Source organism: Nomascus leucogenys, chromosome 12, assembly GCF_006542625.1.
Source record: "Nomascus leucogenys isolate Asia chromosome 12, Asia_NLE_v1, whole genome shotgun sequence".
Classification (NCBI taxonomy): domain Eukaryota; kingdom Metazoa; phylum Chordata; class Mammalia; order Primates; family Hylobatidae; genus Nomascus; species Nomascus leucogenys.
This window is the reverse complement of record NC_044392.1, coordinates 75,031,646-75,148,562: the sequence shown is the minus strand read 5'-3', so window position 1 is coordinate 75,148,562 and position 116,917 is coordinate 75,031,646. Positions and strand designations below refer to the sequence as shown.

At 37.9% G+C, this 116,917-nt stretch overlaps 1 protein-coding gene and 1 pseudogene across 2 annotated transcripts; both read left to right on the top strand.

The window, feature by feature from the left end:
* Positions 1–30,737: 30,737 nt before the first annotated feature.
* Positions 30,738–31,128, top strand: LOC100606969 (annotated as a pseudogene).
* Positions 31,129–38,591: 7,463 nt separating this feature from the next.
* AGL (amylo-alpha-1, 6-glucosidase, 4-alpha-glucanotransferase) lies at positions 38,592–111,784 on the top strand. 2 transcript variants are annotated; one of them, XR_004032714.1, is made up of 35 exons: positions 38,592–39,137; positions 39,696–39,845; positions 48,719–48,929; positions 49,473–49,639; positions 51,732–51,935; positions 57,785–57,966; positions 58,143–58,254; positions 62,068–62,191; positions 62,528–62,630; positions 62,732–62,829; positions 63,831–63,970; positions 65,012–65,199; positions 67,265–67,388; positions 67,975–68,138; positions 68,416–68,517; positions 68,632–68,787; positions 68,881–69,031; positions 71,465–71,589; positions 71,684–71,796; positions 71,914–72,048; positions 75,342–75,472; positions 78,604–78,740; positions 78,990–79,123; positions 79,815–79,990; positions 83,576–83,678; positions 87,608–87,833; positions 89,629–89,740; positions 98,133–98,268; positions 100,140–100,252; positions 101,273–101,484; positions 103,150–103,247; positions 104,178–104,265; positions 104,366–104,499; positions 106,845–106,989; positions 109,304–109,382. XR_004032714.1 is itself a non-coding variant. In XM_003260103.4 (34 exons), exons 2-34 carry the CDS (start codon positions 39,764–39,766, stop codon positions 109,419–109,421), a joined length of 4,599 nt encoding a protein of 1,532 aa, XP_003260151.1. In that variant the 5' UTR covers positions 38,593–39,137; positions 39,696–39,763; the 3' UTR covers positions 109,422–111,784. The 2 variants fall into 2 exon arrangements, 1 of the variants encoding a protein (XP_003260151.1); XM_003260103.4 differs by lacking the exon at positions 106,845–106,989 and having other exon boundaries at positions 38,593–39,137; positions 109,304–111,784.
* Positions 111,785–116,917: the final 5,133 nt, after the last annotated feature.

The following is a 116,917-nucleotide window of genomic DNA, read 5'->3' as shown; positions in this document are numbered from 1 at the left end:
TTGTTCTCCATATCAAACAAGGTATGGAAGTAAGAAGTTTTCCAGTCAGAAATGACAAACAGATGGAATTAATTACATAGAACTGGGGCAGATTTACTTCTTTCATTCAGTTTATGGTAACAAAAATGAGATTTGTTATAGGCAGAGACAGAACCATCAAGTACACAGTGTCAGAAGGCCTTTTTCATTTTAATTTTACTTAAATGCCTTTCATCTGTCAAAAAAAAAAAAAAAAAAAACCCTGCCATCCGCACCTAAAAAATGGGACATCCTGAAAAGTCTTTCAAACTTAAAATTTCTAAGAGGCTTTTTGATATCTCTAAATTTTGTCATAGGGTCAAATTAACCTCTGCTAAAGCAGTTCTGTGATTGGCCAACATCATAAAAGCTTTAATTCAAAATTTTGTAGGGGCTGGGTGCCTTGGCTCACGCCTGTAACCTCAGCACTTTGGGAAGCCGAGGCAAGCGGATCACCTGAGGTCAGGAGTTCAAGACCAGCCTGGCCAAAATGGTGAAACCCCGTCTCTACTAAAAATAACAAAAATTAACCAGGCATGGTGAACACCTGTAATACCAGCTACGCGGGAGGCTGAGGCACGAGAATCGCTTGAACTCAGGAGGCGGAGGTTGCAGTGAGCTGAGATCATGCCACTGCACTCCAGCCTGGGCGACAGAGTGAGACTCAAAAAAAAAAAAAAATTTGCGGGGAAGAAACTGAAAATGGAGATGAGGGAAATGGATTGATATCCCACACACGTCTATGACTTGCAGTAGAGACCACATTTCTTAATCATGTTTTTATTCTACTTTTAAAGGGCGTATTTTAAAATGTTTGGCCCAATGGTTGTCAAAGTGTAGTCCACCAACCAGTAACATCAGCATTTCTAGGGAACTTGTTAGACATGTCGTTTTTGAGGCTCACCTCAGTCTTCCTGACTCAGGAACTCTGGGGTGGGACCTAGTAATCCTTTTAAGGAGCTCATCGGGGATCCTGAGATAAGTTAAAATCTGACAACCACTAGTCTAGAGAAAAGACTGATATGCTTCCATGAACAAAGACTCTCAGGCAGCAGCTTCCAGGTTCACAAGAACCACCTGGTGCTTTTGTTTCGGTTTTGTTTTCCAATAATCCTAATCTTGTACTTGTTTAAGTGCAGGTTCCTGGGCTTCTCCCCAAGAGAATCTGATTCAGAAGGCCTGAAGTGGGTCCAGAAATCTCCTTTTAAGAAACTAGCTGGGAATTCTGATGCAGGTGGTCCACAGATGACTCTGAGAATCCATACTTACTGTTTAGCTCTTAGTCCCTAATGGAGTCATTTGACACAATTGACCACACCTGTCTCCTGGAAGCACCTTCTGCTCACTAGTCTCTAGGTATTATGCCTGCCTTACAGACCACTTAATCTCAGTTTCCTTTACTGAATTCACCTGTTCTTCCCAACCTGTAAATACTAGTGCGTCCAAGGCACACTCTTCATACCTAGTCTCTTTTCCATCCATGCTCACTTCCTTTTTTCTTTTCTTTTCTTTTTTTTTTTTTTCTTTTGTTTTCTGAGACAGAGTCTGGCTCTGTCACTCAGGCTGGAGTGAAGTGGTGTGATCTTGGCTCACTGTAACCTTTGCCTCCCTGGCTCAAGCCATCCTCCCACCACCTCAGCCTCCCAAGTAGCTGGGACTACAGGTGTGCACCACCATGCCCGGCTAATTTTTGTATTTTTGTACAAACGGGGTTTGGCTATGTTGCCCAGGCTGGTCTCCAATTCCTAGGCTCAAGCAATCCACCCAACTTGGTGCCCCCAAGTGCTGGGATTACAGGCGTGAGCCACTGCGCCTGGCCCATGCTCACTTCCTAAGTGCCAATGACACAAACGTATTTAATATATCTCCAGAAATATGTATCAAACAGCTACCTCCACTTAGATATTTTAATAACATCTAAAATTTAACATCCAACACTGAATTCTTGTGTTCCACCTTTCAGAGCTGCTCTACCCCTCCCTCTCACTAATTTTCCTATCCTCACAAATGCCACCAACATATTCAGTTTCTTCTAGTTTCTCAGCTAGAACCCTAGAAATCATTCTTTTTATATTCCACTTTTATATTATCACTCCAAATTCAACCCTTTAGCAAATCTTTTCAGCTCTCTCTCTCCCTTTAAAACATGTCCTAAATCAGGCCAGGTGCAGTGGCTCATGCCTGTAATACCAGCATCTGGGGAGGCCAAGGCTGGCAGATTGCTTGAGTCCGGGACTTTGAGACCAACCTGGGCAATATGGTGAAACTCCATCTCTACCAAAAAATAACAAAATAAAAAATTACCCGGGCATGGCAGCGCTTGCCTGTAGTCCTAGCTACTCGGGAGCCTGAAATCGGAGGATTGCTTGAGCCCAGGAGGTGGAGGTTGCAGTGAGCTGAGTTTGTGCCACTGTACTCCAGCCTGGGCAACAGAGTGAGACCCCATCTCAAAAACAAAAACAAAAATATGTCCTAAATCTATTTCTAACCTTCTTCACCATCACCACTCTATTCCAAGCCACCAGTATTTCCTCCCTAGACAACTGTGATAGCCCTCTAATTGGTCTCCCTGATCTTCTCTTACATGACAGGTTAGGTGCCCCTTCTAAATTTACAGCATGTCATTGCTCTGCTCAACACCCTCTACTAGCTTCCCAGCTCACTTGAATATAATCCGAAGTCCTTATCATGACCTATGCATGATCCAGCTCCTGCCCCATTCACAAACTCAGCACTACCATGCTCTGCCTCACTCTGTTCTCCAACCTTTCTGCCCTCCTTGCTCTTCCTCTATCAGGCCAAACACATTTCCATGACAGGGTCTTTGCACTAGATGCTTCTTCTTCCTAAATCTACTGTTACCACCCTCGCCCCTACACCAGATATTTTTACCCTCCTCATTCTGTTTCTACTCAAGTATCATATCCAGCCAGCCTCTGTCCCTGCTTTGTTGACCCCGTTTGTGCTCCTGGGCTTTAGCCTCGGCCTCCCTTCCTACTATTCTATATAAACATTAGAGACCTACCATGATAACTTTTGCTGCCTGTTCTAAGGATATGAGATCTTCTTTCTCACACCTCAGTCATTGGCTGGAGTTCTCATGACCAAAAGGATTTTTTGAAACCACCATGACACTTCATCTGAATTCAGATATTGCCTCTGGTCTAAGCCTTCTACACCTCATTGAACAGTGGAGGTTTCTTTGTGCTGAGATGCCAAACCAGAGGTGGGGGAGAGGTGGGAAATAAAGACTGAAGTATCAGAAAATGACAGCATGGGCAAGTTCATACTGAGGAATAGTCTGGTTTAGGGTCAAATACTGCAGCATACTATACTTTGGACAGCAAGTTACCCATCAAGAGCTATTTCTATAGATTGATCAATTCTGCACAGAACTGCACAGAACTACTGTATTAGTTCGTTCTCACACTGCTATGAAGAAATACCCGAGACTGGGTAATTTATAAAGAAAAGAGGTTTTTTTTGTTTTTTGGTTTTGTTTTGTTTTGTTTTTTGAGACAGAGTCTTGCTCTGTCGCCCAGGCTGGAGTGCAGTGGTGCGATCTCGGCTCACTGCAAGCTCCACCTCCCGGGTTCACGCCATTCTCCTGCCTCAGCCTCCTGAGCAGCTGGGACTACAGGCGCCCGCCGCCATGTCCGGCTAATTTTTTGTATTTTTAGTAGAGACAGGGTCTCACCATGTTAGCCAGGATGGTCTCAATCTCCTGACCTTGTGATCCGCCTGCCACGGCCTCCCAAAGTGCTAGGATTACAGGCGTGAGTCACCACCCCTGGCCAAAGAAACGAGTTTTAATTGACTCACGGTTCCGCATGGCTGGGGAAGCCTCAGGAAACTTACAATCATGGCAGAAGGCAAAGGAGAAGCAGGCGCCTTCTTCAAAGGGTGGCAGGACAGAGTGAGTGCAAGGAAGGGAAATGCCAAATGCTTATAAAACCATCATATCTGTTGAGACTTACTCACTATCGTGAGAACAGCATGGGGGAAACTGCCCTCATGATCCAATTACCTCCCCCGTCCCACCCTTGACACGTGGGGATTATGGGGACTACAAATCAAGATGAGATTTTGGGTCAGGACACAGCCAAAGCATATCAACTATCCTCCTCCACTTACCCACTGTCTTTTTGGTCAAAATTGAACATGCTTCACAACCAAACTTGCTTCAATTATGCTAAAAGTATAACATATGAGAATTTCTCAGGATTAAATATATTTAAGTCTATAAGCCAGAGCTGAATAAATGCTGTTCTGGTTTTCAAAAAGAGTAAATTAAAATCTACAAACAACAGAGCTTGATAGCAAGCTCAAACTCTAAAGTGAATAAACTAAATGTTTCATGAGAAAAACAAATGGTAATTATTTGGAGCAGCTTGGTCCATAAATAACTAATCGCTCTAGGTTAACCTCTTTTATATTAACCTCCTTATTCAAACTGGTTTCTCAGAAGCATGCCATTGACATAGCACAACTGTTCATCCAATACCGTTTATTGAGTTTTATGTCTTTTAAAAACTCCTGGTTTTATTTTGGGATCAAGTTGAATATCTGTGATGAGGAGAGTAAATCCCTGTTTCTACCCCTGCCTTTTGGCACCACTATGATGCTCTTAGACAAGCGTTCCATGCAAATGAAACATTTTTTTAAATTAAGAATGCAGATTATATATGCAGGCCCCACAAAACTTTCTTTGTATGAGGAGTTGAGATGGCTCCTGAAAGAGAACTTATTTTAAAGAAATAAGTATTTTAAAGAAATCACAAGCTGATTCAGTAACAGAGCCTTGGTGGGAGAGAAGGGACAATTCTGAACACAGAATGGTGTTTGACAATTATATTTATTTCTAAAAACAGTCTCCAAGGACTTACACTGCAGTCCTAGGAAGAGGGGAATGATGTAAGTAAAACCAAAGAAACTGTCTATTAATTATTGCTGTGTAACAAATTACCACACATTTAATGGCTGAAAACGGTACACATTTACAGATGCTCCTCAGCTTATAATGGGGTTATATCTCAATAAGCCCACCCTAGTTGAAAATACTGTAAGTCAAAAATGCATTAAATATACCTAACTTACCAAAACATCATAGTTTAGCCTAGTCTACCTTAAACATGCTTGGAACACTTACATTAGCCCACTATCAGGCCAAATCATCTGGAAACACAGTACACTGTAGAGTACCAGTTGTTTACCCTTCTGATTGTGTGGCTGACTGGGAGCTGTGGTTTGCTGCCACTGCCCAGCATGGAGAGAGAATATCGTACTGTATATCACTAGCCTGTGAAAATATCAAAATTCAAAATATAGTTTCTACTGAATACTTATGTCCTTTGTCCCATCACGAAGTCACAAAAATCATAAGTTGAACCATAGTAAGTCAAGGACTGTCTGTATAAGCTCACAGAATCTGGGCATAGCTTAACTGGGTCCTCTCCTTCAAGGTCTCTCAGGAGGCTGCAATCAAGGTGTTGGCCAGGGCCGTGATCTCATCTGAAAGCTCAATCAAACAGGATGATCGGCTTCCAAGTTCATGTGGTTGTTAGCAACATACAATTCCCTATGTTCTGTTGGACTGAGAGCCTCAATTTCTTGCAGCTGACTGCCAGCAGCCATCCTCAGTTTCTTTTCACTGAGTCTCCCTAGTATGGCTGCTTGCTTCATGCATGCAAACCCAGAAGGCGATCAAGAGAGTCTTCTAGCATGTAAATTAGTGCAACCACTATGGAGAACAGTTTGGTGGTTCCTCAAAAAACTAAAAATTGAGCTACCATATGATCCAGCAATCCCATTGCTGGGTATACCCAAAAGAAATGAAGTCAGTATATTGAAGAGATATCTGCACCCCTATGTTTGTTGCAGCACTGTTTACAATAGCTAAGATTTGGACAACCTAAGTGTCCACCAACAGATGAATGGATAAAGAATATGTTATACATATATACAATGGAGTACTATTCAGCCATAAAAAGAATGAGATCCCATCACTTACCACAACATGGATGGAACTGGAGATCATTTTACTAAGTGAAATAAGCCAGGCACACAAAGACAAACACTGCATGTTCTCACTTATTTGTGGGATATAAAAATAAAAACAGTTGAACTCATGGACATAGAAAGTAAAAGGACAGGTACCAGAGGCTGGGAAGGATAGTGCGGGGGCCAGGGAGAAGGTGGGCATGGTTAATGGGTACAAGAAAATAGAAAGAATGAGTAAGACCTATTTGATAGCACAACAGAGTGACTATAGTTAATAATAACTTAATTGCACATTTTAAAATAACTCAAAGAGTGTAAATGGATTGTTTGTTACTCAAAGAATAAATGCTTGAGGGGATGGATACCCTATTCTCCATGATGTGGTTATTTCACATTGCATGCCTGTAATCAAAACATCTCATATACCCCATAAATATATACACCTACTATACCCACAAAAATTAAAAAATCAAACTAAAAAAGAGAGTCTGTTAGCAATACAGAAGTTACAGTACTGTCCAGTGTAATTATGGTGTGACATCCCATCACCTCAGCCATATTCTGTTGGTTAAAAGCTAGTCACAGGTCTCATTCACACTCTGGTGAAGGGATTACATAAGGCATGAATATCAGGGACAGAGACATATGGAGCCCATTTTAGAATCTTTCTGCCTCAAACTGGTTCATCAAAAACTCTGAAAGTCACTGGAGTATCAGCAGCATGCTTTAGTAGAGCGTAACATAAGAGAAGAAAGTATTTAGTAGTGGAATCTTGTTGTGAATGTAAGAGCACAGAGAGCCTAGAGGGACTTGGGAACAATCTGAGGCTGAAGGATACTAAAACAAACTAGAAGTCCTTGTATTTTTGCTTCGGACCAGCCTTAAAAGGGAAACACAAGATTAAAGTCAATAAATGTAAATAACCACATGGTGGCAGTAGATGCCAAGAAATTGTAAGTGTCAGCATGTAACTGAGGGCACGGAAGGGCAAGTTTATCTCCCTACATGGCAACCCACGTATTCCTTTCTGTCTGACTGCTGGAAGGAAAGGGGGAGGTAACTAGAATCTTTCCACACACTCATCCCTGAAGCACTACCCATAAGGTATCATCACTGAAGAGTGAGGACATAGACAGTTCACTGTATTCCTCCCCTAATTCCTAGAAGAGTAGTAAGGGTCTTAAGGCGGGAGAATGAGACCTCCTGAAATACTTATGAAGACTTCGCTCATCAAGTACTCACAGCCAAATATTTCAGAGTGGCATTAATTAAAACAATGTCATACTTGGTCTGCTGTGAAGCCTGTCTAGTTCAGAGTTGATACCACTGGGGAAATCCCAGGGGAAAAGAAGTGTCAAATAAAAGAAGGAATATTATTTCTACAAATGAGAGACATTAAGGATAAAGGCTTAATACCATCTAGGCATGCCTCACATATATATACAGTGCATATATTCACATGTACACTGTACAGAATTTCATAGTTAGCATTACCCAGTCAGAGTGACTAGATCTGGCATTAATAAGCCACCCAGTTTTTGGTATTTTGTTCTAGCAGCCCAAATGGACTGAGATAAGGGAGATGGGGAGGGAGTGGAACATGTTAGGGAGCATATCAAGATGTGGCTTCAGACAAGTCAAACTTAAGATACCCAGGGAGTTGAGAGTCATTTCAGACCTAGAATCAGCAGAACTTGGTGACTAGCTAGATTGGAGTTAGCAAGGAGAAGAAGTCTCTTGAGCTTGCTATGTTTGTCTCTTAGATGAACCATTCCTAATACCTTCAGGTTTCTTCCAGGCACATAACCAATACAACTAGGATTGAAAATCTCCAGACTATGACAAACTCAGAATATTTTCCTACAATAATTCTAATATGTTGAGTAAATGCATCTGGTTCATATTTAGCTATAACTTCTTATTTAACTAAATCAAAAATAGTCATTGGAGAGGACATTTTTCGCCTTTCAATTGATAGTCACCATGTCCCTTGGATTATGTAGCTAAAAAGCAAAACTACTAAAATCACTGCCATCATAGTTACTTCAGAATTGTTGTGGCTCTGAGTGGATATTGGGTGTAATAACTATTGAGCAATAACTATTGAATAATAACAATGAGCAATTATTTCAAGCCTGTCACTCATCATAGTGAGAGGATGACCAAAAGAAAAAATGGTTTCTGCTAGATGATCTTACAATCAAGTTCAGAGACCAAGAATAACAGGAAACAATTAGAACACAAAGCTGGAAATCTGTGGCATCAACTACAAGTTAAAGTACATAGAAGGGAAAGGATAGCATGAGATGGAGAAGTTAATAAAGGCTTCATGAAGGAAGTATGCCTTGAATTTGACATTGCAAATGGATAGACAAAGGGATAGGTAGTTTAGACAAAAGCATGCAAAAACATTAACTTGGAAGGTACTGGAGTTGTGAGGAGATGGTTCTGACTAGAAAAAAGAGCTATGTTTTTGAGGACACAGAGCAGTAAAGATAAATGGCAGAAGTACAAAAGTATAGGCAGTCCCCAACTGGCAAACAGCTCACAATTATAAATGTACTTCCAGCGTCTTTAATATCATGCACACATACAAATATCTCATGCTCGGCCAGGCATGGTGGCTCACGCCTGTAATCCCAGCACTTTGGGAGGCTGAGGCGGGTGGATCAGAAGGTCAGGAGATAGAGACCATCCTGGCTAACACGGTGAAACCCTGTCTCTACTAAAAATACAAAAAATTAGCCAGGCGTGGTGGCAGGTGCCTGTAGTCCCAGCTACCGGGAGGCTGAGGCAGGAGAATGGCATGAACTCGGGAGGTGGAGCTTGCAGTGAGCTGAGATTGCACCGCTGCACTCCAGCCTGGGCAACAGAGTGAGACTCCGTCTAAAAAAAAAAAAAAATCTCATGCTCAAGCTGATGACCTTGCTTTTTACCTCACTGAGAAACTCCAAGGAATCCGAAGAGAAAACCAACCTTATCCCCCAAACTATCAGCATTTGCACCCTGGCATTCTGCCTTCTCTCCTGTCCTCAGCATGAACTGCAGGTGTCCGATCTAAGGCTAATCCCTCTACTTGCACACCAAGTTCCTTCAATCTCACCTACTCAAGGGCATTGCCCCAGCAATTCCCCGTGTGGATTTCTTGCATTTGCCCCTCCAGATCCATTTTCTACCCTGCTGTATGTCTGAATCGACATGCTTCCCTGGTCTCTGGCTTCCAGACTGTTTTGGTCAATGAGAAGGACTGGAGATCCCAGGAAAGGGCTGGGGATGTATGGGAAAAAGCAAAGTGAAGTTGGAGCATTTATTTTTCCAGCTGCCTCCCTGTGGGCTGGCTGATTTCATCCACCAAATGGTACAAGCAGGCCTCTCCACACAGCTCTCTCATTCCAAGTTCTGGAATCCTTTCCCTTTCCCTTGTCCCTTCATGCTGAAAGGTGGTATTGATGCCAAACTCTAACTAACCCCAGGGCACTGCACTAACCATTTCCTTACACTATGACCATAATTTTGTACAATAAATAGTCTTTCTTAAAACTCTCCTCAAAACTCTCCTCAATGGCTAGGTGTGGTGGCTCACATCTGTAATCCTAGCATTTCGGGAGGCCGAGTTTGGTGGACAGCTTGAGCTCAGGAGTTCAAGACCAGCCTGGGCCACATGGTGAAACCCTATCTCTACTAAAAAAATACAAAAATTAGCTGGGCGTGGTGGTGTGTGCCTGTAATCCCAGCTACTCAGTAGGCTCAGGTGAGAGCATCACCTGAGCCTGGGAAGTTGAGGTTGCAGTGAGCCGAGATCACATCTGTGCACTCAGCCTGGGAGACAGAGCCAAACCCTGTCTAAAAAAAATCCAAAAATAAAAACTCTCCTTAAATTACCGAATTTGCATGCACCATCTGCTTCTCACCAGGACCTAGACTGATACATTCGCCTTTCCTCTCTTACATCATAAGTTTTCCCACTCTACTGATGTCACTCCCATCAGTAAATAGATGTGCTGCTGTTATTTCTCCCATGTTGAAAACAAAGATGGTCCTAACCCCATTCTCCTGCTTCAGGTGCCACATCATTTCTCTGCTCTAACTTACAGCAAATCTCCTTTTAAGAGTTGTCTTACTAGTAGCCTTAGTAGAAACCTGTCAGGTTCTTGCTCACCTGTCTGGCTTTCAGTTCTTCTTCTCCAAACCTGCTCCATCTGTAATTTTCCTTATCTCGTTTAATGGCAATCCCATATATCCAATTTCTTGGGCTAAAAATTTGGAGTCATGTTTGACTCTTCTTTCTCACTTTCAATCCACTAAGAAGTCCTGTTGGCTCTACCTTTGAAATATAACCAGAATTTGACCCCTTTTCACTACCTCTGCCATTACCATCCCAGTGAAATGCACCATGATCTCACATGGATTCTTGCAGCAGGCCCCAACTAGTCTCCCTGCTTATGTACTTTCCTCCTATGGACTTCTATCAACAAATGCCACAATGACAGTGTTAAAATGCAAATCAGATCAGGTCACTGCTCTGTTCAAAAGGCCCTAGTGGTGCCCTCTTTCACTCCTAATAAAAGCCAAAGTCTTTCCAATTGTCTACAAAGCCCTACACAATCAGACCCTTGTTTCATCTCTTACTTCTTTCTTATTCTTCTCCAGCAACAGTGCCTGCTCAAACACATTTGTTATGCTCTTGCCTTAGTACTTTGTACTGGCCCAATTCCATTTCCTGGTGCACTCCTCCCTGAGATCTTTCAAAAACCTATGACAGAGGTAATTTTATTATACCCAGTTTATAGAGGAAGAAATGGAGGCCTACAAAGGTTAAATAGCTTTCATCTGAACCCTGGTGGTGTGATCTAGAGGTCACTAATTCACAAGCCCTGCCTATGCATATTAATGTCTTATGAGGAGACAAAAGGAGTTCAGAAGACACAGAAATATTGCAAGAAACAGAAAGAAATTTTTTTAATCAAAGAAATAGGAGAAAATATTCACTAAAAAAGAATAGGTTAATATGAATAAGGAATAAACAAGGGCTTTTTTAAATTTTTTATTTTTTTAAGATGGAGTCTCGCTCTGTCGCCAGGCTGGAGTGCAGTGGCACAATCTCAGCTCACTCCAACCTCTGCCTCCCAGGTTCAAGCGATTCTCCTGCCTCAGCCTCCCAAGTAGCTGGGACTATAGGCACGTGCCACCACACCCAGCTAATTTTTTCTATTTTTAGTAGAGACGGGTTTCACCATGTTGGCCAGGATGATCTCGATCTCTTGACCTCGTGATCTGCCCCTTTCGGCATCCCAAAGTGCTGGGGATTACAGGCATGAGCCACTGCACCCAGCCAGCAAGGACTTTTTAAAATTCTTGAAATTAAAAATATAAGAGTCAAAAGAAAACATTTAAATAAAAACTATGAAAGATAAAGTTGAAAGAAAGAAAAAAACCTTCAAATGAACAGAACAAAAAGACAAGCAGATGGAATATATGGAAAAAGCAATAAGAGATTTACAGGACTTAAATGGAGAATCAAATATTTGATTAGTAGGAGCTGGGTGAAGGAGAGGGAAAAATGTAGATGAAGGATATTCTCAAAATAATAACACAAGAAAATTTCTCAATACCAAAATATATTAATCTCCATATTAACAAGAAAAGTTCTCAATACCAAAGTATATTAATCTCCAGATTAAAATTGGCCCACCAAGTTCCCACTACAATGACTGGTCTCCAGGTAGAAATAGAATAGAATAGATTTCTTAGAATATATTTCTTAGCACAGTCTTACCAGCAACCTGTCATGAGAACCAACTCAAATAAAGGCAGTCTTCTTTTGGCCTGTTAGAAGTTGAGGACCACAACACCTCCTGATGATTGGGTATATCATCAGTTGGTTCAGTGGCCACCAGAAGAGTTCTGAGCTCCTCCTCTTCACCTGTCTTCCATGCTTCTTCCAGAGAAGCCTCAAGAACTGGGTCCTCCCCAACTGAATACATTAAGAGATTGTCCTTTCTTCCTTTAGATATACTATGCCACAGTCACATCAAGCCCCACAGTCCCAGGCTAACCAAGAGAGACTCTCTCAGAAATCTCTAGACTAAGAAATCGGCACAGTCTCTATATTCATATTTGCCCAAACTCCAGGGAACACAAGCCAAGCTCTCCCCAAAATTTCATTACCATACTTCCAGCTCCAAGGCAGACCTACTGGTTCTGCAGCTCAGCAAGAATTCATCCAAGAAATAAAATGCTTCCTACCAATTTTTGCAGGCTTACCGATATTAACTCTTAGAACAAGCACACCTTTATCTGTATGTGTGTGTGCACATGCACACACGCATGCACACACATACTTTACATTAGAGCAACTCTGCCTCCCAAGACTGCTTTCACTCCCCACTAATTTTGTCTCTGAAGAATCCCACCCCTCCAGTATCCTCAAGCCCTCGATCCCTAAAGGAAAAAAAGGACAAGCCCTTATCATATCCAGCTGGAGAAGACCCAGTTCTTGAGGCTCCCGAGGAAGGAACATGGAACACAATAAAGAGCAGGAGTCCAGGACTTCGCCTTGGCCACTGACCAACTGATGAGGCTGAGTTGGTGGCTCTCTTTAGAGTGTGGAGAACTAAGTGCCTCTGGGCCTCACATCTATACTTTATTTGTTATTCTGGCACAAGAGGAAAACTCTCACTCAGCAACCACAATGTTACACCTCAGATCCTGTTACAGTGAGTTTAACCCAGGAGACCAGCCAGGTGAAGGCCCTCATGATGGCTGTGGAGCAGCCTAGAGAGTAATCTGTCCTGAGTGGAGCAGAGGAAAGAGGGTTCTAGGAGAGAGGTCTCCGGTGACACGGGAGGGACTGGAATTATTTAAAGATAAGTTTGCCGAATATGATGCAGTGTATTTGGGAAATAAATTATGTGTTTAAAACTAACTCTACAAACTTTTCAAAAATAAAGTTGGATATGATCTAGGAGGAGGTAAGTAAAGGGAGGCCCAATATACCAGTGGAACTCATGCCTTTCACTCCCCCTTCAGAGTGGTCCTAGTTTTACCTAGATAAGGGAGTGCCCTGCCATCACTTGGTTTTATCATTGTTAGCATTATTCCTTTTGCTGCACTGTGCTCCCAGAATAAGAGGAAACAGAAGATAGCCTTGGAATGGTTTTTTGGTGTTGGGTGGGGTGGGGCGGGGGGGTTGTTCATTTTGTTGTTGTTTTTTGCTCTGCAAAATAATACAAATAAATTTAAAACAGAATGATGCATAACTAAGAATTCATTCTCATCTTAGCAAAGTCAACAACTCCTCTTAGTACATCTGTGGGAAGGAAAATTTTACTCAAGGGAACTTGAGACCTTTTTCAAGGAAAGAAATCAATACCCTACCCCTTTTCTCTGAGATTTGGAGTTAGGGAGCTTGGGCTGTGTGTATTTAGTCTGGTCACAGTGAAAGTCAATGAGTTTTCTGAAATAAAGTTATTACGACAGCATAAAGAGGGGACCAATGCTCAGCGCTGAGCCCCCAGAACTGAGCCAAGGGAGAGAAAACTATGATTTTTTGAGTCCATGAGGCAGTGCATGGTGGCATCTACCCTAATCCAGACCAACTGAGGGTAAATAGGCACTCAAGAGAAGTCACTGCATGTTATTTCAAAGATTTGATTACTGAAGTCTAATCTGTAGGCACCCAGGCTTACTGCAACAGAAAGTCCGTAAGTAAGAAATTCCAGAATCCAAACTGAACCTGCTCTCCTGGATAGATCTGAATAGATTCAAATCCTGGAAAACTGGTTGGGGGAAGAAATAAAAAGAGCAATGAGTCTCGAGTTATGGTCAGTTTGGATAGACCCTTTTCCACTAGGAGTAACACCAAGAAAACATGATTGCCTATCCTTAAAAATCACCTACTGTGGGTGCTCCACCCTCCTTGACAGGGGATTTCACCCCAGTTATGCAGGAAAGACACTCCAGACTGAGGATGAGGAGTCTCCAGTGTAGATGCTTCAACAAGAAAGAATCAAGGCAGTCTAGATCAATCACACCATCACTCTTACTTGCTCCTAAGTACTGTTAATAAGTACACGGGATTCCTGGAAAAACAAAAGGAGGGCATTGAGGGAAATAGATCAGAACTACTGCCAGTGTAGGCTTGTAGATTCCAGTGGTCTGTGTCCTGTAGCACTAAGTGGAACTATTTCCACTTCAAACTATAAAAGTGTTCACCTCAAGTATTTTGTTTTACATATTAGGGCTTGAAAAGAGAGTTTCACAACTAAAAATAACTCAGCCAACATAGTGTTCTTCCACACCCTCAGGCAGCCTCCATCATTTGATACAGCTGTCTGTTCAAGTCTGCCAACAGGACAGTTAAAAATAGATGGCCAGTCTCCTTTAAGGGTGTTGCATAATTGATTTATATAGTTTTCCATATTCATTCTTCTAGATTAGTTGTCTCTAAACATTTTTGCTTGTGCTCCCTTAAAAGACATTGGAAAAATGTATGTATCCTTCAACAAAAAAAGTTGACCACTTAATATTTTTAATATGTTTAGATAATTGAAAAGTTTATTTGTCCATGGGTTAATATTACCTTATGGCTAAAATCAGTCAGGATTTAGTTATTCCTGTTTTTCATTTATATCTATAGCACTAAAAAACCTTGTTCTTATACATAAGTAAATGAGATTGGAAATTTTGTTCGCAATGTCAATCAATTCTTTAAACCTTTCAAGTTAAATGCCAAATAACATACAGTGATCAATTGTCAAAGATTATTTTTAATGATCTATTTAGATGACAGTCTATTTAGGGCCAACTTAAACTTTGATGAAAGCAATGAATTAGAAACCATCTGACTTACAAATGTGTTTATTACTCTGTCATTTGAATCATTCATTTTCAGAGTTTCTAGAAAGTATATGAGAAAGATTATATCAGGACTTACCAAATGATTATTAATTTGTCTTTCACCTTGTTATAGCACTAAAATCAGATGAAACTGGTATAAGTATAATCTCTTGAATTAGAAATTGTATATTTTTGGTCAGGCACAGTGGCTCACACCTGCAATCCCAGCACATTGGGTGGCCAAGGTGGGAGGATTGCTTGAGCTCAGGAGCTCAAAACCAGCCTGGGCGACATAGTGAAACCCTGTCTCTACCAAAAATACAAAAATTAGCTGGCCATGGTGGTGCACACCTGTAGTCCCAGCTACTCAGGAGGCTGAGGTGGGAGGATGGTTTGAGTCCAGGGGACAGAGGTTGCAGTGAGCCAAGATCACACCATTGCACTCCAGCCTGGGCAACAGAGCCAGACCCTATCTCAAAAAAAAAAATAAATAAAAATTAATTTTTTTAAAAAAAGAAATTGTACATTTTTGTATTTTTCCTATTGAGTGTGAACAAAGACTACATATATTTTGCATCTGATAATTTTAATATCTGGGAGTGGGGAATTAATCTTAATTTAATAAAACTCATTTTCTAAAATTTAGGGCACTATATCATAGGTTATATTTTTTGATATTTTGTTCCACATCTCATATATATTAGTGTAGATCCTGTTTTTAAGAGCATGATATCATGAAAAGCAATGATAAGAGAAACAGGCCAGACTCAGTGGCTCACACACCTGTAATCCCAGCACTTTGGGAGGCCAAGGCAGGTATATTGCTTGAGCCTAGGAGTTCGAGACCAGCCCAGGCAATATAGTAAGACCCCCATCTCTAAAAGAAACAGAAAAAAATTAGCCAAGCGTGGTGGCACACATCTGTAGTCTCAGCTACTTACATGGCGAAGGCAGGAGGATGGCTTGGGCCCAGAAAGTTGAGGCTGCAATGAGTGGTGATTATGCCATCGTGCTCCAGCCTGAGCAACAGAATGAGACTGTCTCAAAAAAACAAAAAAAAAGAAAGAAAAGAAAAGAAAGAAAGAAAGAGAAAAGAAAAACAGATAAAGAGAAAGAGCAACAGAGAAAAGGTATCAGGCCCAGGGATGGATTTGGGTTTTTTCAACTTGAGGCCTATATAATTTGAGGTGCAGACCTCTTACAGAAAAATAATACAACATTATGAATAAAAAATTAGGTATGTTTTCTCAGGAGAAACCAGTGGGAAAAAAGGAAAAAATTAAGTATGAAAGTAAATATTTAACAGGAGAACAAAATCTCAACAAATTACAGAATTTTAAAAGATCAATTCTACAAACATCATATAACTCAGAAAAATGATATAACAATGATGTCCATTAATATGTCTATGACACTTCTTTTATAGTTTTTGGCTGGATACTTTTAATCACCACTTCAAATGGTAATGACTTTCTACTCATTTTCTCTGAGAAAAATAGAAAGCTAATTGAGACTTTTCTTCTGCATAGGTGATGTATTTTCATTTTATTACTGATAGTTTAGACAAGCTTCTGTTTCATCATTATTGGTAACTAGTGGTTAAGCCACATCCGTCATTTTCTCCCAGTTTCTAGTCAGGAAGTGCTTTTTGCCAGAGCCGCTCTCAGAGACTCCAGCCCATTGATTGACAAGGCTACTGTTATGGTACCTGGGCCAGCCCTGCCAAATCCTTCCTGTCCCCTTTTCTCATCCACCTAAGTGAGTGTTGCTCTGATAAGACTCTCTTAAGTGACTCATGATTTGGTAATAGTGGGAGTATGACAGGTGAGGTGGTCAGGCAAAAACTATCATCACTCCAACTGTATCATACTAGTGAATTCAGTTATCCCCCAAAGTATGAAATTACCCCATTTCTAATATTATGTCTCATCCTTAACAGACATTCATATCAGTTATGAAAAGACAATGGCCTAGAAGGGTATATGTGCTATGATTGAAAAAGGGGCTTCTTCAACACCACTGTTTTAATTTTTCTTCTGAAGTTTTTTAATACTACAGGAGAATGCATCATAGAAAATTTCAAATGGTGGCCAGGTGCAGTGGCTCACTCTTGTAATCCCAGCACCTTGGGAGGCCAAGGCGAGAGGGTCACTTGAGGTCAGGAATCGAGACCAGCCTGGCCAACATGGTGAAGCCCTGTCTCTACTAAAAATACAAAAATTAGCCAGGCATGGTGGTGCATGCCTGTAGTCTCAGCTACTCGGGAGGCTGAGGCAGGAGAATTGCTTGAAACTGGGAGGTGGAGGTTGCAGTGAGCCGAGATCATGCCACCACACTCCAGCCTGGGCAGCAGAGCAAGACATCGTCTCAAAAAAAAAAAAAAAAGAAAGAAAATTTTGAATGGATAAGAGGTATCCCTTTCATTTGATAAGTAAGAGAATGGTAACTGTGAAAAAGAATTTGGGCAAGGGGGAAGGAGAAACAACATTAATGTGTGTTCTCTAGTTCTCTTGTTCTCTGAGCCAATAATACTTTTCTCTATACTGAGCCTACGTCAATACAACTACTTGTGTTATTCAAATCTTCTATATCTTTCATACATTTCCTCTGCTTAACCTACCTTGAACTATTCCACTGTGACTGTGGATTTATCCATTTCTCTCTGCAGTTCTATTTATATAATTTTTGGTTTGTAAATATTGAGGATATTTTATTATGTAATCAAGTTTAGAACTGTTATATATTTCTGGTGAATTGAATCTTATCATAGTACTTGTCTCATTACATTGTAATTATTAGTTTATTTGTATGTTTCACCCATTAGAGTGCTGGCTTATTGAGGAAGGGCTGATGTTTGACTCACTGGTGAATACCTTAGTACCACTAGTATAGATCAGGCTCTCATTAACTCCTGACTATTAATATAGCCCCCTAACCAGACCAGTACTAAGCTGCCAATTTCATACACCTGAAGGCCCTGTCAGATTAAATCTTCCTAGAAAGTAATTCTGATCATAGCACTCTTTTTAAAAATAGTAGGTTCCTGTTGTTCACAGAATAAAATACAAACTCCACAGCTTATCATTCAACTTCCTCAAAGACTTGAAATCATCCTATTTTTCATTCACTTTCTTCTCACATCCTAGGAGGTCAATCAAACTGAAATCCCCACTACCCCCACACAGATCCTGCATTCCTTCTGCTGTCCCCATGTAATATCCAAATCCTAGTATAATTTCCCATCCCATTCTACATGTCCAAACCCTTCAGAGCCCGTCTTAAAAGTCTCCTCCTTTGAAAGCTTTTGGCATTTTCACCCAAATTAAAATAGTCTCTCCTTCTTTTGAATAGTGTTATGGGCTGAATGTGTCCTCTCCAAAAATGCTATGTTGACCATATTTGGAGACAGGGCCTGTGAGGAAGTGATAAATGTTAAATGAGATCATAAGGATGGGGCTCTAATCAGACAGGTCTGGTGTCCATATAAGAAAAGAAAGAAACACTAGACTTATCTGTCTCTGCCATGTGATGACACAGTGAGAAAGCAGCCATCTGCAAGCCAGGAAGTCAGCCCTTGCTAGGAATCAAATTGGCTGGCAGCTTGATCTTGGACTTCCCAGCCTCCAGAACCACGAGAAATAATTTTTTGTTGTTTAAGCCACAAAGTCTGTAGTATTTTGTTATGGCAGCCTTAGCTGACTAATACAAATGGTAATATAGTACTGTTTTGTCAATATTTCTTCAAGGCTTTAGATCTGGCAAGGTATTTGTCAAATTATTAATGTCAAAAAATTCTTGCAGCCAGGTGCAGTGGCTCACGCCTATAATCCCGACACTTTGGGAGGCCGAAGCAGGTGGATCATTTGAGCTCAGGATTTTGAGACCAGCCTGGAAAAATGGTGAAAATCCATCTCTACCAAAAATACAAAAATTAGCTAAGCATGGTGGTGTGTGCCTGTGGTCCCAGCTACTCAGGACGGCTGAGGTGGAAGGATTGCTGGAGCCCCAGAAGTCAAGGCTGCAGTGAGCCATGATCATGCCACTGCACTCTGGCCTGGGTGACAGGCCAAGACCCTATTTCATAAATAAATAAATATATATAAAAATAATTCTTAACAATTCAAAGAACCTAGTAACCTCAGTGCCAGAAAAATATTCTTATGTGCATATTTGCAGAGTCAGGTTTTCTTGTCAGATTAATATTTGGTATCATGTCCTCATAAAATTGAGTTCTTCAGAGTTTACAAGATCTTTTGTAATATATTGTTTTATTTACTTATTTCTCCCCTTAAGTATATACTCATGTGATATTTTCAAAGCTAAAACGATTCATTGTTATATAATCCCAAGCTTCCAAGACAAAGATGTTTGCTTTTATTGTCTGTTGTGAAAAAATTGTGTCTACATTTTAGGTATTTAATTCAGGAATTTAAATTTGAATATATTCTTCCAATTTGTAATAGTTTAACTCAAAGACTCTGACTTCACTCATTCTCTTTTAATTAACTCAACCAACATAAAATACTGTTTGAATTCTCCTAGAGTTAGGAAATCTCCTATTTCCTAGCATAGTCTGTACAAATAAAAATAGTGACTATATCTACATTCGGAATGTCTGTCCTGGAAAGAAATGAAATATAAGAAAAAAAATAGTGACTATAGCAAGGTTGTACAACTAAAAATAGTATAGTAGAATCATTTTTTAAATTATTTTCAAAGGGCAGAAGAAGAGAATATCAGCATTTAAATGTCAGTTAGGAGTGGATAAACCTACAAATGAAATTTTTGTAAGAGAGAGAGAGAACAATCCAAGAGGTAAGAGGAAAATTAAGAAAATATTGTCATTGGAGGTAAGAGCAAATGTTTCAAGAAAGAAGAGGTAGTGGGGCCAGATGCAGTGGCTCACACCTGTAATCCCAACACTTTGGGAGGCCGAAGCGGGTGGGTCATGAGGTCAAGAGATCGAGATCATCCTGGCCAACATGGTGAAAACCCGTCTCTACTAAAAATACAAAAATTAGCCAGGTGTGGTTGCGGGTGCCTGTAATCCCAGCTACCTGGGAGGCTGAGGCAGGAGGATCACTTGAATCCGGGAGGCAGAGGTTGCAGTGAGCTAAGATTGTACCACTAAACTCCAGCCTGGGCAGCGTAAAGACTTTGTGGAAAGAAAGAGAGAAAGAGAGAAAGAGAGACAGAGAGAGAAAGAGAGAGAGAGAGAAAGAAGGAAGGAAGGAAGGAACGAAGGAAGGAAGGAAGGGAAGGCAGGCAGGCAGGCAGGCAGGAAGGCAGGCAGGAAGGCAGGCAGGCAATGTCAGATGCCAGTGAGATATTAAGATGAGAAATGGGATTTAACAATGTGAAAGTCATTAGTAACCTTAGCAGAAGTTGTTATAAAAGACTGAGCAATGGTTCTCAACCAGGGGTGATTTTTGCCCTGCAGGGGTCATTTGGCAATGCCTAAAGACATTATTGGTTGTCACTATTGGGGAGAGAGGACTGCTACTGGCATGGAGTGGATAAAGTCCAGGGGTGCTGCTAAATACCCTAAAATGCACAGGATGGTACCCCACACAAAAATAGAATTCCCCAGCCTCAAATGCCAATAGTGCTGAGGTCAAGAAATCCTGACATAAAGTGAAATAGGCAAAAATTAGAGTACAGAGACTTTAGAAGTGAGTAAAGGCAGAAACAGAAACAGCAAGTGTAGACAACTTTTGAAAAGTTTGCCTGTAAAGAGGAAGAACTCGGGCATTGGCTAGAAGGGAATGAGGGAATGAAGTGAGAATTTTCTTTTTCTTTCTTTCTCTTAATTGGGAGAAAAATTGAGCCTGTTTTTTAAAGTGGCAATTGAGGGAGAGTTTGAATATAGAGATTAAAGATAATCTATAACTTTAGGCCCCAAGGTAAAATATGAATACAGCTAGTGACTGCAATCCATGTTACAAGTATGCAAACTGAAATACAGAGCAGTTAAATGAACTGTTCCAACACTAATTAATAACAGGGTACTCAGGGTCCAAGGCAGGACAAAGCTTTGATTATCACCAGTAAAATTGTTGTGCAAGATGGGTCTCTTTGTGATGGCCACCTGAGGTTCACCAGAGCTCAGGATGAATTTTACAATATCACTTTATAAAGTTTAAGAAATAGACAAACTCAAGGGGTCAGCAACAAAACAATTTACAGGTCCTTTGATTTTCCCACTGTTCCCATGAAGCAGTATGCAGGCGCCAGGATTATCTGATGGAGACTCAGTCTAGTATTCCAGGGAAGGGGCACCACCCCACTGCTGCTCTCCTTTCTTACAGAGCAAGTAACTTTATCAGAAGAGATAATCAGACAACTTGAACATTCGGCAGTCTGGGTTGGCAGTTAGCAAGTTGGAGGAGGTGACTGAAAGCTAACTGTCCAGCACCCAAGAACAGTGGGGACCAAGGGAAGTTGTAGCTCCTGCAAGAGGGTGAAATAATGCCATCAGTTTTCTAGGAAGTTGAGTTTAAGCATGGCTTCTTCAACCAGTTGAAGAATAATTCCTGGTTCTAGGTAGTCCATTGGTTCAGGTAACCAAGAGTGAGCTACAGGAGACACTTTCAGACAATGCCACTCCTTGTTATGAAATTCTATGTATCACTCAATAAATGACATTTAGAATAGCTTGTGCATATATTTCAGCAGACTTCTCTCATTTTATTTCTTCATCATCCTGTGTGGTTTTTAGAGAAAATGAAGAAACAAAGGATATGGCTTCAAAGTGAAGAGGATTCTTATGAAACAAACCATAATGTTGTTGGCACTTACCAGCTAAAATGGTTTAAGCTTAACTTACAGAGAATATTTCTAAATGTGACTTCTGATACATAAGCAAAATTAGTATATATAAATACCTAATTCCAAAATGGTGACATGTTCCATGAGGGTTTTTTTTCTTTTTATAACAAAGATGGGGGAGAAAATAGAAAACAAAGCTAAAAAAACAGAAAGGAGAAAATGCCCAATAGAGAGTTTTTCCCCTTAATTGGCTTAGAGTTGTACAATAAAATAACAGAAGACCTATGGCTAAGACACAGAAAATATAGCTACTGCTGGAAGAGATGAAATTTCTAAGGTCCCAACATTTCTATTATGTTGTGAAAAGTCAAACAAAACAAAAAGTTGGACTTGACAGAGAAAGCTACCAAGTAGTCTTTGTCTGTGGTATTTTTTATTTAAAAAGTACTCTAAAGCTACCTAAAAATATGCAATATTGAAATTAGTGGGCAACTTGCCTTTTCTGATAGAATTCAACAATAAACGAACTTCAATATATCAATGTTCTTAAGGGAGATGCCATGGGAGGAAAAAAAATTCGTCAGGTTGATCATAGAGCAAATGTGTTCCTTGGAAGCTAAAGGTAATGCTTTGCCTCCAGAAAAATAAAAATCATCTTTGTTTTTTTTTTTGAGATGGAGTCTCGCTGTTGCCCAGGCTGGAGTGCAGTGGCGCGTTCTCCGCTCACTGCAGGCTCCACCCTCCGAGGTTCACGCCATTCTCCTGCCTCAGCCTCCTGAGTAGCTGGGACTACAAGCGCCCGCCACCTCGCCCGGCTAGTTTTTTTTGTATTTTTAGTAGAGACGGGGTCTCACTGTGTTAGCCAGGATGGTCTCGATCTCCTGACCTCGTGATCCGCCCACCTCGGCCTCCCAAAGTGCTGGGATTACAGGCATGAGCCACCGAGCCCAGCCGACATTTTGATTTTAGTTTTACGATTAAGATATAACATGAGAGAACTAGAAAGTATCTCAAATTTTTATGACTTTTTAAGTTTTATTTTACAACATAAAAATTATTTTATAATATCAAAAGCCTTGAGAAGGAAAGAGATAAGTCAAGGGCCAGGTGCAGTGGCTCACCCAGCAAGCGGATCACCTGAGGTCAGGAGTTCGAGACCAGCCTGACCAACGTGGCAAATCCCCATCTCTACTAAAAAATACAAAAATTAGCCAGGTGCAGTGGCAGGTGCCTGTAATCCCAGCAACACAGGAGGCTGAGGCAAAAGAATTGGTTGAACCTGGGAGGTGGAGGCTGCAGTGAGCCGAGGTCACACCACTGTACTCCAGCCTGTGCAACAGAGCAAGATTCTGTCTCAAAAAAAAAGGAAAGAGATAAGTCAAGATGTATCCTACAGAACAGGTTAAATAAAAATGGCATGATTTGCAAATCAGTTCAAAGGCTAAATTTTGAACTGGTTCCGAATTTAATGTATATTTCATACATTTGTACTTCAAAATACCATTATTATCAAATTTAGGCCTCATATATTTTTAATATGTAACCTTATTATGTTTCATTCTCTGTATAAATTATTTCCAGTAAAATGCTTTTTTAAAAATAGAAAATAAAAACATATTAGTATTTTTCATGTAACCAATGAAGTAATTATTTACCTTGACAGAACATGTATTCTATGTTCATGTGAAGGGGTGGCCTGCCCCTCCACACCTGTGGGTGTTTCTCGTCAAGTAGAGACTGAGAAAAGAAAGAGACACAGAGGCAAAGTACAGAGAAAGAAGAGTGGGCCCAGGGGACCAGCGCTCACTCGCACCAGCACCGGTCTCTGAGTTCCCTCAGTATTTTTTTTTTTTTTTTTTTGAGACAGAGTCTCGCTCTGTTGCCCAGGCTGGAGTTCAGTGGCGCAATCTTGGCGCACTGCAAGCTCCGCCTCCCAGGTTCACGCCATTCTCCTGCCTCAGCCTCTCCGAGTAGCTGGGACTACAGGCGCCCGCCACCACACCCGGCTAATTTTTTTGTATTTTTAGTAGAGACGGGGTTTCACCTTGGTCTCGATCTCCTGACCTCGTGATCCGCCCGCCTCGGCCTCCCAAAGTGCTGGGATTACAAGCGTGAGCCACTGCGCCCGGCCGTTCCCTCAGTATTTATTGATCATTATCTCTACCATCTGGGAGAGGGGGCTGTGGCAGGACAATAGGGTAATAGTGGGGAGAGGGTCAGGAAAACATGTGAACAAATGTCTCTGTGTTATAAACAAGGTTAGAAAAGGTGCTGTGTTTTGATGTGCACATACATAAACATATCTGGTACATTAAAGAGCAGTATTGCCGCCAGCATGTCTCACCTCCAACCTTAAGGCGGTTTTCTCCTATCTCAGTAGATGGAACATACAATCAGGTACATTCCATTGCCCAGGGAGGAGCAGGAGACAGATGCCTTCCTCTTATCTCAACTGCAAAGAGGCCTTCCTCTTTTACTAATCCTCCTTAGCACAGACCCTTTACGGGTGTCAGGCTGGGGGATGGTCAGGTCTTTCCCTTCCCATGAGGCCATATCTCAGACTCTCACATGGGGAGAAACCTTGGACAATACCTGGCTTTCCTAGGCAGAGGTCCCTGCGGCCTTCCGCAGTGTATTGTGTCCCTGGGTACCTGAGATTAGATAGAGTGGTGATGACTTTTAACAAGCATACTGCCTTCAAGCACTTGTTTAACAAAGCACATCCTGCATAGCCCTAAATCCATTAAACCTTGAGTCAACACAGCACATGTCTCTGCCAGCACAGGGTGCACAGGGTTGGGGGTAGGGTTACAGATTAACAGCATCTCAAGGCAGAATAATTTTTCTTAGTACAGAACAAAATGGAGTCTCATGTCTACTTCTTTCTACATAAACACAGTAACAGTCTGATCTCTCTTTCTTTTCCCCACATTCATGGAATAAACTTTCCAAAGTGCTGATTAATTAAAACTCAACTCTGTTGAGTTTTTACTATGTTACATTTAAGATATACAAACCCTTTATCACTGTGTAAGCAGGAAAATGACTCCCATAGTCACTGTAAATTGAGAAGAGGGCTTTTTTTAAACCTTAGGTAGTTAAAATAGATTGGCCTTTGTAGTTACACCACTGACCTTTCCCCTAAGTTTACTTGAGCGGCCGTGGAATACTTTTTTCAAGTGCTCTGGAAAGTTAGGTTGCGTTGGTCATCAAACTGAGAATCTATACAGGTATCACTCATAGATTATACTTCATCTATTTTTATTTTCACACAATCTACTGTGTGATGACCTATATGAAATAATGCCCTGCTTTGAGAGGTTAGACAAAGTACTTTTATTTTCCAATTCAGGCTTTAATTACTGGTTAGCCATGTACCTTCAGACAATCTATCAACTTAACATTTAAGAAGTGGATTGGCTGGGCGCAGTGGCTCACGCCTGTAATCCCAGCACTTTGGGAGGCTGAGGCAGGCAGATCATCACCTGAGGTCAGGAGTTCCAGACCAGCCTCAACATGGAGAAACCCTGTCTCTACTAAAAATTCAAAATTAGCCAGGCATGGTGGTGCATGCCTGTAATCCCAGCTACTCGGGAGGCTGAGGCAGGAGAATTGCTTGAACCTGGGAGGCGGAAGTTGCGGTGAGCCGAGATCGCGCCATTGCACTCCAGCCTGGGCAACGAGAGTGAAAACTCCGTCTCAAAAAAAAAAAGAAAAAAAAGAAGTGGGTAACACATGAGTCTATATAGCTTTGGAAAAAGAAAGCAATCAATTACAACATGGAGTACATGAGAGAGTACAGTCCTTTCTTAATACCAAACTCTAAACCTTTCAATTCAACAATACTTTGTCAAATGTCATAACTGCTCACTTTTGCACTATTTGTAGAACTTGAATGTTTTCATATTTATACTTCACAGTAAACTAACTATATGGAAGTTACTGAGTTTGATGTACTCTTTCTTGGGGAAAGGAGAGGGAAGAAAGAGCAAGAGATACACTGTTCTTGGATTCCTTCTCAAGATGTTATTGAGTGTTTTCTATACAACAGGCAATGTTTTAGGTGCTGGGGATTCCGGAGAAAAGATATTTTCCCCTCTCAATAAGCTCACCCTCTAGTAGGACAGACGTTTAATTGTTAGTTCAGGATACCTGATGCATTCTTAGGAATTCTGCCACTCTGAGAGCTTTGTTTTGACAGGTTTGTTTTCCACCCTTCTGAGCTGGGCAAAGGACACACAAAATCAGCTGTCAAATCAATTCCTATTCAAAACTGAGGAAAAAAAAAACCCTAACCAAAGTTAATGAGAAGAGGCTGCTTTTGAAAAGACAGGAAATGCATCATGGTTAGCACTACACTAACCATAAATTTACCATGCTGCTATAAGATATAGCAAAATCAAGCCCTTTAGCCTTTCCTGTGATACTTCAAAAAGGAAAAGAAAATGTGTATTCTTTAAAAAATAAAGAGGCCGGGCACCGTAGCTCACGCCTGTATTCCCAGCACTTTGGGAGGCCATGGCAGGCGGATCACTTGAGGTCAGGAGTTCAAGACCAACCTGGCCAACATGGTGAAACCCTGTCTCTACTAAAAATACAAAAATTAGCCAGGCGTGGTGGTGCACATCTGTAGTCCCAGCTACTTAGGAAGCTGAGGCAGGAGAATCATTTGAACCCGGGAGGCAGAGGTCGCAGTGAGCCAAGATCATGCCACTGCACTCCAGCCTGGGCAACAGAGTGAGAACTTTGTCTCAAAAAAAAAAGATTAAACAAAAAAAAAATCATCTCAATTGATGCAGAGAAAGCTTTTGACAAAATTCAACATCCTTTCATGATACAAACACTCAGCAAACTAGAAGAAAACTACCTCAACATAATAAAAGCCATATGTAAAAAAATCTACAGCAAACATCATACTCAATAGTGAAAGACTGAAAACTTTTCTTCTAAGGTCAGGAACAAAGCAAGGATAACCACTTCCACCACTTCTATTCAACATACTGAAAGTCCTAGACAGAACAATTGATCAAGATAAATAAATAAAAGGTTCATCCAAATTGAAAAGGAACAAGTAAAATTATCTCTGTTCACAGATGTGATATGTAGGAAACTCTAAAGATACCACACACACACACACACACACACACACACACACACACACAGTTAGAATAAATGAATTCAGCAAAGCAGCAGGATACAAAGTCAATGCACAAAAATCAGTTGCATTTTGATACACTAACAATGAGCAATCTGAAAGGAAATTAAGAAAACAATTCTATTTAAAATAGCATTTAAAAACTTAGGAATTAACTAAACCGAGAAGAGACCTGTACACTGAAAACTATAAAACATTGCTAAAAGAAATTAAGAAAGATATAAATAAATGGAAAACCATCCCATGGTTCATGGATTAGAAGATTAATATTGTCAAAATGTCAGTACTACTCAAAGTGATCTACAGATTGACCTTTTTTTTTTTTACAGATATAGAAAAATCAGTTTTAATATTCATATGGAATCTTAAGGGACCCTGAATAGCCAAAACAATCTTGAAAAAGAAGAACAAAATTGGAGGACTTACATTTCCTGATTTTAAAACTTACTACGAAACTTTGGTAATTGAAACAGTGTGGTACTGGCATAAAGACAGATATATAGATAGACAAATGAAATAGAATAGACAGCCCAGAAATAAACCCCAGTATATGTAGTCAAATGTTTTCCAACAACAGTACCAAGACCATTCGGTGGGGAAAGGACAGTCTTTTCAGCAAATAGTGCTGGGAAAACTGAATAGCCACATGCAAAATAATGAAAATGGACTGTTACCTAACCCCATATACAAAAATTAATCCAAAATGAATCATAGACCTAACAAAAGAGCTAAAACTATATAATTCTTAGAAGAAAATATAGGGCAAAACTTCATGATATTGAATTTGGCAATGAATATGACACCAAAGACACAGGCAAAAAGCAAATAGATTGATTGGATTTCATTAAAATGTAAAACTTTTGTGCTTCAAAGGACACTATCAATAGCATGAAAAGAGAGCCTACAGAATGGGACAAAATATTTTAAAATCATACATCTGACAAGGGATTAATATCTAGAATATGTAATGAACTAATCTAAAACTCAACAACAACAACAAAAATTCAAAAGTGGGCAGAGGACTTAAATAGACATGTCTCCAAAAGATTTACAAATGGCCAGTAAGCACATAAAAAAATGTTCAACATCACTACCCATTAGGGAAATGAAAATCAAAAACACAATGAGATACCATCTCACAACTACCAGGATGGCTACCACAAAAAAAAACAAAAAATAGAAAATAAGTGTTGGTAAGGATTTGGAGAAATTGAAATCTTTGTGCACTGTTGATGGGAAGATAAAATGTTACGCCACTGTTGAACACATTATGGTGGTTACTCAAAAAGTTAAAAATAGAATTACTATATGATCCAGCAATTCTACTTCTGGGCATGTACGCAAAAGAATTGAAAGTATGATCTCAAAGAGATCATTGTATACCCACTGATATGGTTTGGCTGTGTCCCCACGCAAATCTCATGCTGAATTTCCACATGTTGTGAGAGAGACCCGGTGGGCAGTAATTGAATCATGGGGGCAGGTCTTTCCCTACTGTTCGTATGTTGGTGAATAAGTCTCACGAGATCTGATGGTTCTATAAGGGGAAGTTTCCCTGCACAAGCTCTTTCTTTGCCTACTGCCATCCATGTAAGATGTGACTTGCTCCTCCTTGCCTTCCATGATTGTGAGGCCTCCCCAGCCACATGGAACTGTAAGTCCATTAAACCTCTTTCCTGTATAAATTACCCACCCAGTCTCGGGTATGTCTTTATCAGCAGTGTGAAAACAAACTAATGCACTTACGTTCATAATAGCATTATTCATAAGAGCCAACAGCAAACCACATGTCCATTAACAGATGACTAAATGTGGTATGTACACAAAACGGAATACTAGACAGCCTTAAAAAAGTAATTCTAGGCCAGGCATGGTGGCTCATGCCTGTAATCCCTGCACTTTGAGAGGCCCAGGTAGGTGGGAGGATTGCTTGAGTCCAGGAGTTCGAGACAGGCCTGGGCAACATTATGAGAACTCATCTCAACAAGATAAATAAATAAAAATAAACAAAATTAGCTAGGCATGGTGGCATGAGCCTATAGTCCCAGCTATTTGGGAGGCTGAGGGGGAGGATCACTTGAGCCTGGAAGGATGAGGCTTCAGTGAGTCAAGATCATGCCACTGCACTCCACCCTAGGCAACAGAGTGAGATCCTGTCAAAAAAAAAAAAAAAAAAGAAAGAGAAAAGAAATACTATCACATGCTACAACATGGATGAACCTCAATAATTTGCTAAGTGAAATAAATCAGTAACAAAAACTACTGTATGGTTTTATTATACGAGGTACCTAGAGTTATCAACATCATAGAGACAGAAAGGAGTAGTTGCCAGGAGTTTGGAAGGGGGCAATGGTGCATTATTGTTTCTGATATAATGAAGTTAGTATTTCTAAAGATATTAATGCACTTTCTTATTTGCCTTTGCAATATGCAAGACTTTCTCCATTCAGTCTAAGGCACCCATCTGCCTCTGTAGGAGATTTGGATTGTTATAAAATAAATGCATAGAGGAAGGAGAGTTAATGTTTAACACCTGACATTCAAAATAGGATTTTGCGGCCGGGCGCGGTGGCTCACGCTTGTAATCCCAGCACTTTGGGAGGCCGAGGCGGGCGGATCACGAGGTCAGGAGATCGAGACCACGGTGAAACCCCGTCTCTACTAAAAATACAAAAAAAAAAATTAGCCGGGCATGGTGGCGGGCGCCTTGTAGTCCCAGCTACTCGGAGAGGCTGAGGCAGGAGAATGGCGTGAACCCGGGAGGCGGAGCTTGCAGTGAGCCGAGATCGCGCCACTGCACTCCAGCCTGGGTGAAAGAGCGAGACTCCGTCTCAAAAAAAAAAAAAAAAAAAAAAAAAACAAAATAGGATTTTGCAGCAAGACTATGGGCGTTTTTTAGAAACAAAAAAATTTCTAAAGGAAACCCATTCTCTTAAGAAGAGGTTTGAAAGACTGTAAAGATGAGAAAACCTAAAGAAAAGAGGAGGCGAAGGAAACGGTCTGATGTGTCATGATAGAAGCAAGTCAGATAGGTTGAGGGGATTACTAGATTATAAATTCCATGCAGGCAAGGATTTTTGTGTCTTTTGTTCATTACTGTATCCCCAGTGCATAGAACAGTGCTCAGTACACAGCAAACACAGTGTTTACTGAATGCACACAGGGCTTTTTGTTCTGCTCCCTGTTCTGAACTCTGGTTGTAGAATGCTATACTGGGCAAAAAGGGTGCGGGGGTTGGGGGGGCTCCAAAAAGAGGGATCCTAGAATGATTAAGAGGGTAAAGCAAGATCAGTTACAGATAGGACCTGGGTTTCAGCTCCAGTACACATTTTATAGATCCACCATGACAGAGTTGAGGTGATTCCAGCAAAGGCTTATCAAATGGATGTCTTGGGCCTTGGACCAGGCAGAGAACATTTTAGGTACTCAGAGAGGGGTCTGCAGTGAAAGTAGGATCAAGAAAGGCTGAGACAGTAGGGGAGGAGGATGCCTTTAGACTCTGGCCAAGCCAAGAAAGAATGACCAGGAAGTTATCAGCTACAGACATCAATAGTTTGTGCCAACAGGATAACCAGGAACAGGACTAGACAGATATACATTAGGTGATGCCAGCCCCTGCACAATGACCAGTTCAAGGTCACAGAGTTCAACTCCCCCAGTGCAAACAGTTCATGTGAGATCCTGCTCCTTGTACTAGACATCTCTTAGAACAAAGTAGAGAGAGAAAGGGGCATCGAAACAATAGAACAATGATTTCAAAGAGACTGGGTTAAAGAGATTATTTAAATAATTGGCTCAGAATTAGTTTCCAACCAGATTACACTAAAATTATTTTTGTTTTCCCACACCTACCTAGCAGTTAGGAAATGGTAAAGGAAATTGGAGAAGCTTTTAAGAATAAAATATACCGTCTTCCTTTCTCTGCCATCGAGGTGTGTGCTTGACTCTGCTTCTTGCCATGTCTTCTCACAAGACTTTCAGGATTAAGCATTTCCTGGTCAAGAAACAAAAGCAAAATCATCCCATCCCCCAGTGGATCCAGATGAAAACTGGTAATAAAATCAGGTAGAACTCCAAAAGGAGACATTGGAGAAGAATCAAGCTGGGTCTGTAAGGAATTACACATGAGATGGCACACATATTTATGCTGTGTCAAGGTCACAACCATCTTACCATATCAAGCTGAAAATGTCACCACTATCTGGACAGTTGGACATGTTTTATTGTGAATATATATTTTTTTCTCTGTGTATGTGCTGTTTGTGCACTGGTAGGCCGGATTCAGTAATAAATATGTGAGACCTTTCATTTCAAACAAACAAAAAGAATAAAATATACATTTCTTAGTATATCTAAGTAGTGTAAATAATTTTAAAATTCTGTTTTCCAGAAACAGAAAACACAGCCCTGTCTTAAGAAATCTAGTGGGATAATGAGTTATTACACAACATGGCACAACATATCCACAGCAAAGGAGCTCCAGGGAGCACCTAACCTAGACCCATGGGAGGGAGGGCACAGCAGGCAGAGACTTCCTGAAGGAGATATCTAAGATGATAGAGTCTTAGATTAGCGAGAATATCCTAGAATCAAGAAAACAGACTCACTGTTGGCATAGCCATATATGAACTCAACAACATTCCAATTCAATTTATAAAACCTTATTGATTACCAGGCCATGGACGTAGCATCAGTGCCTCAGATGTAGGGTTTACCGAACAGAATCACTGAGCATGCAATTGAAGTCACATTCCTTCACTTGCTCACTATGTGATCTTAAACAAGTTACATAACTTTGGGGACTCAGTTTCCTTGTCTTTATAGTGGGGGTAATAATAGTGTTCTTCTGGAAATTGAGTTAACTTAGAACAGTACCTGGCACCTCTTAAAAGCTCATTAATATTAGTTGTTACCATTTATAGAGCATGTATTATTTTCAAAACATTTCAGACATTTTATTTTTGTGATCCTTGGTAGATAAATAACAGCTGAGGAATTAGTGGCTAAAAGAGGTTAAATGACTTATATTATGTTTGATGAAAATACTTTTCCCTAATTCCTGTTTTCTTTGAAGAGAGAGTGTCCCAAAACAATATCTTGGATTTTCTTTGCCCTTTAACTTGCTCCATTCCTGAGGAGGAGAAGTGATTTCTCTGGTTGGGAAATTGGGGAAGAATAACTGTGAGCTTGGCTCACCTCTATCCCTCTTCTTTTTTAAGAGTGACCATGAAGTGACCAAGCATGATTCTTCCAGTCCTTCTGTGACTGGGAGAAAGTTGGCCCAGTTCTAGAGTTTAGTTTTAGCAAACTCATTTGTCTGACAGATCTAAAGCTTCATTCTCCAACAGGACTTTTTTTTTTCAATGTGGTCAAGCTCATTAAATAATCAGTCTCTCCCCAACCCCCATCCCTTGGAGGCATTCCTCCAAGAGCCTTCCATTCTCATGCTGCAAACTGTATCACTTTGATAACAATTAAATTTTAAAATAAAATACCACGCAAACTGTGTCAGAGACTACTAGTTGTCTACCAAAATTATTCTTTCTTTCCTGAACAAAACCTGGGTTTTAGCTAGTCTCATTGCCGCCTACATAAAGGTTACATTTGTATGTATATTGGGATTAAGTTTTAATTAACATGAGACAAGCAGAAATGTATAGTATTTTCAATAATTATCCTTAAAGGAAGAAGGTTCGCCCTTCTTTTTCTCTTCTTCCACCCTGATGCCTGAATTTGGATATGACAGCTGGAGTTCTGGCAGGCTTATTGTACAACGAAGATGAGATCCACAACACAAAAGGGAGGAAGCTATGGGCTGAAAGGAGCCTGGGTTCCTGATGACTTTACAGAGCTGCCTCACCAGCTTTGAAGAGCTTACCGCTAGCCTTTTTTTTTTTTCGAGACGGAGTCTCACCCTGCCTGTCGCCCAGGCTGGAGTGCAGTAGCATGATCTCGGCTCACTGCAGCCTCTGCCTCCTGGGTTCAAGGAATTCTCCTGCCTCAGCCTCCTGAGTAGCTGAGATTACAGGGACACACACCAGCAGGCCAGGCTAATTTTTGCATTTTTAGTACAGACCAAGTTTTGCCATGTGGGCCAGGCTGGTCTCAAATTCCTAACCTCCAGTAAGATTTTCCCACCTGGGCCTTCCAAAGTGCTGGGATTACAGGGGTGAGCCACTGGGCCCAGCATCCTCTACACTTTTATGTGAGAGAAAATATGTGAGAGTGGCTCTTGTTTAAGCCACTTTTGTTGTGTGTGTGTTCCTGCCATCTGCAGCTGAGGTGATGCTAACAAATACAGCAAATCAGCTTGAAGTCCCCCTTTCCTGGTCTTTTCTCTTCAACTAGACTGCCAACCCTAAGCCCTCATTTATGGAAACTCTGGAGCTCACAATTTTAACAAGCTGCCGAGACCAGCTCGGTAGGGGAGACCCTAACCCAGCGGAACTAGAGGAATTAAAGACACACACACAGAAATACAGAGGTGTGGAGTGGGAAATCAGGGGTCTCACAGCCTTCAGACCTGAGAGCCCCAAACAGAGATTTACCCACATATTTATTAACAGCAAATCAGTTATTAGCATTGTTTCTATAGATATTAAATTAACTAAAGTATCCCTTAAGGGAAATGAAGGGATGGGCCGAATTAATTGAATAGGTTGGGCTAGTTAACTGCAGCAGGAACACGCCCTTAAGACACAGATCCTCAGGCTTTTGTTTATGGCTTAAGAATGCCTTTAGGCAGTTTTCCGCCCTGGGCGGGCCAGGTGTTCCTTGCCCTCATTCCCGTAAACCCACAACCTTCCAGCTTGGGCGTTATGGCCATTATGGACATGTTACATTGCTGCAGAGATTTTATTTATGGCCAGTTTTGGGGCCAGTTTATGGCCAGACTTTGGGAGGCTTGCTCCCAACAACAAGCAGCTAAATTTATTTGCAAGAGTAAATGATTTCGTTTTTAAATTGGGGCCAAACAACATTTTAAAGATCTACTCTAAGAAAAAAGGAAAGATCACCACCAAAAAAAGCCTCTTGAGTGTCCTCCTGTCATGCATGCAAAGCATTCCATACATTGTTTTTGACTAATTTATTATATCCATGATTAGGAATTTTTAAAGGACTTTTCCTATGCAAACTCTAAGAGCTCAAGTTTTGTTTTGAATAGAAATACAACTATATTTACCACTATTTATGTACATCTCAATACATTTTCTAATAAATATTTATTGTATACTGACTAATCCTCATTTCATTCTTAGGTTCTGCCTTTTCTCTGTTTTCTAATTCGGGCTGAAACTCTGATTTTGCTCTCTGAATTCACTCTTATATCCCCTCTTCATAAAGTAAGAAACTTTCTGGAACCTTTGGCCTTCATCTGATTTGTCTGACTACCATCTTGAACCCAGCAAGGACAACTAGATGTAACCCCTTCTTTTTTAAAAAAACTATTATTAAAAGTCTACCATATGCTAAGTGCTAGAATAGATGCTTCAAATGCTTTCTTTTTTTCTTCTAATCTTCATGCCAAACTTGCAAGTGAGGTCTTGTTCTCTCCATCTTATGGGTGAATGAATTGTGATTCAGAGTGATTAAAACGAATCCAAGATTTGTTTGCCTTTAAAGTCTGCTTTCTATCTCATTTAAAAAAAAATCTCTCTCCGATTTTCCATACCTCTGTGTCATTATATTCAAGTCTTCCACTTCTCCAGCTTCAACTCTATTTCTTTTCCCAGCTTCCCTTTTGCTTCTCACTGGCTGTATCTGGATATTTCAGAAGCACAAAATAAGTTGTTCAATTTAGAAGGGATTCTGAAAACACAACTCCAAATTTTACAAAGTAAAATTATGACATGATAATAATGGTGCACTATAAAAAAAAGTGCACAGAAAATGCCAAAGAATATAAAAACCAAATATAAGGCAGCCCCATCCATTTCAGATCCACAAGGTCACAGGATTGGGACCTAATTATAAATAATAACCCAAATAACTCTTTTCCTTTCAGAAAGCATACACACATACACACAACGCTGGAGAAGGTCTTTTCCAAATACAGTCCTCCTCCCACTCCCCAAATGCATTAACATCAATGTTTTAGAAAGCACTAGAGTCACTGCCAAATAGTTGAGGTTATCCATCAGATGTTCCTCAAGGCGAGCCTTCTCCTGACAACTACAGCATGAGATTATTGTGTATATATAGATCACTGTCATGCACAGGACAGGCACATGACAAATGTGCATTAAAATGAAGGCTGCACATGGCACCACTGTAGCCCTAGACTGCAAATTCATTGGCATTCCAAGAACTTCACAAATAGCACAATAATGTGACTTTTCTTTTTCAAAAAGGAGACTGTGTAGCTTGTAAAATTAATCTTAGAGGCACATCATATTAATCATGGTTCCATTACTTAGCAGTCTTCATTTTCATTCAAAATATGAAATTTCCAAGATTAAGATGATTTGGATTTACACATCTTGTAAAATTCAAGCATTTGTATGAGAATAAATCACTACTAAAGGAATTGATGTCATCAATCTCTTTTACTCCTTATATCTAATTGCAACACTGGGCATTAAAGTGAGAGTTTTACTGGAGAAAGGACAGCAAGAAAGGCTAATTTTGGAGCCCTGGAGAACAGTGATCAACAGGAGGGCAGTGTAATGAGATAGTTATAGGAGAGACTGAAAGTGGGAGGGGACATGGAAAGGGAGAACTTGAAGACAAACATAAATGTGATCTGTTTTCACAACATGGTCAGGGCCTCACTCTGCTAACATATGTATGTACACTAGTACTTAGTCTCTATCAGGCACAGTTCTAAGCCCTCATTTACTTAACAATAGATACTACTTTCATCCCCATTTTACAGTTGGAAAAACCAAGGCCCAAAGAGGTTGAGTACCATCCAAAGCTTCACAGCTAGTTAGTGGCAGAGCTGGGATTCAACACCAGGCACCACTTCATAATCATGAATTATCATTTTACACAGCATGCAATCTAGAACAATCACTTTCAATCTTGTTTTTAACCATAATCCTTCCAGTAAGAATACATGACTCAGTACACCAAAACATAAGTAACAGAAATAGAAGTTTTATGAAATAATACTTTTACCAAATGTAATGCATCTGGTAGTCCCAGCTACTGGGAATGGATGAGGAAGGCTGAGGGAGGAGGTTGAGGCTGCAGTGAGCCATGATTGCACCACTGCACTTCAGCCTGGGTGACAATGAGACCCTGTCTCAAAAAGTAAAATAAAATAAAATAAAGTAACTTTTTCTACTGGTTATATGTTGAAATGATGTCTTGGATATATTAAGTAAATTATATTGCTAAAATTAATTTTACCTTTTTCAAAAAACTATCTTTTCTTTTCTTTTTTCTTTTCTTTTTTTGAGACAGTCTCGCTCTATCACCCAGGCTGAAGTGCAGTGACATAATCTGGGTTCACTGCAACTTCCACCTCCCAGGTTGAAGCGATTCTCCTGCCTCAGCCTCCACAGTAGTTGGGACTACAGGCATGTGCCACCACGCCTGGCTAATTTTTGTATTTAAAAAACTTTTTTTAATGTGGCTACTTGAAAATTTTAAATGACCTATGTGGCACTCAATATTTCTATTGGACAGTGCTTTCTGCTCGTTCAGGCCAAAAACCTTGGAGTCATCCTTGACTCCTTTCTCCACTAGCCAATCCTGTAGGTTCTACCTTCAAAATAGTCCAGAATTCAGCAACTACACCACCTGCTATACCACCTCCCCCCCATCACCCTCAACCCCCCGACACACACAAAACACATACAAGTCACATTCTCTTGCTTGGATAACTAAAATAGCCTTTTAACTGGTCTCCTTGCTTCCTTCCTTGCTACACTCTACAGTTTATTCAACTATTTCCCATAAAGTTGTGGAGCGATCCTTTTAAAAGGTCAATCAGATTATGTCACTCCTCTGTTCAAAACCTCCATGGCTTTTTTTCTTTTTTTCTTTTTTTTTTTTTTGAGACAGAGTCTCGCTCTGTCGCCCAGGCTGGAGTGCAGTGGCGCGACCTCGGCTCACTGCAAGCTCCGCCTCCCAGGTTCACGCCATTCTTCTGCCTCAGCCTCCCGAGTAGCTGGGACTACAGGCGCCTGCCACCGCGCCCGGCTAATTTTTTGTATTTTTAGTAGAGACGGGGTTTCACCGTGTTAGCCAGGATGGTCTCGATTTCCTGACCTCGTGATCCGCCCGTCTCCGCCTCCCAAAGTGCTGGGATTACAGGCGTGAGCCACCGCGCCCGGCCTCCATGGCCTTTTTTCTAAAGTTTAAAAGCCCAAGTCCTTGCAATGGAATACAAAGCCTTAAAAGATCTGGTTACCCATCTGTGCTCCTGACCCCTTCTCCTGCCCCATCTGTCTGTCCTAATCTCTTACCACTCCCTTCTTCCCTCAGCTGTGGTGACCTTCTTCGGTTCACCAAGTATGCTCCTGCCTCATGGCCTTTGTACTTCCTATACCTCTACATGTAACCCTCTACCTTAGACTTCTTCTTTCTCGTAGTTTGGCATCACTTTACTGAACGTTATATTTAGAAATGCAAACCTCTCTCTGCTTACTCTTCCACACTTCCCCCTTCCTATTATATATATAGGATATAATATATCCTTCTTATTATATAGGATATATTATATCCTGTATAATTTATTTAATTTATCTGTCTCCCACCAATAAAATGTAGGAGCTCCTTGAGGGCACTGACTGTTTTATTGCTGCATTCCCAGCACCTTATGTGCCTGGCAAATAGTAGGGGCCAGAAAATGAGCTGTGGGTTCCCAAAGTCAGTTACGGACCATTTGCAACTAGCCATTCTCAGAAATCTATAGAAACAAACAAATACTACAGTATGGGTTTTTTTTTTAACCTATATCCTCTTTGGACCTACAGTCATCCCACAAGAAAGAATGCAAGAATCTTCTCCACACCCCACAAGTCTTAGTTAACCAAATCTTCCGTCCATTTTCTCATGACCATTAGGAGCCCTCCAAAAGCCCTGGAGGATGGGTTTTCCTTTACCCTCAGGCATTAAATCTCCTTAAGCATCTGCAAAAAGTTCTGAGTTACTGGCCTAACATAAGTGCAGCTTAATCTCAGACGATCTCCGGGTCTATCTAGTGTACATTAGGTACACCTGGATACCGTTAAGTATCAGTGGTGTTTGCACTCTCGATGGTTTGCAAACTGGCCACACCTTACCTACTGGGTCTGCATTCAGGAACATGTGTCTTGTCTGTTAGCACTAGAAATGATGGACACGTAGAGGCCGGGCGCGGGGGCTCACGCCTGTAATCCCAACACTTTGGGAGGCCGAGGTGGGCGGATCACGAGGTCAGGAGATCGAGACCATCCTGGCTAACACAGTGAAACCCCGTCTTTACTAAAAATACAAAAAAATTAGCTGGGCGTGGTGGCGGGCGCCTGTATTCCCAGCTACTCGGGAGGCTGAGGCAGGAGAATGGCGTGAACCCCGGGGGGCGGAGCCTGCAGTGAGCCGAGATCGCGCCACTGCACTCCAGCCTGGGCAACAGCGAGACTCCATCTCAAAAAAAAAAAAAAAAATGATGGACACGTGTTGGATGGAATGTCACTGTCACGGCCCCTTATTTTAGACACTTAGAAATCAGGGCTCTGAGAACTTAGGCTAAGTAAAAATTATCAGAACAAAGAAACAAAACACGTGGTGGTACAAAAGGCACCAGAAGCCAGGTCGTTTGCCCCTCACCATTCAGCCCTTCCCACCAAAAGATTCTACTGTGCAGCTCAACCTAGCTCACAGCCGGTACCGCGGGATTTTAATGTGCAACCGTGAACTCGCAGGCTGTTAAAGGAAGGCCGCGCCTTGGCCGCTACACCTTCCCCGTGGCGGGGAGAAAGCGCAGCTCCCGGCCTCCGCCGCAGCCAGCTCCAGGTCCCCCGGCCCGGAGCGGACTGAGACGGTGCGGTGCCCACGCTCTCGCGAGACTAGCGGTCGGGGCGGGCGGGTCGAGCCTCCCGGAAATGGGCCAGTGGTACGGTCCGCTCCCACCTGGGACGAGTGCGCGCACGGCCCGGTGGGGTCCCGGGTGTGCCCAGGAACCCGCGCGAGGCGGAGTCGCTGAGACTGCCTGCTCCTCACCCAGCTGCCTCGGCCCTACCCCGGTCGCCCGCCGCCCCTCCCTTTGCCCTTCACGGCGCCCGGCCCTCCTTGGGCTGCGGCTTCTGTGAGCGGCTGGGCAGCCAACCTTTCCCCTTCTGTTTCTCCGCGTCCCCTCCCCCCGACCGTAGCACCAGAGTCGCGGGTCCTGCAGTGCCCGAGAAGCCGCACGTATAACTCGCTCGGCGTAAGTGCTAGGAATGCCGCTGGCCTCGCGGGGAAACGCATTCTTTCTATCTATAGCTCACTCTGTACATCTTCTGTCTACGGCAGCTATTCCAGAGGCAACAACTGCTTCCCTGTGTTCTCATCTCCCCATTGGTGGCTGGCGACCCGAATTTGGGAATGGGGAGATCGCCCACCTGTTATCTTTGAGCAGACTAATCTCTTGTAAGCAGAAGTGCCATTCCGAGTCTCCAGAGCCCTGTAGCTTGGGGCTGGGAATGTCCCCCTGACTTGAGGCTTTCCTAGTGTATTGCTTTTCTCTGAGAATGCTCTAGGTTTTTGATTTTTTAATTGTAAGAATCTATAATACAGCATTTTTATTTCGGTCTTATTGGTTGTGCTCAAAGGCAGGAAACAACTATTAATTTGCCTTCTCGAATCTTATTAGTCGTAAGATTCATTCTCTTTCATTGCTCTGCTAGGCATAAAACGCACTTCGAACATGTAAGTGCCGCTGTCAGCTCTGGAGAGTTTAAGGCAATAGTTATTTTCGATATTTTAACTCCTTTTTGTTTCATAGGGGTAACTCATTCGACTGTGGAGTTCTTTTAATTCTTCTGAAAGATTTCAAATCCTCTAGAAGCCAAAATGGGGCACAGTAAACAGATTCGAATTTTACTTCTGAACGAAATGGAGAAGCTGGAAAAGACCCTCTTCAGACTTGAACAAGGTCAGTAGCAAGTTGTTTGATTTGCTCATTTGCGTCTTTTAAACTTTTAATTCATTGGCAGTCCTGTTAAATTTTTTAAAGTTTTAAGATAAATATTATTTCCAAGGATCTAAAACTTGATTTGTGCAAAGATGGTGCTGTGTTTTCCATATATCACTAATCAATGTTGATTTGAATTAAGAATATTTTATATCCCTCATGTTAGGAGAAGGATAAAATAGTTCACTTTTCTCTGCATACTAATTCCCACTTAAGATTGAAGTTAAATATATGATCAGAAGATTGACCATATTATTTCTAATAACATTTACTATTAAAAGTTGGTAAATTACTTCGTATGTAATTTTGCTTTGGGTATGCATGTAGTTTTGCCTTTATATAACTGTCTCTTTTCCTTTGTTGAACCTTTGAATTGACAAAATAGATTTCAGCAAAAAGTATAGTAAACTATTGTTTATGTATATCAAAAACCTCTCAAATGTGGAGTAGGTAAAAGCTGAAAATGTTTTCCTACCAAATAAAAAGTGCAATAACTCATCTGGTTATGTTGAAATATAGTTGATCTGTATTTAAAGATCAAATTACTTTTCTACAAAGCTAGTTAATAGATGTTTTATTTTCTTAGCCTTTGTAATTTTTCAACATTGAAGAAGTGTAATATATGAAAAATACAGTCCCCCTTATTAATGTACCAAATGGATGTTGATAGTCATAAACCTTTCAAAGGAATTTTTAAATTTCCCTGATGTTTTAAGAGTTAACTTTTTGAAAAAAAATTTCACACATACAGTGTGTTAATCTTCATGCCAAATCCGCGTCTTTTTCCAACTATGGCATTTAAAATCACTGAGTACCTACTCCATTTTTGGCTTTCCTGAGTCTGCACTTCTCTGGTTTTGATTTTTTTTTCCCCCTATCCTGTCGCATATTCTTGTCAACTTGGTGTCTCTTACTGGGCTCTCTTCCCTTCACTTTTTAATTAATTATGGGTATCTGCTAGGAATTCTTTCTTTTTCTGTTCTCCTTCAAAGAATTAGTTACAGTCTCATGGCCTCAACTGTTGCCTCTGTGCTGATGACTACTTTTGGAGGAAAGGCCTTGAGCTTTCTTCTTGGAAACTTTCGGCGTTTGATGACAAGGATAGATCTAGAGCCAGAATAATCCTGGCTCTGCTGCTAACAAGCTGACTTGGGGCAAGTTACATTAATTCTGAGCATTGATTTCTTTTTTTTTTTTTTTTTCCTTTTCTCTTTTTCTGAGCCAGAGTCTTACTCTGTTGCCCAAGCTGAGTGCTGTGGCATGATCATGGCTCAGTGCGACCTCGACTTCCTGGGCTCAAGCAGTTCTCCTGCCTCAGCCTCCCAAGTAGCTGGGACTACAGGCATGCATGACTATGCCCCGCTAATTTTTTTTGTTTGTTTGTTTTGAGACGGAGACTTGCTCTGTCACCCAGGCTGGAGTGCAGTGGCGCAATCTCGGCTCACTGCAAGCTCCGCCTCCCGGGTTCACGCTATTCTCCTGCCTCAGCCTCTCCGAGTAGCTGGGACTACAGGCGCCCGCCACCACGCCCGGCTAATTTTTTTGTATTTTTAGTAGAGACGGGGTTTCACCGTGGTCTCGATCTCCTGACCTCGTGATCCGCCCGCCTCGGCCTCCCAAAGTGCTGGGATTACAAGCGTGAGCCACTGCGCCCGGCCTTTTTTTTTTTTTTTTTTTTTTTTTGATTGTAGAAACTGGGTCTCACTATGTTGCCCAGGTTGATTTTGAACTCCTGGACTCAAGCAACCCTCTCTCTTTGGCCTCTCAAAGTACTGGGATTACAAGCATAAGCCACCGGGCATGGCCCCAATTCTGAGCATTAATTTCTTTATTGGTGAGATGAAAGTGGTAATTTCTGTTCTTCTACCTTTCTAGGTTTTGAGACTCAAAAGTAATAATACATGAATTTTTAGTAATAAAGCCCTAAATAAATATAAGGCATTGATATGAATCACTCCATGTATTCTCACCCTGGACCTTGGCTTCAACCTGATATTATGCAATAGAATAGTATTAGGATAGCTCGACTTGGATATGCTTAAATCTAGCATGTCCAAAAATATCCCCTCCCCATTCTCAATCCTTCTTTATTTCTCAGCTTCCCTGTTTATTTCGTGGCATCTCCATTTTTATAGTTCCCAGGGTAGAAACCTTACATTTTTTGATGATTTCTTCTGTTTTCCTGCAGTCTCTTTTTAAGCTTGCAATTTCTTTCCAAATATCTCTGATTGCCTGTCTATTCTGTATGGCTGAATATAGATGCCAGAATAATCTTATACAATCTCTTCCCTTTTTTATTAAGTGATATGTATAAAATCAAATTTAAATACCTCTCTCTGACTTCCAAGACATTCTGTAATGAGACTACACCTTCCTTAGCCAAAATTGTATCTCATTATTCTCCGTCATTAATGTCATAGATCTTTACAGTTGCCCAAGTCATTCCTGTTAATTCCCTTCTCAGCAGTTCTTCTCATGCCTGTCCTTATACCCGTACTCCCAGCAGATTCCTTTATATCTGTTAAATCCCATTTACTGTCAGTCTATGTGTTGCCTAAGTTTCAACTTTCAGCTAAAATATCACCTCCTTTGTGAAGTCTTTGCCTAATTTTTCACTGTCTGCTTCATTTGATTTACAGTTACACAATGAGCACAGAACTATTAAGTGCCAAATAATGAAGCAGTGTCTAAAAGCTTGTTAGTCTTACAGTGTCAGACTAGGGTTTAACATCCGTGAGAATTGATGAGGGCAGGTGACTCACAATGTAATCTCAGTGCTTTGGGAGGCTGAGGCTGGAGGACCACTTGAGGCCAGGAGTTCATGGTCAGCCTGGACAATATAGTAAGACTTTATCTCTATAAAAAAAGAAACAAAATTAGCTGGTCATGATGGTGCTTGCCTGTGGTCCCCAGCTACCTAGGAGGGTGAGGCGGGAGGATCTCTTGAGCCCAGGAGTTAAAGGCTGTAGTGAGCTATGATCCCACCATTTCACTCCAGCCTAGGTGACAGAGTGAGACCCTGTCTTTAAAAAACAAAAATAAAGGGCCGAGCACGGTGGCTCACGCCTATAATCCCAGCACTTTGGGAGGCCGAGGCAGGTGGGTCACCCGAGGTCAGGATTTCGAGACCATCCAGCCTGATCAACATGTTGAAACCCCTTCTCTACTAAAAATACAAGAATTAGCCGAGTGTGGTGGCACATGCCTATAATCCCAGCTACTTGGGAGGCTGAGGCAGGAGAATCACTTGAACCTGGGATGCAGAGGTTGCAGTGAGCTGAGATCACACCATTGCACTCTAGCCTGGGCAACAAGAGCAAAACTCTATCTTAAAAAAAAATGAAAAATAAAATAAAATAAAATCTGTGAGGATAGGGACAGCCTTACAAACCTAGTGCAGTGTACTGCTGATTGATTACTAAAACTCTAGTTAAAACTAGCAAAAATTGTAAAAGCTAACCTGTTTGAAGAGGGAAATTGAAGGATTTATGAAAAAAGAATGATGTGGTTGACTTTATAACTCTGGTTAAAACCAGTAAATATATCCAAATGTTATAAATGAGAATATGCCACCTTTTTTTGCAGTAATGGTGTGATCATTTTATTTTAGAAGATAATTTGAAATGTGAAAGATGAGTGGAAGAGAAGGGACATTGGAGACGAAGCATTGAGAAGGCTATTTTAAAAGCACATCTGATTAAAGAAAAGGATTGAACGGTCTGAGTTGAAACAGAGAGGACAAGGCCAGGCGCGGTGGCTCACACCTGTAATCTTGGCACTTTGGGAGGCCAAGGCAGGCGGATCACCTGAGTTCAGGAGTTTGAGACCTGCCTGGCCAATATGGTGAAACCCTGTCTCTCCTAAAAATACAAAAATTAGCCAGGCGTGGTGGCAGGTGCCTGTAATCCCAGCTACTTGGGAGGCTGAGGCAGGAGAATTGCTTGAATCCAGGAGGTGGAGGTTTCAGTAAGCCGAGATCGTGCCACTGCACTCCAGCCTGGGCAACAGAGCGAGACTCCAACTCAAAAAAAAAAAAAAAGAAAGAAAAGAAAAAGAGAGGACAAAGTATGAGTTATTTTCAAGTTCAGAGGACTTGGTAACCAATCAAATGTGAAGAAAAACTCTGGCAGTTTTTGGCTGTTTCATATTTAATTGGTCACCAAAGCCCTCATATTTCTTTCCTTCTTTCTTTTCTATAAGAAGGAATTCCTCCTCGTTTTTAAGACTGATATTTCTATAGATTCTTCCAGTTCAACAAGTACAAGACTAAATAATGATCTTTTCTAGACAAATCATAGCTTTTTTGCTTATTTCCTATCTCATTTAGTGGTAGAATAATGAACAAAATCAGGCCGAGCACGGTGGCTTACTCCTGTAATCCCGGCACTTTGTGAGGCCAAGGTGGGTAGTTGACCTGAGATCAGGAGTTCAAGACCAACCTGGCCAACATAGTGAAGCCCCATCTCTACCAAAAATACAAAAATTAGCCGGATGTGGTGACATGCACCTGTAGTCCCAGTTATTCAGGAGGCTAAGGCAGGAGAATCACTTGAACCCAGGAGGCAGAGGTTGCAGTGAGCCAAGATCACACCACTGTACTCCAGCCTGGGCAACAGAGCGAGACTTGGTCTCAAAAAAAAAGAATAATGAACAAAATAATTACTTCCCAAATCTGAAATTCTTCCATATTTTAAATAGGTTGATGAAATTTATAATTTTTACTATTTTTTTAAAGAAAATATTTAGACATAAAGGTTCTTTGATTAGAAGATTGAGTTTCTATAAATTGAGTGGAGGGGAAAAGATAGAACATATTATTTACAATAATAGTTTAATCACTCATTATGCTAGTTGCCTACAAGAGAGACATGGCTAATGCAAGTTAAGTATCCTAGCGTTAGTATGAGGAATAAGATAGCCACACCATGTACTGCTATGACCTCAGCTAATTTTAGCAAACTGAGTCATGGAATATGACCTACTCTGGGCTCTCTGATGTTTCATTTACTGTATATAAAAATTTTAGTTTCAGTGATTTGCACTAGAGGTCTACAGAGTGGCTATGTATCCCTCGGGGTATGCACTGATACATCTATTGGGCTACAGAAAGAAAATATAACCAACCTTCCTTCCTTCCTTTCTTCCTTCCTCCCTCCCTCCCTCCCTCCTTCCTTCCTTCTTCCCTTTCTTTTCTTTTCTCTCTACCTATTTTAGTTTTTTAAGTCTGTTATATGTTAGCAACATTGAATTATGTTAATATATGAATTATGCTCTCAGTTTGTATGTCAGATAAGTTATAAACAAAAAAGGCATACTCAGAAGAAAACGTAGAGGTTGTAGGTCTGGAAGGGGTTGACAATCACACCCTCATTTGTTTGCAGTATGTTGCCATGAATTGCACTTTGACTTAAGCTAGGTTAAGTAGCTTTACAGGTTATATTATCTTAAATAACAGAGTCTCTCTATTACTTTGTAAGGAGAGGTAGAGTAACCAAGAATAGTTATTTTACCTCACAGAGGTGATCAAACTTAAAAGATGAGTTAGAAAGTGTTTGAGATTTGTCCTTTTCAGAAATAACAAGTAGCGTTAGATAGTATGATACTTAGAAAATATTTTCAGAAAAAATAAAAACTTAACTCTGATATAAACATGAGTGAGAAAGTTAAGTGCTTTTTTGAAGGAAATTGATGCTTGGAGCAGAGTTTCGCACGTGTTTTCCTGCAAAAGTTCAGATCGCAGATCTTTGCAGCTTTTCAGGCAGTGCACTCCCTATTGCAGCGACTCGACTCCCATTGTAGCGGGAAAGCAGCCATAGGTAAACATACATGAATGGATGTGGCTGTGTTCCAGTAAAACTTCATTTACAGAAATGGGGATTGGGCTGGATACACTTTGCCAACCCTTGCTATAGTGAAAGCATTTTGAATATATATTTTTAGAAATGCTTCTTCCATCATTATATGATTTTACCCAAAATAAATAGAACTTGAAATCTTTGAATCACTTTATTACAAAATATTAAAACCAAGACTTTTTAAAATAATGAAATTTATTTAGTTACATTGTTTTCACTGAGAGATATTATCAATATTAATTTGTAGTGAGAGCCAAAAGGTTTTTTCTACCTGCTAATAAATTAAATGTATTATTTAAATATTATTTATTTCATTTATATCTTATCCCATTAAGTTAAATTTTGTGTTTTATAATTTATATAATCTATTAGAACATCGTACATATATATTATATAAATAATGACTTAGTTTGGGAATTATTGGGGTTTTTTCCTGAAGGTAGAGCACTGATCCAAATACTGTTTTGGAGATTTTAGATGAGTTTTAACCTTTGCTCTGCAAGTTCTCTGAATCCTTGTGTAATTATAAAAACAGTATTTGTATAAACTTAACAGGGGACAGGTTGTACACATATACCCAGACAGCTAATCTCTGCTATTTGTACTTGTTCAGAATGACACTATTTCTCCTAATGATAAATTTAGTCATTCTTGTGAGATGTAAATGTTTATGCTTCTCAGTCACTAAGTATTTTACTTCATGTTTTAATTCTTTCTGTAATTATTTCTTAGTCTATCCCTTCATAATTGTAGCTCTAATTTTAAAATGATTTCCCTAATTAGAAAATTATGCAAATGTATAAAAAGCATTTTTTCTGTGTTTTTTTAAAATTAGGATTATACTATCTAAACAATTTTGTAGCCTCCCTTTTTCCCCTATTTGTAGTAGTATTATGGTGTATGTACTCTACCTCCCTGCCTACTGCCATGTTTCAGCCATACTTTTTTCCAGAAGATATTTTAAAAGCTCTACATAAATGTGTACAATGTAACAAAATAGAATAAATTAAAAGTGGTTATTAAATTTTTTTTTTAATGGAGTCTTGCTCTGTCACCCATGCTGGAGTGCAGTGGTGCAATCCTAGCTCACTGCAACCTCTGCCTCCTGGATTGAAGCAATTCTCCTGCCCCAGCCTCCTGAGTAGTTGGGATTACAGGTGCACACCACCACACCCAGCTATTTGCATTTAGTAGAGATGGGGTTTCACCATGTTGGTCAGGCTGGTCTCAAACTTCTGACCTCAGGTGATCCTCCCGCCTCGGCCTCCCAGAGTGTTGGGATTACAGGTGTGAGCTACTGTGCCTGGCCAAATATCTTTTGATAACATGATTTATAATGACTTTATAATATGCCAGCTTGTAGATTTACCATAATTTATTTAATCATTGCCAATCATTAGATATTTAGGTTGTTGTCAGTTTATTTAATTTCAATAAATGAGGCTGTGATAAATATCCTTATACATAATCTCTGTTTACATCACTGATACTTTTCTCAAAAAATCTATATAAAATTCCTAGATCAAAAAATATAAACATTCTTAATATATTAATGCCAAATTGTATTATAGAAAAAGTACATTTAGTTGCTTAGAGAAGAAATTCTTAGTTTCACTATACGGCATTCTCTTAGTGTCTTTTACTGAAATCTTTTGTTCACAGAAAATATCCCTGTTAGTATATCCTCTTTTATTACTTTGTTGGATGTTTAATAAATCAAGGATTATAAATTATAAATAATATATATTAAATAGGTAAATATTAGTTTTTTTCCTCTCAAAGAAATTCCTTAGATATTAAAGATTTTAATCTTTAAGTTTAGTGGAACTAAACTTTCCTGCCTCATCAGTTATTATTGCCCATTATTAATTGAAAATTATATTCATGTTTAAAATTTATATGTATTATATTTCTAATAGACTTGACCATAGTCAGTATTTTCATATTCTAATAATTATAAAGAAGGTTTAAAGTCTGCTTTAAACCAACCAAAATGTTTCTTTCACAGTACAGTTTTAACTGTAATGTGCTTATTTGTTTTCTCTTATGGCAAAATATTTGTAACACAATGCACAAGTCTAAGGTATGTTTTTTTAAAAATAACCTAACTTGGGCAAAAGTAGAAATGCATTGGCTCTCAGGATTACAAGACAGCTTTAGTAACTAAACCATGAAGCATGGGGATATAGGCAGTAGTGTGTTGGAGGTGCTTTTGCTGGCTCACAAGAGCTGATTGTGCACATCCCTTCCCACGTCCACGTTCAATGTTGTCGTGTTGGTAGCTTAAGATTGTCCATGTCGGGATTATTTCCACCAGAAAGTCAGCAAACACTCCAAGTCAGAGGTTCCCACCACCCTAGTCAGTTGCTAAATCTTTATTAGCACATCACTGGACTTGAGCAGATATCAGTCGGGTTCAGTTGTCTTCAGAACTCCTGTTAGAATCCCGAATTCTGCCTCTATAGAGGTTGACTTCTGTCAGTGAAGACTAGCTTTTTCGGTATGGTGAGATAATAATCCCATGGTAGTGCCCAAGTTTTACAGACTATCACAACTTTCTGACACCATAGAGAAACTAGTTTTCTCTGTTGCAGTTAGAAAAATACTAGAGAAGGTCTCTCCTCAGATGCCCGCCATTGGGTACTTAATTCAGGGGTGAGGATGGGGGATCATGGTAAATGGGGTTGTATAAGAATTTGCACATCCCAGAGTTGCTATGTGAATAGGAATGCATTTCCAGGGGAAGGAGAAAGAGACATTACAGAGCAGACAGCTCTATGATGTTTACTATACTTGCTAAAATATGAAATTCAGCTAAATTGGGATACAAAGTAGTGCCAAAACAGCATTAGGTTTGTGGAGTTATTTTAAACATAATTGAAAATCAAGGTTTTTTTAATACTTTAAATAAAACATCTATTTTTCAATGTGGTAATTGAAGTCCTACAATGAGTTTATTAAAATGTGCTTTTTATTTAGGGTATGAACTACAGTTCCGATTAGGCCCAACTTTACAGGGAAAAGCAGTTACCGTGTATACAAATTACCCATTTCCTGGAGAAACATTTAATAGAGAAAAATTCCGTTCTCTGGATTGGGAAAATCCAACAGAAAGAGAAGATGATTCTGATAAATACTGTAAAATTAATCTGCAACAATCCGGTTCATTTCAGTATTATTTCCTTCAAGGGTAAGTCAGGTGTTTTGTTTGTGAGAAAAAAAGTTAATTTATTCTGTAATTTGAAGTCACCTAACTTGTAAATGTTACTGTATGAACCATGGCAGTGCAATTTTTACAGTGCTTCCTTGAGATGCAAATAGAGCATTCTTTGATTTCTAGGAGGTAATTATATGGCCCATTGCAGAGCTAAAGTATCATGTAAATGTATTTTAAGTAACATCTTAAAATGTAGTAATTTCATGCAACATGATTATAGGTTGCGGTTTATTTGCATGCCCTTGTTATTACTGATAGGTTTTAGTATACTTATTTTTCATTAAACCAACATTCTTGGATATTTTGTGTATTATACATGTAATTATGTAGATTGTGAAAGGGTAAAAGTATCTTTTCCATTAAGTTTTGTTGCAACTTTTAAAATGATTTTATGTGCTTAGAAATAAATATATTTTATTTGGGACAATTAACCTTATAGTTAGAGTCAGACTATATTACATGAGGATTTTTTTTCTATCACTGACTGAAAAGTTTTTGTTTTGTTTTTTCCCTTAGAAATGAGAAAAGTGGTGGAGGTTACATAGTTGTGGACCCCATTTTACGTGTTGGTGCTGATAATCATGTGCTACCCTTGGACTGTGTTACTCTTCAGACATTTTTAGCTAAGTGTTTGGGACCTTTTGATGAATGGGAAAGCAGACTTAGGGTTGCAAAAGAATCAGGTAATGTCAGCTTGCTTTCTTTTTCTTATTTAAAAAAATAAATGTAATTATCCTCTGTGATATAGATTTCAAAAGTTTTGTGTATTAGTCCATTCTCTCATTGCAATAAAGAACTACCTGAGACTGGGTAATTTATAAAGAAAAGAGGTTTGACTCACAGTTCTGCAGGCTGTACAGGAAGCATTGCTGGGGAGGCCTCAAGAAACTTACAGTCATGGCAGAAGGCAAAGGGGAAGCAGGCATGTCTTACATGGCCAGAGAAGGAGGAAGAGAACAAAGTGGGAGGTGCTACATGCTTTTAAACAACCAGATCTCATGAAAACTCACTATCATGAGAACAAGGGGGAAATCCACCTCCGTGATCAATCACCTCTCACCAGGCCCCTCCTCCAACATTGGGGATTACAATTTGAAATGAGATTTGGGCAGGGACACAAATCCAAACCATATCTTTTTGCCTCTTGTTTAATTTTGTTTCTTATTATATTTAGTAATATAAGTAGATAAAACCATTTTTTTTTTTTTTTGAGACAGTGTCACCCTGTCACCTAGGCTGCAATGGTGCGATCTCAGCTCACTGCAACCTCCACCTCCCGGGCTCAAACGATTTTCCTGCCTCAGCCTCCTGAGTAACTGGGATTATAGGCACCCACCACCACGCCTAGCTAATTTTTGTATTTTTAGTAGAGACGGGGTTTCACCATGTTGGCCAGGCTGGTCTCAAACTTCTGACATCGTGATCCGCCCGCCTCGGCCTCCCAAAGTGCTGGGATTATAGGCGTGAGCCGCTGCGCCTGGCCTATATTACATTTTTGATACTTAACCATTTTTAACGTATAAAAATGGCAAATTTTGTGGTTCAGCATAATAAATGAAGGAGCTCCATAATGAAACAATTATCATTTCTAAGACTTTACCATATAAAAGTCAGAAATAAGCTATTGAAAAGTGAAGGAAAATGTATTATCATTATGTTTCATTTTAATTCAACAAACATTGGTTAATCATCTTTTGTGTAGAAGACGTGCTACCATAAATACCAAGAGCAAAATGAAACTTAAGTTGGATTTTACTCTTAAACAAAGGGCAATATTGATTTTTTCTTTTCTTTCTGTTTTTTTTTTTTTTTTTTTTTTTTTAGACAGGGTCTCACTCTGTCACCCAGGCCGGAGTGCAGTGGTGCAATCTCAGCTCATTGCAGCCTCCTGGGTTCAAGCAATTCATGTGTTGCAGCCTCCCTAGTAGCTGGGATTACAGGCATGCACCACCACACCTGGCTAATTTTTGTATTTTTAGTAGAGATGGGGTTTAACCATGTTGCCCAGGCTGGTCTCAAACTCCTGACCTCAAGTGATATGCGCACCTCAGCTTCCCAAAGTGCTGGGGTTACAGGCATGAACCACCATGCCCAGCCATATATATATATATATATATATTTTTTTTTTTTTTTTTTTTTTTTTTAGACAGTGTCTCACTCTGTCACCCAGACTGCCAGGCTGGAGTGCAGTGGCCTGATCTATTTTTTGTAGAGACAAAAGTCTCACTGTGTTGCCTAGGCTGGTCTTGAACTTCTGGGCTCAAGCAGTCCTCTTGCCTTGGCCTCCCAAAGTGCTGGAATTACAGGTGCAAACGACTGCACCTGATCTCAATATTAATTTTCTGCTTTTAAGTTGGATAATATATGAAGAAAGGAATGAGAAGTTCACTGACATAACTAAAACAGAATACAAGTACTATGGAACATTAAAAGTAGTAGAAAGACATGTTGATATACTCGTAGAGGATAAATTTACTACATGTAAGTATATAAATTTTCTAATAATTAGGCAGTGTGTGTGAATTTTTTCAAATATTATCTCATTATCTCTGTCTTGTATATGAGGACACATATCTTGAAAGATTTAAATAAACTTGCTTGAAGTCTCTTGTGGTACAGTTAGGATTTGAACCCAAGTGTTTGACCTCTTTTCCAGCAGCATGCTTGCCTTGCTATTTATAATTACTTAAGAAAGTTTAAATTTATATTTTCTTCATTTTAGGCTGGTTTTGTTTGTTTGTTTTTACAATGGTCTTTCCTTTATTTGCTTTGCAGGCTACAACATGATTCATTTTACCCCACTGCAGACTCTTGGACTATCTAGGTCATGCTATTCCCTTGCCAATCAGTTAGAATTAAATCCTGACTTTTCAAGACCTAATAGAAAGTGTACCTGGAATGATGTTGGACAGCTAGTGGAAAAATTAAAAAAGGAATGGAATGTTATTTGTATTACTGATGTTGTCTACAATCATACTGGTATGAGCTTCATTGACTACCTTCATTAATTTTGATGAGAATTTATACACACACCCACATACACACACAAACAGGAGAAGGGAAGAAAGAAAGGGAAAGGAAAGGGGCTAACATAAATTTTAAAAACACAAATGATGATTAGGTGTCCTTCCACTTAAAAAATTAATATTTTTCCTTTCAAAGAAAACATTGTTAATTGAGGATTAAGTCAATATATAAGTATCTTGCATCTGATGCTTATAAATACAGGAGAGTGATCATAGAAGGAACATAATGATCACATATTTCAACTTAGAATCCAGTAGTCCCCCCTTATTCGCAGTTTTGCTTTCTGAGGTTTCAGTTACCTGCAGTCAATCATATTTCAAAAATATTGAATAATTCCAGAAATAAGCAATAAAGAAGTTTTAATTTTCATGCTGTTTTAAGTAACATGACAAACTCTCATGCCATCCTGCTCTATCCCACCTGGAATGTGACTCATCCCTTTGTCCAGTGCATCCATGCTGTAAACCCTACCTGTCCACTAGTTACTTAATAGCCTGCTCAGTTATCAGATAAAAAGAATATATCAAAAAATATATATATATATATCTAGAGAGAGAGAGAGGGTTTGATACTATCTATAGTTTTACACATCCACTTGGGGTCTTGGAGAAGGTATCACTAAGGATAAGAGGAGACTACTCTATTAATACTTTCCCAAGTAACGCATGGATCCTATATTAGCAGGCGCTCTGTTACTATAGTACTATAGCATATATGAAAAAACTGAATGACTTCTATTATTTGGAGAGAAACTTTTTAGTAAACTCTCAGAAGTTGTATCTGGAAATTATGTCTTCTACATGTTAAAAGAGCTTATTAAAATTAGTCTGTTTTGGTTCTTAAGATTTCTTAGTGATATATAATTCTATTAAAATATATCAGATTTTTCTAGCTAGCAAACCTTGAGGAAATTGTTGCTGCCCTCGCCTGTCAGAGGAGCTGAGCCTGGCCTGGCCTAGCCTGACAAAGCCTGGCCATCAGCAGCTTTGGGTTTAACCCACTTTACCTTACAAATGTTATCTTGCGTGTATGCTACAATGTAGAAAAGTTTGGAAACCACTGATTTGCATATGTAAAGAACAAGAATTCTAGTTGGTACAAACATTTAAAAGATATAATCTGCTGTTTCATAAAACAGTTCTCCAAGTAACCATAGAAACTATGAAGATATTTAAAAGCTCATAAATCTGATTCATCAATATAAATAAAAATCTCTAATCATAATGGCAAAGTTAGGTAAAGAAATAGGTACGTTCTAAAATTTGGTGTTTCTGCATGTACCTAGAAACCAAGCCTCCAATTCTACAGTGAAAACTTCGTAATACCCAAGAACTCAGTATTCTTCATTTGAAAATTTGACATTATTAAGCCAGGTGCTATGGCTTGTACCTGTAATCCCAGCTGCTTGAGAGGCTGAAGTGGGAGGATGACTTGAGGCCAGGAGTTTGAAACCAGCCTCGGCAACATAATGAGACCCCATCTCTTACAAAATAATGTAAAAAGTTATATTTAAAGGAAAATTTGACAGTCTTGATAATCACTTTGAGATCTATATTATTGAAATCAAATTTATCAAACCACATAATGGCATTTTATGAGTTATAAATTGTATGAGTTAGGATATGGCTTAAGAGCTATAACAGAAAAACATAGGGACTAAAGGCTAAAATTGTATTTATTTCTTACAAAAGATTAGATAGGCGTTCCTGGACTAGAATGGTAGTTCAGTGGTGATAGGGAACTAGTTTCTCTCATGTTGCTCTGCAGTCTCCAACACTTTGCTTCAAATTCTTAGTCAGATATGGCTATTCCAGCTCCTGCTACCACATTCTCCCCAGTGGAAATGGGGAAAGGGCAGGCATGTCTTTCTGGGTATGATATGATATATATTACTGTGTTCACATTGCGTCACAGGAATTTGTCTTTTGCCATACCTACCTTAAAGGAGACCTGCAGTGTAGTCTTGAGTTTGTCAGCTATGTGTAAAGTTGAACCTTGGGAATTTCATTACTAAAGAAAGAAAAGGAGGATAAAATTGAGTACAGCAGCAGTCTCTACCACAGACTATATTTCTGAGACATTTGAGAGATTCTGTGCAATGTAAAAGAAGTAAACCTTGCCACAGCCTTACTTGAAAAGTGTTGGAAATTGTAATATCCTTTCTGTGAAACAAGTTTTCTTTCTTTCTTTCTTTCTTTCTTTATTTTATTTATTTATTTATTTTTTTGAGACGGAGTTTCACTCTTATTGCCCAGGCTGGAGTGCAATGGCGCGATCTCGGCTCACCGCAACCTCCGCCTCCCAGGTTCAAGTGATTCTCCTGCCTCAGCCTCCCAAGTAGCTGGGATTACAGGATTACAGGCATGCGCCAACACGCCCGGCTAATTTTTGTATTTTTAGTAGAGACGGGGTTTCTTCACATTGGTCAGGCTGTTGTTGAGCTCCCGACCTCAAGTGATCCGCCCGCCTCGGCCTCCCAAAGTGCTGGGATTACAGGCGTGAGCCACCATGCTCAGCCAGTTTTCTTTTAAAAAAGTATTATCCGGCAGAATTCAACCTCCAGAATGGTTATGTGAAGGCTTCACACACTCTTTACACAGTGAAACAACCCTAACTGGTGAAAATTATTTTAAGACAATCACTTAAATCCCCTGGAAATTGTCCTACGGATATTTAGCATATGGAGAAACATGAAAATCTACATCTTAGTGAGAACAAGAGTCCTTGGTGATTGAGCCAAGACCTGCTCCGTTATCTTACACAAATGCCTCTGTTATGGAAGCTGTATCACAGGTGCTCCACTCCTGGTAGGTGTGGCCAAGAGGGAGACATTCTCTCCTCCCAACTCCCAGCCTGGGGTTATAGTTTCATGCTAAGAGGCGCAGTCTATGAGTGTTTTTAATTCTCCCTGCCGGCCCTGTCTTGCAGAAGTTCTTTTTTTTTTTTTTTTTCCTCTTTTTTTTTTTTGAAACGGAGTCTCCTTCTGTTGCCCAGGCTGGAGTGCAATGGCGCAGTCTCGGCTCACTGCAGCCTCCACCTCCCGGGTTCAAGCGATTCTTGTGCCTCAGCCTCCCGAGTAGTTGGGATTACAGGTATGAGCCACCATGCCTGGCTAATTTTTATATTTTTAGTAGAGATGGAGTCCTGCCATATTGGCCAGGTTCGTCTCAAACTCCTGACCTCAGGTGATCCACCCCACCTTGGCCTCCCAAAGCTTGAGCCACCGCGCCGGGCCGTGTTGCAGAAGTTCTATTCCAAGTAGGCAGGTGGAGAAAAATCTCCCTTTCTCCACCCAGCCCCTACTTGCAGAGCTGACATCCTTTCCCACAAGTAGCAGGCCAAGAACACTGGGAACCCAATTGCCCTGGAAAAGGTCTTGGTTCAAATGCCGAGACTCTTGCTGTTCTTACCTTAAATAAATGTTTCTCCTTATGCTGAATGTCCTAGGATAATTTCCGGGGACTAAATGATTGTTTTTAAAATTATTTTCCCCAGTTAAATTGTTTTGCTAGGGACGGTGTTTGTTGAGTTTCTTACTGTATCACTCCAGAAGTCTATATTTTTTAATGTTGATGTGTGTTAAAACATAGTTTGGAGTTTGACTCTTCTTTCATGTAGAATTAGAAAAAAATATTTTCACTACCTATCGTTTAGAATTCTTTCATTTTACAGTTGATTTTTGTTTCAAAATATTGAAAAAAGCAACAGTTTTAGGATTTTGCTATTTTAAAAATTGGGGATGGGTGGAGTGGCTCACACCTGTAATCCCAGCACTTTGGGAGGCCGTGGTGGATGGGTCACCTGAGGTCAGGAGTTCGAGACCAGCCTGGGCATCATGGTGAAACCCCATCTCTACTAAAAATACAAAAATTAGCCGGGCATGGTGGTGGGCGCCTGTAATCCCAGCTACTCCAGGGGCAGAGGCAGGAGAATCACTTGAACCCAGGAGGTGGAGGTTACAGTGAGCCGAGACCTTGCCACTGTACTCCAGCCTGGGTGACAAAGCAAGACTCTGTCTCAAAAAAAAAGAAAAATTTAAATTAGCTGTGTGTGTTGGCATACACGTGTCGTCCTGACTACTTGGGAGGCTGAGGCAGGAGGATCACTTGAGCTCTAGAGTTCAAGGCTGCAGTGAGCTATGATTGCACCACTGCACTCCTGCACTCCTGGGTGACGGAGAAAGACCCTGTCTCAAAAATAAATGGATGAATGAGGGCAGCATTGGTATTTATTCTTTTTTTTTTTTTTTTTTTTGAGACAGGGTCTCATTCTGTCACCCAGGCTGTAGCGCAGTGGCACAATCTCAGTTCACTGCAACCTCCACTTACTGGGCTCAAGCAGCCCTCTCACCTTAGCCTCCTGAGTAGCTGGGACTTTAGGCATATGCCACCATGCTCAGCTAATTTTTAAAAAAATTTGTAGAGGTGAGGTCTCACTATGTTGCCCAGGCTGTCTCCAGCTCCTGGGCTCAAGTGATACTCCCTCCTCGGCCTCCGAAAGTGCTGAGATGACAGGCGTGAGCTACTGTACCTAGCCCCAATATTTATTCTTTATAAGTGAAAATCCTATTAAAGTTATTACTGCATTTTGTCTTTTTGAAAAATACCTTGAATTTCAGCGATTGTGTTGATGAATCTCGGAGGAACTGCTTGATGCAAGTTTTGAGAATTACCAATTTAACTTTTATTACAACTTCTCTGCTCCTTACATAGCCTCTCTTCATCTGAGTGTTTATTATGGGTATGAATAAATACTAAGTAAATAAATGACTTAATAAATGACTGAAACTGGAAATAATAATGATTCTAAAATTATATAAGGGTGCTCAGCTGAGTAAATGAAGCACAAACAATTCATTTCAGCAGCAGAGCAATGTGGTTAAGATTGCATATTCTGAAGAGGGATTTGGCCAAGTTAATTCCTGACTGTATGACTTGGGCTGAGTTACTTAACTCTCTGTGCTTCGGTTCCTCTTTTGTTAAGGGAACATAACAGTATGTCCTAATTTGTGTGGTAGGAAGTGAGGAATAATAAATTAGCATATTTAACTGCTTAGAACAATTTCTGGTATGTGGTAAATATTCAGTAATTGTTACTACTTTTTATTTTATATGCATTAATCACTCATGCTCTTCAATATGAATTCAGGGATAATTAGTACATTTTAAAGATCAAACCAATTCCATGTAACTTTCATTCATTTATTTTAAAATTAAAACAAATTATCTTTTTTTAAATAAATAGATACAAGGTTTCACTGTGTTGCCCAAGCTGGTCTTGAACTCCTGCAGGCTATCCTACCTCTACTCCCACAAAGTGCTGGGGTTCAGCCACCATGCCTGGCCAAAACAAATTATCTTCAGTGTTGTAAATATTTGGAATACTTTGCCAGACTCCTGATTCTGATTCTGAACTATAAGCTACATTCGTATTCCTTGAGCGTATTTCTTTTAGCACTTTCTCAACCTCGCTTTTATCCAACTTATCAAAACAATGTATTTCATTAGCGCTTTAGAATTAGGCATACAAAAGTGTTACCTATGAGAGAGTTGCTTTTTGTTTCATCGGATTTTCTAAGCAGAATTAAAGTTAGAAAAAAAAAAAAAGTATGGTGAAGCAAATGATAGGATACCATAACCAAAGAAAAAATTTTTCCTATAACAGTATCATTGTAAAATTGATGTCCAATATAGAAAAAAATGAGTGGTAGATGTTTATATTTTATTTCACCTCTAAACTTAACATAGATACAGTTTCAATTTAATTATGAGATACTCCTTTGTGTCTCCTTTTTCCTTCAGCTGCTAATAGTAAATGGATCCAGGAACATCCAGAATGTGCCTATAATCTTGTGAATTCTCCACACTTAAAACCTGCCTGGGTCTTAGACAGAGCACTTTGGCGTTTCTCCTGTGATGTTGCAGAAGGGAAATACAAAGAAAAGGGAATACCTGCTTTGATTGAAAATGATCACCATATGAATGTCAGTATGTACAGAGGAGTATCACACTAAAACAGAAAAAATTTCTAAAGTACACATTAAATATATGGTTGAAAATTACTTAGAACCTGTATTTTAATATGATAAACAGTATTTGGTTAAATGATTTTAAATAAATATATGTATATATGTATTTTTTAACTATTGACATTTTTCAGTCCATCCGAAAAATAATTTGGGAGGATATTTTTCCAAAGCTTAAACTCTGGGAATTTTTCCAAGTAGATGTCAACAAAGCGGTTGAGCAATTTAGAAGACTTCTTACACAAGGTAAAGAATATATACTAGAATGTTCCTATCGATTTTAAGAAATTCAATGTTATAAAGGGAAAACTCTCTTTTGGGTAACGTCATTATTAAATGTCATTGTATGATATTTTTGTTATTGTTGATATTATAAAACTGTGATTCTGTAAGCTGAGAGTTAGCAGAAACATCTAAAGGGCACATCATAATAATACATAACACAATTATTTCCCCTGGGTACTGTATCTTACTGTTAGTTCCATAGAATGCTCAGAATATTGTGGAACCCAGTATATAGTTGTTAAATGTATGAATGGGAAGTAGGTAGAACAGGTTATTTCAGCTGAGAAAGGCTTGAAACAGGTTTTGAAATTGAGAGATGTGATAGTCTCCTGTTGTCTATAGTAAGAATCTTAACTGACGTAGAGGGGCTCCCAGCTGATTTTGCCCAGTATTAAGGCCACCTAACCACTAGTGATACTGAAGCCAGATATTGGCGAGATAGCAAAAGGTAACAAAGTGAGTCTTCTGTTAGGGACATAACCAATCAAGAAGTTAATGTGCCCCCAACAAAATAGGGTAGGAAAAAATAGGTGAAATGAGAAAGTAGGGTTTGTAGGAGACAAATTAGAAAGGATTATTAAGAGTCTATCTGCATTTCATATAGGACAACCTAGCAGTGAGGATTTGGGGAAGATCTTAAAATAGAGACTTTTTCTCTTGCAGAAAACAACTAGAGTAGGACTCAGAAATAGTGCCTTTGAAGTAGAAGTCAATATGGCTTGAGCTCTAGGATACTCAGTCACCTTCATGCATCAACTTTTGCAATTGTGTAACACGTTAATACAGGAATTTTTAATATTAACTTTTCTTCCTGTTTCATTTTACTAAAGGGCCTCTATCTTCCCTTCCCCCAATAAGCTATATTATTTACATGAAATAATATGTGCTCATTGTAAAGAGAAAAAGCCCAATAGTTTAAATGTGTAAGAAAATAGAATGTATGACCTCTTCTCTCCCAAAACCCACATCTCAGCTACTACATATTGTTTCTTGTATTTAAGACTCTTTTTGAAAAAAAAATTCAATTTTATATATAATTTATATAATTCTATATATGGTATGTACATAAGTTTATTATTTTTATTTTTTACACATGCAAATAAGACAAGAACATAAACTGTCAGCAACTTCTTTTAGTTGACAATATGAATTTATTTATAGCTCATTATTTCTTTTAACCTCTGTATAGCAATATGCTATTTTTAAAGTACTTGAATTTATTTAGCCTTTTTGATAGGTTGTTTCCAGTTTTTTTCATTTTTCATTCGTTCATTCAATGCATATTCATTGAACCACCTACTACTGTGTGCTAGACATAAGGATTCAGTGGTAAACAGAACAAAGTCCTTTCCCTGGATAAACTTCCAGTCTCATAAGCTGTACTGCAGAAAATACATCCCCGTACACCTTATGTTTACTTGCTTATGTGAGTCAATCTGAAGGATAAATTGTTAAACATGGAATTATTGAGTCAAAGGGTATACAGATTTCAAATATAATAAATTTATTTTCACAGTAAGTTATACCAACTTAATATTATCACTAACATTAGATATCATTAACCTTCATCATGTTTGTCAATTAGGCAAAACATACCTTATTTTAATTTACATTTCTTTTTTTTTTTTGAGACTGAGTCTCACTCTGTCACCAGGCTAGAGTGCCGTGGTGTGATCTTGGCTCACTGTAACCTCCGCCTCCCAGGTTCAAGTGATTGTCCTGCCTCAGCCTCCCAAGTAGCTGAAACTACAGGCATGCACCACCACACCCAGCTAATTTTTGTATTTTTAGTAGAGACGGGGTTTCACCATGTTGGCCAGGATGGTCTCGATCTCTTGACCTTGTGACCCGCCTGCCCCTGCCTCCCAAAGTGCTGGGATTACAGGCGTGAGCCACCACGCCCAGCCTTTTAAGTTACATTTCTTTGCTTATTAATGAAGTATATTTTTACACCTTGATTAGCTATTTATATTTCTTCCATTAATTGCCTGTTAATGTTTCTTCTCATTTTTCTATTGAGTTGTCTCTTTTTTTTATATTGACATTATTGATTATTACACAGGCCTCAAATATATCCTCCTAGTATGCTCTTGATCTTTTAACTCTTGTTTATGGTGACATTTTTTTTAATGTAGTCAAACTTTTCAATCTCTGATGGCTTCCAATTTTATATCATGCTTAGAAAAGACCTTCCATCAACATTCTCTTTTCTTCTAATTTGCATTTTTACATTTGAATATTTAATATACCTGAAATTTATTTTTGTATATTATATAAAGAAGATATTTAACTTGATTTGTATTTTTAAAATTATATTGAGTTGAAAATCCATCCTTTTATACTGATTTGAAGTACCACCATAATACTTCATAGTGTATGGTAATATACAAAATATACATCTGTTATCTGTGCTCTTCCACTGATCCATCTCTTTTATTCTATGAATACTAAAGATTATTAGTTTATACTGATGGCATAGCTTTTTCTCTTTTTCAAACATTTCTTGGCAGTGTTCTTTTTTTTTTTTTGAGACAGAGTTTCACTCTTATTGCCTAGGCTGAAGTGCAGTGGCATGATCTCCGCTCACCACAACCTCCGCTTCCTGGGTTCAAGTGATTCTCCTGCCTCAGCCTCCTGAGTAGCTAGGATTACAGGCATGTGCCACCACACCCAGCTAATTCTGTATTTTTAGTAGAGATGGGGTTTCTCCATGTTGGTCAGGCTGGTCTCGACCTCTTGACCTCAGGTGATCCGCCCGCCTCAGCCTCCCAAAATGCTGGGATTACAGGTGCAAGCCACCATGCCCAGCAGTGGTTTTCATATATTTACTCTTCCAGATGAACCTTAGAAACTGGATTTCAAGAATCGATTTGTATTTTATGCTGTTTTGTGAGGCTAACGTGAATAACCACTACACTATGGAAACCCATTATTTTATGGTTTTTTGTTCGTGTTTTTATAAGTCATTTCAAAGTCTCTTTAGAGTAAGCCAGACACAAATTAATTAGTTAATATAAAATCAAATTCAATGGAGGCAATCCTGTACCAGTTCTTAATTTTATTACAAACAAGTTCCAGAAAAAGAGTGAAAATTTCCCCAAAAATCATTTATTTCCTTTTTAATTTTTAAGTTATTATCTAAGGAATATGGTTGATGAAAAGGGAAAAAAAGTATTAAACCTGTGTGCTTCTTTTAGAGAATTCAAAGAAAGTCAGGTTGTTAATAAGACTTTAGGAAGCAAACTTTGAAAGCAATCTTGAAAAATAACTCCTGAGGTTAGAATATTTGGTAGCACCTGGGAGGAAAACGGGTTCCACTAAAGTCCTTAAAGTGCTTAAAAAAAAAAAAAAGTACATGTATACGTATGTAACAAACCTGCAAGTTGTGCACATGTACCCTAGAACTTAAAGTATAATAAAAAATATATATAAATAAAAATAAAAAAAGAATAGAATAGAATAAGTGAATGCTGATGTAGGCAGAAAAGTGGGGGCTGAGATTGAATTGATAGGAATCCTTGTGTCTTTCTTTTATTTTTGTCTCTGTCTGTTTCTTTCTCCCCCACATCCCTCGTGTGTTGTGTGTGTGTGTGTGCGCGCGTGCGCACGTGCACACAGCAAGATGAGAAGGGGAGGAGGTAGGAGGATACTTGTGAAATAAATATTTGTTTTATTTTCAGTGAAAAAATTACAGGCCAAAAATCAGAAAATAGTGACAGTTATAATCTCTTTGTAGATATTTGCATTTAGGGTATCATCTTTTCTTTCTTTTAGAAAATAGGCGAGTAACCAAGTCTGATCCAAACCAACATCTTACGATTATTCAAGATCCTGAATACAGACGGTTTGGCTGTACTGTAGATATGAACATTGTACTAACGACTTTCATACCACATGAGTATGTAATGTGTTTTTTTCTGTGAAATAATAATATTACTTACAAACTTTTATGGCTAGTATGATTTTCATACTACTTATTAAAAACGCTTAATAGAAAATGAAAGTAATTCACTGTAATTCTATTTCAGCACATGACATTTTCCCACTTTTTCTGTGTGTGGGCCATGTTTCTATATGTGTATATAAACATTTTTACAATTGGAAAACATCATCAGCCATAATTGAAATCCTGATGAATATATTTAAGGTTTTTGTGACCTTTGTTAGAAAGTTTTTAAATGTAGAATCTGTAAAGCCATTAAATACTGTATCTGCATTTCTCCATCTGCTCTAGCAATGGGCCAGCAGCAATTGAAGAATGCTGTAATTGGTTTCGTAAGAGAATTGAGGAATTAAATTCAGAGAAGCATCAACTCATTAACTATCATCAGGAACAGGTTTTACTTATTTTTGAACTGCTGCCTTTCCTTGCATCTTACTACTGTTTTTTTGTTGTCTTGACAATGATGATGATCTAACATAATTTAATGTTTTTCAGGCAGTTAATTGCCTTTTGGGAAATGTGTTTTATGAACGACTGGCTGGCCATGGTCCAAAACTAGGACCTGTCACTAGAAAGCATCCTTTAGTTACCAGGTGTTGCATTTTTGTTTTTTTTTCTTATTGATGGTTGAAAATTGAAAATTGTATTTAACTTTTGAAATTAACCTAAATGTTTTCTTTAACATGTGAGTTCAGTACATTTCTTAAATTGAAATAGAAGTTTCGATTTGGACATAGGCTTAATATTAACTAATTTTGTTAGGCAAATATTTTGTTAGAGAAACTCATCAGTGTGAACCAATTTATAGTTATTATTTACTTTAATGTTTCTGGAGGACTGCATACTTAGTAATAAATTCAATATTAATCAAATTAAGCAAGCATCTGGCTCCTTACTTTGTAAGTGACATGAAGCATAGGTTGGGCAACTAGAGTGCAGTAAAAGCCTTTGCGTATCTTTAGAGTCTTTTTTAAAAATATCTTTGCAAAGTAACATCAATGCCTCAATTATGTATTTATTTTTTTATTTGAGATGGAGTCTCATTCTGTCACCCAGGCTGGAGTGCAGTGGCACGATCTCAGCTCACTGCAACCTCCGCCTCCCGGGTTCAAGCAATTCTCCTGCCTCAGCCTCCCAAGTAGCCAGGACTACAGAGGTGCGCCACCATGCCCAGCTAATTTTAGTAGTTTTAGTAGAGACGGGGTTTCCCCATGTTGGCCAGGCTGGTCTCAAACTCCTGACCTCATGTAATCCCCCTGCCTCGGCCTCCCAAAGTTCTAGGATTGCAGGCGTGAGCCACCATGCCCAGCCGCCTCAATGATTTTTAAAAATAATTTTATGAAGTTTTAAAAATTATTTAAACTGTTAGCCAGATATGCTGTTGTGTTAACTCCCTATTTCTCACATCCTGCTAGATTTACTCAAAAAGCCTAATGAAGATTTTTGACCTATATTGAAGTTTTTTTCCTATAAATAGCATCAAACTTATTTTATTCTATTCATTAGAAAAGAAGTTTAGTTTTAATGTTGCAAATTTATATTCTCTCCAAGGAGTTTCTTTGTATGGATTTAATATTTAATTATATTTTCGTAGGTATTTTACTTTCCCATTTGAAGAGACGGACTTCTCCATGGAAGAATCTATGATTCATCTCCCAAATAAAGCTTGTTTTCTGATGGCACACAATGGATGGGTAATGGGAGATGATCCTCTTCGAAACTTTGCTGAACCGGGTATGTAATTTTTAACTTCTCTATGGATAGGGAAAGAATAGTTCATGGCAAGGTCAAAATAAAATCTGCTTTATTGATTTTCTTCCCCATTAGTCTATTGGTTTTTATATTATTTCACCATAAAGGTACCAGAGGTACATACAATTTGAGAAAGAAAACATGGAGCCAACAAAAAAAGAAGTTCATCTTCTATCCTCTCCTTTGCCTTCCTACCTTTTATCTTCTCAAACAGAATAACTTTTATATATCTGTTTTCTATATTGTGGGTCTACATAAGCTTTTATTTGGACAAAATATTATTGCGTTTTTACAAACAAGTTTGAAACCACTGCTATTACAATTACATTGCCATAAGAGATATTTTCACTCATTGGCCAGAGGTATTAAGAATTTCAGTGGCAATTAAACTAGAACCTAATGGTTTTAGGTCCCCCCTCACTCTTAGTGTCTTGTGTTTCTATAGCTATTTCATTACCAGGAAGAATGTTGCAGGAGCCCATTGATATATTTATTTTTTAACATTTCAAAACTTGGGGTCTATATTAGTGACATTAAAATTTATTCAGAAATCTTAATGCTTTTTTTTAAGAGTATAAATTTGAGTGTAAGTATCTCTGCCCTCTTTGTTCTAGCCATTCTAAACGAAATCAGGCCATTCTGCTGTATGCCATGGATCTAATACAACCTCTTGCCGATAATAAGTAGGAGGGTGGAGATGGAGTTTTAAATGTTTTTGGTAGAACTATGGTTTTAAAAGGCCTATGATATTAACATTTCTGTTTTCTCTTATGAAGTGACTTGGGTTTTTGAAATTGAGGACAAATTTTTAGAAGAGACTGTAAGCTAGAGTTTTTTCAGAATAGCTATGAGAAATAATTATTAATTTTTTAAAACATTATCTCATACCACTTTAGATATAATTTAACCAATATATCATTTGTGGCAGAAATGATCAAAGCAATTTAAAAACCAGCGTTTCCTTGAAGTAGTTGTTTTCATTTTATTTCTTGAACCATTGAAAGCAATCTCTTTTCTGAACAGGTTCAGAAGTTTACCTAAGGAGAGAACTTATTTGCTGGGGAGACAGTGTTAAATTACGCTATGGGAATAAACCAGAGGACTGTCCTTATCTCTGGGCACACATGAAAAAATACACTGAAATAACTGCAACTTATTTCCAGGGAGTGCGTCTTGATAACTGCCACTCAACCCCTCTTCATGTAGCTGAGGTACAGAAAAACAATTTATCTACATTAAGAAAAGAAATTCAGTGTTCCTTCCTAGCTTTCCTTAAGTAAACTATGCAGGTAAATGTTTCCTTTTGCTAGTTGGACACAAGCATTGATTTGGTGGTAGTATTTATCATTATTGCATAATTAGCATAATTCTAACAATCTTTTGCAGTTGTTATAGGATACTGGGCTATAAAATATTTAGCTAATTTTAAAATTTTAGTTTAGGGAAGTTGATCACATTTCTGATAATATGGAGCACAATCATTGGCTACTGTGAATACATAAAATGTTAATTTTTCTTATTTTTAGGTTGCTTTCAATATATTTTAGAAGTGACTGTGAAGGTGAATAGCTTATTACACATTATAGTGGTGTGTGCCTGTAGTCCCAGCTACTCGGGCGGCTGAGGCAGGAGAATCACTTGAACACGGGAGGTGGAGGTTGCAGTGAGCCGAGATCACACCACTGCACTCCAGCCTGGCAACAGAGTGAGACTCTTGTCTAAAAAATAAATAAATTAATTAATTAAATTAAATAAAAAATAAACATTAACATTAACATTATAGCATATTGAAGCCAGTCTAGCCTCATCGATTTAATTTTTATTATTTATAAAAATATAAGTGTAAACATAAACATTGTCTATTCCTCTTTGAGCTCTTTACAATAACTTCTGAACAATGCCAATACTTATTACCTTCTATCTAATACAACTTTGTAATTAAACTCATAATTTTCATCCTGCTTATAAGATTTTTTTATTTGTTATTTTTAGGAACCCTACAGTGGCACTGCTTATAAGATTTTTGATAGCTTCCTAGTGACCAGTGTCACTTAGGTGTTCTTTGGAAATGTGTGCTTACCTGAAAAATATCTATTTCTATAATATTAAAGCAGTATTATAATGTGTATGTTTCAAGTCCTATGATGAAAAATTGATTTGATTTGGAGGGATTTAGTGAATATTAGTTAAGCTGGTAGAACATTGTTTAGTTCCAAAAAATGACGGCTTTATTTTATTGTGCTTTTAGCAACAGCAAAAAAAAAAAATATGCTTCTGAGATTGTTAAATGACAGAAAAGAATATTAAAACTTAATTTACTTAATTTTAAATTACAAAATCTAGGATTCTACTTGTTAGCTAATAGAGTTTCAAGTATTTTATTAATCTTTGTGCAAATGTTGTGTTTAACAGTTTGGAACCAATCTGATTTTTTATTATAAACCAGTGTTTATAATAAACAGCTAAACGTAAATCACACAAGTGGAAATTGTAAGGTGTAAGAGTTTTTGAGAGTTACTTATCATCATCTGTAGGAGAAACTGGCTTCAGTCTGGTCAGACAAATGTAATCTTTCCGACAGCTAAGTAATTCACCAGCAGGAAATTTATGAATAATTATTTAGTCAACCACCTGGAAATTAAGTCTGATTAAAGTTTTAAAAATAAGCAAGCAGGCCCAGGCATGGTGGCTCACGCCTGTAATCCCAACACTTTTAGGCCGAGGCAGGCAGATCACCTGAGGTTGGGAGTTTGCAACCAGCCTGACCAACCTGGAGAAACCCAGTCTCTAATACAAAATTAGCTGGGTGTGGTGGTGCATGCCTGTAATCCCAGCTACTCGGGAGGCTGAGGCTGGAGAATTGCTTGAACCTGGGAGGCGGAGGTTGTGGTGAGCTCACATCATGTCATTGCACTCCAGCCTAGGCAACAAGAGCGAAACTTGGTCTCAAAAAATAAATAAATAAGCAAACAAAAAACAGAGAGAAAACCTAATAGAATTGTAGTGTTATGATTTACATTTAGTAATATGAAACTAACATTTTTCTTCTTTTCCTCTCTCATGTCTCAATATCTTTGCAAAATCTAATCTTCCTTTTTAACTGTTTTCTTCTCTTGATAAATTCTCTTGTTTCTATGTGTTTTGGTATGTTTGATATCTTGCTGCATATTTTTGTATGTCAAATCCATGCCTCCTTTTGTCTCCTTCCTTCCTCCTATCTTGCTTTTCTCTTTCTGTTACATTTATTTGTTATATTTGTCACTGTGCTTTTTACAGTACATGTTGGATGCTGCTAGGAATTTGCAACCCAATTTATATGTAGTAGCTGAACTGTTCACAGGAAGTGAAGATCTGGACAATGTCTTTGTTACTAGACTGGGCATTAGTTCCTTAATAAGAGGTAGGCTTGTTGGAGTGTATTTCCCATCTAAAACTTTAGCTTTTGTTTAAGTAGATTAAAGGATTTAATAGCTTCGTATGCAATGCTTAATAATTTTTTAACACAGTTAATGTTCTTCTAAATACTTTGTGTGACATATTCTAATATAACTCAGTCTATTTTTATCAGTATAAATTTCTACTTTGGGGTAAGATACCTCATTTCAAATTGAAAGACCAGTAGGATGAACTGAAGACTCACTAACAAAACCATTTTTTGTTGTTGAAAATATGCAAACCTGTTTTTCATCTTCTACTGGGAGATATGATGTAATGTTTAGATGTTTTATAATCAGTTTTGTATAGCTTACATCCCAGTAAACAACATATGTTCCCTTTTCCTTACATGAGCCATTTCTCCAGTTAAGTTATGGGGAAAACTTTTTTGTCACTTAAACTAGTAGACATTTGTTCAAGTCCTTAAAGTAGTTTTATTTTTTATAATATTGATGTGGTCTTTATTTTGAAAATCATTTATGAGAAGAAATCTAACCTCTTCCTGGACATAGATAATGAAGATTGTTAAAATATTCTGTAATGCTCTGCAGAGGCAATGAGTGCATATAATAGTCATGAAGAGGGCAGATTAGTTTACCGATATGGAGGAGAACCTGTTGGATCCTTTGTTCAGCCCTGTTTGAGGCCTTTAATGCCAGCTATTGCACATGCCCTGTTTATGGATATTACGCATGATAATGAGTGTCCTATTGTGGTAAGCACCTAATCTTTTTCATGTACTTATTTTGCTAAATGCTTTGATATTTAACTCTCTGACACTTGGTCACAATCATATCCATATACTTCAAAATAGTATCTTAGATTTATAACTGATTTGTAATACATAGTTTTCAGAATGTTTTACTTGTTTAAAAGCAAATTAATTTACCTTATGAATTTATTTATGTAATTATCCTTTTACTTCATTATGCTATAGAATGGCACTTTGCATTTGAAAGAAAGCAAACTTTTGCTTTGTTGTTGTCTTCTAGCATAGATCAGCGTATGATGCTCTTCCAAGTACTACAATTGTTTCTATGGCGTGTTGTGCTAGTGGAAGTACAAGAGGCTATGATGAATTAGTGCCTCATCAGGTTTGTTTATATGTTGTTTCTTAAAACCTACATGGCCAACGACTTTGGGCATTTTTATTAAAAAAAATTCATTGTAATTAAGATGTATCTGTGCTAAATTTTACCTTTGTCCAGATTTCAGTGGTTTCTGAAGAACGGTTTTACACTAAGTGGAATCCTGAAGCATTGCCTTCAAATACAGGTGAAGTTAATTTCCAAAGCGGCATTATTGCAGCCAGGTGTGCTATCAATAAACTTCATCAGGAGCTTGGAGCCAAGGGTTTTATTCAGGCAAGAAATAATTAAATTTGTTTCTTCAGGTTCAATTTCAGAGTAAGTCTTTTCAGTTTGAGAGCTAATCTGGTTGTTCTTTCTGCTTCTCAGGTGTATGTGGATCAAGTTGATGAAGACATAGTGGCAGTAACAAGACACTCACCTAGCATCCATCAGTCTGTTGTGGCTGTATCTAGAACTGCTTTCAGGAATCCCAAGACTTCATTTTACAGCAAGGAAGTACCTCAAATGTGCATCCCTGGTAATGCAATCTAAAAATTGTTATTGTATTTGTATTATATCATTGTATTAAGTTATACTGTAATGTTATGGTTATATATCATGTATATATCATACATATTATAACACACTGCTACTGTGGACGTACTTGAGAAAAATAATTTAAACTTTTTAGTAACTTGGCCAGGCATGATGGCTCACACCTGTAATCCCAACACCTCAGGAGGCTGAGGCAGGCAGATCACTTGAGCTCAGGAGTTCAAGACCAGCCTCAGCATTATGGTAAAACCCTGTCTCTATCAAAAAAAAAAAAATACAAAAAATTAGGTGGGCATGGTGGCACATGCCTGTAGTCTTAGCTACTCCTGAAGCTGAGGTGGGAGGATTGTCTGAGCCCAGCAGGCAGTGGTTGCACTGAGTCCAGATCCCACCACTGCACTCTACTGGGTGATAGAGTGAGACCCTATCTCAAAAAAAAAAAAAAAAAAAGAAATTTTTGGCAACTTATATTTTTACTGCATGGAACAAAACCTAGACAGAAATGCTTTCAAATGTTAACATTTTTTGAATTGTGAAATATTTTTGTTTATATTTTATTTCCTAATTTGTGTAAAATGAACATTTATTTCTCTTCTAGCAGAACAATATGTATATTTGTGTGTTAGTGTATATGTATATACGTGTATAAATATGTCTTTGTGTGTGTATATGCACAAACATACATACAAACATATGAACTAAAATGGAAAATAATATAACCTTATGTTTAAGGCTTTTCATAATCCATCGTCATCCACCATCCTAGCCCTATGTCAGTCCACTATTTCAGCCAAATAGATATTTTTACCTCTCCCCAAATACTATCTGAATTGTCTGGATCTTTCAAGGTCTAAAGTTGCACCTCCTTTGTTCAGTGATTCTTCTGAACATGTAGTAATTATAGTCTCTATGTACTCCTCTGGCATAGAGAGTCAAAAATTATAAAATACATCCCTGAGATATGTCCTTAATATTACTTGATTTTTTTCTGGGTATGTGTATTTTATTGTCTTACTTACTATTATATGTGGCATATTACAGCATAGCATGCTCCTGTTCATGCAGCAGCTGGCAAAGTTTGTTGATTGATTGACCAAATGAAAATTCCTGTAAAAATCATCATATTCTATATTGGTTGCTAGTTGCTGAATATGCATAGTTCCTGTTTTTAAAAATTATCAACCTGAATACCTAAAAGTTTCTTTAATTGTTCACAAATTTATATTCACCATCCTTATCTGATCTTTGCTAATGTACGTATTCAGTTTTATAGGACAACAGTCACTGTGTACAATATTATCTCAGGTTTTGTTTTGGTCACGGATCATTCTTAAAACATTTCCACTTCAGTCCACAAAATTGTGGTTTTTATTCTGTAAAATGTTCATACGTTATGTTATTATGCCCTTTTAAATATTCTTTAGTATGTTATAGTAGTGTTACTAAGTTTTAAATATACACTAAGGATAATTGTTTTTTCTTTTAAACAATTTTCTCAGTGTATATTTACAGAGGTAGAATTTCTAGATCAAGAAGTTCTGTTACCTATTGCCAGATTAATGACTTAAAGCTTAAGTTATTTAAAGTAAGGTTGAAATTTTATATAATCCATTGACCCTGCAGTTCTATCTCTAGGTATATATCTGGGAAATTTTCATATATTTCCATTTGAAGATATGCACAAGAATATTTATTGCAATATTGTTTATAATAGAGAAAAATTAGAGACAACCTTAATAGAACAGATATATTTTGTTATATTCATACAGTAGAATATTATTTGGCATTTGAAGTAAATGTGCTACAGCTGATGCAGCAGTGTGAATGAATCTAAAAAATACATTGTTGACCAATAAAAAGCAAGTCGCAAATATATATAACTTCATTTTAATAAAACTTGGAAATAGGGAAAATAATATATGTTGTTTGAGGAAACAGGCATGTGTAGTGAAAATGCCAGGGGTAGTGAGCACCAAACTGAATTGAGGTTACCTCTGAAAGTGAAGAGTGGGTACACAGAGGCTTTATTGTATTTGTAAAATTTTCTTTAAGTGAGGAAGTAGAACTTGGGTTTTTAATTTTTTTTTTTGTATCTGAAATATTCCAAGTTTTAAAAAAATGTAAGCCTTTCAAGTGATTTGCTTTTCTCTGCTCAAAATTAGTAAGTTGTTCCCTAGAGCTAAGCTATTGTTTTGATACGTTTCTACTTCAAAAAAAGCTTTGTTAACTAAGCTGTAATTTTTTTAAAAATTTGAAAATACACCTTGGGTAGAATAATCTACTTTCAGACTTCTAAAAAAAATTAACTGAGATTTTATTTTCAACTTTAAGTTAAATGATTTGAAACCACTTTAGCCTTCCTAATTTTGGATGATTCCATATGAAATTTTGTTAAAATGTTTTTATGTATTCCTAGGCAAAATTGAAGAAGTAGTTCTTGAAGCTAGAACTATTGAGAGAAACACGAAACCTTATAGGAAGGATGAGAATTCAATCAATGGAATGCCAGATATCACAGTAGAAATTAGAGAACATATTCAGGTATTTGGGACTCTCATCTTACTACTGTGTTTAGCATTTTAAGAACATTAGAACTATTTGTTGAATGGATTTTTTTAATGTACTTTTTTTCAAGCTTAATGAAAGTAAAATTGTTAAACAAGCTGGAGTTGCCACAAAAGGGCCCAATGAATATATTCAAGAAATAGAATTTGAAAACTTGTCTCCAGGAAGTGTTATTATATTCAGGTATGTGAATTGAGCACAAACTGTTGACTTTACTTATATTTAAAATAGTTTGCATATCCTGTTAAATTTGAATAAATTACTCCTAAAAATTAACCGCTTTTTAATTAATGTTTTCAGAGTTAGTCTTGATCCACATGCACAAGTTGCTGTTGGAATTCTTCGAAATCATCTGACACAGTTCAGTCCTCACTTTAAATCTGGGAGCCTAGCTGTTGACAATTCAGATCCTATATTAAAAATTCCTTTTGCTTCGTAAGTATGTCTTGTTTGATAGAGATTTGCCACTTTAATAAGTAAGTTACCACTAGACTGAATTAAGCAGTTTTAAGGGTCCTCTATATCCTTGCTACTCAAAGTATGGAACAAGGACCAGCAGTGTCAGCATCACCTGTTGTTAACATTTTACCCTATTGCTTTATAATTTATGTGTGTACCTGCGTGTGTATTCTTTCTATATAGATGATACATGCATGCCTACAGGCATACATACACACACACATGCATCTCTCTGTACACACACACACACACACACACACACACACACACAATTCCTCTGAAGTATTTGAGGCTAAGTTGCATACCTCATACCCTTTACCACTTCATTTTTTAAAAATTTCAACATATTATTCTACTTTATGGCTTTACCATAATTTATTTAAACAATTTCCATTTTTGGACATCTAGATTGCTTCTAATTGTTCCCTATTATTTATGTCTGTACATTCATCTTTACATGAATCCTTAGTTATTCTCTTTCTAGATGTTACTGCATACTACAGAAGAATATAGGTTTTGAGGTTTAGACCTAGGTTTAACTTCAGCTTCATTACTGTCAGTATGATCTTGGATCTATTGTTTAGAACTTTCATCATCTCAGTCTCCCATCTGGAAAATTTTGTAAGAGTTAAATAGGATAACACATATAAAGCACTTAACACAATGCCTGGCACATAGTAAATGCTCATAGTTTGCCATCATTAGTACTAGTATAAATTTTCAGAAATGGAATTTTTGGGTTAGACGAGGGGTCCCCAACCTCTGGGCCACAGACCAGTACTGGTCCATGGTCTGTTAGGAACCAGGCCGCACAGCAGGAGGTGAGTGGCAGGTGAGCTTTATCTGTATTTACAGCTGTGCCCCATCACTCACATTACCACCTGAACTCTGCCTCCTGTCAGATCAGTGGCTGCATTAGATTCTCATACGGGCATGAACCCTATTGTGAACTGTCCCTGCGAGGGATTTAGATTGCATGCTGCCTATGAGAATCTAATGCCTGATCTGTCACTGTTTCCCATCACCCCCAAATGGGACTGTCTAGTTGCAGGAAAACAAGCTTAGGGGTCCCACTGATTCCACATTATGGTGAGTTGTATAATTATTTCACTATATATTACAATGTAATAATAGTAGAAATAAAGTACACAATAAATGTAATGCACCTGAATCATCCCAAAACGATGCCCCTCACCCCCAGTCCGTGAAAAAGTGTCTTCTGTGAACCCAGTCCCTGGTGCCAAAAAGGACCATTGGGTTAGACTATATCTATATATTTGAGGCTGTTAATACATACTGCCAAATTTTCTCCAGAAAGATTATAATAATTAAAACTTTCAGCTCTATCCAAGAGTTTCCATCATTACCAATACTGAGTATATATTATTATAATGTAGTATTTAAGGGCATGGAGTATAGAACCAGACTAACTGGGTTTGAATTCCATTGCAGACTGTTATTAGCTATAAGAAGTAAGACCTGGCTGAGTGCAGTGGCTCACTCCTATAATCTCAGCACTTTGGTAGGCCAAGGTGGGAGGATTGCTTGAGCCCAGGAGTTCAAGACCAGCCTGGGCAACATAGTGAGACCCTATCTCTACAAAACGTTTTTAAAAAATTAGCTGGGAGTTGTGGCATGCACCTGTGGTCACAGCTGTTCAGGAAGCTGAGGTAGGAACATCAGCATCAGTTGAGCCCAGGAGGTCTAGGCTGCAATGAGCCATGATTGTGCCACTGCTCTCCAGCCTGGGCAACAGAGCAAGACCCTGTCTCTAGAAAAAAAAGAGACCTTTGAGAATTTATAATAGACATAGTTATAGCACCTTTCTTACAGATTACTTGAGTAAAACACAATAGTTTTTGACACATAGTGATTGATAAGTGTTAGCTGTTACTAATCAAACTGGTAAATATAAAATAGTTAAAAATAACATCTCATATAATTTAAATATTAAGCTAAATTATTTTGTTCATTGGCCATTTGTATTTATTTGTTGAAGTGTTGTTTTATGTATTACCCCATTTTGCTATTGTGTTCAGCTTTCTTTGTTTTTTTTGTAAGACTTTTTATTGTTAAGGATATTAACTCTTAATTCAAACTATTCCTAATAAAGTAGTTGCATTCTTAACCAAAAAATCTGTGATGAAGCAGCTTTGTGTTTGGACGGACTGCTTGTAAAATGCATGTTCCTCCTCAGACCTGCTCAGATTATTTTGGAGCAAGGCCAAGAAATTTGCAGTTTTGTAAGATCCCCAGGTAATTTTTAGGCAAGGAGTCCACTGGCTATGTGTTGAAAAATATTGCCCTAGAATGGAGTTGATACTGAGGCTTCCGAGGAATTTGACTCAGGCTTGACTCACAAACTAGCTCTGGGGAGGGAGGCTGATATGGAGAGAACAAAGCACAGATGACAATGATTTTCTAAATTGAGCCAGAACTAAATGAGAAAGAAGGATACACATTCAAGAGGATATGTGTTCACATAAAATGGCAGTCATGTAAAATGAAATTACCTAAGCATCTATTATAGAAGCACAAGAAAATACAGTTTCAGCTGTATTCAGATGTGGTCAGTTATACAGTCTTACTGCTAACCAAATAAAGGGTAATCAAGGCCATGATAGTCTTCCCTCTGACAGTTATCAGGAGGCATCTTAATCTGAGAAAAATCCTGGTTTTTTGAATAAACAAGCTGAGGGGCAGTGCAACCTTAGAGAAGAGAAAGGAAGGGACTTGGAGAGAAATATGAAGGCAGAGAGCACGTGATTTCCTAGGCAGTTAACTTTGACTTTTTATTATTCCTTTAGTGATCCTCTGATAAGTATTTTTAGTATACAATAACTAGCATAAAAAGTTCTTGATGTCTCACTTAGGGGAATATAAAGGAGGGCAATCAGATGAGAACACATAAATAAATGAAGGAAGGAAGGATAACACTAAGTCAAAACTAGAAAGGTTAAAAAAACAAATTTATAAGATAAAGGATATAGAAGCCAAAATATTTTCCCAGCATACTTCTAATCAATACAATTTGGTACTTGATTATTTCCTTGGTTTGGGAGTAATGTTGCTTCTAATTGAATTTTTTGCATAATTTGTCCTTTAATAATTACTTATAATGTGTGAGTATAATGTTTATTTGAATGCTGAGTTCCTAAAACATACACTGCTAAGACATTTTATGATTGTAATTCAGATTTTCTTCTTTTGTTTCTATTGACAACAAGCGAAACTTCAATATATGATCATCTTTATTTTCCAATTTTTAGTATTGCCTCCAGATTAACTTTGGCTGAGCTAAATCAGATCCTTTACCGATGTGAATCAGAAGAAAAGGAAGATGGTGGAGGGTGCTATGACATACCAAACTGGTCAGCCCTTAAATATGCAGGTCTTCAAGGTAAGCAAATAGGAGAGCTGAGCTTTGTGTTTTTCTTTTAGGATCATCTGGTGTCTTCTTTTCAGACATAGAGTATACGCTCAGAGTATGCCTGCTTGAGTTGCAATTATGGCTCTGCTTCTACTCACTGATTGACCTTTGGCAAGTAATATAACCTCTCTGTGTGCCAATTTCTGCCTCTATAAAATTTGAATAATATTATCTAATTTAGAAAGTTTTTGTGAGGATTAATGAGATCATTCACATAAAACACTGAAAACAGGATGTAACACAAAGTAATTACCCAGTAAATTTTACCTAGAATTACTAGCTATATCTTTCCTTAAGGTCTGTATAGCTCTTTATGTATACTTGGACCTTGATTAATGTTTCTTGACCTGGTTTATTATATAATAAACAGAATATTCTTGTTTGGGCCCCAAGTGGGATTAGGTTGTAAATATAATCCATTCACCTTTTTTTAAATCTAATTGGAAATATATTTTGTTGCATATTTGTTTTATCCTGTAAAGAGAACTTACAGTAAAACATAGAGTAGTTGTAAGATGAGTTAAAGGAATTAAATATTTATCAGTTTTATTCATCTAGTTGGTAATATTTCCTTAGATGTTTATCTAAGAAATTTGCTTTATCACACCTGTATTCCTGGTTCATATAGTTTTCCACTTACGCCTTTTGTTCAACTCTGTTTCTTTCTCCATCTAACCCATCTTTAAGGACTAATTTAATTCTTGCATCTTTCATAAAACCTTTAACTATTGCTTTTTACGGTAATTTCTTTGTCCTCCAGACACCCATTGCATTTATTTTCTATACCTCTTACTTGGCCCTTGAAATATATTGCCTTATTTTGGTAATTAGTGTAATGATTTTTGTGAATCTTTATCATTGTGATTAAGAAACAGGCTTTAAAACCAGATTTCCTGGGTTACATTGACTAGTTTTATAACCTGAAGTAAATGCTCTATGGCTTACTTTTCTCATCTGCAAAATGGTACCTACCACAGGGATTATGGTTAGGATTAATGAATTAATGCATGTGAACAGCTCATTAGATGACACCTAGTTCATACTAAGTAATTGGAAATTGTTAGCCTTAAAACCACAGTAAGTAGGCTACACACTTTCAGAAAGAAGAATTAAGTTTTATCTTTTTTATGCTTCTTGTTTTTTAGCTTTTATACTTTCTACAAAACCAAGCACGTAAGCAGTTCTCAATAAACTTTTTTGAGACTTTTTGAACTTACAATTTTTTTTTCTAAAATATTCTCGTTTTTAACACAAAATGTTTTGTGCTATGAGTAAGGAAGAAGTGTATGTGAGCCAGACATGGTGGCTCCCGCCTGTAATCTCATGCTTTGGGAGGCCAGAGCAGGAGGATCACTTGAGCCCAAGAGAGGTTTGAGGCTGCAGTGAACTATGATCATGCCACTGCCCTCCAGCCTGGGTGACAGAGTGAGACTGTGTCTCAAAAAATAAATAAATTTATTTATTTAATTAATTTTAAAAAAGATGTATATATGTTACCAGATTTAAGTAATTATCTACTTCATTTTCACTCTGAGTTGTTAAACTACTTCTAGTTCACTACAAAGACCAAACTTGTATGTGCTTTTTCTAGCCTTTGTCTTTCTTATAGTTAAGTTTGGTTCTTTGCTAATTCTCCTTATCTTTCTAATGAAATGATTCTTCTTATCTTTTCTAAATAGAATTGCCCTTACCTGTTTATTTTTTGCTGCTTTATACCAATCCCTTTTCCCTCTGATTGTTTAATATTTTCAGCAGCCCACATATTTCCAGCAGGCTGCTAATAGGAGCCTCAGATTAAATCAGATTTAACTACTTTGTTGACCTGTCTTTCCCCTAAACAAAATGTATTACCCTCCTTATACTATGGTATATCTAGTCATGTTGGAATCCAGGAGTCCATTTTGGATCTGCTCCTTTCATCCTCAGTATCCAATCAGTCATTATGATTTGTGGATTCTTTTCCATATTCTGTTGGGTACATCATATCCTTTTTATTTCCACAGTTTTCACTCTATTCTAGGACTAAGTCCTATATACAAAACCAACTAACCAATTTTCCAAATCTTGTTACCTTATCTACAAATCATTCCATTCCATTGGTCATCATCAGATCTGTTTCTAAAACACTGTTTTCCTTATGTCCTTCCGTTATTCAACAGTGAGACCGACCTTTACCGAGCATTATCTGCTGTCCATGAAAATGCTAGGGCATATGTAGAATATTATTTTATAGTCTTGTTTCCCAACAGCTTTATGTTTTAAGCTTTCTTCCCCAAAGAAGATTGTGAGCCCCTTGAGGGAAAGAACTTTATCTTAAATTTATATAGTTTTTAGTTTCTCAAAACATGCTACATACCTAGTAAAATTCATGGAATTCTAAATAGATGAATAAATTTAGTCTAAATGAAGTCAGTGATGCCAATATAATTTTTAAGGTAGTATCATTGAAATAATAAAATCTGGGAAATTCTAATGCTTCTAATTGAAGACTAGAAGGATTAAGAAAATACATATATATATATGCATATATTATATATATACACACACCTCATTTTGATACTTCACTTAGTTCTAAGTACCTCCTGTTAAATTTCAACGATTCCTTCCAAAGCATGCTTTATTCTTATTATCTCCATAGGTGTTCTTGCTCTTTCTGAAACCAGTTCTATGATTTCCTTAAATCTAGCCTGAAAATTGATGAACCCACTACTTTTCAACATGAAAAAATACAGGCTTATTACTTTTCTTTCTTGAGATGCTTTTGGGCAGGGAAGCCATGCCAGTTACCCTTGAATATTATAACATTAAAATCCAAAAGAATAAGACCAGTCCCAGAAGTTATGAATCCTGAAAAGCTCTTTATATCTCTTGTGACAGTAGTCCCCTTCAGTATGCCTTTGTAACTTGGCTCAAGCCAGTATTGTCACACTTATCTCCAACTGTATTAAGCACTGTTGTGGACTGGGCAGCCCTTGTGTGTGCCTCTAATATGTATTCACCCCAAATCACTAGAATAAGAGACTAGCAAAATAGGGACCAGAGGATATAGGAACAAATTGATGCTACCAATAATACAGCATGACATGTCTCTGAATTTTCAGGTTTAATGTCTGTATTGGCAGAAATAAGACCAAAGAATGACTTGGGGCATCCTTTTTGTAATAATTTGAGATCTGGAGATTGGATGATTGACTATGTCAGTAACCGGCTTATTTCACGATCAGGAACTATTGCTGAAGTAAGTAGAGCTATATTATCATCCCAAAAAATCAAGGACATAATAATAAATATTACCATGTTATATATAATATTTACATTGTTTTCTAACCTGAACCATTTTCCTCCTTTCTTCATCATCTTTCAGTTATAATAAATGGAAATCGGGTTTATAGATTACTAGATAAAGTTGCACATTTAGATTTACCTCTAAAAACACACCTAGCCTGTACACATACCAAATTAACTTTCAAATTTATTTTTATTACAGGTTGGTAAATGGTTGCAGGCTATGTTCTTCTACCTGAAGCAGATCCCACGTTACCTTATCCCATGTTACTTTGATGCTATATTAATTGGTGCATATACCACTCTTCTGGATACAGCATGGAAGCAGATGTCAAGGTATATCCAACAAAGCTTGAATAAATGGGCATATCTGTGTAGAAACTATATACAGAGTCACTTCATACATGTTCTTAAAAAACCAAACCATGAAGAATTGTCATAGAGCTGAAAAGGCTTGTAGGTGGATAGTAAATTTATTGGCATCCTTTAGTCTGTGTAGCATACAAAAACAAACTTGAATATTATAAAATCTGTTCTAAAAGCTAATAAAACATATTGATAAAAATATTGTTTTATATTGTTTTTATGTATTCATTGACTTATTGAGTTAATTGATAAAGTTTCTGAAATCTACATGTACAATTTTTCTAATTTTTCATCAATTAAGAGAAAAAAATTCCACTATTATTATGAATGAAATTTGCCTTTAATGATGAATTTCCCTAAAATGAAACCACAAATTTAAGTGTACTCGTGAGAGCCACCAAATTGATTAGGACATAATTTCAGAAGAACAAACTCATTTCTACCATTTGTTTTACAACCATCTGTGGACTGTAAGCCAGCTAAAATAATGGGTGAAATGGAAGCAGTTTTGAAATCTAATCAAATTTTTAAAAATTTTAACTAATATTACTATTGTTACAGATTTGTATAGAAAAATCATTTGAAGGAAAGAAACCAAGTAAAATAAAACTGCTAAAAATTGTATTTCTACAAGTAATAAATTCAGTCACTTTTGTTACAGCTTTGTTCAGAATGGTTCAACCTTTGTGAAACACCTTTCATTGGGTTCAGTTCAACTGTGTGGAGAAGGAAAATTCCCTTCCCTGCCAATTCTTTCACCTGCCCTAATGGATGTACCTTATAGGTTAAATGAGATCACAAAAGAAAAGGAGCAATGTTGTGTTTCTCTAGCTGCAGGTAAGGAATTATGTACAAGGTTAAAATAGGTAAATCAATAGTATTTGCAGAAGAAAAGTTATAGGAAAATGATTATTTTTTAAAAGCTTGTAATGTTACTCAAGATTTTATTTTACCACTTAGTACATTTCATAGATATTCATTCATAAAAATAATAACCATGCTTACTGTTTAATTATAACTGTGCACCAGGCATTTATGTGTGTTTTTTATGGCTAGCTGATTCTTTTCTTCATGTTTTTATTTTTTCCAACTCTTGACATTCTGTGTTTTTTTTAATCAAATTTATTTTACTATCCTCTTTTCTATGTTTTCCCCCAATTTTAAAAAATAAACCCAACCTCGTAATTATCAAGAGATCATGTAAAGGTCCCTATAAATTATAAAACAAAACAGATGTTAAATAATTTTTATCATGTGTCTAATTGCAATCAAATGCTTTCAACATTTGAATAAATATCCTTTATTCCAAGTAGATTTAAAACCTGAATCAAGTAACAAATTCAAGTAAGCAAAATAGGCTAAAGGACAGGCTTTTGTTTTCTTTTTAATACATTTCAAGCATATTTCTAGAAAGTATTTAGTATTTGAGGCAACTGAAGCTTAGAACTTTCCAAACTAAACTGAAAAATAACAAGTTACAGGAAGAAAGAAATAGTATTATCTGTGTAATTCCCTCTTTTACCCTTAAATTTGCAGCTACTTAGACCAGGTAAAAAGACTTAGTGATACCCAACAACTAAAATGAAAATTACCTTTCCATTAAAAATGTTCATGAAACATTCATAAAATGCTGTTTTATTTCTATAATTGTGTTTTTAGATTTTCGCTTGACTGTTTGATCTCCTGGTACCCGTTGTTCCCTCATGAATCCATACAGATGCTCATGAAACTGACCTTAGCCATAGGGGCAAAAGAAACATTGATGTAAATAACTTGGTTTTAAAGCTTACTTTTTAGAAGCCTATTACAAAAAATAGTAATTTCAACCTTTTTGATTGTGTACTGCTGCTGTTAAACGTCTTCAAAATATACACTTTAAATGATATACTGATATAAACTGTTACATCTGACATACTTATCAGGTACAATATAAAACAAATAAAAACTAAAAAATTAAGTTGATAAAGAAATACAAATAGAAGTGTGATATTTGCTCCTAGCATCCCAAGGGAGTGTTTTGCCTATTCCATACTTGCAAAAAATAGGACTGTATTCAGATTTGCAGATAGGTTTTTTGGGGTTCATTTTAAACTGATTGAGGATGTCTTCCTTTGGTTATAGTATTGCAACAACAGCGATTAAAAACAATGGCTCATACCTGTAATCCCAACACTTTGGGAGGCCGAGGCAGGAGGATCACTTGAGGCAGGGAGTTCAAGACCAGCCTGAACAACATAGCAAGACCCCATCTTTACCAAAAAAAAAAATTAAAAATTAGCCAGGCATGGTGGTATGTACCTGTAGTCCTAGCTACTCAGGAGGCTGGGGCAGGAGGATCCCTTGAGCCAAGGAGTTTGAGGCTGCAGTGAGCTATGATCACACCACTGCACTGCAGCCTGAGTGACAGAGGAGACCCTGTCTCAAAAAAAAAAAAAAAAAAAAATGTGTAGCCTGTTCTAATAATTGACAAATTAGAAATGACTTAGAAGATACGGAATCTATTAGTTGTGTACTCTTAGAGGTCAAAAAGTTAATACAAACGTTTCCATACATCAGTGCTAGAGATTTTATAGTTTTGACTTTTTCACAAAGACAGACTGCATATATTTTTGGATATACCAATTCGGACTCACCTTTGAATCTACCTATATTCATGTTTCATACAAGGAATTAAATGGGTCAGAGTACTAGGAAGCGTGTATGGCCAGAGTGCTGTATATATGTTAGCTGCTGTCATCGCTATCATCAAAATTAATGTCATGTATATATCAACCATATATAAACCATACATATTAATCATAAATAAATAATACAGAGTGTATTTGGGGAAATTTTTTAACCATCATTTTGGGGACAACATAGGTAGGAAAAAGGTGTAATTCTTATCTTTCTTAATGGAAGAAACTAACATCTAATTCCCAATAAACAGAAACTTAAATTGTGAAGTACACTCAGGAAGTGCCGAAACTTTCTTTTATCTTAGTCAAATTCTTTCACTTTTCAATTTACATTTTAATATTTGTTTTTTATTTCAGTCATCAAATATTTATAGGGATATATACAGTTACAATTTTTAATTTTCAGATAGTGTTAAGTGCTTTGAAGATAGTTACAAATTAATGCTGTGTATATTTTATTTGTCCTCAGTTTCCCCTAACCAAAATATGTGTTATATTTATGCTTTAGCATAATTTTTTTTTCTTTTGAGACAGAGTTTCGCTCTTTTTGCCCAGGCTGGAGTGCAATGGCATGATCTCGGCTCACTGCAACCTCCGCCTCCCAGGTTCAAGCAATTCTCCTGCCTCAGCCACCCAAGCAGCTGGGATTACAGGCACCCACTACCATGCCTGGCTAATTTTTTGTATTTTTAGTAGAGACAGGGTTTCACCATATTGGCCAGGATGGTCTTGAACTCCTGACCTTAGTGTTTTATAAGAAACCAAACTCAATCTTTAAGTAAAATTTTAGATTGCACCATTAATCATAGTATTTTATCTTGTATATAAAAGCTCCAATTACCTAGAATGGAGGATTTAATGTGCCAAATATCTTGAAGTGACAGGTAAAATTGTACATATCGTGTACAGAATATAACACTTTTAAGTTGTTTTAAATTAGTGGGAAATTTGATAATAAATGTTGACTCAAGTGATAGAGCAATAAATATACTTAATTAGGTATCATTAAGGTAATAATTTCATGTTTAGATTTATTTATTGTCTTTAAGTTCAAGGTAGAGTCTTTTTAAATATATAATTAATATTTAGTGTTTATGTGTTAAATATTCGAACTCTGATTTTACTCTTTAAATTTAATTTATAAAAGAAAGTTTGGCCAGGTACAGTGGCTCCTGCCTGTAATCCTAGCACTTTGGGAAAGCAAGTTGGGCAGATCACTTGAGCTCAGGAGTTCAAGACCAGCCTAGGCAACTTGCCAAAACCTCATTCTCTACAAAAAATACAAAAACTAGCCAGGCACGGTGGTGTCCACCTGTAGTCCCAGCTACTTCAGAGGCTGAGGAGGGAGGATGGCTTGAGCCTGGGAGGTGGAGGTTGCAGTGACCCAAGACTGCGCCACTGTGCTCCAGCCTGGACAACAGAGCCAGACCCTCTTTCAGAAAGAAGAAAAGTTTACCTGTGTATTCACACCTCAATTTAGATAAGTATCCCTCTATAGCTCCGGTTCTTAATATTTTTTAGGTCATAGGTTCCTTTAGGAATCTGACAAGATGATGGAATCTCATTTGACAAAATTAACATAAGTATAGACATACATTTTGCAAATAATGTTAGAGGATTTTAGAGGATTTGCAGGTGCCTGCCTTGTACCCCAGGTTTAGAGTAACTGTTCTATAGTAATGGAGTTCATAGGTTTGTGTATATTATTATGATTAACATATTACTTTGTTGTGTTTTTTGTTAGGCTTACCTCATTTTTCTTCTGGTATTTTCCGCTGCTGGGGAAGGGATACTTTTATTGCACTTAGAGGTATACTGCTAATTACTGGACGCTATGTAGAAGCCAGGTAGGAGATCCTCTAAAGTGTTGTACTGCGAGTTTATGTCTGAATGTCCTTTACGTGCTCTTCAAACTTTCCTTCTTGTCCATCTTTTCTTAACATTTGGGAGCTGTATTTTCTTTAGGTAGTTTTTATTTTATTTTTGTATGTTCACTTAATAGGATCATAAAATTTCAAAGGGGTGAAAATCTCTGAAGTCACTAAGTTCTAGTCCTTCATATTACAAGTTAGGTTATCTTTAGCATTAGCTAATTTATTTCAACAAAACTGAAAATGTTATAACCTTTTTATGCCTTCTGTAGTGAAGTGATTGCTAGTTCTTTGTCTGAGTCTTGTAGAATTACAGTATCAAGTTTTCCTCTATTTGTTTTCAAGCCTTGTAACCTCCAGTTTTATGTTTTCTAGACTTAAAATTTTTTTTTGTTTTTGTTTTTTGTTTTTGAGACAGAGTCTCGCACTGTTGTCCGAGCTGGAGTGCAGTGGCACAACCTTGGCTCACTGCAACCTCCGCCTCCACCTCCTGGGTTGAAGCCATTCTGCTGCCTCAGCCTCCTGAGTAGCTGAGATTACAGGTGCCCATCACCACGCCCAGCTAATTTTTGTATTTCTAATAGAGACGGGGTTTTGCCATGTTGGTCAGGCTGGTCTTGAACTCCTGACCTCGTGATTCGCCTGCCTCGGCCTCCCAAAGTGCTGGGATTACAGGTGTGAGCCACCGTGCCTGGCCATAAAATGGTATTTTTTTAATGTCACAATAATATGAATGAACTTATTGGAGGTTCAAAGGAAAGCACTACAGCAGTGCCACCCAAAATGCGTTCCACACATCAGTAGTGTTACCCTCACCTGAGAGCTTGTTAGAAATGCAGATTCTTGGACCCTATGCCAAACCTCCCAAATCCAAACCTGGATATAGAGAGAGTAGGGTTGGTGGGCAGAAATCTGTGTTTTCACAAGGTCTCTGGATGATTATCAACAGCCTAAGGCTGAAGTTTGAAAGCACTGCTCTAAAAGTTAAAACTTTTAGCAAAAGGGCATTTATACGATACCTTGTTTAGATGCCATCAGGAAAATAACTGAAGTTTGCATCTTTACATGCCAAAATTTTATTTTTGATACTTTTAAAACTGGTTTTTAGGTGGGCATCTGAAATGGATTGCATTTTTGCTAATCTGATATGTAGTAAGACCTTTTCTTTTTATCATTATGGAGCTATAGAAATTTAGGAAGCTGTTTGCTTCTTCCCTAAATGCCCCTGAATTACTGATTTAGAAGAAGGAAATGTAACATCAGCATTCAGCGTAGTATAGTGGTTAAGAACTTCGACTTTACACCAGACTGCCAGCTTCTAATCCTGGTTCCAAACTACCAACTGACAAATTACCTTACTGGGTACTTGGGAGGATCAAATGAACACATACAGTTAAGGTGTCTAGAATAATATCTGCCACATGCTAAACATTTCATAAATGTTAGTTTTTATCATTATTAATGTTTAGGCTCCCAATTATCACTTCTATGCAATATCACAAATTTGTGCTGCTTAATTTTACATAGAACTGTCTAGATTATTGGTTAGCAAACTATGGCCTGTCACCTGTTTTGTATGGCCTATGAGCAAAGAATAGCTTTTACCTTTTTTTTTTTTTTTTTTTTTTTGAGACGGAGTCTTGCTCTGTCACTCAGACTGGAGTGCAGTGGCACAATCTCCACTCACTGCAAGCTCCGCCTCCCGGATTCACACCATTCTCCTGCCTCAGCCTCCCAAGTAGCTGGGACTACGGGCACCCGCCACCACACTTGGCTAATTTTTTGTATTTTTAGTAGAGACGGGGTTTCACCATGTTAGCCAGGATGGTCTCGATCTCCTGACCTTGTGATCCACCTGCCTCAGCCTCCCAAAGTGCTGGGATTGCAGGCGTGAGCCACCGCACCTGACCAGAATAGCTTTTACCTTTTTCTTTTTAAAGGGTCATTTAAAAGAAGAAGAAAGCATGTGCAACAGAATTCATGTATGTCCCACAAAGCCTAAAATACTTACTATATGGCCCTTTATAGAAAAGGTTTGCCTGCCCCTGATCTAGAGGTGATTCCCAGAGAATAATATGTTATCCCAGAGGGTATTTGTTAGGGTAGTGCTAGTTGCCATAAATTATAAACACTTAAAATCTTAATGGCTTTTCACAAATAAAACTTATTTCTTGCTTGTAGTCGTATATGCATGCTCAGTAAGCAGCCTTCCACATACTGATTCAGAGAAGCAGGTTTCTTCCAGCTTGAGGATCTATCAGTTTCCATGGCTTCTGGGGCCTCTCCAGGAGGCAAGCAGAGAGGGAAAGAGAGCTGGGAGAACACACTTATTCTCCATAATACTTAACATGCATCAGTTCTGGCCACAACCAACTGTAAGATTGGTTGCGAATTGTAGGAAATTTGTTTTAGTGGATACATACCTCTACCACAGATGTCTACTTCCTCCCTCTATAGAGGTAATCATGAATCAGAGGTCGTTTTATTGAAGTGTACAAGATTGTTCCAGATGGTTAAGATTGCTAGCACTATGGCCAGGCGTGGTGGCTCACAACTGTTATCACAGCACTTTGGGAGGCTGAGTCGGGCAGATTGCTTGAGTCCACAAGTTCAAGACCAGCCTGGACAACAGGGTCTCTTAAAAAAACAAATATATATATATATATATAGAGAGAGAGAGAGAGAGAGAGAGAGAGCGCTAGTATTCAGTATTCTGACCTTTTATTAATTGAAAGTGTCACTATCTATACTAATATTTTTATATTTTATAAATAAAAAATTTCCCATTGCATTACTGTTGAAAAGATGGGCATTAAACTGAGACATAGAATTAATAAAAATTTCTGAGTGGTTTAGCCAAAAAGCAGTAAGGCCTAGACATTTTAAATAACATTTCCAAGGCCACACAGATGGCAAAGCTAGGATTTAGACTTCAGCCTTCTTATTTCTTAATTTCATCCTGTTTCTAGAGTGCCATTGCTGTCTCGCAAAATTTTCATTTGGTATGTAATAGTAAAATAACGCTTTAAAAAATAAACTGTCTTCTACCAGTTTTTAAACTGGTTGAATTATGTTTTTCAAGGTCAGCTTCTACCTGTTTGTTTTCTTTCTCTTTCTCTCTCTTTCTTTCTTTCTCTCTCTCTCTCCTTCCCTCCCTCCCTCTCCTTCCTTCCTTTCTTTCCTTCTTTCTTTCTTTTCTTTCTTCTTTTTTTTTTTTTTGATAGAGTCTCACTCTGTCGTCCAGACTGGAGTACACTGGCACAATCTCAGCTCACTGCAACCTGTGCCTCCCAGGTTCAGGCAATTCTCTTGCCTCAGCCTTCTGAGTAGCTGGGACTACGGGCACACACCACCATTCCCGGCTAATTTTTGTATTTTTAGTAGAGACGGGGTTTTACCATGTTGGCCAGGCTGGTCTCGAACTCCTGACCTCAGGGGTTCCACCCGCCTCGGCCTCCCAAAGTGCTGAGATTACAGGTGAAAGCCACCATGCCTGGCCAGTTTGTTTTCTTATATGTTTGTTTTACTCTTGGCTTCTGCTATTTAAAATAATACATTTCATGTTTAATAGTTACTTCGATTTTGAAATACCATAGACTTCAAAAGTAGAATCTGGAGCTATGAGGGACCTTAAAAATCACCCAGTCCAATCTCAAATGAAAAAACTGTATCAGAGGGGGAGTCACACAGATTGTTAGCATAAAATTCTAGTCTAGAATCAAGGTTCCTGACTTTAATTCAGTACTTACTCTATCATATTATGACTACTTTCTACATGAAAATATAAAGAAATAGGGCAAGAGAGAAAATGCTTCAAAATATAGTCACCAAAAGTGACTGGTTTTTGTCTTCAATTTTTTAAGTGTTTGTTTTCATTTCTGATCCACTTAATTCTGTTGTTTTAGGAATATTATTTTAGCATTTGCTGGTACCCTGAGGCATGGTCTCATTCCTAATCTACTGGGTGAAGGAACTTATGCCAGATACAATTGTCGGGATGCTGTGTGGTGGTGGCTGCAGTGTATCCAGGATTACTGTAAAATGGTTCCAAATGGTCTAGACATTCTCAAGTGCCCAGTTTCCAGAATGTATCCTACAGATGATTCTGCTCCTTTGCCTGCTGGCACACTGGTAAAGATATTTCTTAAAATATATTTTTTTCTGAAAAATGACTTTTAGTTTCTCATGTAAAAATAAGGGTAATTAAGAATCCAAATCTTAAGAATTATTCAAATGTCAGTATTGATTTGGCACCTGCTGGTACTATAAGTGATTGGTCTTTGCCTGAAGAACTTTGCAACATAGTAGAAGAGATGATGATGTGTACATAAATATGGCCATTGCAATAGAGTGTAGAGGAAGTGTTGTGTAGTCTCTTAAAAGAAAGAGAGAGAAGGTCCAGTAGGTAGGTCTCAGGGAGAACTTGAGAAAGTAGCTAAAGTTTCACCTAAATGAGCCATAAAAGGTGAGTAGGACTTTAGGAGAGATGGAGAAAGTTGTTGGGAGACATTAGAGTTGAAAAGAAGCTGGGTGTATGGCACACACCTGTAATCTCAGCTTCTCAGGAGGCTGAGGCAGAAGGATCACTTGAGTCCAGGAGTATGAGTCCAGCCTAGGCAACATAGCAAAACTTAGTCTCTTTTAAAAAAAAAAGAGGAAAGGAATAATAGGGTTGCATAGTGGACTGAAGCACAGTTTAGGGGACATAGTACTTAATAGTGTTTTTGTAAGAGCCTAGGCTCTTATAAAATACTTTTTGTGAAAAAGTCAATATGGTTTGGCTTTTTGTGTAGGATACCTGCAGGGTAGTAAGAGATTATGGAAAGGGTGAGCCAGGTTAAGGAGAGTCTTGACTACCAATCCAGGGAGCTTAAAGATTATCTTATGAACAGTGAAGAATGGATAGACATTTTTGAGTGTTTTTTTTCCCCAATCAAGAATGGACAATAATATTATACTTTTGCCGCTTCTGATCTGCCTTTATGTTAATAGTTTGGTATGTATGACTTGGGGGGCGGGGAGGGGATAGTAGCTGTGTAAGCTACTTCAGGGCTAGCATATATTTTTGTCCTCATGATATTTTATATCATGAAGTACTCAACATTTGTCCAACATTTTTTTATTTGTCCTCTGTTATCAACTGACATTTCTGTTACAATGAATATAGGTTCATGCTATCAGGCAGGTAATTATTTTACACATAACTATTTGTTTTCTCACAGTTTATCCAAAAATATTTATTTACAGCATTATAATTTTTATAATTACTAGTAGAATTTTTATATTATAGAGTTTTGGTTTTATTCAGAGTCTTCAAAATGAAACATAATAAACACATAAGGACTAAACATTTTGCTTCTATTTAACATTCTTTACCTTGTTTTTAAAAATATAATTGTATATTTTCCCAAATGTCATCCTATCACATTTATTATTTATATGGGTAAAGAAAATGACTTATGAATTCTTTACATTCACTGGGGTATTTTCCAAAGTCAGTATGGATCCTCAAATTTGAGAGTTTCCCTTTAGCTCATAATTTATCCCCATTACCTGTGTATGCAGATGAGTAAGCAAAGCAATGCCAATTTAAAATTCAGATGCTGGATAACAAGCTGGATTCGTTTATTAGCTGAAGAGATCACTCTAATAGAAACTGTAGAAGCTCACTAGATTCGTTTTTGTGTATCAGCAGATTATTTTATGTCACAGACATGAATAGTCAAAACTACTGATGTTAAATATTCGTATGCTCGTCTGTATTATTTGGTATATAGGAGCTGCTTCTTCCCTGACCTCACCCCAATTCCTATTTCTCACTCCAAAGGAAAGTATATATTTTCACATTACTTCAGTTGTCGGATTTGGGGGAAAATAAGAAAAATGTAATTTCTAACAGAGGTAACACCCATTATGTCTCAAACAGGATCAGCCATTGTTTGAAGTCATACAGGAAGCAATGCAAAAACACATGCAGGGCATACAGTTCCGAGAAAGGAATGCTGGTCCCCAGATAGATCGAAACATGAAGGACGAAGGTACAGAACTTTAACTACAATAGTACAAATTTATCGAGGTGATGAAATTAAACCTTGCAATTGTTCACTTAGTAAATATTTATTTGTGTGTCAAACCTCACGATATAATGATGAAAAAGATGAGCATAGTTCCTGATCTCACCAAGTTTTTAGTTTCCAGCGGAAAAATAAAGTTTTATGTCTTTTGTCAGCCAGTTTGAAAGATAATTTTGGTGGTTTCATTTATAACTGTAATAATCACCACGAACTGCATGCTTACTATGTGCTAGGCACTGTGGTAACTACTTTACCTATGTTATTACCATTTAACACTCCCCAAAGCATTGGGAATGAGTGATATTGTTTCCATTTTTATTTATTATTATACTTTAAGTGCTAGGGTACATGTGCACAACGTGCAGGTTTGTTACATATGTATACATGTGCCATGTTGGTGTGCTGCACCCATTAACTCGTCATTTACATTAGGTATATCTCCTAATGCTGTCCCTCCCCACTCCCCCCACTCCATGACAGGCCCCAGTATGTGATGTTCCCCTTCCTGTGTCCAAGTGTTCTCATTGTTCAGTTCCCATCTGAGAACTGAGAGTGAGAACATGCGGTGTTTGGTTTTCTGATCTTGGGATAGTTTGCTGAGAATGATGGTTTTCAGCTTCATCCATGTCCCTACAAAGGACATGAACTCATCATTTTTTATGGCTGCATAGTATTCCATGTTGTATATGTGCCATATTTTCTTAATCCAGTCTATCATTGTTGGACATTTGGGTTGGTTCCAAGTCTTTGCTATTGTGAATAGTGCCACAAGGAACATACGTGTGCATGTGTCTTTATAGCAGCATGATTTATAATCCTTTGGGTATATACCCAGTAATGGGATTGCTGGGTCAAATGGTATTTCTAGTTCTAGACCCTTGAGGAATCGCCCCACTATCTTCCACAATGGTTGAACTAGTTTACAGTCCCACCAACAGTGTAAAAGTGTTCTATTTCTCCACATCCTCTCCAGCACCTGTTGTTTCCTGACTTTTTAATCATGGCCATTCTAACTGGTGTGAGATGGTATCTCATTGCGGTTTTGATTTGCATTTCTCTGGTTTTTTTCTTGTAAATTTGCTTGAGTTCTTTGTAGATTCTGGATAACTGAAGCAGAGTAGCTTGCCCAGAGTCACATAGCTACTAAGTGGTAGAGGTAGACTTTACTCATGGTCTATCTCGAGAGCCTAGGCACTTATAAAATACTTATTGTAAAATGGTTTATTTGTATATGGTATTAAAATAAATGTGCTTTTCTAACTTGAGTTCATCATATTCCTCATCTCATGGCACACTATCATCACTGCCAATGCAAGGCTAATAGTAATTTATTTCATTTTATTCCCCATTCCCCTTAGTCATTCCAATGTGTTTATTGTATATTTATTTTGTAAAACATGCATTGTTTTATGTTCATGTGGGTTTTTTAAACTTTGTAATTTTGAAAGATTAGACTCACAAGAAGTTGAAAAAATGATACATAGTATGCCATGAACTCTTCACCCAGTACAGCATCAGAATCAGGAGATTGACATTAGTATGTTTTCAACTTTTACCAGTTTTTACATTCACGTGTGTGTGTATGTGTATGTGTAGATCCGTGCAATTTGACCCCATGTATAGCTTCATGTAGCCACTGCCATAATCAAGATACAGAACTGGTCCATCACCATAAAGATCTTTGTGTACCCTTTTATGGTCACACCTAACCACTCCACCCCCAGCCCTGGTCTCTGGCAGCTACTAATCTGTTCTGCAATTCTATAGTTTTGTCATTTTGAGAATGTTATATGAATGAAACCATATGCTATATAACCTTTTGAGATTGATTTTTTCACTGTGCATAATGCCCTTAAGACCCATCCAAGTTATCAGTAGTTTATTCCTTTTTATTGCTGAGTAGTATTCCCTTTTATGCATATACCAGCATTTATTTAACCATTAATCCAAACCATTCATCCATTGAAGGACATTTGGGTTGTTTTCATGTTTTGGCTAATACGAGTAAAGCTACTATGAACATTCATGTACAAGTTTTTGTGTGACATGTAAGTTTTCATTTTTTCTGGGATAAATGTCCAAGAATGGGATTGGTTCATATAATAAATATATGTTTTGTTTTAGAAGAAACTGCCAGACTATTTTCCAGAGTGTTTTACCATTTTAGTAAATTCCTGCCAGCAAACTGGAGAGATCCAGTTTTGCTACATCTTGCCAGCATTTGGTGGTACTCCTTTCTTTTAAGATGTTCAGGTAGCTTCATAGACCACTACAAACTGTGTGTGGTGGGGGGTGGGTCTGAGATGGAGTCTCGCTCTGTCCCCCAGCTGGAGTGCAGTGGCGCAATCTCAGCTCACTGCAATCTCCGCCTCCTGGGTTCAAACGATTCTTGTACCTCAGCCTCCCGAGTAGCTGGACTACAGGCGCATGCCACCACGCCTGGCTAATTTTTTGTATTTGTTGTGTTGTTTTTGTTGTTGTTTTAGTAGAGATGAGGCTTCACCATGTTTTGGCCAGGCTGGACATTGTGGTTTTAATTTGCATTTCCCTAATGGCTAATGGTGTGGAATATCTTTTCATGTGCTCATTTGCCATCCATCTTCCCTCTTTGCTGAAATGTCGGTTCACGTATTTTGCACATTGTCTCTTTCTTTATTTTATTTTATGTATTTTTTGAGACGGAGTCTCACTCTGTTGCCCAGGCTGGAGTGCAGGGGAGCAATCTCGGCTCACTGCAAGCTCTGCCTCCCGGGTTCACGCCATTCTCCTGCCTCAGCCTCCCAAGTAGCTGGGACTACAGGCACTCGCCACCACGCCCGGCTAATTTTTTGTATTTTTTTTTTAGTAGAAACGGGGTTTCACCGTGTTAGCCAGGATGATCTTGATCTCCTGACCTCGTGATCCGCCCGCCTCGGCTTCCCAACGTGCTGGGATTACAGGCGTGAGCCACCATGCCCGGCCTCTTTATTATTTTTTAGAAACAGGGTCCCACTCTGTGACCGAGACTGGATGGCAGTTGTGCATCATAGCTCACTCAACCTCTAATTCCTGGGTTTAAGCAGTCCTCCTGCCTCAGACTGCCAAGTAGCTGAGACTACACATGTGCACCACTGGACCAGGCTAATTTCTTTTTTTAATTTTTTTGTAGAGATGGGGGTCTCCCTATGTTCCCCAGGCTTGTCTTGAATTCCTGACCTCAAGCAATCCTCCTGCCTCGGCTTCCTAAAGTGCTGGGATTACAGGGATGAGCCACTGAGCCCAATCTCTTTTGTCCATTTTATAATTGTATAATTGGAGTGCTGTTTTTTGTTTTGTTTTGTTTTTACTATTGTTTTTTTTTATTGTGGTAAAATAGACATAATGTTTATTTACCATTTTACCGTAAGAGTTACAATTTTAGCCATTTTAAGTGTACAATTCAGTGGCTTTAAGTACAATCACATTGTTGTGCAACCATCATCACTGTCCATCTCCAGAGCTTTGTGATTATTCCTAATTGAAACAGTAACTCCTCATTATCTCCTTCCGCAGCCCCTGGAGCCACTATCCTACTTTCTGTCTCTATAAACTCAATTATCCTAGGGACCTCACATAAGCAGAATCATACAGTCTTTGCCCTTTTGTACCTGGCTTATTTCATTTAGCATAATTATTTTTTATCAATACATAAGAGTTATACATACTTAGCATAATTCTTTTGAAGTTCAGCCATGTTGTAGCAGATGTCATAATTTTATTCCTTTTTTTGTCTTTTTTGTGATAAAAAGCACATAACATTAAATTAACGTTAGCCATTTTCAAGTGTACAGTTCAGTAGTGTTAAGTATATTAACATTGTTGTGGAACAGATCTCTAGAACTTTCTTACCTTGCAAAACAAACTGTATACTCGTGAAACACTAGTTCTTCCTCTATCCCCACTCCTCTTCCCAGGCCTTAGTAACCACCTTTCTACTTTCTGTCCCTATGATTTTGACTACTTTAGATACATCATATGAGTGAATTCATGCAGTATTTGTTCTTTTGTGACTGATTTTTAACACTTAGCATAATGCCAAGCTTCATCCATCTCATAGCATGTGAAAGGATTCCCTTCTTTTTCAAGGCTGCATAATATTCCATTGTATGCATACATTTTCTTTATTCATTCATTGTCAATGGCATTTTATTGCTTCCATCTCTTGGCTCTTGTGAATAATGCTGCAGTTAACATGTGTATGCAAATATCTCTTCAAGATCCAGCTTTCATTTTTATGTATATATACCCAAAGTGGAATGCTAGATTGTATGTTAATTCTATTTTTAAATTTTTGAGAAACTTCTATAATATTCTCCATAATGGCTGCAACATTTACATCCCCACCACTATTTGAATTTCTCTGCATCCTTCCTAACACCTGGTATTTTCTGTTCTTTTGATAGTGATCATCCTAATGGGTATGAGGTGATATCTCATTCTGGTTTTGATTTGCATTTCTCTAATGATTAGAAGTGTTAACCATCTTTTTATATGTTTGTTTGCCAGTTACGGGTCTTCTTTGGAGAATTGTCTGTTGAAGCCCTTTGCCCATTTTTTAATTGGGTTTTGGTTTTTTGTTTATTGACTTGTAGAAGTTTCTTATATATTCTGGATATTAACCCCTTATCATATATATGAGAATTTCATTTCTTTTTAAGGCTGAATAATATTCCATTGTATGTATATACCACATTTTGTGTTTCCATTCATTTGTCAATGGACATTTGGGTTATTTCCACCTTTTGGCTATTGGGAATAATGCTGCTGTGAACATTGGTGTACAAATATCAGTTTGAGTCCCTGCTTTCAATTCTTTTGGGTATGTACCTAGAAGAGAACTTGCTGGATCATATGATAATTGTTGACCTTTTTGAGGAACTACCATACTGTCTTCCACAGTGGCTGTGCCATTTTACACTCTTAATAATAGTAAACAGGCTTCCATTCATCTGTATCCTCACCAATACTTGTTTTTTTCTGTTTTTGTTTTTTTGGTTTTGGTTTTTATTTTTTTGTTTCTTTTTGGTTTTTTTTTGTGTGTGTGTGTGTTTTGCTAGTAGCCATCCTAATGGCTATGAGGTGGTATCTCGTGGTTTTGATTTGCATTTCCTTAATGATTTCTTAGTGATGTTGAGCATCTCTTCATGTGCTTATAGGCATACATATATCTTCTTTGGAGAAATGTCTATTCACATCCTTTGAATTTAGGGAATGGATTGAGTTCTTTTGTTATTGAGGTGCAGGGTGCTTTGTATATTCTGGATACGAAACACTTATTAGATACGGTTTGTAAATATTTTCTCCCATATTGTGGGTTGTCTATTCACTATCTTAAAAGTATCCTTTGATAAACAAAAGTTTCTGATTTTGATTAAGTCCAATTTATCTACTTGTGTTACCTGTGCCTATTATGCAAAAAAGCCTCATCAAATTCAGTGTCATGAAGCTTTTGCCATACATTTTTGTCTAAGAATTTTATAGTTTTAGCTCTTGTGTTTAGGTCTTTGATCCATATTGAGTTAATTTTTGTATATGATATTAAGTCCAAGTCCATTTTTTTTGCATGTGAATATCTAGTTTACTCAGCTCCATTTGCCAAAAAAAAAAAAAAATAAACTGTCCCTTCCCCACTGAATGGTCTTGGCACCCTTGTCAAAAAAACATTTGACTATATATACAGGGTTTATTTCTGGGTTCTCTGTTCCATAGGCCTCTGTGTCTGTCTTTATGACAGAACCACACTGTTCTGGTTAGTGTAGCTTTGTAGTAAGTTTTGAAATGAGAAAGCGTGAGTCTTCCAACTTTGTTCTTTTTCTAGATTGTTTTGGCTATTCAAGGTCCCTGGAGATTCCATGTTTAAGATGGAGTTTTCTATTTCTACAAAGCATCATTCTCTTTGGAGCATTTTTATGATACCTCCCTTAAGCTTTTCTGTCAGATATTTCCAACATCTGAGTCACCTCGGTGTTGTCACCTGTTAATTGCCTTTTCTCATTCAGGTTGTGATTTTCCTGGTTCTTGGCCTGACAAGTAGTTTTTCGTGTTTTCCTAGACCTTTGAATGTTATAGGACACTGGATCCTATGAAATCTTTCATTTTACCAAGTAGCTGTTATTTAAGTTTAGTATGCAGCTTCTGGCCTACTCTTATGGGCTGTGGTTTCAGTAACAATTTAATATTTAGCAAGGTTATTCTGGTCTATTTCATTCATGGGCTATCAGGAGGCCACCCAGGAAACCTGAGTGGAATTCCACACTGTAATTTACTTCTCAAACCTTTGGGTGTGTTAATTCTCATCTGTTTCACATGTAGATTGGTCAGAGCCTGCCCAGGACTTCCTATACAGCTTTAAAGCATGGTTTTTGCAGCTTCCTCCTCTTCAGATCTTCCCTGAAATCTCTAGTTGGGAGTGTGAGGGGCACCCCATCACTGCTGGGCAGGGCATGGAAATCCAGACTCTCCACTCAGTCTCTGCTGACAGCATGCTGTCAGGAGAGGGGAGCACTGTCCCTAACGACCTGCTTCCACTGGGGGTAGAAGTCCATACTTCCCACCCAGTTTGTGCTAACATCATGCAGCAGGGGTGGGAAACACCCTGGGCTGCCTGCTGCCACCTCAAGGCCACCTACTACTGCCAGGTTGGGTGTGGAAGTTCAGACTCCCCAGATTCCCCTCGTGGTGTCTGCAGGTACCACGCTGCTGAGGAAGGGGAGCACTGCCTTAAGCCATCTGCTACCCCCAGGTAGGGGATAGGAGTCCAGGCTTCCACTCAGTCTCCACTAACATTCCAGGGAGAAATCCATGGTGTTTGCTGGCATAGGGCGGATGTTGTCATAAAAGTTTCTGTCTGGTTAGGGTCCCTCTTTCCTTTTCATTTGGCTACAGTCAATTGGTTTTTCTTGGAACTTTTTGTCATTACCTGTTGGAGGTTGCAGTTTGCTTTTCCAAGTTTACATCTCACCCAGACTGGTATATATGGAGAATTAAAAAAAAAAAACAAAAAACCAGGGAACTCACCACTATGACATTCCTCAAGTCTTGAGGTTCCTAGTCAATCTGCCTTCCTCACTTTTAGAGTCCTCTTATGATAGTCCACTGTATTACGCTCAGGGATTTTCATTATACTTAAGAGAGGAAGATCAGGGAAAAATGAGTCTTCTCCCCTTTTTCATACCAGAAGTTTTTGTACTTTCTGTACTTATGTGTGTTTGAGTATGTGTAAATTACTTATGCTATATATTATGTAGCATATATTCAGTGTACTGTAATATATACTATAATCAATAATTTTTGAGATTATACACAGATATTAGATATACCAGTATTATCTATGATTAAACTTTTTTTTTTTTTTTTTGAGATGGAGTCTCGCTCTGTCACCCAGGCTGGAGTGCAGTGGCGCAATCTCGGCTCACTGCAAGCTCCGCCTCCCGGGTTCACGCCATTCTCCTGCCTCAGCCTCTCCGAGTAGCTGGGACTACAGGCGCCCGCCACCACGCCTGGCTAATTTTTTTTTTTTTTTTGTATTTTTAGTAGAGATGGGGCTTCACCCTGGTCTCCATCTCCTGACCTCGTGATCCGCCTGCCTCGGCCTCCCAAAGTGCTGGGATTACAAGCGTGAGCCACCGCGCCCAGCTATGATTAAACTTTTACAAAAAAGTTATCTTACTATATATGTCCTTTTGCAACTTGTTTTATTCAATCATTTTGTTTTGGAGATTTATCTTTTTTATATAAATTTAAGGGGTACAAGGGCAGTTTTGTTGCATGGATATATTGGATAAGGGTGAAGTCTGGGCTTTTAGTGTAACCATCACCAAAATAATGTACATCGTACCCATTAAGTAATTTCTCATCTGTCACTCTCATCTCACCCTTCTGAGTCTCTGGTATCTATTATTCCACATTCTATGTCCATGTACATACTTTATTTAGCTCCATTTTGATACATGTAAATCCAGTTCATTAATTTCAAATGGTATAGAGGGTTTCCCATTGTATGAATAAACTACAGTGTTTATCCATTCCTGTATTGAGCAGTTATTTTTTGTGAATGCAAGCAATGTGGCAGTGAATATCCTCATATACATCTCCATGTGCACATAAAGGTTTCTCTAGAATATACATAGAAATGAAATTCCTATGTGGTAGAATATGCATATCTCCAACTTTGTGCTTTGTATATTTTGGATACAAAATAATAAGATACCACCAAACTGAGCTTCAGAGTGGTTGTCCTAGTTTATTATATTTAAAATTTTGTAAATGTTTTAAAATATTTGTATATACTATATATAATACTTATAAAATTTTATTTTATACATATTTTGTTTTTTAGGTTTTAATATAACTGCAGGAGTTGATGAAGAAACAGGATTTGTTTATGGAGGAAATCGTTTCAATTGCGGCACATGGATGGATAAAATGGGAGAAAGTGACAGAGCTAGAAACAGAGGAATCCCAGCCACACCAAGGTAGTGTTAATTTTATAGTGCTGTGTAATTATACCCTTTTTTAAAAAAGCACATATTTGTGGAATCTTTTATTCTGTTAACTATGAACTCTTTACATTAAGTCAATCAAAATTTCCCTGCCTTCCTCCCTTCATCTCCCCATTATACATGCACACAATCCTCTTGATATGTTATCAAGTAATACTATCTGTTCTTTTCTTTTCTCTCTTTTTTTTTGAGACGGAGTCTCACTCTGTCACCCAGGCTGGAGTGCAGTGGCGCAATCTCGGCTCACTGCAAGCTCCGCCTCCCGGGTTCCCGCCATTCTCCTGCCTCAGCCTCTCCGAGTAGCTGGGACTACAGGCGCCCGCTACCACGCCCGGCTAATTTTTTGTATTTTTAGTAGAGACGGTGTTTCACCCTGGTCTCGATCTCCTGACCTTGTGATCCACCCGCCTCGGCCTCCCAAAGTGCTGGGATTACAAGCGTGAGCCACCACGCCTGGCCACTATCTGTTCTTTTCTGTAAGTGCTTATGGGTTGATTCTCTACAAGCACCTCAAAGGAAAGATTTATGATTCATTATCCCAGGGGTTAAGACATTTTCGTAACCTGAACTGCTTATTGATGTAAACATTTCATTATGCCCATCTATTTGCAAACATGGAAAACAACCAACTGTTCTGTCTTTTATGAAATTCTTTCACTTTCTGAACCTTTTTTCCTCCTAATTTTTAAAATCTTTTTTCCTAGTGTTTGTCATTTAAGAAGTTTTTATGATTTCAAATGCTAAATACATCATCAGAAGCTATTAAAATCGCTTTTAATATTACTATCACCCAAATAACGTATTTTGTACCCATTAAGTAATGTCTATTAAAATAGCTTCTGATACTGTATTAAGCTGAAAAGTTATTTTCTTATTCTAATTTTTTTTTGTTTTTGAGAGAGAGAGCCTCACTCTGTTGCCCAGGCTGTACTGCAGTAGCACAGTCATGGCTCACTGCAGCCTCTGCCTCCCAGATTCAAGCAATTCTCCTGTCTCAGCCTCCCAAGTACCTGGGACTACAGGCACACACTACCACACAGGCTGATTTTTGTATTTTTAGTGGAGATGAGATTTCACTATGTTGGCCAGGCTGATCTCAAACTTTTGGCCTTAAATGATCCACCCGCCTCAGCCTCCCAAAGTGCTGGGATTACAGAAATGAGCCACCGCACTTGGCGTCTTATTCTAAATTTTATCTTCAGTAAGAATTGTCCAAAAAATTTAATAGTTGTGGACTGGGTGTGGTAGCTGACACCTGTAATCTCAACACTTTGGGAGGTTGGGAGGTTGAGGTGGGAGGATAGCTTGAACCCAGGAGTTCGAAACCAGCTTGGACAACATAGTGAGGCCCCATCTCTACAAAAAATAATAAATAAGTTGCCATCTTTACATGCTTTACTAATTTTTTAAAAATCTATTTATTTTGGTACATTAGATCCTTGTACTTCCCTTTTATTTTTCTTAAAAATGAGTTTCAAATTAATATGTCTGCCTTCCCTCACTTTCTCCAGCCCTATTTTTCATGTTTGCTATCTTTTCTCTAGTACCTGATCCCAATATTCAGATTCCTTACTCCTACCTTTTCCAACTGCCATCTTCTTTTATTCCACAATTCCCATTCTACATCATAGAATTTTTAAAAAAATATGCGAGGATGATAGACAATGGCAAAACAGTGAGAGGTAAAAATCTTTACGATATAGTACAAATTCCTATAGAGTAAGGATTTTTTAATAGTTTTCATAATATGTTATATGATTCATTACAACTGTTTACTGAATGCCCTTTAAATAGTACTTAAAGGACTCCAACTTAGAGAATAAAAATACGTTTTTTAATTTTAGAGATGGGTCTGCTGTGGAAATTGTGGGCCTGAGTAAATCTGCTGTTCGCTGGTTGCTGGAATTATCCAAAAAAAATATTTTCCCTTATCATGAAGTCACAGTAAAAAGACATGGTAAGCTGGTTATTTTATTTACAAAGAACTTTCAAATGTACTATGTATATTCTCAACCTGTGTAATCATCATTTGATTCTATCAGCTAATATCGGAAAACCCTTAAAATTAAGAAGAAAGAAAATTAATTTACTAGTGTGAAAACTGTAACAATTGTATTTGAACCATATTTTTAGCAACTTTGAACTGAGATAAGAAAGCAACATAGCTATTGCCTTTATTGTGCTTGTCTTTTTCCTCAGTGTGACTGAGCAAGTTGCATTTCTGTGAGCAATTTTGCAATCTTTACATGTCTTTTTCTAGAATAGTGCTGTCCAAAATAATGTGAACCACATACATAATTTTAAATTTTATAGTACCCACATTTTAAAAAGTAAAAAGAAACAGGTGAAATTGATTACAAGATATTTTATTAAATCAGCCAGGTGCAGTGGCTCATGCCTGTAATCTCCACACTTTGGGAGGCCAAGGCAGGCAGATCACTTGAGCTCAGGAGTTTGAGACCATGCTGGGCAACATGAAACCCCATGTCTACAAGAAATACAAAAATTAGCAGGATGTGGTTATGTGAGCCTGTAGTCCCAGCTACTTGAGAGGCTGAGGTGGGAGGATCGCTTGAGCCCAGGAAGTGGAGGTTGTGGTGAGCCAAGTTCTACTACTGCACTCCAGCTTGGGTGGACAATGCCAGACCCTGTCTTTAAAAAAAAAAAAAAAAAAAAAAAAAAAAGACATTTTACTTAACTCACTGTATGTGTATAAGATATTGTTTCAACATATAATCAATATAAAATTATTCATGAGCTATTTTACATTCTTTTTGGGTGGTGCTACATCTTCATAATCCAGCTTATATTTTACATTTATAACACATCTCAATTCAGACTGGCCACATTTTCCAAAAGTGGATAATTTATTGCCTTGTAGTAGATAAAAATAAACTAAATATTACTATTTGTCTGTAACTAGATGTGTGAATTGTTTTGAATGATTAAAACTACCATGTCTTATGTCATTTTTCAGGAAAGGCTGTAAAGGTCTCATATGATGAGTGGAACAGAAAAATACAAGACAACTTTGAAAAGCTATTTTATGTTTCAGAAGACCCTTCAGATTTAAATGAAAAGCATCCAAATCTGGTTCACAAACGTGGCATATACAAAGATAGTTATGGAGCTTCAAGTCCTTGGTGTGACTATCAGCTCAGGCCTAATTTTACCATAGCAATGGTTGTGGTAGGTGATTTCGTTTGTAAAAACATTTCAAAAAATGATGTGCTAGAGTTTGCTTAGTTCTTTATTCCCATTTGTTTTCAAATTCACTTAATTGCTAAAAAGTAGTATATTGCTTACTAGCTAGTTCTAAATAGTCTTTTCTATTTAATCAAGTATTATGCATATCACTTTTAACCTGTAACATTCAGTATCCAAAAACAGAAAATAATAGATGATGACTAATGAAGTGCTTCCTAGAGTTTTTCACATTCAGAGCACACATAGAAGGTGATATTTGTGGCCAGATGCAGTGGCTCACACACTTTGGGGACTGAGGCAGGAGGATCACTTGAGCCCAGGAGTTTGAGACCAGCCTGGATATCATAATGAAGCCCCACCTCCATATTTAAAAAAAAAAAGAAAAGAAAATGATATTTGTATAGCACAATAGGTTACATGGAGTAGGCTGTTTGTGCTAGATCCTACTACTTCAGTTAGCCCCAGGCCCCACCCAGCTACCCTGAAAGCTGAGGGTCTCTGTATCCTACACACCTGTGCTATAACCAGTGCCTCAGCACACTAGTTGGAAAGCCCTGAACTAGTGAACTAAAGTGGATATCTTCAGTTAACATTCTGTTTTCTTTGTTGCATTGCTGCAATTAGTTTTGTCTAGCAAAGAATTCTAGACTCTCCTTTTTTTAATCCATACTTTAGTCTAAAAATAAACTACAAGGAAGTAAAATAGAGAAGGTATGTGTTCTTCTATGCCTGGCCAGCTGTTTTCACATTGTCAAAAAGAGTACCAAACCTACTACTATAAATTATAGTAGAATGAAAAGTGTAAAAGTACACAAAGGTAGCTTTGGTTCAGTGTGGACTTGATTTTATTTAACCATTAAAATTAATGCATATTCTTGGTCAACAATGCTTTCTCTCTTCTTTCTCTGTATCTCAAGTAAATTTACTCATGCTATTGGAGTAAAAGTTCTGTATTTATTTATGGCCCCAGAAGCAAAAAATGGGTATCAGGTGTACTTAAAGCTCTATTATAAATCTGCTGAAGAATGAATTGCATAAATTTAAGTGTGTGCTGTCTGGGTTCAGTGGCTCACACCTGTAATTCCAACACTTTGGGAGGCTGAGGTGGGAGGATTGTTTGAGCTCAGGAGTTCAAGATCAGCCTGGGCAACATAGTGAGACTTCATCTCCACAAAAATTTTAAAAAAATATTAGCCATGTGTGGTGGTACACACCTGTAGTCCCAGCTGCTCAAGAGACTAAGGCAGGATGATTGCTTAAGCCCAGGAGATTGAGGCTGCACTGAGCTCTGATCTCGCCACTGCGCCCCAGCCTGGTGACAGAGCGAGACCCCGTCTCCAAAGGGGTTAAAATAAAAGTGTGTTCTGCCTTCAGTGTAGCTGTAGCAACCTCCTTTTAGAGCTGAGTAACTTTCTTGAGGTGACACAGAGAAATAATCACCTCTAAAAGCTTTCCTAACTTCTACAGCTACAAACAGTCCTTCTAAGTCAGCCTCATAGGATTAGATCTGTTTAGGCATCTACACTCGAATTCTGACCCTCACGGTATTTTAAGTAATTTTTTCAAGTTTACGAATAGTTTCTGTGGGTAGGAACTAATTCTTCTGTGATCTTAAAAATTTATATATTTGTTTTTGGCATTCACTAGGCCCCTGAGCTCTTTACTACAGAAAAAGCATGGAAAGCTTTGGAGATTGCAGAAAAAAAATTGCTTGGTCCCCTTGGCATGAAAACTTTAGATCCAGAGTAAGTTGGAATATAAGTGTTAAGAATGTTGTTGATATTATATTTAATCCAAATACATTGACATCAACCATAATTTTTTTTTTTTTTGCCAGGGCAACAAAAGGAGATGCCATCTCTACAAAAATAAAAGTTAAAAAAAAAAATTAGCTGGGAGAGATTGTGTACACCTGTAGTCCTAGCTACTCAGGAGGCTAAGGCAGGAGTATCACTTGAGCCCAGGAGATCAAGGCTGTAGTGAGCCATGATGGCGCCACTGCACTCCAGCCTACTTGACAGAATGAGCCACTGTATTAAAACACACACACGCACACACACACCAGAACCCACAATTAAAGCTTACTCTTGTGACCAGCTCTCCAAAAAAAGAAAAGTAACAAATGGAGTATAGATAACTGTGTTATAAGTTCTGTGTATTATAATAAAGCAATATGTATATTCAGTTGCTATTTGTAATCTGATAATAGGCCAATTTTAATTTTAAAATAATTTTATGAAGAAGCTTAAAAACCACCTTTCCAATCTATAATTAATAAAACCATGTCTTTAATTTTTATTAATTCAAATTGTTCTATGTATATTTCAATTATTAGATAGGCTTCAGTATATTCGAGGCCTAGGAAATAGTTGACTTTAAACCAAGCCATATTTAGTGCCAGGCTAACTTCTTTAAGGCAAGATACCAGAATATTTTACATTTTTTATATTAACCAGTATTTGTTAATCATTTTTAACACATGATTAAAGTCCTGTGAACTCAGTATGTACTAATTTAAGGTTGGATGGATGATGTACTAATGCTGAGCTTATTCTGTAGATTAGAAGACAAAATAATTGATTATTTCTCTTACCTTTGTTATTGAAATTTTTCTAATGCTTTCTATATAATATCTGATCATCTTTTATTTAACTTAAATTTCAATCATTTTGCAGTGATATGGTTTACTGTGGAATTTATGACAATGCATTAGACAATGACAACTACAATCTTGCTAAAGGTTTCAATTATCACCAAGGACCTGTAAGAATTTCATTTATCTTCTGAGTTTCAGTTTAAATTATTTTTCAAGTAATTTATAGGTATTTATGGTTTTTTTTTTCTTTTAAATAATCTTTTTTAGGAGTGGCTGTGGCCTATTGGGTATTTTCTTCGTGCAAAATTATATTTTTCCAGATTGATGGGCCCGGAGACTACTGCAAAGACTATAGTTTTGGTTAAAAATGTTCTTTCCCGACATTATGTTCATCTTGAGAGGTAAGTCATCAGGAGCATGTAATTTCCATAACTAGTGTTTAGTCAGTTTATTAGCTATTAGTTAAATTACAGTTTCTTAGAATTGATTTCTGTATGCCCTAGGTATCCCAATGAAAAGTGAAGCCTTTATTCTTTAACATGACAAATTCTGTTATATAATTTTCACTTTCTCTTATTTTGGGTTGTTATTTATTTTAAGTTGAGGTCTTGATATTGTGTGATTTATACATGTGGAATAGTCTTTGATTTTTAAAATTTCCCTGATGTTTTTGGATATGGTTAGCACAGGATAAATATAAAAACTGAAGGTACTCAGCATGGGCCTTTTGAGTTAATTGATTTAAAGATATATCAAGAAATAGTTTTCAGAAATGCTTTCATTATAGTTAAAATATCAGAGTTGGTCTTTTGCCTGTTATTTCAAACACCATTTTTCACTTCCTTGTCCTAATTATTAGCAAATAGACAGTGTCAGAGTTACATATCTTTATAAGAGTATAAATTCAGAGGGTATCTTAATTTCTCAAATTTTAGATTATACAGAAGTATATCTATATTCTATTCCTCAGATTATGAATAAACAGCACAAATTTTATCTCCTTTCTTACAAGCACATAAGGGACTTCTGTGTGTTTCATATTAATAGAGCCACTGCTGGTTTGTTTTGTTTGGTTGTCACCATGGTACAGATTTTACCATCCTTTTAACCTACTTATGTCTTTGTATTTAAAGTGGATTTCTTGTACATAGTAGCATGTAATCGGGCCTTGCTCTTGTGTAGCATGACAGTTTCTGCTTTTGGAATATTTAGACCATTTACACTTAAGGTGATTGCTGAAATTGTGAGATTTAAATGTTCGTTGTCTGTTTATTCTGTCCTTTGTTTGCTTTTTCCTCTTTTTGTGCTTCTTTTGCATTGAATATTTATTATTTCATTTTAATCTCCTTTGTTGGCTAATTATATGTAATTCTTGTTTATTTAAAATGGTTGCTTTAGGTTTATAGTATATGTCTTTATAGTTTACCTTCCAGTGATATACCACTTCAAGTAAGGTATAAAGAACCTTAAAATAGTATAGTTTTATTTTTCCCCTTCCGGCCTGTGTGCTGTTATCATCATCCATTTTGCTTTTACCTATGTTACCCCCACACTACATGGTTACTACTTTTGTTTAGGCAGTCAGTTATGCTTTAATGATCTTTAAATAATATATTAAAAAGTCTAATTACTCTTACAGTTGCCATTTTCAGTGCTCTTATGTTTATGATGTTCTGTATCTCCATCTTGTATCATTTTCCTTCTACCCGAAGGACTTTCTCCATCATGTCTTGTAGTGTTTGCCTCCTCATGATGAATTCTTTCAGTTCTTGTAAGTGTAAAACATCTGTGTTTTGCCTTTATTTTAAAGATATTTTCACTATGTATACAATTCAAAGTTAAGCTTTTGTCTCTTTCATACTTTAAGGTGGTTACATTGTTTTGATAGGAATCTGCTATCATTTTTATGTCTAACCTACCATCACATCCATGCTGGTGTTTTTCATTTCACACATTGTAGTTTTCATTTCTCAAAGTTTTCTGTGGGTCGTTTTTATATCTTCCATGTCTCCGCTTAATGTTTTGAACATATGGAATATGATTACAGTGACTCTTTTCATATCCTTGTCTGCTAATTCATTTCTGGATTGCTTTTGCTTGTGATTGTTCTCTTTATTATGGGTCATATCACCCTGCTTCTTTGCCTGGTAGTTTTTGTTTTTTGATTTTTGGAGAGACAGGGGTCTTGCTGTCTTGCCCAGGCTGGTCTCAAACTCCTAGGCTCAAGCAGTCCTCCCACCTCGGCCTCCTGAAGTGCTGAGATTACAAGCATGAGCCACCACACCCAGCCAGTTGCCTGGTTATTTTTTTATTAGATACCATATGTGAATTTTACCTTGTTGGGTGCTAGATTTTTGGTGTTTCTGTAAATGTTTTTGAACTTTGTTTTGGAATGCAGTGAAATTACTTGGAAACAGTTTGATCCTCTCTGGTCTTGATTTTAAGCTTGTTAGACCTGACCAGAAAAGCATTTGTTCTAGGAATAATTATTCTCCATTAGTGAATCAAGACCCATCTGTGTTCTCTACCCTGTATTTAGAAAATTATGACATTTTCAAGTCTGGCTGGTGGGAACAAGCAGGTGTTCCCCGACGCTGTATGAGTGCTACGTACTGCTTCTTCTCATCCTTTCGGATGGTTCTTTCCTTGTTCTTTGGTAGTTTCCTCTTGTGAATTTGCTGGTTGGTACACTACAGATACTTGAGTGGGACCCTCTGCATATCTTCAGAGTTCTCTCTTTGTACAGCTCCCTCCTCTCTAGTACTCTATCCTGCAAATTGTAGCTGCTTTGTAGTGTTCCCGGATTCTCAGTTCAACTCAAGGATGTCTGCCAGGCTCCACCTGTGCTCCCCCTCTCTGTGCCAAATCCTGGAAACTCTCAAGGCAGTAAGGTATGGTAATCATAGGGTTTGCTTCATTTGTTTCTCATTCCTCAAGGATCACTATTTGTTGCCTAATGTCTAATGTCTTAATGTCCAATTCTTCAGTTGTATCAGACAGGAGGGAAATTCTGTCCATACTACTTCCTGTTTGTCACATATGGAAGTCCTTCCTTGCTTTCTGGCCCAGGAAGGTTTTCAACACTCATCTTTTGCTTTCACTACCCCAGCCTGGAATTGGGCAATTCTCTAAGGAGCCCTTGTTCTTTATAGTGAAAAATGTTATTTAGAAGCCAGATCTGAGGACATGGTGTATTGATTACTACTGCCCCCCGGTAGATAGGGCTAGGGAATATATAATAATACATAAACATAGGTAAATACATACACACTTATCTTGATCTCAATGTATCCTGTCTATGTGTATTGAAAACCTGAGTTTACACCAGTTCCAGTCTATTGCTCAGTGTTTAATTCTATTTTTCTCCCTTTCTATATTTGTAATTGCCTTTTCCAACAATGAATAACCTACTTCCCACATTGGGCTATCACCACCACATAGAGTCTGCTCACCCACCTTGGGCCTGATACCCCACACTAAGCCACCTCTATGTGTGGAGCCCTCCTGGCACCACTTGGGTTCTAACTACCCACTCTGGGCCACTCTCACCCTTGGTGAACTCCCTCTTCATACCTCTTGGACCCTTAACATCCTGCTCCATACTGCCTATTACCCTTTCCTCTCCATTTGTGGTCACCTACCTTGCTCTGTCCCACCTAATGACTTCAGGATGAATTTTTCAGGAAAGCAAGGGAAAGGGGACTTCCTTATATTTGTATGGATACATTCCATGTCCTAGTGTCCAAGTCTAATTATGGGCAGCATATTCATGGTTTTGTAACCTTATTTTGTTTTTTAATTTTGGTGTCTGTTAGTTTGCTAGAGCTGCAATAACAGAGCACTACAAACTGAGTGACTTAAATAATAGAAATTGTTAAACAGCAGAATATTGTCTCACAGCTCTGGAGGCCAGAAATCTGAAAAATCAAGGCATGGGCAGAGCCATGCTCCCTCTGAAGGCATTAGGGAAAGGTCTCGTCCAGCCCTCTCTCCCAGCTGCTGATAATCCTGTGGCTTGTGGCAGCAAAACTCCAATCTTCATGTGGCATTATCTTAACTAATTATATCTGCGGCGACCCGCTTTCCAAACAGGTTCACATTCTGAGGTACTGGGGGCTAGGACTTCAACATACAAATTCTGTGGAGATATAATTCAACACATTACAGATGCCCAGGTATCCAGCTTCAGTCATTTGGCATTTTACTCTGATGTAGCTTGAATACTTGGAAACATACATTTTCTATATTTTCCATGATTCTAGGACAGTTTTTTAAATATGGTACCTAGCTGATATTAGTTATTATCCAAAATACCCTATTTTACCTAATGAGATTATTTTTTCCCATTTTTACTATGAAATATTTGATGCCCACTGAAGCGTGTATATAATATAGCCCTGAGTTACAAACCATAATAATGAAACAAATATGTTCCCACAACCCAACTTCAAAAATGAAACATTACAGATTTCTGTACTTTTTAAATTTGTGTTTCATTTTTAAGGGATTACATTGAAATTAACAATAAATTTGATGTGCTAACATAACTGTGTTCTGATAAGGAGGGCTGGAACAAGTTATTTAACCTCTATAAATCTCTCTTACCTCTCTGTAGATAGGAATACTTATGGTACCTACCTTATAGGGTTACTGTGAACATTAAATGAGATAATATACATAAAAGCAGTTAGTATTAGAACATAAATGCATAATAAATAGTAAGTTTATTATTCAGTAGAAAGAGAAATTAATTGGCATTTTTTTCTTTAAGTAGAAAGTACTCTGGAATGCCGTTTTCCCCCCCAATCATAGTTCTTAGTGTTTCTTCATTAGTTTTAGTTTTACAGTTTTATCAAGATCACACATAACACATCTGCATAATTACAATTTGAGTCTCATAAACAAAATTATGCCTGAGAGGGTATTTATTTCTATATTTATATGTAGCTTGTAATGGTAGTTTCTTCTGTTTTTAATACATAAAGGGATTCCTTGTATTTAAAAGTCTCAAATTCCAAAGATGGAATGTCAAAGAATAATTTCAGTCTGAATTCATTTGTATGTCTTTAGGATATTGTTTTATTTTGTAGCAAATGACTACATATGATTATTTTCTACACTAGAAGGCAAAAATCACCAGGTCTTGCCTATTTGGTTAATATGTATTAAATTATGTCTTTGTAAAATGTCTTTTCTTTCATTCAGATCCCCTTGGAAAGGACTTCCAGAACTGACCAATGAGAATGCCCAATACTGTCCTTTCAGCTGTGAAACACAAGCCTGGTCAATTGCTACTATTCTTGAGACACTTTATGATTTATAATTGATTACAGATATTAAGTATGCAATTACTTGTATTATAGGATGCAAGGTCATCATGTAAATGCCTTATATGCACAGGCTCAAGTCATTTTAAAAATCTCATTTATTATAATATTGATGCTCAATCAGGTAAGATTGTAAAAGCATTGATTTTTTTTTTAATGTACAGAGGTAGATTTCAATTTGAATCAGAAAGAAAGATCATTGCCAGTGAAATGTGTTTGAGTTCAGTAAGAATTATTCAAATGCCTAGAAATCCAGAGTTTGAAAAGGAAAAATCATGTCATCTTCTATTTGTACAGAAATGAAAATAAAATATGAAAATATAATAATGAAAGAAATGAAAAGATAGCTTTTAATTGTGGTATATATAATCTTCAGTAACAATACATACTGAATACACTGTGGTTCATTAATGTTATTACCACTTACTGTAGTATTCTTAATACAATGCTCACTGCATTTAATAAATATTTAATAAATGGTGAATGATAGAAGTTTCCATCTACAATATATGTTCCTAAATGGAGCACAGATGTTCAAACTATGCTTTCATTTTTTCACTGATGTATTAATTTTTGTGTAATGAATGCCAACAGTATATTTTATATGATTTACTTATGTAAGGAAATATGCAAAGCATTGGGAAATTTATTTCCTAAAAACAGTTTTGTAAAATTAATATTGAGTTCTAGTTTTATAAGATAGCTTACATTTTCAAAATGGAAATTGTTGGTCATATTTCTAGAACTTTAAAGAAAAAATGTTATATTAGTTTTCTAAAACTCAACTATCTTTAGTCATGTTCAAAAATCTATTGCTAGATCATAGTAGATACTGGTTTTCTATTAACTCAAAACCTACATTGACAAGTTTAACATTGAGAAGAATCTTAATAAAAATATGGATATGAATTCAGTAGATATCTTAAATTCAATAAAATCACTGGAAGTTTTTCATGATAACTTATTTTAAGATACCTTAAAAATCTTAAAGTCACAAAAGGAAAAAGGTTTTAACATTTATATGAGTTAACGTTTTTTCATAGAACTTATTTCCTAGATAGAATTTTGTACCATTTTTTACTGTTTTCTTAAGAAAACAGTTAAATCATTATGCATTCAGTTGGAAGAAAGTAGTTGCAAGAATTCTTTCATTGCTATATAATATTCAGTGGCTCATTTATAGCTAATAAAATAATGGTATTTTAAAGTAATGCTACTTTTAAAGTAGCATTTTTTTAGTTAGTTTACAGGTTACATACCCAAAACCTTAACTATGACTAAGAAATTAAAGAAGAAAACCAGCAAACTAAAACATCTGGGCAGCAAAAATTGATAAATTCTTCAGATGTCAAATACCCATGCTTGAAAGCTCATGTAATTTACTTTAAGATTATCTGCCTGCTCTTCTTCAAAGCTGACCTTGCTTTAGAAATAGTTTTAACTAGCTTAGTTTTCTGGTTTCCAAAACTAAAACAGATTAAATCCTACAAATTTAAGGACAGTTGTGACAGTAATCTGAGACCACTATCTATAAATACATTGGTTTCCAAATCTCCCTTTCTTCTTCATTTCCTTCCTTGTTCAATATATAACCTTCTCTAAACTGTGTGGGTAAAAGGAATGACTGTCCTTGAGAGAACCATTAGTTCATCAAAGGTTTATGTAGTTTTGTTGCTGTAGCCTAACTTTGATATTAAGGGAGGTAAGAAAGGTAACAGAAAACCAGCATATTTAATCAAAGCAAGAAGTAATCACTGACAGTTAAATGTGACCAAAAAAATTAAAAGTTCACAATTTTTTTAATGTAGCCATTTGGGGTTATCTCTAGTAAGGCAGATACCCACGTTGGTAAACTTTTAGGATATTGTGTTACACTAGAAAACTAAGTGGTTCATATTTCTAATGAGGAAGATTAATGAAAGAACATTGTTATATTCTGCATGGTATATTTTAAAGTTTAAGAAGGCATGTTAAACATTATTTCCTCTATGGTAGTTAAAATACAGAATTAGATTTTTAACAGGTGTCATTTGACTAAAGAACGTTTAGGTAGAATGCTTCATACTTGAGTGATGCTGGATAAGGTAGTATTATATTATATTTCAACAATGGACTATGCCTTGGTTTTTCACTAATCAAAATCAAAATTACTCTTTAACATGATAAATGAATTTGCCAGTTTAGTATGCTGTGGTATTTTAGAAAGTTTTCAAAGATAATTGGGAAAACATGAGACTGATCATGTTTATGAATATTGTAACATGTGAATTGTGATCCATTTCTGATATGTCTTGAACTACTGTGTCTAGTGGGCAAATGTCATTGTTACCTCTGTGTGTTAAGAAAATAAAAATATTTTCTAAAGGTGTATATTTTGCTTTCATTCATAGTCATTGCGCCCAGCTGATTTTTTTTTTTTTTACTTATTTTTTATTTTATAGAGACAGGATTCTACACTATGTTCCCTAGGTTGGTCTCAGCCTCCTGGCCTCAAGTGATCCTCCTGCCTCAGCCTCCTAGAGGCAATTAATTTGTCAGTGCTGACCAGAGCCATTTTTTCAGTGCTTGCCTACTTTAGGTGCTTACCTTTTTGCAGGAGGCAGAGAGGAGGACGAATTTTAGACTGTTTTGATTATTTATTTCATTAGGCATGTTGAAATTAGGAGCAAAATCAACTTCCAATGTATAAATCTGTTAGAAACTATACAATTCTGGTGACAATGGGCCTCCTGGAAAAATAAAAATTTTTTTTTAAATAAATAAAAATAAGCTGTGCACTTTCCTGGTACTTCTTGAAACCTTTTACTCAAGTGTGAATTTTTTATTTACCTTTGATCAACTTACTAACAGTAAACACTACAGGCCAGAAGACATATATACATGCCTCCTAAAGTAGCCAAAATTTTTTTACTTTTCATTATATACTGAATAATATACATATTTATAGAAAAGCATCTAATGACCAAAGTTGAACAATTTGGTCTTTGCCTTAGTTACTATTGTTTTTTTTACTGCAGATATGCATATCTTCATCTTCAGATAAAAGATATTAACCTAAAAATCCAAACCTGTAACTACCACAGCAAACTTGCCAAAATTACTTACATAGAACCTCCATGTGCCAATATAATAAAGTCATGGAGTTTGCTTAGTAGTTGTTGGTTCCCTCCCCCAACCCCCCCCAATTTGTATGGGCCTTGAATTATAGAGCAGTGCTAATACTTTGTCATTCTGGCTGTAGTTATTTTGGTTAGAGCAGGGGTTTTTTTTGTTTTTGTTTTTTTAAAGAGTCTTGCTTTGCTGCCCAAGCCTTATGACAGACAGCTCATTACAGCCTCAACCTCCTGGGCTCAAACTGCCCTCCCACCTCAGCATCCCAAGTAGCTAGGAGGACAGGCATGCAACTACTGCACCCACCTAACTTTTGCATTTCTTTTTTTGTAGAGATGGGGGTCCACGCTGTGTTGTCTTGGCTGGTCTCAACCTCCTGGGCTCAAGCAATCCTCCCACCTCATCCCACCTCAGCCTCCCAAAGTGCTGATTATAGGTGTGACTATTTCTGGCCAGCTTTTTTCTTTAATCAGATCTTTCAGCACTTGCCTCCACCTTTGTAACCTCTACTGTCTCTTCAAAATTTACATCAGTCTCAATAATAACTATTGTTTCTATTTCCTTCCAGTTTTATTTTTTTATAAGTGCATCTGGTATGAGGTGAGACATTACTTAGGCTTTTTTTCCAAATTGTTAAATCCCAAACTTATAAGTTGAATATGATTTATGGGAAGTCCTTTTTTAATCTTGAATTATTCTTTACTAGTAGGGTCTACTTGTAGAATATACTGTTTTCTGTGTCCATTCACCTATTTCACTACTTTAGTTTTTGTTTTAATATTTGTTAGAGCATTTTGTCACCACCTTTTTCTCTCATCAGTTCCCTCGTCTTCTTTTTCAGAATCTTGTTTATTCCCACCTATTTGTTCTTTGTATGTATTTTTCCAAATCCAGAAACTATTCTCAGCATTTTTACTAAACATGCCCTCATACTATTAATTTGATGACAAGACATATTGACATTATTTAATCTTATCTTAAAACATAAGCTATTTACTTAAAAATTTTTAGCTTGTTGGAATTCTTCCTAATTTTTATGTTTATGATTGCTGTGGTCCATTTTGGTTCAATTTGGTGGTCAGTTGGTCAGAACCGAAAATTCAGATTCAAGAAACATTTATGGAGCCCCTACTATATAAGCAATTTTACATTGGAGGTATTATATCCCTTTTGTAAATCAGAACATTGATAATCTTACCATAAATCACATAGCAGATAAATTCTTGGACCCAAGACTCAAACTCTGATTTTCCTACCACAAATCCTCTTACACAAACCCTCAAGATTGCTGTCTTCTCTGCTTGCCCTCCTGCTTCCTCCCACCATGAACTCACAGGACCCACTGTTGCTATTATCAGTTTGCTATGGGAAGCATTTAGATCTGTTCTCCTTGGGCCTAGGTATACTTCCTTATTATTACCTGGCCAAAATTCTGTATCTGCAGCCACCTGCACTAATCAGATAACCCATGTGGCCCTGGCTAAATGTGTAGACCCGGTGCCAAGCATGGGCTAGGTTATACAAGTAGGATAAATTTGCAAATGTACGTATCTTATCAAGGAAGGTGAAACGGAAAAGTCAGAGGCAACAGGAAATGTTAATAATTAAGAGAAGGCCAACTGGTTAAAGTTGGTCCAAAGGAATTTCGGCCTAAAAGTGGGGCCCATGCCCATGCATTTTTAATACCAAAGGAAACAATCTATGGAAATTTACTAAAAAATATGGCACTTAATTCTGCAAGTGTTCAATGTTAACGTATTTATTGTAATGGATATATTTTCAAAGTACAAAACTGAGCACTAAGTCCTACTAGATATCTTTTTTATCACATAAAGGAGCAGTACGCCAAAAATGATTTATCTTGGCTCCCACATCACATTCAATGGATCACAAAGTCTTTTCACTTTTGCCTGACGGCAAATTTCTACTTGTACTCTTATCTTGTGCATAGATTAATATAATAATCTTTAAATTGATCACGATTTATCCCTCAGGGAACTATGAGGAAAACTCTTCGTGAACACCGATGCTGTCCATCACTGGTCAGAGGACATTGAGGATTCGCTATGATTTGGCCTCAGTCTCTTTCCAGTCCTATTGTCATAGTGTCTCCTTGCTCTTTCCAAAGCTGATTACTTGCCTCCCTGAACCTTTGCTTCTTCAATTGTAAAAACAGTGACTGTAACATCTGTGGGTAGTAAGAATTCACGAGGGCAACCCATAGTATATTTAAGTTTCACTACCTATAATAGAACCTAAATAACAATGGTCTACATTAGATAGATGTCGAGGGTGTGCACCCCAGAGCTGATATGATGGTTCCATTGTCATCAAGAACCAAAGCTAGAATTTAATGACATAGAATATTCAAGAACTTCTCAAATATTTCTTTTAATATGAGCTTATTGTCTCTTAGATGTTATAAGCAGGGGTAGACAATAATCTGTTTACTTTTTGTAATGTTTTTAGCAGCAGAGTCTCACTCTGTCACCCAGACTGGAATGCAGTGGTATGACCGTAGTTTACTACAGCTTCCAACTCCTGGGCTCAAGTGATCCTCCTGCCTCAGCCTCTCAGAGAGCTGGCACTACAGGCATGTGCCACCAAGCCTGGCTAATTTTTAATATTTTGTAGATATAAGGCCTCACTGTTGCCCAGGCTGGCCTCAAACTCCTGAACTCAAGCGACCCTCTAGCTGCAGCCTCCCAAAGTGTTGGTATTACAGGCATGAGCCACTGCACCCAGCCTATTTGTTTATTTTAACAGTAGGGGAAACAACTCAAAGTTTACATCATCTAAACTGATGGCAAATTTTAAGGCTTGGCAAAAATAACAAATTTTCTCACCTAAAAAAAATCTGTAATTTTATACTTAAACCCTAAAGAAGCAGAAGAGCTATTACTGAAGTCTTTACTAATAAAGCAAGAGAGAATTTTATAGGAATTTTTGTTGGTTTTGGTTTGGTTGATTTTAATTCTACTTTGGTCTTTCTCATCATTGGACAACGTGGGGAAATGTATTTCAGACAAATAAATGAACTAGCTTGCAATAGAGTGTGACTGATAGACTTCCCTTCTTTCTGAATGTCTACAAAAGATAAGCTTTTTTTTCTTTAAGCAACTTCAAAGCACTAACTCTTAGACCTAGAGATCTGTTTCCTTTTTTTTTTTTTTGAGATAGAGTCTCACTGTTTTTCCTAGGCTAGTCTTGAATGCCTGAGCTCAAGCAATCCTCCTGCCTCAGCCTCCCTCAGCCTTCAGAGTAGCTGGGATTACAGGCACGCAACCCACATCCGGCTAGAGATCTATTTGTATTAGAGATTCACTTACTGGAATTCAGCTCTGCATACTCAGAAATAAGCAATATATGCTTCCCTTGGGGGTCTTCATTTCTGTGTGTTTCTCATAATGTCATTGTTCCACTGAGCCAATTGTGAGTCTAGTGTTTAAAAATTTGCCATTTCCATAAGACAGAGTTCCCTAAACCAGTGCTTCCAACCCCTTACATGTTATAGAACACATGTAAAAAAGTTTGGACTGAGTGTGGTGGCTCACGCCTGTAATCCCAGCAGTCTGGGAGGCCAAGGTGGGAGGATTGTTTGGGCCCAGGAGTTTGAGACCAGCCTGTGCAATATAGTGAGACTCCCATCTATACAAAAAAGTTTAAAAATTAGGCAGGCATGGTTGTGCACACCTGTGGTCCCAGCTACTTGGGAGGCTAAGGCAGGAGGATCACTGGAGCCCAGGAGGTCAAGGCTTCAGTGAGCTGTGATTGCACCACTGCACTCCAGCCTGGGAGACAGTGCCAGACCCTGTCTTTAAAAATATATATATATATATATATATAGCTTGGGAGGCTGAGACAGTGAGACAGGAGGATCACTTGAGCCCAGGAGTTCAAAACCACCCTGGGCAATAAAACCCCATCTCTACTAAAAAATTTAAAAATGTGTTTGGTGTGGTGGCACACACCTGTGGTCCCAGCTACTAAAGAGGCTGAGGTGGGAGGATCACTTGAGTCCGGGAGGTCAAGGCTGCAGTGAGCTATGATCATGCCACTACCTTACAGCCTGGGTGACAGAGCGAGACCCTGCCTCAAAAAAACACACAAGAAAAAGACTGGGCTTAGTGGCTCACACCTGTAATCCTAGTACTTTGGGAGGCTGAGACTGATGGATCACTTAAGGTCACGAGTTTGAGACCAGCCTGGCCAACATGGTGAAACCTTGTCTCTACTGAAAATACAAAAACTAGCTGGGCATGGTGGCACACACCTGTAGTCCCAGATACTTGGGAGGCTGAGGCAGGAGAATTGCTTGAACCCAGGAGGTGGAGGTTACAGTGAGTTGAGATCCTTCCATTGCACTCCAGCCTGGGTGACA

Excerpts from the sequence above, each read along its gene's own strand:
- AGL (XM_003260103.4), top strand. The coding sequence starts at position 39,764 with ATGGGGCACAGTAAACAGATTCGAATTTTACTTCTGAACGAAATGGAG. Across the intron at positions 58,255-62,067 it reads TAGAAGACTTCTTACACAAG|AAAATAGGCGAGTAACCAAG; the intron begins GTAAAGAATATA and ends TCTTTCTTTTAG. Across the intron at positions 75,473-78,603 it reads TAAATATGCAGGTCTTCAAG|GTTTAATGTCTGTATTGGCA; the intron begins GTAAGCAAATAG and ends CTGAATTTTCAG.